At 41.1% G+C, this 144,179-nt stretch overlaps 2 protein-coding genes and 1 long non-coding RNA gene across 10 annotated transcripts in view; all 3 read right to left on the bottom strand.

The window, feature by feature from the left end:
• adgrg2 (adhesion G protein-coupled receptor G2) overlaps window positions 1-43,893 on the bottom strand; it is a gene marked incomplete at its 5' end in the record, with an annotated part of 52,487 nt that extends 8,594 nt beyond the window's left edge. Inside the window, 17 exons of the mRNA XM_033033503.1 lie at window positions 1-131; window positions 2,472-2,573; window positions 7,007-7,290; window positions 8,871-8,970; window positions 12,542-12,810; window positions 15,870-15,991; window positions 18,251-18,354; window positions 18,619-18,664; window positions 20,544-20,669; window positions 23,058-23,201; window positions 23,446-23,602; window positions 26,995-27,190; window positions 36,087-36,131; window positions 39,302-39,346; window positions 41,303-41,347; window positions 42,334-42,378; window positions 43,842-43,893. The exon at window positions 1-131 is cut by the window's left edge and continues 16 nt beyond it. Coding sequence (XP_032889394.1) covers window positions 1-131; window positions 2,472-2,573; window positions 7,007-7,290; window positions 8,871-8,970; window positions 12,542-12,810; window positions 15,870-15,991; window positions 18,251-18,354; window positions 18,619-18,664; window positions 20,544-20,669; window positions 23,058-23,201; window positions 23,446-23,602; window positions 26,995-27,190; window positions 36,087-36,131; window positions 39,302-39,346; window positions 41,303-41,347; window positions 42,334-42,378; window positions 43,842-43,893 — 2,013 coding nt within the window. The remainder of the gene's footprint in view (window positions 132-2,471; window positions 2,574-7,006; window positions 7,291-8,870; window positions 8,971-12,541; window positions 12,811-15,869; window positions 15,992-18,250; window positions 18,355-18,618; window positions 18,665-20,543; window positions 20,670-23,057; window positions 23,202-23,445; window positions 23,603-26,994; window positions 27,191-36,086; window positions 36,132-39,301; window positions 39,347-41,302; window positions 41,348-42,333; window positions 42,379-43,841) is intronic.
• A 4,650-nt stretch (window positions 43,894-48,543) lies between these two features.
• On the bottom strand, window positions 48,544-61,425 carry LOC116980468. Its single transcript, XR_004413974.1, has 5 exons — window positions 61,324-61,425; window positions 55,623-55,667; window positions 51,519-51,563; window positions 50,016-50,060; window positions 48,544-49,031 (listed from the first exon to the last, which is right to left on the bottom strand). It is a non-coding gene; the product is annotated as an uncharacterized LOC116980468 (long non-coding RNA).
• Window positions 61,426-67,374: 5,949 nt separating this feature from the next.
• Window positions 67,375-130,555, bottom strand: LOC116980466 (mucosal pentraxin-like). 8 transcript variants are annotated; one of them, XM_033032721.1, is made up of 10 exons: window positions 130,111-130,555; window positions 124,716-124,825; window positions 121,197-121,847; window positions 117,378-117,413; window positions 113,481-113,525; window positions 88,468-88,500; window positions 88,201-88,233; window positions 87,836-87,889; window positions 87,318-87,368; window positions 67,375-67,538 (listed from the first exon to the last, which is right to left on the bottom strand). In XM_033032721.1, exons 2-10 carry the CDS (start codon window positions 124,822-124,824, stop codon window positions 67,453-67,455), a joined length of 1,098 nt encoding a protein of 365 aa, XP_032888612.1. In that variant the 5' UTR covers window position 124,825; window positions 130,111-130,555; the 3' UTR covers window positions 67,375-67,452. The 8 variants fall into 8 exon arrangements, with proteins under 8 accessions (XP_032888612.1, XP_032888611.1, XP_032888613.1 ...); XM_033032720.1 differs by having other exon boundaries at window positions 130,187-130,555; XM_033032722.1 differs by having other exon boundaries at window positions 67,376-67,538; window positions 113,481-113,522; window positions 130,187-130,554.
• Window positions 130,556-144,179: the final 13,624 nt, after the last annotated feature.

Here is a 144,179-nt window from a genome sequence, read left to right as displayed (position 1 = left end):
TTTGCCGTACTCTTGAACTAGAAATAAGGAGGAGTTAGACTGTAAGGAGGTATTCGACGTCGAAGACAATGACATAGCTTGGACCAGGGGCTGCAGCTTCTTTGTATTATTCGTTGCCGTTCTGCTCCAATCTACAAAACAAACCATAGCATTTTAAAATAATTGACCAATGTATTGCTGCTTACCTTTATCCATCAAAATTCCCACCTTTTATGTTTTACCCACGTTCATTTGGATATTTTAAACTCAGGGGGTTAGTTAATGTTAGATCAGTGCCTGTCTGCATCTCTCCCCTTTGATCCTTCGGTTAGAGAGACATGTTACAAGTGGGAGAATCACTGTTGATTGTGTTATACTCAAAGATCAAAACTACTCAACTGACTCTAAGAAGTGAGCTTGAAAAAATTAGCTGAAGATCCAGGCCTCTGAAAATCGGACAGGAAATGTTTTGAAAGCCTAGGTGCCAATTTTGATTTATTCTAGCAGAGGTTCCTGTAATTTATTTTGGAAGACCTCAGTTTGACGTGGAACCTGAAGGATGCCAAAATGAAAGCAAATCTTGGTGGTTAACAGTTTCACAGTTGAGATTGAACAGAAACAGTCACCACCAAGGCGTATCCTAAAGCGGATATCTATTATTCTTACGCCAGAGAACCCGATCAAAAGGGCTTATCTCCTGAAACAGGCTGGTGCTTTGGACAGCCAGGGCTGTATCATTGCCACAGCAGCTCCAGACCTAATTTTAAGGCCAATGCGAAATCAAAAAGACAGGCAAATCAGCCCAAAAGACGTGGAAGCAGCTCTCAATGCTCAATAACCATTTGTGAATTTGCGGTCTTTCTTCCTTACCAGATTTTCAAAACAACTTTAGACAATAGACAATAGACAATAGGTGCAGGAGTAGTCCATTCGGCCCTTTGAGGTAGCACCGCCATTCAATGTGATCATGGCTGATCATCCCCAATCAGTACCCCGTTCCTGCCTTCTCCCCATATCTCCTGACTCCGCTATCTTTAAGACACTGTTTTTGGCTGATTGAATGAAAAATACAGTCTGAAAACAAGCCCTTTGGCCCACAGAGTATAATTTTTACCCAACTCTGAAACAGCTTCAGCCATTTAACTTTAGAGGTACAGAATGGAAGCAGGCACTTCAGCCCAATGAGTCCATGCTGAGCATTGATCACCCATTCACACCGGCTCTGTTATTCCACCTTTTTATCCACTCCCTACACATTAGTGGCCATTTACAGAGGTGAATTAACATACCAACTCACACGTCTTTGGAATATGGAGGAGACCGGACACCTGGAGGAAATCCAGGTGCTCACGGGAAGAACGTGCAAACTCCATACACACAGCACCTGAGGTCAGTATTGAACCAGGGTGTCTGTCGCTGTGTGACAGCATCTCTACCAACTGTGTTATTGTGCTGCTTAGTAAAATATAACCTCTTCAGTTAGAAGGCAGAGAACTGATATCAGTGAAGAATATTCCACAATCAGGGCTGCCGTACACAGGAAATAATCAATCCATTGCTCAACATGCTTTCTCGGATGAGCTTTCTATTTAGCTTTTTATTCTCTTTCTAGCCTTTATTATTGTATAAAGGCAGGAATTAGCTAAATCATTGATGGCATCCTTAAAAATTGCTTCACAGTATAAATTCAGGTGTTAATCCAGGTGTGAGGAATGCTTATCATGAACTAGTTCTTCTTATTTACATGTGGTTAATTAGTTAATAAGAATTATTTCACTGGTTAAATTTGATGCACAATATTTTCTTTACGGTGATTGCAAAGTTCAACTGATGAACTAATGGGCTTGGTTTGTCGCACTGCTACAAAATTACATAAAGGGCAAGCATTTTCTGGAAGTGATAAGTACTGTATGATTTTTGGCTACAGGAATGCAAATCTTGACATCACTGGTAATTATAAAAATGATGCCAAGCTTGAAGCTGAGCTTTGTCTGTGCTCCTGAAGGTATTAAGTTCAAGATTTTTCAGCAATTAATTTGAAATCTGTGACAATACAGCCTTCAAAAATATTAGAGAACAAACCATGAGTTAAAAGTGTATGGGATAGGGTTTGAATAATTTATATCCAGTGACACACATGCACACGCACACGCACACAAATACACGCACAAACACAGACATACACACTCACATACACAGACATACACAAAGATACACGCACACATACACATACATACACACACAAACACAGAAATACACAGTCATGCACACAGACACACACAAACACATACGCGCACGCACACACACATGCACACATACAAATACAAACACGGACATACACATACACACACACATAAACACATACATACACACACACAGACATGTACACACAGGTACACACACACACTCCCCTCGTGGGGGTTACAAGGTAGTTGTTGAACACTAATCGATGTGACCACTCTCTGAGTTTATGATCCGAGTTGCTTTTGTACCTGAATTTTCGGCCAACCTCAGCTTGCCGCAGCATAGATACCTCCTCCACTGTTTCTGAACATTTTCTTTGGATAGGCAGTGAAAAGCGAAGATAAAAGCTCCTGTGCAAAAATAAAACATAAGGTAGTTAGCCTCTTGTCTGGTGACCAGCCGTGAATGACTTGGTAGCATTCTTTCTGCTTACGTGTCCTTGGCACGCAAATTACACGATTACTGAGAAGCGCGGAGGGGTATGTAGTTGTGCGCGACATCGCGCGGGGCTCCGAAATGTTTGTAGCAAACAAAATCTTCGCGCGCCAACGGCCTGTCGCGTGACTGACGGCCAAAGTGGGACAGGCCCAAGACCCTGGCGCGACGCAACATCTCACCTCCAACAGCAGCAGAAGCAGGCAAAAGATCGTCGAACTCGGCCAGGGGCTCACGGCCATTGCTGTCCGGATCCGCCCCCACTTCTACTACCAGAGCGGGGCCAAGAAAATTGAAGATGGACACAAAATGCAGGAGTAACTCAGCGGGACCGGCAGCATCTCTGGAGAGAAGCAATGGGTGATGTTTCGGGTCAAGACCCTTCTTTTCAGACTGAAGAAGAGTCTCGAGCGAAACGCCACTCCAGAGATGCTGCCGGTCCCGCTGAGTTACTCCAACTTTGTGTCCATCTTCAAATGACGTCACACGCTCCAGACGGCTGTGCGTACGCATGAAATCGCGCCCGACCTTCGCAGGACCGTCGCGGCTCAACGCGACCACGAGGTCGCGTGATTTGCGTGCCAAGGACACGTAAGTGGGACAGGCACTTTCCTCTAGATCGGTCAGGCCAAAGGAGGCGATTGCTTCCCTGAACATCTAGGTCTGTTGTGGCCACTTGGGTCTCCGAGGGTAGCTAATGTTATTCCACTTTTCAACAAAGGAGCAAGAGAGAAAACGGGAAATTATAGACCAGTTAGCCTGACATTGGTGGTGGGGAAGATGCTGGAGTCAATTATTAAAGAAGTACTAACAGCACATTTGAATAGCAGTAAAAGGATTGGTCCAAGTCAGCATGGATTTATGAAGGGGAAATCTTGCTTGACTAATCTTCTGGAATTTTTTGAGGATCTGACAAGTATAATGGATGAAGGAGAGCCAGTAGATGTAGTGTATCTGGACTTTCAGAAAGCATTTGATAAGGTCCCACACAGGAGATTAGTGTGCAAAATTAGAGCACATGGTATTGGGGGTAGGGTATTGACATGGATAGAGAATTGGTTGGCAGACAGAAAACAAAAGTAGGGATAAACGGGTCCCTGTCAGAATGGCAGGCAATGGCGAGTGGAGTGTTGCACAGCTCGGTGCTGGGGCCGCAGCTATTTACAATATATATTAATGATTTAGATGATGGGATTAACAGTAACACTAGCAAATTTGCAGATGACAAAGCTGGGTGGCAGTGTGAACTGTGAAGAGGATGTGAGGAGGTTGCAAGGTGACTTGGACAGGTTGAGTGAGTGGGCAGATTCATGGCAGATGCAGTATAATATAGATAAATGTGAGGTTATGCACTTTGGCGGCAAGAACAAGGAGACAGATTATTATCTCAATGATGACATATTAGGAAAAAGGGAAGTGCAACGAGACCTAGGTGACCTTGTACACCAGTCACTGAAAGTAAACATGCAGGTACAGCAGGCAGTGAAGAAACCTAATGGCATGTTGGCCTTCATAACAAGAGGATTTGAGTATAGGAGTAAAGAGGTCCTTCTGCAGTTGTACAGGGCCCTGTTGAGACCACATCTGGAGTATTGTGTGCAGTTTTGGTCTCCTAATTTGAGGAAGGACATCCTTGCTATTGAGGGAGTACAGCATAGGTTCAAGAGGTTAATCCCCGGTATGACGGGACTGTCATATGAGGAAAGAATGGAAAGACGGGGCTTGGATTCATTGGAATTTAGAAAGATGAGAGGGAATCTTATAGAAACATATAAAATTATAAATGGAATGGACAATCTAGATGCAGGAAAAACATTCCCAATGTTGGGGGAGTACAGAACCAGGGGCCATTATAACATTAACTGTCTATTTTACCATCTCTAAACTGCTGGCAATAAAGGTTAATATTCCACTTCAATTTATTACTTGTTACAACTGCTTGCTAACATTGTGTTTCATTGCACAAGAACATTTCGGAACCCCCATCCTCCACTCCTGACATTACCACAATGGCTCTGCCATAAAGTGCTTTGAAGCATTGGCAAAGGGATGAGAAAAATGCAATATAAATGCAAGGCCTTGTTTATGCTGGTATCTAATTGGCACACATGCTCATAAATTCATATTCATAAGTCATTGAAGCAGAATTAGGCCATTCAGCCCATTGAGTCTACTCCTCCGTTCAATCAAGGCTGATCAATCTTTCCCTCTCAACACCCATTCTCCTGCCTTCTCCCCGTAACACTTGACACCCTTACTAATCCAGAATCTGTGAATCTCTGCCTTACAAATACCCAATGACTTGGCCTCCACAGCCGTCTGTGGCAATGAATTCCACAGACTCACCACCCTCTAAATAAAGAAAACCCTCTTCTTCTCCTTTCTAAAACTATGTCATTTGATTCTGAAATAATGTTATCTACTCTACATCAGCCCAACTATGAAAATCCCCAGCCTTGATACATTGAAACATAGATTACCAATTAATCTCTGGAGTTACAAATAGAACTGAAAACTTTGTAGGGTTCAATGCATCTGTTTTGAAAGGGCATCAATTATACCGGTGCCCAAGAAGAGCAAGGTGATGTGCCTCAACGACTATCGATCAGTGGCACTAACATCGGTGATGATGAAATGCTTTGAGAGGTTGATCATGGCGCAAATCAGCTCCTAACTCGACAAAAACCTAGACCCAATGCAGTTTGCCTACCGCCACAACAGATCAACGGTGGATGCGATCTCGCTGGCTCTCCACTCCGCTCCGCTCTGGACCACTTGGACAACAAAAACTCATATGTCAGGCTGTTATTCATTTACTACAACTCGGCATTTAATACAATCATCCCCTCCAAGCTGGTTACCAAGCTCTCAGATTTGGGTCTCTGTGCATCCCTCTGCAATTGGATCCTCGACTTCCTCATTCAAAGATCACAGACTGTTCGTATTGGAGGAAATGTGTCAGCCTCGATAACATTCAGCACAGGAGCACCTCAAGGCTGCGTGCTCAGCCCCCTGCTGTACTCACTCTATACTCATGACTGCGTAGCCAGTCATAGTGCGAACTCCATCATCAAGTTCGCTGACGACACCACTGTTGTGGGATGTAACACTGATCGGGACGAGTCAGAGTATAGAAGTGAGATCGACCGATTGACAAAATGGTGCCAGCACTATAACATGGCTCTCAACACCAGCAAAACCAAGGAACTGATTGTGGACTTTGGAAGGGGTAGGATGGGGACCCACAGTCCCATCTATATCAACGGGTCGATGGTGGAGAGGGTCAAGAGCTTCAAATTCCTGGGCGTGCATATTTCTGAAGATCTCTCCTGGTCCAAGAACACTGATGCAATTATTAAGAAAGCACATCAGTGACTCTACTTCCTGAGAAGATTACGGAGAGTCGGTATGTCAAGGAGAACTCTCTCGAACTTCTGCAGGTGTGCAGTAGAGAGCATGCTGACTGGTTGCATTGTGGCTTGGTTCGGCAACGTGAGCGCCCAGGAGCGGAAAAGACTACAAAAAGTAGTAAACACTGCCCAGTTCATCATTGGCTCGGACCTCCCTACCATTGAGGGGATCTATCGCAGTCGCTGCCTCAAAAAGGCTGGCGGCATCATCAAGGACCCACACCACCCTGGCCACACACTCATCTTCCCGCTACCTTCAGGTAGAAGGTACAGGAGATGGCAATGTCCAGGTTCAGAAATAGCTACTTCCCCACAGCCATCAGGCTGCTAAACTCAACTGAAACAAATCTCTGAACATTAATAGACCATTATCTGTTTATTTGCACTTTATCTGCTTATTTATTGATGTGTGTATGTATTTATATAATGGTATATGGACACACTGACATGTTCTGTATTCATGCCTACTATATTCTGTTGTGCTGAAGCAAAGCAAGAATTTCATTGTCCTATCTGGGACACATGGCAATAAACTCTCTTGATTAATTTCATCAATAATTTTTATTTTTACTGATGAAACAAGGTAGGGTTGAAGGAAAGGCTGTGGGCATAGAGGCAGTACAAGTAATGTTTGGAATAATAATATGTGGAGCAGCAAACATTATTGAGGTGCAGTGGATTGGCTTGAGGACGAAGAAACATGTCCTTCAAGGTTAACTCTTCCCAAAGGGAAATTGCACAAAGGACTAGATTTAGCGGACAAATCAAAATTATGAGGTACTTTGCTAACATGATCAGAATTATGGTGCTGTCCCTTAAAACCCAGACTTCCCCCGCCAGGAACCAATGAATCATTACATCTTGATAACAGAATTGGGTCCAATTCACAGTTACTCACATTTGTTGATGAATGAAGATTAATACATATTAATACATACCTTGCAACGTATTAAAGATGGCAAAGAGATACATAAATGTAATGTTAACTGGTTCCCATGCAAAGAAGGCAAATCCCCAGGTTATGCCCAGCAGGAAGGTGAGGCCCGTCACACTTTTCATGTCCTGTAACACGCTCCTCTCTGTATTTTTATGCTGCTTCTGGTTTTTGATCCGGCATAATTGAATCATCACGACAATAAATATACTGACGTTCAGGAGGAACATGACACAGAAATAAGCGACTACAGCAACATAGAACGTAGTGTCATCTTTGATCCAACAGCTGAAACACAGAAGAAAAGCACACCTTGAATATAAGAAAACAGGATTCAATACTGTCAAACATCTCCTTTATTTGATTGATCAATAAAAATATGTCTTCATACAGTAAAATGACCTAACCATCTTCATAGCAACTTTATTTCACACTGAGCTACATATATTAAGATAAGTAACCAAAGGTTTGGTAAGAAGGTTTTAAAGAATTTCTAAAGAATGTACTGTAGAAAGGAGTCTAGCATGGTCTAATATAGGTGATGGAAGAACTTACAATGTGGAGTGGAGTAAAGAAATGACAGAATAACTAAACAAAGAATTTCTATCTGAATTCATAAGATCATAAGTGATGGGTGCTGAATTAGACCAATTGGCCCATCAAGTCTACTCTGCCATTCAATCATGGCTGATCGATCTCTCCCTCCTAACCTCATTCTCCAGCCTCCTCGCCATAATCTCTGACACCTTCATAGAATTCACAGAAGACACAAAAAAACATTTGGAAATATTAGAAACCCAGTGGCCCAGTGAGAGTAAGGAACAGAAGGAAATAAATATTAGTAAAAAAAAGTGCAAGAGACTTTGGTGAGGTTCAACACCCAAGGATCTGATGAACTGTGCTCTTGAGAACCAAAAGCCTCTTTTGCTACCATATCTCTCTGCAATATCACTTTCAGGAGAGTCAAGAGTCAGGAGTGTTTTATTGTATTATGTCCTGAAACAGAACTTTGTGCTTGTACTCCTTGATTCCTCTGTTCTACGCACTCCCATGATTACTTAGTTTAGTTTATTGTCACGTGTACCAAGGAAAAGCTTTTTTATTGTGTGCTATTCAGTCAGCAGAAAGACTATACATGATTACAACCAAGCCACCCACAGTGGCAAACAAGATCAGATACTGTATATTACATGGTAAGAAACTACAGAACTAAATTTATTCATTCCCCCAAACAAATATTTAGTTTTAGTTTTAGTGATGCAGGGCCCACTGAGTCCACGCCAACCAGCAATCACCTCGTACGCTAGCACCATCCTACACACTAGCGACAATTTACAATTTTTACTAAAGTCAATAAACCTACAAACCAGTAGTGTTTGGAGTGTGGGAGGAAACCGGAGAAAAACACAAGGAGAACGTACAAACTCCGTACAGACGGCACCCATAGTCAGGGTTGAACCCGGGTCTCTGGCACAGAAAGACGGCACCTCTACGCCGCTCTTACAATATATATTGACAAGAAATCAGGTTCCTGTTCTTGGTTGCATTCTTTACTCTTTTTTTGCTCAGGTCACTGTAGCCAATAGGTTAACCAATATTAGGTTTGCCTCTCCACATTCCAGTCTATTTCCCAGGCAAGGTGCTTGTTGCCTTCCTGGACTACATGTTGTTAAATTGCAAATAGGTGTTTAATAAATGTGCTCCTGAGGACACTGCATGTGGTAGATAGAGGAAACGTTTCACAAGAAAAGGGGTAATGAATGATTAGAAATAATGTTTCCAATGTGAATTAATTGGTCTGTCCAGACTGTAATCATTGGAGTGGCAACGGAAGGTAACGTGTTCCTTCCTCAGGCAGAGTCACTTACAATGTGTCATAGGTGGAGTTGGTGTTCTTGTCATAATCTCCAAGCCCATAGTTGTTTGGGCTAATGATGAGGACGATGGCAATCACTATAATGGGAGTACCTATTTCAGACAGAAAAAAAATTACAGTCATAAAGGTGCTTATAAATACCAGTTGTACAGCTGTAATCTACACATAAACTTTGCTATATATTACACCATGAGCACTCCCTCAATTCAGTTTAGAAATAAACTAAGACAAAATTCTGGAACATTTACTATTAAATGTATTGAATCATGTTATAGGGCGATGCAATGGCACAAGAGTTGGTGTTACTGACTGCCAGTGTTGTCTATGTGTCTGCTGCTTCTCCCTGCGAATGGCTGGTTTGGTTTTCTCACACATTCCCAATGTTGCACTGGTGAGTAGGGTTATTCACTACTGTGAATAATCCCTAGTATAGGGGTGAAAAGGGAATCAGCTTGGACTTGATGGGCATGTGAGACAGAATAGGTTGCAGAGAAATAAATGTGGGTAATGGGATTGATGGGACTGCTCTGAGAACTGGCATAGACTCAATGGGTCAAATGGCCTCCTTCTAACACAAAGGGTCATAGAAACATACACCATAGAAACAGGACCTTTGGCTCACCAAGTATGCACTGACCAATTTATCATTTATACTAATCCTAAACTAATCCCATTATTTTATTCTTTCCACATTCTCGTCAACATTCTCCAGACTCCACCACTTCCCCAGACTCGAGGGGCAATTTACAATGGACAAGTAACTTGCCTACCAGAACAACTGTGGGAGTGGAAGGAAATTAGGGAATCTGGAGGAAGCCCATGCAGACTTCACAGAGGGAACATGTACATTCTTATGGACATCGTTTGAGGTCAGGAATGAGCCTGGGCCTCTAGCATTGTGAAGGAGCAGCACTACAAGCTGTGCCACTGTGCCGCCCATTCTATCTTTGGATACTATGTTGAAAGAAATGGCAGGGTTATCTGGCAACTGAATTGTTCCTTACTGTGCAAAGCTATTATAAAGTTTGGTAAATGTTACCTTTAAAAAATATAAACCCATTAGCTGTGAAAGTTGGCACCAGCAGTTATGTGCTCATCCTAATGGCTGCATCATCCTCTTCAGAGAACCGACGTTACAGGACATCAGGTTGAAAGGTTTTGTCGAGTGAAATGTGCGTGGAGGTGCAGTGAGAAATGAAGATTGAAGATTGATCAATCTCAATGAAACTTAATCCAAACTTGTCAGGTTTCACAGCAGCTCTACAATGGACAACGGATACTATAATACACAGAGGTCATGGTGATTTTAGCTGTGTCATGCCCAGAAAGGTGACAGCAGCTCTACAAAGGACAAAGGATACTAAAGGGCACAGTGGTCATGGTGATTTTAGCTGTGTCTTGACAGAAAGATGTCAGTAGCACAGTAGGGAAAAATACACTGAGCAAGTTTTCCAGCTCAATTGGTTATTCAATGTGCCCCACACAACATGTACAACCAGGCCATTGATGAGGAGAATATTCTTCAACTACATGATTGTGAGTCTTTGAAATTCTTTCCTTACAGATAATTCTGGTAACCAATTGGTGACTATCTTCAAAGCTGAGTGGTGGATTATCTGATATTCAGTTAATTCTATGGAATGGAAAAATGAACTGTTCTACAAGATTAGCCATACCTTTGCTGAATGGTGGAACTTATAAAGGGGACCAAAGGCCGACCTGTTTCTACTGCTTTTGTTCCATCTATCTTTTGCACATCATACAGAGTGTAGGAATTAACTTATTTGTAACACAAACTAACATTTTTTTGCAAGATAAATAGAATGACTTTGAAGTGACATGAGAAATCATTACTTGTCATAGACTCTAAGTGTTATATATGTTAAGCACTTATTCAAAGAGATGCATGACAGCAATGACGTCAGCCATGACTGATTAAGATCTGACTTTACAAGCCCAGTGAAGGATTTGCTGATTGCAGCATGCAAGAAAAAATAGTAATAGAGTCTGCTTTGGAGGCACGGCTGGCTGGTTAGGATACATAGGGAATGCAATGGGGAAGTAGCAGTGTTGAGGCCATTAGTGGATCAGCTGTGATCTTATTGAATGGTAAAGAAGGTTCGAGAGAGGCATTGACCTGCTTCTGCTTCTTGACACTTTAGTTCATATGAGAGTGTTACTGGGATATCAATCTAACATGACATGTATAGGTGTATGAAGGAACTGCAGATGCTGGTTTAAACCAAATATAGACACACAATGCTGGAGTAACTCAGCAGGACAGGCAGCATCTCGGGAGAGAAGGAATGGGTAACTGTTTGTGTCGAGACCCTTCTTCAGCCAGATATCAGGGGGGAGGGAGATAGATAGATAAGGAAGTGTGAGGGTATAAAAACAGGGCAAAGGGAATGGAGATCAAGGAAAATGTAGAATTGATCATTGTTAGCTGGGAGAAGGTAACAACAAAGCAAATAGAGACAAAATGTAGTCAGAGACAGTAAGAACACAGACAAAATGTATAGGTCTCCTTTGCTTCCTGAGACCCAGCGACGAACCAACAGATTGGGAATAAGTGAGGTTGAATGGGAGTCAGCATATGAACACCACTAAACACTGAGCACTCACAGGAAAGGACGTTGAGAGCACTTACGTGAGAAGTTACAGTACTATGCATCAAAATTGGTAGCAAGCAACTACCTGAGATCAGACCTCAGTCGGTGAAGTGCATTTGAAAGAAACATTTCCCTCACTAGTTACATCCATCTACTGGACGAGGCTTTTACCTGAGCATTCATGGAGTACATTGAAACTTAGGTGCCTGATGTGACAGGAGAGTACTCCAAGCCCTGCGACCTATCATTACCTAGGATGTATGCAGTTTGCCAGAGTATCAAAAAAAAATTCAAGTAAATATTGCACATTTATAAATAGTAAAATATATTTAAGTTTACAAAACATTTTTCACACAGAGAGTGGTGAATCTCTGGTATTCTCTGCCACAGAAGGTAGTTGAGGCCAGTTCATTGGCTATATTTAAGAGAGAGTTATATGTGGCCCTTGTGGCTAAAGGTATCAGGGGGTATGGAGAGAAGGCAGGTACAGGATACTGAGTTGGATGATCAGCCATGATCATATTGAATGGCGGTGCAGGCTCAAAGGGCCGAATGGCCTACTCCTGCACCTATTTTCTATGTTTCTAAGTTGGGTTATGACTTGGGATTCGGTGATCGATGGAAGTAGATTTTATACAGGTGGTGGAACATGAAGATGGAGGTCTTTGAAAAGGAAGAGGGCAAGTGGCTGGGTAAGGACTGGCACCTGGAATGGTCGACATGAGGGGAAATCTCCCTCTGGTCGACCAGAGGGAGAATCCAGAAGTCTGAAGTCCAACATACCAGGTTCAATAACAACGACTTTCTTACATCTACCATGTTCTTTACCCGAACAGCACAATCCTAATCCTATTTTGACAGTGGAACACTGTGGACCATCTCTTGCACTCCCATGGATGGACTTTGTTTTTTTTTCCAATAGCGCTTTCACTATTGTCTTGTTTTTTTTGCACAATAAGCTCTCTGGCAACCTGTCACCCACAACGTAAAAGGGGTCAATTTTGTGCTTGGCATTTTCTTTTTAACAATGAAAACTTTGGAACTTACTTACCCCAGCCAATGATGCTGAATTTCAACATGTATCTGTGCACATACGTGTTAAAAACTTTAACAAGAGCCAGGTACATGTGGAAGGCTTCAAGGCTCATCCATGTGAAGGAAACCAGCAGGAAATAATGGAGGAGTACAGCCACTGCAATACATAGACCATCTATATTGTAGACCGAAATCCACGTATCAATGAGGAACGTCATGTTGAGGAGCAACAGAGCGGCACAGAGATTTATAAGGATTTTTGAAGGATAGTCCCTGCGGAGTTTGCTGAAAGAAGAATGAACTTGGTAAATAATCATTCATTCATTTGCAATCACATTTCCATGATGCCACATTACATAAATTTAAACGAGAGGAAGGAAAAGGCAGAAATAGTTGAATTATGGCACTCTAACATGACATGTATAGGTGTATGAAGGAACTGCAGATGCTGGTTTAAACCAAATATAGACACACAATGCTGGAGTAACTCAGCAGGACAGGCAGCATCTCGGGAGAGAAGGAATGGGTAACTGTTTGTGTCGAGACCCTTCTTCAGCCAGATATCAGGGGGGAGGGAGATAGATAGATAAGGAAGTGTGAGGGTATAAAAACAGGGCAAAGGGAATGGAGATCAAGGAAAATGTAGAATTGATCATTGTTAGCTGGGAGAAGGTAACAACAAAGCAAATAGAGACAAAATGTAGTCAGAGACAGTAAGAACACAGACAAAATGTATAGGTCTCCTTTGCTTCCTGAGACCCAGCAACGAACCAACAGATTGGGAATAAGTGAGGTTGAATGGGAGTCAGCATATGAACACCACTAAACACTGAGCACTCACAGGAAAGGACTTGTTGAGAGCACTTACGTGAGAAGTTACAGTACTATGCATCAAAATTGGTAGCAAGCAACTACCTGAGATCAGACCTCAGTCGGTGAAGTGCATTTGAAAGAAACATTTCCCTCACTAGTTACATCCATCTACTGGACGAGGCTTTTACCTGAGCATTCATGGAGTACATTGAAACTTAGGTGCCTGATGTGACAGGAGAGTACTCCAAGCCCTGCGACCTATCATTACCTAGGATGTATGCAGTTTGCCAGAGTATCAAAAAAAAATTCAAGTAAAAATTGCACATTTATAAATAGTAAAATATATTTAAGTTTACAAAACATCGGGTAATAGCTGCCAATTTTTTAACAAAGGAGTAGCTTTTAAGCAGCATCTTAGATGAAGAGCGAGGCGTGGAAAGCAAAAGAGGTTAGGGGTTAGCATCCTAGGTGGAAAGCAAAACATAGATAGGGTTATGCACCAGACTGTTGCTCAAAACCATTTCTACTGGTTGTGTTTATGTTGAATCTAAATAAATGAAAGAACTACTCTTGCCATTCCAAAGCTAATTAAATAAAATAATTTAAACAGAAAATGGCTTTTATATATTGCTGCAAGTTTTTATTTTGTCAGAGTCATAGTATCATACAGCATGGAACCAGGGCCCTCAGCACTACGAGTCCATTCTGACCAAAATGCCCCATCTAAGCTAGTCCCATTTGCCCGCGTTTAGCCTAGATCCCTCCAAATGTTGCCTTTTCATCTGTCGGTCTAAGAAAAATCAATTAAAATTTGTCAAACTTCTCATTATAGCGAACACACTCGAATCACAGCAGTATTCTGATAGACTTCGTCTGGGCCCCTCCAAAGCCTCCACATCCTTCCTGTGATGGGGCACCCAGATATGCACAAAATAATCCAAATGCGGTCTTACCAAAGTTTTATAAACCTGCAACATGACTTCCTGACTCTTACATTCTATGCCTCGACCGATGAAGGTGAGAATATCATATGCCTTCTCGACCACTCTATCTACTTGTGTTGTCATTTTCAGGGAGCTGTGGACTTGGACTCCAAGATCCCTAACTGTATACGTTCCCCTTACATTTGACCTCCCCAAGTGCAACACCTCACACTTGCTCAGATTAAGCAAAAGATGTCATTTCTCTTTCCATATCTGTAACTGATTTATATCCCACTGTATCTTTGGACAGCCGTCCCCATTGTCCGCAACTCCATCAATTTTGATTCATCTGCAAAATTACTGCCCAACCCATCTACATTTATGCATGTCATTTATAGAAATATCACAAACAACAGAGGTCCCAGCACAGATTCCTATTGAACACCACTAGTCACAGACAGATTGACACACTTCCACCCCAATTCTTTGTCTTCAATGGATAATTCAGTTATGAATGAAAGTTACCAAGTTACAGTGGATTCCATGCATCTTAGTCTTCAGGATTAGCCTACCATGAAGGACTTTATCAAATACCCTACTAAGATCCATGGAGACACCATCCACTACCCTTCACCCATCAATCACCTTCGTCACCTCCTCAAAAAACTCAATCAAGTTACTGGCATGACCCTGCCTTGAACAAAGCCACGCTGACTGCCCCTAATGATCTAATTCTCTTACAAATGGTCTTATGTAAAGTTTTTACAACCTTATCGCACCACAAAGCACTTGGCTGTTCATGCATTACTTTTGGAGTGCTATTTCTTAAGAGGATGTGGCCAATATTGCAGCCAATTTGTACACCACAAACAGAAATGGGACATTTAATTAGATAGTAAAGATCGTGCAATTAATGTTGTCATAGCCATTGTGAGGTTCCTTTTCCAATAGAAGTGTTTGGGCTGTTTAGTCAGCTTGTTTTAACTTGTACGGAATCAAGAATCGATGTTTAAGAATGAAATTAAAGGATCACATACTGTAAATGGACAATATACGGACAAATAAATGACAACAAATTTGTCCTTTTAAGGCAGAGACGAGACGATTTTTTTTCTCTAGAGGCTTGTGAATCTTTGGAACGTTCTATCTCAAAGATTAGTGGAAGTAGAGTCTTTGAGTATTTTTATGGCAGAGGTAAATCAATAAACACTGAGATCAAAATTACTGAAGCTAGGTAGGAAGGAAGATTAAAGACAATAATCATATTAACTGTGATCTTATTAAACGGCAGGGCAGGTTGAGGGGCTGAGTGGCCTCAACCTGCTCATATGACCTTGTTTGAAAATGAAGCCCTTCTGACAATGCTGCATTCCCTCCAACAACAACCTACTCAAGACCAACAGGGGACAAAAGCAACCCCTTCTAACATTGAGATGCCAGAGGCATACTGCAGTACACTTACCTTTGGAGTGGTGTGCTGGACACGATACATACAATGACCAGACATGATTTCTTTAAAATATATAAAATATCGTCATATAATGGGTTGGGGAGGAAATAACAGTGTTGGAAGTGTTAGAAGTTCTATGAGGAAAACAAAAGACTTACTCAAAAGCTAGGTAGGTCACCAGTGTTACAGCCAGCAGAATTGAGGACAGGCCACAGCCTATATACGTAATGAAAGTAAGGATCTGGTTGTTCTTTTCATCGATAGGATCTCTGGAAAGGGCCTATGGAAACAACAGCAAAATTGGAGTTACTACAATGTTACATTCCATGGAGTTCATCTTGGTAGGTATCGGCAAAATAACTCCATGCTATACCTTTTGTTAAATCATTATTTGAGTTATTTGTGTTTAAACATTTAATTTCTCCATCCAACATTTCTCTATGTACTGTTTTAATGTGGGTATCTACCAGCTTCTTTTAAATAGGTATGCAGCTTGTCAGCTATTTATCCGCTGATGTCCTCAATGGCAATTAGATTTACAGTCTCTGGTAAAGGCATTTGAGAGGAGATGAGGAAAAGAATCATAATGGGAAGGAGCTGCCGATGCAGGTTTATACCAAAGATAGACACAAAGGGCTGGAGTAACTCAGTGAGTCAGGCAGCATTTCGGGGGGGAAATGATAGGTGATGTTTTGCATCGGGACCCTCCTTCAGACTGACCTGATCATCACAGATCCTTTTTCTCCAGAGATAGCTTGCCAGATCTGCTGAGTTACTCCAGCACTTTATTTCTATCTGAGGAAAATAATTGTCTACTTGAGGCTGTTCGTGATGTGGAATTCATTACCAAGAGGGATTAGAGGGGCAGAAAATCCTCACCATATTTCAACAGTACATGAAAAGCTGTGACCTGCAGACACTGTAGATCCACTGCTGGGAGGTGGGACTAGGTTCAGACCTCTTTAAACTGTAGGTCACAATGAATTTTCTATGATTCTATCCATGAATGGTTCTAAGGCTTCTAAACCGCAACCGTCAATCCTCTTTACAAGATCACAATTCTGTAGCCACTCTAAAAATCTGCCTGGGAAGTATTTCTTACCATGATGCAGATCCTTCTCAGGTTTCAACACCTGAGCAAATTGCAGCCCATACAGAAGAGCAAGCATTTGGGATACGAGCGGGATGGATTTGCTGGCAGCTGCTAGCATCTTCTGCCGGGTGGGAACTCAGTCTGCAGCACTAGGTTGAGTTAAATATCCTGATATAGCTATGCTTTGCCTTTGGCTGGCTTCTGGTTTTACTTCAATATCTTGCCAGGCAGCTGCATTTCTGATTTGCAAAAAGTCTCGGATACATAAAGTTCACAAGAAAGGGACTCTTGGGAGGACCCGTAATCTCAGTAAAATGCCCAATGTAAAATTGATGTTCCATGCTAGGATTCTCCCAAACTCTTCCTCTCCAGCCCTCCAAAAAATAATCAGTTTCAACGTTCAAGAATCAGAGGGTATGGGTTTAAGGGGAGACTGGCAGCATTTAATAGGAGCCTAAGGGGCAACATTTTAACTCAGAGGGTGGTGGGTATATGGAATGAGATGCCAGATGTTGAGGCAGGTTGTATAAAAGCATTTAAAATATACTTGGATATGTGCATGGATAGGAAAGGTTAAGAAGGATAACGGCCCAATCTGGGCAAATGAAACTAGCTTAGATGGGGCATCTTGTCGGCACAGACAAATTGTGCAATGGGACCGCTTTTGTGCTGTATGACTTTTTGACAATATGACTAACTTTGTGAGTTCAACAATTCGCTGTTTATGATATTAACCAGCCTCAAACCACAGGTTAAATATTGCAAAACATCCAAGCTATAATAAACACCCAAGTTACTATCTTTTTTTTGTCAGAGCTTGTTGTGCGGCATTCTGTGGCCAGTATCAAGTAGAATTAGCCTTATATGTTTAGACTTTCATTGGTTAGAAAGGTTCAAAATGCCGAGATCATAAAGGCCTTTTCCAAGTCAGGAAGAATAATAAGATATTTTTATTGGCTATTAAAATTTCAGGCATTAAGCTAGTTAGAATATAACCTATTTTATTTATTTTTAATAATTGTACTTTGAAAATTGTACAGGCATTTCAATCATATTTGACGGGTTGAATTCAGGGCAAGAATTTGTGATTGAGTTTAGTTTAGTTTAATTTAGTTTAGTTTAGTTTAGTTTAGTATAGTATAGAGATTCAGAGTGGAAACAGGCTCTTCGGCCCACCAAGTCCACGCCGACCAGTGGTCCCCACACATTAACACTAACCTACACACTAGGGACAATTTACAATTTTTACCAAAGCCAATTAACCTACAGATCTGTACGTCTTTGGAGTGTGGGAGGAAACTGGAGCACCCGGAGAAATATCTCGCAGGTCATGGGGAGAACATACAAACTCCATACAGACAGCACTAGTAGTCAGGATCAAACCTGCTTTAAGGCAGCAACTCTACCGCCGCCCAAATTGTGAAGTCTTTACTCTTGTTCACATACCAGTAAGATTCCAAAGTGTGTGAGATGGTTACATTCACATATTGTCTGATTGGAAGAAATCGATTCTGTTGTGCAACCATCTGAATTCCATCCACCGCTACCATCTGCAAACGTACAAAGGTACAGTACATAATAACTATAACCATCTGAAAATAATTCTGCCATTCAAGAAGCAAATTCCTTTGGCTCCTCTCCAGATATCATGCAGGCAGAATGGGTTGTGTTAAAGAATACAGAATGAGTTTGATAAATTATGGAATTGGATTGAACAATAACAATGGAAAGTTAATGCAAGAAAGTAAAAGTACTGCTAATTGGGAAGTTAAACAAAATGCTATGCAGATATGAATATGACATGAAGTACTTACTGTTTTTACTGAAGTCCCAGAACACACACTGTACATGAGTATTATTCTGCAATCATAGAACACAATGCAGACAATATTTATTCATTTCTCTGGTTCAGAATTAAAATGTAAAATAGGCATGACTTGTATAGAATTAATTATCTATTTTTCCCAACCACAGTTTTCAACTATGATCAACATATTGAATTTTATTACAACAAATACCTGGATGTGTATCTCATAAAATGGATTTGGATGAATCAATTATTTTCATCAACCTTTCAGATATCAGACCCTACACATACCTATTAAAGTGTGTTCAATGGTTCAGTCGGACGTTTGTGGGTTCAATTCCCACTGAAGGACAAAAATCAAGGTAAATCTCAGGATAATGCTGAGGGAACTGAGGATAACATTTTCTGGACTGACATACCTGGACTGAGGCCCTGTTCTTTTTTAATAAGAGTCCAGGAATTACCCAGGTCAATATTTATTCCTCCATTAACATAATTAAAAACTAACTGGTCTGGTCATTATTGCCTGTGGATGCATCTGTGCACAAATTGGCTTTTATATTTCCTTAAAAGCATTTGGGATATTTTGGTTTACTGCATAAACACACATCCTCTTTTCACTTATTCCCTGGTAAAGAAATGTTTCCTATTTAATTTTCTCAAACAGCATACCTGGTTTAGGTCATGTTCTTGTTTGTATTTATTTTCTCTATCTCCTTAAGTAACTCATCAATCACTATTAGGTCCTTTCAGGAATGCTTCTATTGAAGGCTGAAGAGCCTTTAAGTAACAAAGCACTCTATGTAGTACTTCAGTCCGACAGCATGTGTTATTATTCACAGTCCTTCTCGATAGATTGCACAATTCCAATCATCAGAGCAATTAGAATGACATAAAATGCTTCAGATTGGCAGCTCCACATTCAACCTTAATCAATTTGACATTTTACTCTTAATTATATTTGACCTGATTTTGTCTCAGTTTCATCGTAGTCACAGTGAAGGACAAGTCAGACTACTGCTGTAGATAACTGTCAACTATTCCCTTCTTCATTGTCAGTACACAGTACCTGCATCCATGTTCAGAACAGGACAGTACAGCACAGAAACAGACCCTTTCGCCCACGATATCTGTGCCAACCATTATATCAAATTAAACTAATCCTATGTATTCGCACCTGGTCTATAACCTTCATTTTGCTGCATACTCATGCACCTGCCAAAATGCATCTTAAAAATTGCGATTCTACTGCTTCCACCACCTCCCCCAAGCGCATTTTATACATCTGCTATTCTCAGTGTAAATCTCTTTTAAACTTTACTCATACTCATACTTTAAAGCTATGCCTTCCATGGTTTGACATTTCCTCCCTGGTGAAAAAAACTCTGACTATCTACCATGATTATGAGTCTCATCATTGTATGTCCTTCTATCTGGCCTTTCGTCACTTCTGATACCCCAGAGAAAAAATGCAAGTTTGTTCAACCTCTTCTTTTAGTTGAGATTCTCTAATCCAGGCAACATCCTGGTGAATCCTTCTGCAGCCTCTACAAAGCTTCCTCAATTAGAACAACATGCTTCAAATGTTCAAAAATGAACAAAAATACTTCAACATGAACCAAAGGTTTATATAGCTGCAAATTGACATCAACTTTTATATGCAATAAAGGCAAGCATGTTGAATGCAATATTTAGGAAATTATTTATTGAATTTAATTTCCAGAAACCAGTCCAAAATAAAAAATATTCCTTAATACCTTGTGACATTACATTAAATATATATATATTTTAAAATATGATTCTTATATTGTGCTCTATTATAGCTGCAGAAAATTCCCAGCGACCTCTGACTGGGAACCCAGTGCATATTATTTAAGTGTTTTAAAGAGCAATCATCGATCTTGTGGGCTCAATGCTCACAATGTTCAATACCTCAGTGGGCTCAATGTTCCTGAATAAGATTTGGACTGGGTCCGTCAAGTTAGCGATACTAAGGTTTGCAACGGTGGCTCCAATGATGTAACTGTTCAAGATAGTTGTATTCTCCATGCTGGGATCCTGATAACACATGGAACACATTTGTTAAAATGATAAGAACTGTAAAGTCAGATACAAAGAGTCACATTGTCCCCAACCAATAACTAGATCTCCCTATCGCTAACTCTTTTAATTCCCCTTCCCATTCCCATGTCAATCTTTTCATCCAGGCGACCTCTATTGCCAGACTTAGGCCACTCACAATCTGGAAGAACTGCAACATATTCTACTTGGGTAGCTTTCCATACAATGATACGAACATTGATATCTCCAAAGTAATACCTCTGCAACTTCCTCTCTTTCATTTGCATATCTCTCCTTCACCTGGTAAAAAAATAAACGTAACACCACATATGGTGGTGTTCAGTGGAGCAAGTCTCAGAGAAATTCTGGTCCAATTTGAATGAAGCAGGCCATTAACTATTGGTAATAAAGAAAGCAAACTCAATGCTAGCATTTATTTCAATGGGGCTTGTATACAGAAACAGGGATGTAATGCTGAGTCTCTATAAGGCCACACTTGGAATATTGTGAGCAATTTTGGGCACCATATCCGAGGAAGGATGTGCTGGCTCTGGAGAGGGTCCAGAGGAGGTTTACAAGAATGATCCCAGGAATGAGTAGGTTAACCTATGATGAGTGTTTGTCAGCACTGGGCCTGTACTCACTGGAGTTTAAAAGAATAGTGGAAGGCTTGGATTGAGTGGATGTGGAGAGGGTTTCCACTAGTGGGAGAGTCTAGGACTAGAGGCCATACCCTCAGAATTTTAGGACTTTATTTTAGGAAGGAGATGAGGAGAAATGTCTTTAGTCAGAGGCTGGTGAATCTGTGGAATTCTTCAGAAAGTCAGTGGATATTTTTAAGGCATAGACAGATAGATTCTTGATTAGAACAGGTGTCAGAGGTTATGGGAAGAAGGCAGGATAATGGGGTTAGGAGTGAGAGATAGATCAGCAATGATTGAATGGCGGAGTAGACGTGATGTTCCGAATCGCCTAATTCTACTCCTATCACATGACCTTATAATTATTATTAATGAGTCCATTGTATCATCTACCTGCTTATGGAAAGGCAAGGACTGATTAGGCATAATCAGCATGGCTTTGAGGATAGGATATTACATGATATTAATTACATGAATTTAATTAATTTTTTTGAAGGGTTGGCCAAGAAGATTGATGTGGGAAATACAGAAATCATTGTCTACATGGGCTTCTGCAAGGCATTTGACAAGGTAGGCTGGGTGCTCGAAGGATGAACAAGGGATCCAGGGCAAGCTGGCCATTTGGATACAAAAGATAGACACAAGATGCTGGAGTAACTCAGCAAGACAGGCAGCATCTCTGGAAAGAAGGAACGGGTGATGTTTTGGGTCAAAACCAAGCAAGTTGTTTTTCAGACTGGAGGCCTGTAACAAATAACGTGCCAGAGGAATTTTGCTGGGTCCATTGTTCTTCGTTATTTTTATGAATTATTTAGATATGGATATAGGTGGCATTGTTAGTTGGTGGGCTGATGGCACTAAAACTGATGGTATAGAGAACCGTAAAGAAGATTATCCATGATTCAACAAGATCGTGATCAACTTGGTCAATAAACTGAGGATTGGCACCTGGAGTTTAATTCCGAAAAATGCGAATTGTTGCATTTTAGTAAGGCAAACCAGTGCAGGACTTGCTCAGTAAATGTTAGGGCTCACAGGAGTGGTGTTGAACAGATAAAACCTAGGGTTGTCTTGTCTAAGGTTGAGGGAAAATTTCATTAAATTGAAAAGGGTGCAAAAAAAGATGTTACTGGATCTGAAAGGTTTGCGTTGTAAGGAGAGGTTGGATAGGCTAGGTCTTTTTTTCGGACCGTAGGAGGTTGAGAAGTCACCTTACAGAGATATATAAAATTACCAGGGGCATAGATAAGGTGAATAATCACAGTTTGTTCTCTAAAACTAGTCTAAAACTAGAGGGCATAGGCTTATGGTGAGAAGGGAAAGATTTAAAATACACGTTTTCACATACAGGATGGTGCATCAGATGCTAGTGGTATCTGATGGCATAAGTTTTAGGAACAGGACTAGGCCATTTGGCCCATCAAGTCTACTCCAGTATTCAATCATGGCTGCTCTATGGCTGATCATGGCATCTACCATCAAATACCTTTGCATCTGTATGTGGTGCCTCTGTACCACATAGAAAGACCGTAGCAAAGGGGGTTATAATTACCGTATTTTAGACATTTGGCAGGTATACGGATGAGAAAGGTTGAACATTTGGGCCAGGCACTGGCAAGTAGGACTAGCTCAGCTGGACATCTTGGTCGGCAGGGCTGAGTTAGGCCAAATAACTTGTTTCCATGCTGTATAGTTCTAAAACTCTAAAACCAAAGATAAACAAAAAGAGTAGCTGGAATTCTACCTGGAAGAGTGTTGCTCTTTCATAGAAGGTGAATTGAACTCTTGAAGCTATCTCCTGATCCTCTGATGTCAGGTTGTTCAGTAATGAAGATGGAAGTTTAATAGCTGCAAAGTTTTCTTCAGTGGTTCCTTCATCCAGGGAAACCTGCAAAATGAGACAAATACAGTATTTGCAAAGATCATTGGGACTCGGGGAGCAAGACTGTTTCTTAAGAAGTGTTTGTAGGTTCTGGACAGCAAGTTTCAAGTTTATAAATGTAACAGATATCGTTGTAGATTTACATTTCAAGAAATATATATTGCTAAGGACCATTAAGTTCCAAGCAAAACTTCTTTCTTTTTTGACTCAAACATTTATAAACAAGGTGGAAACTGTGACTGCACGGTACCTGCAGGTTGGTAATGTTACGGATGCGGAAGTCGGCCCCACCGAAGCCTGTGCCGTTGACTTTGGACACAGCCAGCGCCAAGGATGATGAGGTGATGTTTACTGATTCAGTTGTGAAATTCAACCTCAGCCCTATCGTGTCCACACTCCGTATCAGTCTAGTGAAGAACAATATCTGTTAGCAGCTGGAAGGATTTTAAGTGTGCAAATAAGCAGCAGAAATAAAGAGTTGGAAATTGTTTTGAGTGGATGTCTACTATTTGCAGGCTGATCAGCACAAATCAATTGTTTGAGTTTTTATCAATATTAATACCAACCCTTACTCCATCGAAAAATGCTGCTTTTTAAAACGTAGATAGAGGAATGCACAGCAAATTATTGAATGTACAAGGTGCTTCCATTGACATTAGACTTTTCCCTTTCATTTGGCCTTCCAAATTGCAACACCTGATGATACAAAAGTGAGTGGTTTTGAAGATAGTGAAGATGGTTGTGAAAGTTTGCAGCAGGATCTGGATCGATTGGCCAGGTGGGCTGAGGAATGGTAGATGTAATTTAATACAGAGAAGTGTGACGTGTTGCATTTTGGGATGTCTAACAAGGGCAGGAACTACACATAGAATGATAAGCCTCTGGGGAATTATTGTAGAGCAGTGGGATCTAGGAGTGCAGGTGCTTGGTTCCTTGAAGGTCAAGTCGCAGGTAGATAAGGTGGTCAACAAAGCTTTTGGCACATTGGCCTTCATCAGTCAGAGTATTGAGTATAGAAGTTGGGAGATCATGTTGCAGTTGTATAAGGTGTTGGTGAGACCACATTTAGAGTATTGTTCTGGGCACCATGTTATAGGAAAGATATTGTCAAGCTTGAAAGGGTTCTGAGAAGATTTACAAGGATGTTGCCAGGACTAGAGGGAGAGGTTGAGTAGACTGGGTCTCTATTCCTTGGAGTGCAGGAGGATGATGGGTGATTTATAGAGGTGTATAAGATCATGAGAGGAATAGATTGGGTAGATGCACAGAGTCTCTTGCCCAGAGTAGGGGAATTGAGGACCAGAGGATATAGGTTCAAGGTGAAGGGGAAAAGATTTAATAGGAATGTGAGGGATAACTTTTTCACACAAAGGGTGGTGGGTATATGGAACAAGCAACCAGAGGAGGTAGTTGAGGCTGGGACTATCTCAACATTTAAGAAACAGTTAGACAGGTACATGGATAGGACAAGTTTGGAGGGATATGGACCAAGCGCAGGCAGGTCGGACTAATGTCGCTGGGACATGTTGGCCGGTGTGAGAAAGTTGTGCTGAAGGGCCTGTTTCTGCACAGTATCACTCTATGACCTCACACTTGCCCAGAATAAACTCCATCTGCTATTTCTCAGTCTATATCTGTAACTGATCTATATTCTGCTGTATCCTGCAGCAACCTTCTTCATTATTCACAACTCCACTAACTTTTGCATAAATTAACAAATTCTGCATTAAAAAAAAATCAAATGCCTCATCTGGGAACACTTGGGAAGATAACTACATTTTTAGGGTTCTTTGTGGATAGAAACCCACCAACAATACAGATACTCAATATGATCTTATTTATTGTTCTGTAGATATCTAGGGCAAATGTATGATGAACAATGTATGAGAAAGTTTCAGGAGGAGGGTGACAGACCTTCCTTTATATCATTTTGGGTGATTTGGGTATCATTGACAAGGACCAGCTTCTATTGCTCGACCCTAATATTCATTGTGATGGTGGTGAACCGCCACTTTGAACTACTGCAACCGTTCTGGTGAAGGTACATAAAACATCTCTGTCATGTACAGAGTTTCAGTATGAAGGGTTGATGATATATTTCCAAGGCAGGATGGTGGTGTGTAACATGGAATTGAGCCTGCAGGTCGTAGTGTCCTGCCAGCATGCAGCCCGTGTGCTTCTTAGTGTAGGATGCATATCTGATAGTTATTGTCAGAGGACTCGGCTAGGGTAAAAACGACAGTGCATTTTGTAGATGGATTGCACCACAACAATGTGGACCTGTAGAGGAGGGATTTAATGCTCAGAGTGGTGCACAGAGCATTATTTTAGAGGGTTCCTCTGTCCTTGATGGAGTAGAATTTCTTGAGGGCTGCTTGAGCCACACTCACTCACGCGGGAACCCAGATCTGATCCTACCCTAAGTTTAAATGGAGTGAGGAATGAGAGCTAGATCACCAATGTTTGACTAATAATCAATCTATCACCCATGGATTGTTATACCTATTTGAATGTACCTGTGTTGTCACTGATCAACTGGACTCTGACAACTTACATTCATTTCGAAACAAACTATATTTACTAGTGCACAAGGAGAGCAGCACAGCCCCAATTGGTGTACTACTCTGAAATTCTACTCGGAACGATTACATTTTTATACAAATTTTGACCCTTGGAATTGTGAAAATTTTCTAATTTCTTATCATCAATTGCAATACGTTCTCAAAACACTAATACAAATGCAACAACACTAATGCAACTAAAACTACATGCTATTTAAGCCTTTATTTAATTTTCGATATTAATAACCTTGCAGTTTGTGTCAAGGAGTACTCATCCCAAACATTGGGGTACATCAATGAATACCTATCACGAACATTGATGTGCATCAATGAATGCCTAAAGGTTGTTGTGCTGTACAGCTATCTTCACCTTGTCATACTGCAGTTTCCATATTGTGCTCTACAGCTGCTGTATCGCTTTGTCAAACTGAAGCTTCCACACCTGTAGGTGTTTTTCCAACAGGAACTATGAGCCTGGATTGGTGGGAGATCTTCCCAATAGTCCCTCAAGCAAGCATTACATATTCTCTCCCTCAAACCTCAATCCCCCGCTCGCACCATGCTCATACCACTCCCACACCTCTCAGTTCCACTCAGCCTAGAGTTTCTCCACTGCTCAGGGTCAACTCCTTGTGTTGGAGGCTATCCCATCTCGTGGACAAGCAGCCTCTCAAGCTGGCTGCGAGCTGGTTGTGATGTGAATATAAGATCATAAGATCATGTGATAGTAGCATAATTAGGCCATTCTGACCATCAATCATGGCTGATCTATCTCTCCCTCCTAACCTCATTCTCCTGCCCTTCCCATAACCTCTGACAACTATACTAATCAATATAAAAGCTGGTAACTGCGCCCTGCTGTTAAGTTTGACAGAAGCTCCATTTTCTTGGTGTCTTCCGATTAGTAGTTTTCTTGGAGATCATCAGTTTCTTCCCACACTCCAAAGACATACAGGCATGTAGGTTAATTAGCTTGGCAAATGTAAAAATTGTCCCTAGTGGGTGCAGGATAGGATTAATATGAGGGGATTGCTGGTTGGCGCAGACCCAGTAGGCCCAAGAGCCTGTTTCAGCGCTGTATCTCTAAACTGAACTAATACCTTCTGCTATGAACAAGAATTTTGGGCACCTGTCCATAGTTCCGTGGCTTAATGCCAAAATGTTATAAAATGTGATGCAGATTTTTATCTGTTAAAAATGTTACACAACTGTGAGTTGTTATTGCCATTGTACTATACCTTGTGGAAAATGAAGCAACAACATCAGGGGAGGCACTGAGGAGGGCGCTTATCCTGCCAATAAGTTCCATTGCAAGGCCTGTACTAATAGCCTCCATTTGCAAAACCTCCTCCAACTGGGACACGATTGCAGCCACTGCAGCCTCATCCAGTGCTGTAATGTTTAGGGTTGTTGTTGGCTCCGATGATGTACTGTCTGAGGTTAAAACAATGATTAAAATGAAGAAAGGATGTTCCAAAGGATGATTCCAGCAAAGAATAATAACTGAACAAGGGTCTCAACCCGAAATGTCACCTATTCCTTCTCTCCAGAATTGCTGCCCGACCCGCTGAGTTACTCCAGCTTTTTGTGTCTATCTTCGAAGAATAATAAATCATTGATACAATAAACTATAGATGCAGATCTGAAGGGTTTCGGCCCGAAACGTCTCCTATTTCCTTCGCTCCATAGATGCTGCTGCACCCGCTGAGTTTCTCCAGCAATTTTTTGTGTACCTTCGATCTTCCAGCATCTGCAGTTCCTTCTTGAACAAACTATAGATGCATATAGGTTTGCAAAATAAAGATACAAAATGCTGTATTTCAGGAAACATCTCTGAAGGACATGGATAGGTGACCTTTCGGGTATGGACCCTCCCAACGATTGAGATGTTCTTTATTTTCAATTAAACAAGATAGAACTAAAAGCACTCTCTATGAGCTACTCAGAACATAAGAAAACAGGAGCACTCAGCCCCTCAAGCTTTGCCTGCTATTCCACTTTTTATTTTTTACAGGTGATTTGCTCCATGCATCAACTCTTCTTCTGAGCTATTCCACCATATCTCTCAAATACCTGGTCTCGCAAAGATTTATTTACTTCCACTTTAAATACCTTCATTGATCTATCCTGCATAACCCTCCAGTGTAGGATATTCCAAAGATTCGCTACCTTCTGTGTAAAATGTCAATGTCCACCCTGACATCCCTGGATCCTATGTATTTAAAAATGATCGCCTTCTAAGTTCCAAAGAATATAACTTTAATTTCCTTTGGCCGCTGTTGATATCTCTCATCTCAGCAATTAGCCGTATTAAGTAAATAGATGTTAGTACTCTAAAACTTGATGTAAATAAAAATCATCAAATTAGCAAATCTCTTCCTCCACAGCATATAGCATAGTCATATAGCACAGAAACAGGCCCTTTGGCCCAACTTGTCCAGGCCGACAAAGGGATAATTTGTCTACATTTGGCCCATATCCCTCTCAAACATTCCCATCTATGTACCTGTCCAAATGCCTTTTACTGTAAATGTTGTTATTGCACCTGCATTAACTCCTTCCTCCAGTAGCTCATTCTGTATAATCACCATTCTCTGTGTGAAAATGTTACCCCTTTGGTCCCGAGCAGATCTTTCCCTTCTTAACTTAAAAATCTACCCCCAGTTCCCAATTCCCCAACCCTGGGAAAACATAGAACATAGAAATGTACAGCACAGCAACAGACCCTTCAGTTTATTTTCATGGCCAATTACATCACGTGACTCCAGTTTATTAACTGCATGATTTAACAAGTTTCTTGCAAATATTAATATTTCCACAGACAACATTTTCTGTACCTGTTATATTATATGATGGTGTTGTCACATTGATAATGATGACATCTGTAAGTAAAACATAACATTGCAGAACAGGTAATACACAGCCAGCCATGAGTTATTGCATTCCTTTCTACAGTAGCAGAGATTATAATATAAAGGACCTGTGCTAGGATTGTATTGTAAAATGTTATGCTTTTCATTATCTTAGTCAGCTCTCACAGTTCATTCCAGCACTTTACATTACCAACTCATTACCACGTACGCTGGGCTAATTTCAATGATGTATTAATACTGATTTATCTACTAAAATCATGACAAAAGAAGAAATTTCAGGTTTAAATATGAATCTCAGATGATAATTTCACACAACCTCCCAGATTTGCTACCCTAACACTGTCCAATTTTGTTGTGCTTCTGATAGTGCTCATAAAAACTAAGGTATGGCTTAATTTCCAACAGTAGAATTGTAATTTCAAAACATTCTCAAAACCTGTACAATTAGTTTTTTCATTTCACATGGTGTATATGCGTACAATTCTAGGGAACAACTCAATAGGAAGGATGTCAGGCCCTTGGATTGGGTACAACCTGGTTGATTGTCTTTAATTAATTTGGCGCACCTGGAGTGACTACTCCCCCAGAGCAAGGAGCAATTGAGAGAACGTTTCTCTGAGGCATTCCAAATTTTGAAGGACCTCTGAGAGGAAGAAATCGGGTAAACTCACAGTCTCTTGCCCAGAATAGGAGAATCAAGGTTGAAGGTGAAGGGGGAAAGATTCAATAGGAACCTGAAGGGTAACTTGTTTACACAAATATATGGAATGAGCAACCAGAGGAGGTAGTTGAGGCAAGTAATATAGCAACGTTTAAGAAATATTTAGACAGGTACATGGCTAGGATAAGTTTAGAGGGATATGGACCAAACAAAGGCAAGTGGGGCTAGTGTAGATGGGACGTGTTGGTCGGCATGGGCAAGTTGGGCTGAAGGGCCTGGCTCCACGCTGTATGGCTCTATGACCGATTGGGAAATGAGGGATATAACTTCCTATGGTAGGTCCTGTTGGCAACCCTATCTCATGGCCACCAGTTAAGCCAGATTATCGAACAAGAGAGAAAAGAATAAATTATTTTCAAATCACTCAAACGTACAGGTTCATTCTCAGCTGGTGTACTTCATGGAAAATAAAGGAACCACCCATTAAGAAGGAAATTAAATTCTTAGTTCGGGCTGGGAGAAATTTACTTGATGGTGCAACGGTCAATTATGTTTAGGTTTGTTTGCTATTTCAAGCAATATGTAGATGGCCCTATCAGAGAGGGGGCAACACTGAACCTCCTATTGAGAAATAAGGCAGGGCAAGTGACTAAGGTAGCAATGTTACAAAATTTTGAGATTTTAAAAATCAAGTCTGCAATTTATCCCATCAGATAAAGCATAAAAATAAGTTTAATTTGACACCTAATTCACTTTCATATCTCAAGTATTTAAAAAGTTATGGCCATTTTCATACTGGGAAATGAGCATCTTGTTCCCTATTGATTTTCTATGGACATAACAAAAAAGCTGTGATCGTGAACAGTCAAAAGCCCATAACTTTCTTAAAAATTAAGAGAACTGAATGAAATTTTCAGTTATCATAGATTGAAGCATTCTGAAACAAATATAAAATAATCTTACTTGGATGACCTGAAATTAAAGCATATAATTAGTTAGTTACCTAATTGTAGCTAATTTCAGACTTCAATTACTAGATCTAAACATCTATCCATTTTTTAATAAATGATTAACATTTTTAAATAGCCTAAATGTCCAAATAATATTCACAAATAATTCACAATAAAACATGATTTTTAAATCTCATTTACATTAATTTATAGACCAAATGGAAGGAATTTAGTGTTCAATTGCTGTAAATAAATGTCCATTTAAATCAGCTTTCCAGTGGGTCCCTGTGGAACGCGCTGGTTTAGAACGTTCACATTGCGGTAGTTTGTGCCCCAAATGCCCAGAAAAATACTGTGGGATATAATGGGCCCAAAATGAGCTTCTCGCAATATTAAACTTTGTATAAAGGGATCTTTAGAAGCCCTTTTTTATGTAAAAATATACAGCATACCTTCATTTATTTGCTTTATGAGACCCTGCGGTTGCTGGTGGTCGCGGGTTTAGAGATTGATTTTTAAACTACTATAACTATTTTACGAGGCCTTTAAAACTAATAATAGCTTTTGCGACGGGGTCTTTCAGCGATTTTTCGTTAATAATTAACAAGGCTGAACATCTTCGATTTGAACAGCCTAGAGAAAATCGCGTTTTAAACCCGCCCCCTCTAAACGGCGCCAAAATCGCGCACACCCGCAGCGACAGATTTTCAGCAACGCTTCAGGTAGGCTTTGCAACATACCTAACTAAGGTGTTGATGGAGGAGCACTTTTTACTTTAGTTTAGTTTTGAGATACAGCGTGGGAACAGGCGCTTCGGCCCACCAAGTCCGCACCGACCAGCAATCCCCGCACATGAGTACTATCCTCCACACTATCCTCCACACACTAGGGATAATTAATTTCTACATTTATACATTCATACCAAGCCAATTATCGTACAAATCTGTACGTTTTTGGAGTGTGAGTTCAAATCAAAGATCTCGGAGAAAGCCCACACAGGTATTGTACAAACGCCATACAGACAGCACCCGTAGACAGGATCAAACCCGGGTCTCTTGTGCTGTAAGACAGTAGCTCTATCGCTACGCCACCATGCTGCCTGCCATTGGACCAGTGAACTTGATTCTATCAGTTTTTAATTATTATGGAAAAAGATATGACTGGTCCTCTACAATTAAAGGCTAGGTTTGATGGCAGTAGACAGGAACTTGCAAAACAAGATAATGAGAGACCATGAGCATGAACAGCAGGTCCATGTTCGAGTGAAGACTCAGGGTGGTCAGTTTGGGGAATCCTGGTTAACAAGGGATATTGAGCTCTGATAAGGATGAAAAAGGAAGCATGTGTAAGATATAGGCAGCTCAGATCAACCAAATCCTTTGAGAAATATAAGGGCTGTACGAGTAATGGGTAATCAGCAGGGCAAAAAGGGGAATTCTATTGTGTATTGTGTTCTTTTTATTCGTATGGCTGTATGGTAATTCAAATCTCACTGTACCAATTGGTGGATGTGATAATAAATGTCTCTTGAACTCTCTTGAACACTTGGAATGTAATAAAAAGAAACTGCAGATGCTGTTTTATACCAAAGATAGACACAAAATGCTGAAGCAACTCAATGGGTCAGGCAAAATCTCTGGAGAAAATGGATAGGTGACATTCCGATTGGGACTCCGAAACGTCAGCTATCCATTTTCACCAGAGATGCTGCCTGACCCATTGAGATGCTCCAGCATTTTGTATTGGGCAAAAAGAGGACATGAGATGGCTTTGGTAGGGAAGGTAAAGGTGAATCCTTAGATATTCTTATATTAAGTATATTAAGAACCAAAGGGCAACCAAGAGGATGGACGAGGACAAGCAAGTTGGTCGGCATAGTCAGGATGGGCTGAAGGGCCTGTTTCTATGCTGTGACTCTCTGACTTTATCTGGAGAAAGTAATGATCTAGGTTCAATTAGAAGAAAGGGATATTTTCACAGAGTTATTCGAAGATCTGAATAGTTTTGACCCATTGATTCCTCTGGCAGTTCAGTGGGTAATCAGATTCATAAATTCACTGTAAGAAGTTAAGGCGACAGATGAGAATGAGGAGAATATGTTTATGGAAGTGTTTTTAAGACCAAGACCTGACGAATGGAAGCTGTTTCAGAATTAATTTCATAATCGATTTGGGCATATTGCATAACAGGACTATTTGAAGGTAGAAAGTTACTGGACATATTCAGGGAACTATCTCAAGGAGACCTCATAGGAACAATGGAATAAATAGCCTTGTTTGGCCTTTTATTAAAGGGATGGGCATTAAACGTTGGCCTCATAACCGTTCCCTCCACCTCGACATAGACAAAAGTAAATCACATGAACAGTCCTCACACTTCTGAACAACATATTTTCTGAATTAGATTTGTAATATCACTAATATTGTCAAATAAAAACATTGGCAATACCTGTGGTAATCTGCGGATGTGATGGCAAAGTAGTGGTGATGTTCCCTGTAATGAAAGGATAAGGTTTCAAGAGATAAATAGCTTTGCCTGGAGTGTGATATTCTTTTGCAATGTGTCTGAAGTTTGTGACACTGATGCACTATGTGGGAATAACTATCTGAGAATAGGCATCTGCCAGCAACCTAACTTGGTCCCTTCACACTGAAGTGGTGATCAAAAATCACATTTACTTTCTTAGGCATCTGAGAAAATACAGCATATCCACGATGATTCTGTCACGCTTCTACAGATGCACCCTGACAGTATTCTGACAAGGTCATAAGACCATAAGGTCATGTGATAGGAGCAGAACTGGGCCATTCGGCCCATCATCTACTCCGCCATACAATTATGGCTAATCAATCTCTCCCTCCTTACCCCATTCTCTTGCTTCTCCCCATAACCTCTGATACCTGTACTAATTAAAAATCTATATGATTCTGCCTTAAATATATCCACTGACGGCCTCCACTGCCTTCTGTGGCAAGAATTCCACAGATTCACCACCCTCTGACTAAAGAAATTCCTCCTCATCTCCTTCCTAAAAGAACATCCTTTAATTCTGAGGCTATGACTAGCCCTAGACTCTCCAACTAGTGGAAACATCCTCTCCACGTCCACTCTATCCAAACCAAGGTGGTATGATAACTCCTCTGACTGAACCTGCTGAACCTCAAGTATGGTCAAGGATCCCTGACTCTTTCGCTACTCCTCTACCTCTTGGGAGAAGATACAGGAGCTTGAAAGCCTGGAACTCCAGGCTTACCAGTGAAAGAAGTCACTTGGGTCAAAAATAATTTCGGAATTTAAAATTCATCAAAGTTGTTGACTTCCCGCCACAAATCCATCCCATCTTACCCTCACCTGCACCTAGACATCTTGAACTCATTGAACTCCCAATTATGTCCAGAAACAGAACCGTTTTCATTCTGAATTTTCGATAACACTGGTGAAGTATTTTTCAATGAAAGAATGTGGTATTGCAATATAGTATTTTTTGTCAACCACCTAATTGCAAGGAAATTTATTATGACAATTATGAATTGTCCACTCAACATCTGGATACCCTGTCCCATTATATACTACCTCTGAGAGTATTTAGTAAAATGGTTTTATTTAAACGTTTCTAGCAGATTCGATAAGATGTATTTCAGAGAAGGACTGTGACACTGTATTACAATCAAATTAACATTCCTGCATGCTTTATAAATTACTCGCTGTATTTCCATATATATTTGCATACAATTAAGGAAAACACACATCGGGGAAAAACATAGCAATCTTGGATTTGGGAAAGGAGAAGCTTACCTGGAAAATACAAGGGCTACTGTCCTCATATATGTGATGATCAGAGACTCTAATCTCCTCAGAAGATTCAGAGAGATTTTAGAATATTGAAATTTTTAGGTCAGGTAAATCAATGAAATGAATTCTCATAGCGGGTCATAGATACATAGACAATAGGTGCAGGAGTAGGCCATTCAGCCCTTCGAGCCAGCACCGCCATTCAATGTGATCATGGCTGATCATCCACAATCAGTACCTCGTTCCTGCCTTCTCCCCATACCCCTTAATTCCACTAGCCCTAAGAGCGCTATCTAACACTCTTTCAGTCAGCAGTCTGGGTTCATGGATCCAATGAAATATATTATCAACCCAGAGAGGAAAAAAAAAAATGAAGTCTATTTATTGAATTGTGTTTAAGATTGGGACTGTACAAACTGAAAGAGCAGTGGAAGATGATTCAGAATTAACTTCCAAAAAAAATTGAATACATTTCCCAAGAGGAGACATAGATGGCGCTGGAGGAAGGATGAGATTAAATCTCTCTCGCCAACGATTTTTAATAAGTTTGCATAGGCACAAAGTGACAAATAATCTTGTGCAGGCTTTTATTCCACGATCATTAGGGATGGAAAAAAGATGCTGCAAAACACAGCAAGCGTCCTCATGTGCCCCAACAACACAGTTTTCAAATACTACTGCATTTTCAAAGAACAACTTTACGGTGCCTGTGGTATTTTGTAGTTGTGTTGTCACAGTGTATGTGCTGCTCTCTGTAATTAAAGTACAAGGTTTTTAGTGAGACCAAATGGAATGTCTGGTGGGTGACATTCCTTGATAACCTGTCCATAGTTTAAACTAATGATGTACTATTAGAGAATATAGTAGATTAAGACAAACATGTTAAGTGTTTATTAGATATTAACATTTGCCTGCATTATATAAGTCCAAGTCGAATAGCTCGATGTGAATAAACATGACATGGATCATCAGCGAAACATGTTATTTTGTTATTCAAAATTCACCCTTGTCATTCCAAGGTAAAGCAGATTGTCCACCCATCATCTAGACATCCTATCCAATTACAGATATGATGGGATGTATTTCGGAGGACTGCAATACTATAATATTCAAATTATCATTCCTGCATCCTTTGTAATTTACTAGTGAAATTTCCATACATACTTGTATTCCACACAATACTAGCATTTCCATTCTATACAATTAAGGAAAATGCACTTCAGGAAAAAAAAACCCGATAGAAATCTTGCAATGGGTACAGGAGAAATGTACCTGCAAAATACAAAGGGCAACCGTCTGCAAATACATGGATGACCGGAGACTCTAATCTCCTGAGAAGGTTTAGGAACAATATTCACAGAGATTTTAGTATAGAAATTTTTAAATCAGGTAAATAAATTGAATTAATTCTCATAACCTGTCAGTCTGCAATCAGGGATCACAGATTTAATGCAATTTATTATGAACCCAGAGGGGAAAATAATAAATTATATTTATTGAATTAATTTTAAGATCTAGATTGCACCACTGGAAGCGTGGTGGAAGATGATTCAGAATTAACTTCCTTAACAGAATTGGATACATTTCACGAGAGGAGACATAGAGAGGGCTGGAGGAAGTAGGGGATTAAATCTCTTCAGCCAACGATTTTTAATAAATCTGCACAAAGGGATAATTTGTCTACATTTGGCCCATATCCCTCTCAAACATTCCCATCTATGTACCTGTCCAAATGCCTTTTACTGTAAATGTTGTTATTGCACCTGCATTAACTCCTTCCTCCAGTAGCTCATTCTATATAATCACCATTCTCTGTGTGAAAATGTTACCCCTTTTGTTCCGAGCAGATCTTTCCCTTCTTAACTTAAAAATCTACCCCTAGTTCCCAATTCCCCAACCCTGGGGAAACATAGAACATAGAAATGTACAGCAAAGCAACAGACCCTTCAGCTTATTTTCATGGCCAATTACATCACGTGACTCCAGGTTATTAACTGCATGATTTAACAAGTTTTTGCAAATATTAATATTTCCACAGACAACATTTTTTGTACCTGTTATATTATGTGATGGTGTTGTCACATTGATAATGATGACATCTGTAAGTAAAACATAACATTGCAGAACAGGTAATACACAGCCAGCCGTGAGTTATTGCATTCCATTCTACAGTAGCAGAGATTATAATATAAAGGACCTGTGCTAGGATTGTATTGTAAAATGTTATGCTTTTCATTATCTTAGTCAGCTCTCACAGTTCATTCCAGCACTTTACATTACCAACTCATTACCACGTTCGCTGGGCTAATTTCAACTTTGTATTAATACTGATTTTTCAACTAAAATCATGACAAAAGAAGAAATTTCAGGTTTAAATATGAATCTCAGATGATCATTTCACACAACCTCCCAGATCTGCTACCCTAACACTGTCCAATTTTGTTGTGCTTCTGATAGTGCTCATAAAAACTAAGGTATGGCTTAATTTCCAACAGTAGAATTGTAATTACAAAACATTCTCAAAACCTTTACAATTAGTTTTTATATCTCACATGGTGTATATGCGTACAATTCTAGGGAACAACTCAATAGGAAGGATGTCAGGCCCTTGGATTGGGTACAACCTGGTTGATTGCCTTTAATTAATTTAGCGCACCTGGAGTGACTACTCCCCCAGAGCAAGGAGCAATTGAGAGAACGTTTCGTAGAGGCATTCCAAATTTTAAAGGACCTCTGAGAGGAAGAAATCGGGTAAACTCACAGTCTCTTGCCCAGAATAGGAGAAACAAGGTTGAAGGTGAGGGGGGAAAGATTCAATAGGAACCTGAAGGGTAACTTGTTTACGCAAATATATGGAATGAGCAACCAGAGGAGGTAGTTGAGGCAAGTAATATAGCAACGTTTAAGAAATATTTAGACAGGTACATGGCTAGGATAGGTTTAGAGGGATATGGACCAAACAAAGGCAAGTGGGGCTAGTGTAGATGGGACGTGTTGGTCGGCATGGGCAAGTTGGGCTGAAGGGCCTGGCTCCACGCTGTATGGCTCTATGACCGATTGGGAAATGAGGGATATAACTTCCTATGGTAGGTCCTGTTGGCAACCCTATCTCATGGCCACCAGTTAAGCCAGATTATCGAACAAGAGAGAAAAGAATAAATTATTTTCAAATCACTCAAACGTACAGGTTCATTCTCAGCTGGTGTACTTCATGGAAAATAAAGGAACCACCCATTAAGAAGGAAATTAAATTCTTAGTCCGGGCTGGGAGAAATTTACTTGATGGTGCAACGGTCAATTATGTTTAGGTTTATTTGCTATTTCAAGCAATATGTAGATGGCCCTATCAGAGAGGGGGCAACACTGAGAGGGGCAACACTGAACCTCCTATTGAGAAATAAGGCAGGGCAAGTGACCAAGGTGTTGATGGAGGAGCACTTTTTACTTTAGTTTAGTTTTGAGATACAGCGTGGGAGCAGGCGCTTCGGCCCACCAAGTCCGCACCGACCAGCAATCCCCGCACATGAGTACTATCCTCCACACACTAGGGATAATTAATTTCTACATTTATACATTCATACCAAGCCAATTATCGTACAAATCTGTACGTCTTTGGAGTGTGGGTTCAAATCGAAAGCCCACGCAGGTCACGGTGAGAATGTACAAACGCCATACAGACAGCACCCATAGACAGAATCAAATCTGGGTGTCTTGTGCTGTAAGATAGTAGTTCTACCGCTATGCCACCATGCTGCCTGCCATTGGACCAGTGAACTTGATTCTATTAGTTTTTAATTATTATGGAAAAAGATAGGACTGGTCCTCCACAATTAAAGGCTAAGTTTGATGGCAGTAGACAGGAACTTGCAAAAGTTGATTGGTAAAGGCTTTTTTGCAGGTAAATGGGACTGGCAAGGGGAAGGCCTTTGAAAACAAGATAATGAGAGACCATGAGCATGAACAGCAGGTCCATGTTCGAGTGAAGACTCAGGGTGGTCAGTTTGGGGAATCCTGGTTAACAAGGGATATTGAGCTCTGATAAGGATGAAAAAGGAAGCATGTGTGAGATATAGGCAGCTCAGATCAACCAAATCCTTTGAGAAATGTGGGTTGTACGAGTAATGGGTAATCAGCAGGGCAAAAAGGGGAATTCTATCATGCATTATGTTCCTTTTATTCGTATGGCTGTATGGTAATTCAAATCTAACTGTACCAATTGGTGGATGTGACAATAAATGTCTCTTGAACTCTCTTGAACACTTGGAATGTAATAAAAAGAAACTGCAGATGCTGTTTTATACCAAAGATAGACACAAAATGCTGAAGCAACTCAATGGGTCAGGCAAAATCTCTGGAGAAAATGGATAGGTGACATTCCGATCGGGACTCTGAAACGTCAGCTATCCATTTTCACCAGAGATGCTGCCTGACCCATTGAGATGCTCCAGCATTTTGTATTGGGCAAAAAGAGGACACGAGATGGCTTTGGTAGGGAAGGTAAAGGTGAATCCTTAGATATTCTTATATTAAGTATATTAAGAACCAAAGGGCAACCAAGAGGATGGACGAGGACAAGCAAGTTGGTCGGCATAGTCAGGATGGGCTGAAGGGCCTGTTTCTATGCTGTGACTCTCTGACTTTATCTGGAGAAAGTAATGATCTTGGTTCAATTAGAAGAAAGGGATATTTTCACAGAGTTATTCGAAGATCTGAATAGTTTTGATTTGGTATAAATTAGTGGAATAGATTCCCAAGACAGACATAAGAGACTACAATTACTGGAATATGGAACAGAAAACAAAAAACTAGAGGAACTCAGTAAGTCAGTGCAGCCTGACCCATTGATTCCTCTGGCAGTTCAGTGGGTAATCAGATTCATAAATTCACTGTAAGAAGTTAAGGCGACAGATGAGAATGAGGAGAATATGTTTATGGAAGTACTTTTAAGACCAAGACCTGACTAATGGAAGCTGTTTCAGAATTAATTTCATAATCGATTCGGGCATATTGCATAACAGGACTATTTGAGGGTAGAAAGTTACTGGACATATTCAGGGAACTATCTCAAGGAGACCTCATAGGAACAATAGCTTTGTTTGGCCTTTTATTAAAGGGATGGGCATTAAACGTTGGCCTCATAACTGTTCCCTCCACCTCGACATAGACAAAGGTAAATCACATGAACAGTCCTCACACTTCTGAACAACATATTTTCTGAATTAGGTTTGTAATATCACTAATATTGGCAAATTTAAAAAAATGGCAATACCTTTGGTAAACTGCGGTTGTGATGACAGAGTAGCGGTGATGTTCCCTGTGTGATATTCTTTTGCAATGTGTCTGAAGATTGTCACGCTGCTGCACTATGTGGGAATAACTATCTGAGAATAGGCATCTGCCAGCAAACTAACTTGGTCCCTTCACACTGAAGTGGTGATCAAAAATCACATTTACTTTCTTAGGCATCTGAGAAGATACAGCATATCCACGAGGATTCTGTCACGCTTCTACAGATGCACCCTGACAGTATTCTGACAAGGTCATAAGGTCATAAATGATAGGAGCAGAACTGGCCCATTCGGCCCATCATCTACTCCGCCATACAATTATGGCTAATCAATCTCTCCCTCCTTACCCCATTCTCTTGCCTTCTCCCCATAACCTCTGACACCTGTACTAATTAAGAATCTATCTGATTCTGCCTTAACTATATCCACTGATAACCTCCACTGCCTTCTGTGGCAAGAATTCCACAGATTCACCACCCTCTGACTAAAGAAATCCCTCCTCATCTCCTTCCTAAAAGAACATCCTTTAATTCTGAGGCTATGACTAGCCCTAGACTCTCCCACTAGTGGAAACAACCTCTCCACATCAAGTCTACCCAAACCAAGGTGCACCTCAAGCTGGTATGGTAACTCCTCCGCCTGAACCTGCTGAAGTATGGTCAAGGATCCCTGACTATTTCGCTACTCCTCTACCTCTTGGGAGAAGATACAGGAGCTTGAAAGCCTGGAACCCCAGGCTTACCAGTGAAAGAAGTCACTTGGGTCAAAAATAATTTCAGAATTTAAAATTCATCAAAGCTGTACACTTCCTGCCACAAATCCATCCCATCTTACCCTCACCTGCACCTAGACATCTTGAACTCATTGAACTCCCAATTATGTCCAGAAACAGAACTGTTTTCATTCTGAATTTTCGATAACACTGGTGAAGTATTTTTCAGTGAAAGAATGTGGTATTGCAATATAGTATTTTTTGTCAACCACCTAATTGCAAGGAAATTTATTATGACATTTATGAATTGTCCACTCAACATCTGGATACCCTGTCCCATTATATACTACCTCTGAGAGTATTTAGCAAAATGGTTTTATTTAAAAGTTTCTAGCAGATTCGATAAGATGTATTTCAGAGAAGGACTGCGACACTGTATTACAATCAAATTAACATTCCTGCATGCTTTATAAATTACTCGCTGTATTTCCATATATATTTGCATACAATTAAGGAAAACACACATCGGGGAAAAACATAGCAATCTTGGATTTGGGAAAGGAGAAGTTTACCTGGAAAATACAAGGGCTACTGTCCTCATATATGTGATGATCAGAGACTCTAATCTCAGAAGGGTCAGAGATTTTAGAATATTGAAATTTTTAGGTCAGGTAAATCAATGAAATGAATTCTCATAGCGGGTCATAGATACATAGACAATAGGTGCAGGAGTAGGCCATTCAGCCCTTCGAGTAGGCACCGCCATTCAATGTGATCATGGCTGATCATCCACCTTCAGTACTTCATTCCTACCTTCTCCCCATACCCCTTGATTCCACTAGCCCTAAGAGTGCTATCTAACACTCTTTCAGTCAGCAGTCTGGGTTCATGGATTCAATGAAATATATTATCAACCCAGAGAGGAAAAAAAAAATGAAGTCTATTTATTGAATCGTGTTTAAGATTGGGACTGTACAACTGAAAAAGTGGTGGAAGATGATTCAGAATTAACTTCCAAAAAAGAATTGGATACATTTCCCAAGAGGAGACATAGATGGAGCTGGAGGAAGGATGAGATTAAATCTCTCTCGCCAATGATTTTTAATAAGTTTGCACAGGCACAAAGTGACAAATAATCTTGTGCAGCCTTTTATTCCACGATCATTAGGGATGGAAAAAAGATGCTGCAAAACACAGCAAGTGTCCTCATGTGCCCCAACAACACAGTTTTCAAATATTACTGCATTTTCAAGGAACAACTTTACGGTACCTGTGGTATTTTGTAGTTGTGATGTCGCAGTGTATGTGCTGCTCTCTGTAATTAAAGTACAAGATTTTTAGTGAGACCAAATGGAATGTCTGGTGGGTGACATTCCGTGATAACCTGTCCATAGTTTAAACTACATAATGAAACAAAGTAAAATCCTTGCCCGATGTGAATAGACATGACATTGATCATCAGCGAAACATGTTAATTTGTTATTCAAAATTCACCCTTGTCATGGCAAGGTGAAGCAGATTGTCCACCCATCATCTAGACATCCTATCCCATTACAGATATGATGGGATGTATTTCAGAGAAGGACTGCAATACTATAATACAGTCAAATTAACTTTCCTGCATCCTTTGTAATTTACTGGTGAAGTTTCCATACATACTTGTATTCCATACAATACTAACTTTTCCATTCCATACAATTAAGGAAAATGCACTTCAGGGAAAAAACACAATAGCAATCTTGCATTGGGTACAGAAGAAATTTACCTGAAAATACATGGATGACCGGAGACTCTAATCTCCTGAGAAGGTTTAGGAACAATATTCACAAAGATTTTAGTATATAAATGTTTAAATCAGGTAAATAAATTGAATTAATTCTCATAGCCTGTCAGTCTGCAATCAGGGATCACAGATTTAATGCAATTTATTATGAACCCAGAGGGGAAAATAATAAATTATATTTATTGAATTAATTTTAAGATCTAGATTGCACCACTGGAAGCGTGGTGGAAGATATTTCAGAATTAACTTCCTTAACAGAATTGGATACATTTCATGAGAGGAGACATAGAGAGGGCTGGAGGAAGTAGGGGATTAAATCTCTTCAGCCAACGATTTTTAATAAATCTGCACAGGCACAATGGGACAAATAATGTTGTTCTGCCTTTTATTCCTCAATTATTAAGGATGGGGAAAAAGATGCTACAAAACATGTCAACAGTCCTCATGTTCCTCAACAACACAATTTCGGGATCTGTTTTCTAATATTGCTGCATTTTCAAAGAACAACTTTACGGTACCTGTGGTATTTTGTAGTGGTGTTGTCGCAGTGTATGTGCTGCTCTCTGTAATTAAAGTACAAGGTTTTTAGTGAGACCAAATGGAATATCTGTTGGGTGATATTCCTTTATAAACTGTCCACAGTTTAAAACTAATGATATACTATTAGAGAATATAGTAAATTAAGATTAACATGTTAAGAGTTTATTAGATATTAACATTTCCCTGCATTATATAATGAAACAAAGTCAAATCCTTGCCCGATGTGAATAGACATGACATCGATCACCAGCGAAACATGTTATTTTGTTATTCAAACTTCACCCTTGTCATTGCAAAGTGAAGCAGATTGTTCGCCCATCATCTGGATATTCTATCCCATTACAGATGTGATGAGGTATTTTAGAGGACTGCGTTACTATAATACATTCCTGCATCCTTTGTAATCTTTGGCAAAATTTCCATGCATACTTGTATTCTATACAATACTTGCATTTCCATCCCATACAATTAAGGAAAACGCACTTCAGAAAGAAAAAAACGATAGCAATCTTGCATTAGGTACAGGAGAAATTTACCCGAGAAATAAGAAGGGCAACTGTCTGTAAATACATGGATGACTGGAGACTAATCTCCTGAGAAGATTTAGGAACAATATTTAAGAGTATTTAAATCTTAAATCTACATATTATTTAACTCTCATCTTGTCCTATTCCAGTTTGTGTTGTTCCTAAATTTGCGCAAAAACGGTACCCGATAGTGCTACGATTTTTCACCACCTTACTCGACATTCTCCTGTGCTGCAAGTGCAACAAGTTTTATTCCGATCAGTGAAACATTTCAAAAGTTATTCATCTGTTATTTGCCGGGTCGGCGACACTCCTTCCAGCACCCGCTGTCATTCACTGGCGGCCCCCCCTCCATGACACCCCCCTCCCCCACACACACCCCCTCCCCCACACACACACACCCTCCCCCACACACACACCCTCCCCCACACACACACCCTCCCCCACACACCCACCCTCCCCCACACACACACCCTCCCACACACACACACCCTCCCCCACACCCCCCTCCCCCACACTTCCTTCCCCATGCCCCCCCTTTCCAACACACCCCCCCTCCCTCACACCCTCCCCACCGCCCTCCCTCCACCACACCCCCTACACACCACTCTCTCCCCCACACACAACCATTTCCCAACACCCCCCTCCCACACCCCTCTCCCCCCCCTACCACACACACCCCTCCCCCACCACACACACCCCTCCCCTCCCCCCTCCCCCCCCCCCACCCCTCCCCACCCCCCACCCCTCCCCCACCCCTACCCCCCCCTCCGCAACACAACCCACCCCCTCCCCCACACTCCCCCACCTTCCCCCACACACACACACCCCCTCCCCCACATTCACCCAACACCCCCCACCCACACCCCCTCACCACCCTACCACACACACCCCTCCCCCACACACACACACCCTCCCCAACGCACCCCCTCATCCCCCCCCCCCCCCCCCTACGGTACCTGTGGTATTTTGTAGTTGTGTTGTCGCAGTGTATGTGCTGCTCCCTGTAATTAAAGTACAAGATTTTTAGTGAGACCAAATGGAATGTCTGGTGGGTGATATTACTTTATATACTGTCCACGGTTTAAAATATTGATGTACTATCAGGGAATATAATAGATTGAAATTAACATGTTAAGAGTTTATTAGATATTAATATTTCCCGGCAATGCATAATGAAACAAAGTAAAATCCTTGCCCGATGTGAATAGACATGACATTGATCATCAGTGAAACATGTTATTTTGTTATTCAAAATTCACCCTTGCCATTGCAAGGTAAAGCAGATTGTCCACCCATCATCTAGACATCCTATCCCATTACAGATGTGATGAGATGTATTTCAGAGCAAGACTCCAATACTATAATATAACCATATAACCATATAACAATTACAGCACGGAAACAGGCCACCTCGACCCTTCTAGTCCGTGCCGAACACATAATCTCCCCTAGTCCCATATACCTGCGCTCAGACCATAACCCTCCATTCCTTTCCCATCCATATAACTATCCAATTTATTTTTAAATGATAAAAACGAACCTGCCTCCACCACCTTCACTGGAAGCTCATTCCACACAGCTACCACTCTCTAAGTAAAGAAGTTCCCCCTCATGTTACCCCTAAACTTCAGTCCCTTAATTCTCAAGTCATGTCAAGCAGGGTGCAAGGCCACCACAGACAGAGAGTTGTGACCTCTCCCTCCCCCATCTTGCAGAGACTGAGCCGCACCCACACTTCTGGGTGTTATAGTCTCTTCCCTCCCACCGGAAGGGGCATGGCCTTCATGGCATGATTGACATGAGAGAGAATCTCAACATTTTTTAAACACTAATAACTCTTTTATTTTTTATTGATGGGAAAAATTCTCAGCACCTGATGAGCGGAGGGGGGCTCTGGGTAAGATGGCCAAAAATCACAGCCATACGGGATGGCGATTTTTCTAAAATCAATATACAGCGCAAACAGAAAGTGGTCAAGATTAGACTTTTATTTATATAGATTTTCAAACCACATTTTCCAATGCAACCACATTTTCATTTTCAAACCAACCACATTTTCATTTTCAAACCAACCACATTTTCAAACTAACCACATTTTCAAACCAACCACTTTTCAAACCAACCACATTTTCAAACCAACCACATTTTCAAACCAACCACATTTTCAAACCAACCACATTTTCAAACCAACCACATTTTCAAACCAACCACATTTTCACTTTCAAACTTCATTTTCAAACCACATTAAGGGCACTCGCAGCTCAGTAAAACCACACTCACAGTTTAGTAGACATGTGTTCAGTGTTATTCACAGCTCAGACTGAGAGTCGTGACCTCTCCCTCCCCCATTTTGCAGAGACTGAGGCACATCCACACTTCCATTTTATAGCTTCTCCCCCTCCTACCGGAAGGGGCATGGCCTTCATGGCGTGATTGACAGGAGAGAGAATCTCAACATTTTTTAAACATTAATAAGACTTTTATATTTCATCAATGGGAAAAATCGTCTAGCCCTGACAGCTGAAGGGGGACTCTGAGTAAGGTGGCCAAAAATCACAGCCCTACGTGGTCGTGTTTTTTCTAAAACCAATATACCGCGAAAACTGGAAGTGATCACGATTAGAGTTTTAATTATATAGATAACCACACGAAGTGGCCCATGTTCACATGGGAGGACTGGTCCCCAACGCAATATTCCACCTCTCCACCAATTCCAAGATTGCAGGCCAGTGTGGGGGGGGGGTGGCTTTCTGGAGTGCTAGCATGGGTGTTGTGGGCTGAAAGGACTGCTTTCTAGAGGACATTGTGGGTCGAATGGATTCTTGGGCTGGCAGCTCAGTAACTCAGGCCTGGCAGGCTGGCAGCTCAGAAACTGCCAGAACTTCTGTCAAAAACAGGTGGGAGACTGTGAGAGAGAAGAGGGAGAGGGTGGACAATCAATTTTAGACATTTTCATCTTTTTTTACAGTTGCAAAAGGCACACAGTTGCAATAGGCACACATTTCAATAGCCACACAGTTGCAAAAGGCACCATTTAAAAACACATAAATGGCACTCACAGGTCAGTATTCTCGGTGTTCTGTAGATTTCTAGCTCGGACTGAGAGTCGTGAGCCTCTCCCTCCCCATCTTGCAGAGACTGAGCCACACCCACACATCTGGGTTTATAGCTCCTCCCCCTCCCACCAGAAGGGGCATGGCCTTCATGGTGTGAGCGCGAATCACAACATTTTTTAAACATTAATGTCATTTATTTTTCATCGTTGGGAAAAATCTCCTGGCCCTGACAGCTGGAGGGGGACTCTGAGTAAGGTGGCCAAAAATCACAGCCGTAAGTGGTCACGTGTTTTCTAAAATCAATATAGAGTGCAAACAGGAGGTGGTCAAGTTTAGACTTTTAATTATATAGATTAACATTTCCCTGCATTATATAATGAATCAAAGTCAAATCCTTGCCCGATGTGAATAGACATGACATCGATTATCAGTGAAATGTTATTTTGTTATTCAAAATTCACCCTTGTCATTGCAAAGTGCAGATTTTCCACCCATCATCTGGACATCCTATCCCATTACAGATGTGATGAGATGTATTTCAGAGAAGGACTGCAATATTATAATACCGTCAAATTAACATTCCTGCATCCTTTGTAATTTACGGGTGAAATTTCCATGCGTACTTGTATTCCATACAATACTTGCATTTCCATTCCATACAATTAAGGAAAACGCATTTCAGGGGGAAAAAATGATAGCAATCTTGCATTGGGTACAGGAGAAATTTACCTGCAAAATACAAATGGCAACTGTCTGCAAATACATGGATGATTGGGGATTCTAATCTCCTGAAAATGTTTAGGAACAATATTTACAGAGATTTTAGAGTATTGAAATCTTTAAATCAGGTAAATAAATGGAATTAATTCTCATAGCATGTCAGACTGCAATCTGGGATCATGGATTTAATGCAATTTATTATGAACCCAAAGACGAAAATAATAAATTATATTTATTGAATTAATTTGAAGATCTAGATTGCACCACTAGAAGTGGGGTGGAACATATTTCAGAATTAAAGGGGCTGTCCCACTCCAGCAACCTAATCTGCGAGTTTAGAAGAGTTTCCGTCGACTCAAACTCGCAGCATGGTCGACACGAGGTCCTATGAGGTCACTGGAACTCTCCTTCATGCTCGAGGGAAGTTCCCGAATATTTCAGCTAGGTCACGGAAAAGCTTTCAGTTAATTGAAAAATTTTCCACGAGTAAAAATTGGTCGGCATGTTTCTTTTGAACTCGTAGTGCTGTGGAGTTGGGTTGCTATGTAGTTACAGGCAGTCAAGGTCAGTCGTAGGCAATCTCCTTCGTTGACCGGGCATTTTAATTGGCCCATTGGAGTTTTCAGGACCCAGGAAAACCGACCGGAGGTTAAATGCCCGCTAAATTTTATTAAAAGTTGTCTGACTTCTTAAAAGTGTCTCCACCCCCTCTTCCCCCCCCCCCCCCCCCATCATCTACTCCGCCATACAATTATGGCTAATCAATCTCTCCCTCCTTACCCCATTCTCTTGCCTTCTCCCCATAACCTCTGACACCTGTACTAATTAAGAATCTATCCGATTCTGCCTTAACTATATCCACTGATGACCTCCACTGCCTTCTGTGGCAAGAATTCCACAGATTCACCACCCTCTGACTAAAGAAATCCCTCCTCATCTCCTTCCTAAAAGAACATGCTTTAATTCTGAGGCTATGACTAGCCCTAGACTCTCCCACTAGTGGAAACATCCTCTCCACATCAACTCTATCCAAACCAAGGTGCACCTCAAGCTGGTATGGTAACTCCTCCGCCTGAACCTGCTGAAGTATGGTCAAGGATCCCTGACTATTTCGCTACTCCTCTACCACTTGGGAGAAGATACAGGAGCTTGAAAGCCTGGAACCCCAGGCTTACCAGTGAAAGAAGTCACTTGGGTCTTGAACTCATTGAACTCCCAATTATGTCCAGAAACAGAACTGTTTTCATTCTGAATTTTCGATAACACTGGTGAAGTATTTTTCAGTGAAAGAATGTGGTATTGCAATATAGTATTTTTTGTCAACCACCTAATTGCAAGGACATTTATTATGACATTTATGAATTGTCCACTCAACATCTGGATACCCTGTCCCATTATATACTACCTCTGAGAGTATTTAGCAAAATGGTTTTATTTAAAAGTTTCTAGCAGATTCGATAAGATGTATTTCAGAGAAGGACTGCGACACTGTATTACAATCAAATTAACATTCCTGCATGCTTTATAAATTACTCGCTGTATTTCCATATATATTTGCATACAATTAAGGAAAACACACATCGGGGAAAAACATAGCAATCTTGGATTTGGGAAAGGAGAAGTTTACCTGGAAAATACAAGGGCTACTGTCCTCATATATGTGATGATCAGAGACTCTAATCTCAGAAGGGTCAGAGATTTTAGAATATTGAAATTTTTAGGTCAGGTAAATCAATGAAATGAATTCTCATAGCGGGTCATAGATACATAGACAATAGGTGCAGGAGTAGGCCATTCAGCCCTTCGAGTAGGCACCGCCATTCAATGTGATCATGGCTGATCATCCACCATCAGTACCTCATTCCTACCTTCTCCCCATACCCCTTGATTCCACTAGCCCTAAGAGTGCTATCTAACACTCTTTCAGTCAGCAGTCTGGGTTCATGGATTCAATGAAATATATTATCAACCCAGAGAGGAAAAAAAAAATGAAGTCTATTTATTGAATCGTGTTTAAGATTGGGACTGTACAACTGAAAAAGTGGTGGAAGATGATTCAGAATTAACTTCCAAAAAAGAATTGGATACATTTCCCAAGAGGAGACATAGATGGAGCTGGAGGAAGGATGAGATTAAATCTCTCTCGCCAATGATTTTTAATAAGTTTGCACAGGCACAAAGTGACAAATAATCTTGTGCAGCCTTTTATTCCACGATCATTAGGGATGGAAAAAAGATGCTGCAAAACACAGCAAGTGTCCTCATGTGCCCCAACAACACAGTTTTCAAATATTACTGCATTTTCAAGGAACAACTTTACGGTACCTGTGGTATTTTGTAGTTGTGATGTCGCAGTGTATGTGCTGCTCTCTGTAATTAAAGTACAAGGTTTTTAGTGAGACCAAATGGAATGTCTGGTGGGTGACATTCCGTGATAACCTGTCCATAGTTTAAACTACATAATGAAACAAAGTAAAATCCTTGCCCGATGTGAATAGACATGACATTGATCATCAGCGAAACATGTTAATTTGTTATTCAAAATTCACCCTTGTCATGGCAAGGTGAAGCAGATTGTCCACCCATCATCTAGACATCCTATCCCATTACAGATATGATGGGATGTATTTCAGAGAAGGACTGCAATACTATAATACAGTCAAATTAACTTTCCTGCATCCTTTGTAATTTACTGGTGAAATTTCCATACATACTTGTATTCCATACAATACTAACTTTTCCATTCCATACAATTAAGGAAAATGCACTTCAGGGAAAAAAAACAATAGCAATCTTGCATTGGGTACAGAAGAAATTTACCTGAAAATACATGGATGACCGGAGACTAATCTCCTGAGAAGGTTTAGGAACAATATTCACAAAGATTTTAGTATATAAATGTTTAAATCAGGTAAATAAATTGAATTAATTCTCATAGCCTGTCAGTCTGCAATCAGGGATCACAGATTTAATGCAATTTATTATGAACTCAGAGGGGAAAATAATAAATTATATTTATTGAATTAATTTTGAGATCTAGATTGCACCACTGGAAGCGTGGTGGAAGATATTTCAGAATTAACTTCCTTAACAGAATTGGATACATTTCATGAGAGGAGACATAGAGAGGGCTGGAGGAAGTAGGGGATTAAATCTCTTCAGTCAACGATTTTTAATAAATCTGCACAGGCACAATGGGACAAATAATGTTGTTCTGCCTTTTATTCCTCAATTATTAAGGATGGGGAAAAAGATGCTACAAAACATGTCAACAGTCCTCATGTTCCTCAACAACACAATTTCGGGATCTGTTTTCTAATATTGCTGCATTTTCAAAGAACAACTTTACGGTACCTGTGGTATTTTGTAGTGGTGTTGTCGCAGTGTATGTGCTGCTCTCTGTAATTAAAGTACAAGGTTTTTAGTGAGACCAAATGGAATATCTGTTGGGTGATATTCCTTTATAAACTGTCCACAGTTTAAAACTAATGATATACTATTAGAGAATATAGTAAATTAAGATTAACATGTTAAGAGTTTATTAGATATTAACATTTCCCTGCATTATATAATGAAACAAAGTCAAATCCTTGCCCGATGTGAATAGACATGACATCGATCACCAGCGAAACATGTTATTTTGTTATTCAAACTTCACCCTTGTCATTGCAAAGTGAAGCAGATTGTTCGCCCATCATCTGGATATTCTATCCCATTACAGATGTGATGAGGTATTTTAGAGGACTGCGTTACTATAATACATTCCTGCATCCTTTGTAATCTTTGGCAAAATTTCCATGCATACTTGTATTCTATACAATACTTGCATTTCCATCCCATACAATTAAGGAAAACGCACTTCAGAAAGAAAAAAACGATAGCAATCTTGCATTAGGTACAGGAGAAATTTACCCGAGAAATAAGAAGGGCAACTGTCTGCAAATACATGGATGACTGGAGACTAATCTCCTGAGAAGATTTAGGAACAATATTTAAGAGTATTTAAATCTTAAATCTACATATTATTTAACTCTCATCTTGTCCTATTCCAGTTTGTGTTGTTCCTAAATTTGCGCAAAAACGGTACCCGATAGTGCTACGATTTTTCACCACCTTACTCGACATTCTCCTGTGCTGCAAGTGCAACAAGTTTTATTCCGATCAGTGAAACATTTCAAAAGTTATTCATCTGTTATTTGCCGGGTCGGCGACACTCCTTCCAGCACCCGCTGTCATTCACTGGCGGCCCCCCCTCCATGACACCCCCCTCCCCCACACACACCCCCTCCCCCACACACACACCCTCCCCCACACACACACCCTCCCCCACACACACACCCTCCCCCACACACCTACCCTCCCCCACACACCTACCCTCCCACACACACCTACCCTCCCCCACACTGCCCCTCCCCCACACTTCCTTCCCCATGCCCCCCCTTTCCAACACACCCCACCTCCCTCACACCCTCCCCACCGCCCTCCCTCCACCACACCCCCTACACACCACTCTCTCCCCCACACACAACCATTTCCCAACACCCCCCTCCCACACCCCTCTCACCACCCTACCACACACACCCCTCCCCCACCACACACACCCCTCCCCTCCCCCCTCCCCACCCCCCCACCCATCCCACCCCCCCCACCCCTCCCCCACCCCTACCCCCCCCTCCGCAACACAACCCACCCCCCCCCCCACACTCCCCCACCTTCCCCCCCACACACACACCCCCTCCCCCACATTCCCCCCTCCCCCCCCACCCACACCCCCTCACCACCCTACCACACACACCCCTCCCCCACACACACACACCCTCCCCAACGCACCCCCTCATCCACCCCCCCCTACGGTACCTGTGGTATTTTGTAGTTGTGTTGTCGCAGTGTATGTGCTGCTCCCTGTAATTAAAGTACAAGATTTTTAGTGAGACCAAATGGAATGTCTGGTGGGTGATATTACTTTATATACTGTCCACGGTTTAAAATATTGATGTACTATCAGGGAATATAATAGATTGAAATTAACATGTTAAGAGTTTATTAGATATTAATATTTCCCGGCAATGCATAATGAAACAAAGTAAAATCCTTGCCCGATGTGAATAGACATGACATTGATCATCAGTGAAACATGTTATTTTGTTATTCAAAATTCACCCTTGCCATTGCAAGGTAAAGCAGATTGTCCACCCATCATCTAGACATCCTATCCCATTACAGGTGTGATGAGATGTATTTCAGAGCAAGACTCCAATACTATAATATAACCATATAACCATATAACAATTACAGCACGGAAACAGGCCACCTCGACCCTTCTAGTCCGTGCCGAACACATAATCTCCCCTAGTCCCATATACCTGCGCTCAGACCATAACCCTCCATTCCTTTCCCATCCATATAACTATCCAATTTATTTTTAAATGATAAAAACGAACCTGCCTCCACCACCTTCACTGGAAGCTCATTCCACACAGCTACCACTCTCTAAGTAAAGAAGTTCCCCCTCATGTTACCCCTAAACTTCAGTCCCTTAATTCTCAAGTCATGTCAAGCAGGGTGCAAGGCCACCACAGACAGAGAGTTGTGACCTCTCCCTCCCCCATCTTGCAGAGACTGAGCCGCACCCACACTTCTGGGTGTTATAGTCTCTTCCCTCCCACCGGAAGGGGCATGGCCTTCATGGCATGATTGACATGAGAGAGAATCTCAACATTTTTTAAACACTAATAACTCTTTTATTTTTTATTGATGGGAAAAATTCTCAGCACCTGATGAGCGGAGGGGGGCTCTGGGTAAGATGGCCAAAAATCACAGCCATACGGGATGGCGATTTTTCTAAAATCAATATACAGCGCAAACAGAAAGTGGTCAAGATTAGACTTTTATTTATATAGATTTTCAAACCACATTTTCAAACCAACCACATTTTCATTTTCAAACCAACCACATTTTCATTTTCAAACCAACCACATTTTCAAACTAACCACATTTTCAAACCAACCACTTTTCAAACCAACCACATTTTCAAACCAACCACATTTTCAAACCAACCACATTTTCAAACCAACCACATTTTCAAACCAACCACATTTTCACTTTCAAACTTCATTTTCAAACCACATTAAGGGCACTCGCAGCTCAGTAAAACCACACTCACAGTTTAGTAGACATGTGTTCAGTGTTATTCACAGCTCAGACTGAGAGTCGTGACCTCTCCCTCCCCCATTTTGCAGAGACTGAGGCACATCCACACTTCCATTTTATAGCTTCTCCCCCTCCTACCGGAAGGGGCATGGCCTTCATGGCGTGATTGACAGGAGAGAGAATCTCAACATTTTTTAAACATTAATAAGACTTTTATATTTCATCAATGGGAAAAATCGTCTAGCCCTGACAGCTGAAGGGGGACTCTGAGTAAGGTGGCCAAAAATCACAGCCCTACGTGGTCGTGTTTTTTCTAAAACCAATATACCGCGAAAACTGGAAGTGATCACGATTAGAGTTTTAATTATATAGATAACCACACGAAGTGGCCCATGTTCACATGGGAGGACTGGTCCCCAACGCAATATTCCACCTCTCCACCAATTCCAAGATTGCAGGCCAGTGTGGGGGGGGGTGGCTTTCTGGAGTGCTAGCATGGGTGTTGTGGGCTGAAAGGACTGCTTTCTAGAGGACATTGTGGGTCGAATGGATTCTTGGGCTGGCAGCTCAGTAACTCAGGCCTGGCAGGCTGGCAGCTCAGAAACTGCCAGAACCTCTGTCAAAAACAGGTGGGAGACTGTGAGAGAGAAGAGGGAGAGGGTGGACAATCAATTTTAGACATTTTCATCTTTTTTTACAGTTGCAAAAGGCACACAGTTGCAATAGGCACACATTTCAATAGCCACACAGTTGCAAAAGGCACCATTTAAAAACACATAAATGGCACTCACAGGTCAGTATTCTCGGTGTTCTGTAGATTTCTAGCTCGGACTGAGAGTCGTGAGCCTCTCCCTCCCCATCTTGCAGAGACTGAGCCACACCCACACATCTGGGTTTATAGCTCCTCCCCCTCCCACCAGAAGGGGCATGGCCTTCATGGTGTGAGCGCGAATCACAACATTTTTTAAACATTAATGTCATTTATTTTTCATCGTTGGGAAAAATCTCCTGGCCCTGACAGCTGGAGGGGGACTCTGAGTAAGGTGGCCAAAAATCACAGCCGTAAGTGGTCACGTGTTTTCTAAAATCAATATAGAGTGCAAACAGGAGGTGGTCAAGTTTAGACTTTTAATTATATAGATTAACATTTCCCTGCATTATATAATGAATCAAAGTCAAATCCTTGCCCGATGTGAATAGACATGACATCGATTATCAGTGAAATGTTATTTTGTTATTCAAAATTCACCCTTGTCATTGCAAAGTGCAGATTGTCCACCCATCATCTGGACATCCTATCCCATTACAGATGTGATGAGATGTATTTCAGAGAAGGACTGCAATATTATAATACCGTCAAATTAACATTCCTGCATCCTTTGTAATTTACGGGTGAAATTTCCATGCGTACTTGTATTCCATACAATACTTGCATTTCCATTCCATACAATTAAGGAAAACGCATTTCAGGGGGAAAAAATGATAGTAATCTTGCATTGGGTACAGGAGAAATTTACCTGCAAAATACAAATGGCAACTGTCTGCAAATACATGGATGATTGGGGATTCTAATCTCCTGAAAATGTTTAGGAACAATATTTACAGAGATTTTAGAGTATTGAAATCTTTAAATCAGGTAAATAAATGGAATTAATTCTCATAGCATGTCAGACTGCAATCTGGGATCATGGATTTAATGCAATTTATTATGAACCCAAAGACGAAAATAATAAATTATATTTATTGAATTAATTTGAAGATCTAGATTGCACCACTAGAAGTGGGGTGGAACATATTTCAGAATTAAAGGGGCTGTCCCACTCCAGCAACCTAATCTGCGAGTTTAGAAGAGTTTCCGTCGACTCAAACTCGCAGCATGGTCGACACGAGGTCCTATGAGGTCACTGGAACTCTCCTTCATGCTCGAGGGAAGTTCCCGAATATTTCAGCTAGGTCACGGAAAAGCTTTCAGTTAATTGAAAAATTTTCCACGAGTAAAAATTGGTCGGCATGTTTCTTTTGAACTCGTAGTGCTGTGGAGTTGGGTTGCTATGTAGTTACAGGCAGTCAAGGTCAGTCGTAGGCAATCTCCTTCGTTGACCGGGCATTTTAATTGGCCCATTGGAGTTTTCAGGACCCAGGAAAACCGACCGGAGGTTAAATGCCCGCTAAACTTTATTAAAAGTTGTCTGACTTTTTAAAAGTGTCTCCACCCCCTCTCCCCCCCCCCTCTCCCCCCCCCCCCCCCCCCCCCCCCCCCCCCGCGCTCTCGAAAGGACTTATGTTCACTGTGCAGCCGTCTTTTACCTCCCTCTTCACCGCGGGTGTGAATTTAAGACAGCGCTCCGGCACTTTCCCTGGCCCCCCGCCTTTGCAATGTGTTTGTGTTTATGTGTGTGTGTGTGTGTGGTCGGTCGATCCAGCTCGCGGTTTCATCGATGACGGTCGATCCAGCTCGCGTTTTCTCAGGCAAGTGTCCTCAAGCTTGAAGGTCGAAGACACTCTTCTGAACTTGTGGATTAGGTCACCGCAGTGGTTCAGCCCCTTAACTTCTTTAACAGAATTGGATACATTTCACGAGAGGAGGCATAGACAGGGCTGGAGATTAAATCTCTCCAGCCAACGATTTTTAAATAAGTCTGCACAGTCACAATGGGACAAATAATGTTGTTCTGCCTTTTATTCCACATTTATTAAGGATGGGAAAAAGATGCTACAAAACGTGTCAACAATCCTCATGTTCCTCAAAAACACAATTTCTGGATCCATTTTCTAATATTGCTGCATTTTGAAAGAACAACTTTACGGTACCTGTGGTATTTTGTAGTTGTGTTGTCACAGTGTATGTGCTCCTCTCTTTAATTAAAGTACAAGGTTTTTAGTGAGACCAAATGGAATGTCTGGTGGGTGATATTCCTATCTATACTGTCCATTGTTTAAACTAATGATGTACTATTAGAAAATATAATAGATTAAGATTAGCATGTTAAAATGTTATTAGATATTAACATTTCCCTGCATTACATAATGAAACAAAGTAAAATCCTTGCCCGATGTCAATAGACATGACATCAATCATCAGCTAAACATCACTACTGCAAGGTGAAGCAGATTGTTCACCCATCATCTGGACATCCTATCCTATTACAGATGCGATGAGATGTATTTCAGAGAAGGACTGCAATACTATAATAGTCAAATTAACATTCCATTGTAATTTACTGGCAACATGCATACTTGCATTCGATACAATACTTGCATTTCCATTCAATACACAATACAATTAAGAAAAACGCACTTCAGGGAAAAAAAACCCAATAGCAATCTTGGGTACAGGAGAAATTTACCTGAAAACTACAAAGGGCAACTGTCTGCAAATACATGGATGACTGGAGACTCTAATCACCTGAGAAAACCTAATGGGTGATGGAATGCCTAGTGGGTGATATTTCTTTATATACCATCCACAATTTAAAGTAATGATATACTATTAAAGAACATAGTAGATTAAGATTAACACTTAAGATAAGATTAAAATCTCCCCACATTACATAATGCACCCGGAGGAAACCCATGCGGTCACAGGAAGAATGTACAAAGACCGTACAGCCAGTAACCATCGTTGACGTTAGTCTAGTAATGTATAATTGAGGCAAACATACATGAGGAAATCCATAGAGACATTTAATTGGTCACAGGTGTGATTTATCTGAAGGGTGGGAAATTTGATTGCCTTCAAACTTGCGGATTCACTGGAGAATCCAATCTCATGAAACATGAATCTTTAGATGAACCATTGATAGATATTTGCGTTGCAAATACAGAATATTTTGAATCTGGTAAATAATGAGTCTGAAGTAGGGTTTCGGCCCGAAAAGTTGCCTATTTCCTTCGCTCCATAAATGCTGCTGCGCCCGCTGAGTTTTTCCAGCATTTTTGTGTGCAATGGGAATCAAATACTTCTGCTGGTTAGTATGCAATCGGTTCAAAAATTTATAGTTATTGAATCGGAGAAATGAGGTGTAATCATGTTGATGGAATCATTTTTAAGATGTGGAGTGCACCTCTGAAAAAATGGTGGAAGTTGTTTCAGAATAAACTTCCATAAGAGAAGTGGACATGTTTCACAAGAGGGGACAGGACTGATAAGAGGATGGGATTAAACCTCTCCAGGAAACTACTTTAAGAAGTCTGCAGAAACGCAATGGAATAAATACTTCTTTTGACTTTTATTCTGCGACCATTGGGGATGGGCTATTAGTGTTGGCCTCACCAGCAAAGCCCATAACCCATTTACTATATATACTAAAACCCATCAGTGGTCCTAATATTTCTTAACAGCACAATTTCTGGATCAGTCTTTTAATATAGTTTCAAAGAATACATGGGTTATTCTGTGGTTGGTTAGTCGCAATTAATGTGCTCTTCATTGTAATGAAAGTATAAGATTTCACATGAGACCAACTGGAATGCCTGTTTTGTTAAATTCCTTTGCAAACCGTTGGCCGATTAGGAAAAGGGGAGATGCAACGAGACCTGGGTGTCATGGTACACCAGTCATTGAAAGTAAGCATGCAAGTACAGTAGGCAGTGAAGAAAGCAAATGGTATGTCTGCATTCATAGCAAAAGGATTTGAGTATAGGAGCAGGGAGGTTCTACTGCAGTTGTACAGGGTCTTGGTGAGACCACACCTAGAGTATTGCGTACAGTTTTGGTCTCCTAATCTGAGGAAAGACATTCTTGTCATAGAGGGAGTACAGAAAAGGTTCACCAGACTGATTCCTGGGATGTCAGGACTTTCATATGAAGAAAGACTGGATAGACTCGGCTTGTACTCGCTAGAATTTAGAAGATTGAGGGGGGATCTTATAGAAACTTACAAAATTCTTAAGGGGTTGGACAGGCTAGATGCAAGAAGATTGTTCCCGATGTTGAGGAAGTCCAGAAAAAGGGGTCACAGTTTAAGGATAAGGGAAAAATCTTTTAGGACTGAGATGAGAAAAACGTTTTTCACACAGAGAGTGGTGAATCTCTGGAATTCTCCGCCACAGAAGGTAGTTGAGGCCAGTTCATTGGCTAAATTTAAGAGGGAGTTAGACGTGGCCCTTGTGGCTAAAGGTATCAGGGGGTATGTAGAGAAGGCAGGTACACGATTCTGAGTTGGATGATCAGCCATGATCATATTGAATGGCGGTGCAGTCTCGAAGGGCCGAATGGCCTACTCCTGCACCTATTTTCTATGTTTCTATCTGCAGTTTATAGTAATGGGGTGCTATTTGGGGACATTGTAGTTTAATAGTTTTTAACATCTCCCTCCAATATGTAATGAAGTAAAGTCATATCCTTGTCAGAAATGAACAGGAATAACACCTATCCCCAGTAAAGTGTTCATGTTCATAAATCATAGGAACAGAATTTGGCCATTAGGCCCCATGAATCAACTCCTCCATTCAATCATGGCTGATCTATCTTTCCCTCTCCCAATCCCATTCTAATGTCTTCTCCCCATAACCTTTGAAAGCTTGTCCTTGAGGCTAAAGTTGTGCAAACAGAAACCGTTTCAGATTTTAATACTAATTAAAGTTGTTCAGTTCCAATCAAACACACACACACACACACACACACACACACCTACACACACCCCCCCCCCCCCTTCTACCTGCCACTTAGGTTGTTGTTTGGCGTGAGAAGAGTATCAAACCTGTTGTGATAATTATTTCAAGGCACCCACTCAAGCACAAAGCTCTGCTATTTATTCCAATATTATTAGTTTAGTTTATTATCACGTGTACACCTGAGGACATATTATATAATAGAACCGCTTGGATAGTGACTTTTATATAAGCTAGGTAATTTTATATAAGCTAGGTAAAGAAAAGCTTAAGGTTTTCAGAAACACATGTCTCCTAAGGAAATAAAGTACAAAGAAACTCACACAGGGAACAGATGAATCAAAACATGGAAACGCTAATCTGACCCTGCATAGCTTAGTTTATTGCTTTGAGGCAATTATAACGCTGGAGGAAATTGTATTTGATATGATTTTGTGTTGAAGAATGGATTACTGAATAGGGCCTCTTCTTAGGCCAGAGGTCATCTGCTCTTTCTCTATGGTACATTCCTGAGCTCTGAATATGGCATAAAGATGAAGAGTTATGGCTGTTTATGTTGCGTTTGAGACAGAATTCAAGGCTGAGAGATAATAGACTCTGTGGTTAGCTTTGGCTATGTTAAATTATAATGAGGTTGAGATAAGGGATCTTGAAGCTGTACTTTTGAGGTAATGGTCTGAAGTTGTAAATTTACCCTGTGTTCTGTAATATTTGTAAAAGGCCTTGCAGAGAGATAGAAAATCCATCTCCCAGAGATAGCAGGGCACGAAACACTTATCAATTAAGTTAACAGATTTACGACCCATGTATGCTTGGAGTTGGGAGGTGTGTGTGGGTTTTGAATTTAACTTAGAAGCTGTGTAATTTGGTGAACACATATAATTAATGTTTTTAATACATAGGTAATAGTATTTTAAACTGTAAAATTGTAGTGAAACCATTTATGAAATGTATTGTGTCTAAGTAGGATTGTAAACATTAGACTTTGTTTATATTTATAGAAATCTTGGTATGGAAAATGTGTTTGTTTGTATGACTTGTGTGATCATTGTATTATATGTGTGTATCTTATATTTTGAGGAGTGGTCTTTGATAATTGAGCCTACCGGGGTTTTGCTGTGTTGAAATAAAAATAATTCTAAACAAGGTTAAACCACAGGCAACAAAGGTTGTAAAATAAGGTGGAGAAGGGGGGATCATGTGACTGCTGTTGTAAGTCACCAGAAGGACTCAAATGATTGGTTACTAGTTTGTCATACCCTCTGTATCAGAAATGTCTAATGCCTATATAAATGCCATGAGTTTGTATCAAAGTCACTAATTCTCTGGACCTGCCGCAGAAGGTGTTCTGTGTTGGAAGGTTCAGAGACTAGTCTCAGCTGAATAAAGAATCGATTTCAACAGCTGCAAGCGTTTGAGTCAAATTGACTTTAGATTGACAAAATAACTCAGTTTAACACACCGAGGTACTGTGAAAAGCTTTGATTGCGTGCTGACCAATCAGCAGAAAGACAATGCATAATTACAACTGAGCCATTTAAAGTGCATAGATATGCGATAAGGGGATTTCGTGCAAGGGATGGAAAATAGATGCTGGCCCCAAACTGCAATGTCGACTGTGTCTGCACAGATTCAATCATATTCACGCTTCCCATGATTCTCAATGACAAAATACCTGCTCAGTTTTCTAAGATTACTATTTTTTTTAAACAAATTTCACTATGCCACTGCTATTCTTTGGAAGTAATGTAACATTAGGCTTCCTGTTTCCTAACATGGATATAGAAAGCTTTTTATGAGACAAACTCTCATGCCTGATGTCTGATATCTCTCTGCAATATTGCTGCAGATTATGGCACTGAGGATATTGTAGTACGAGATAATCTTCTTGAAAATTAAATAGACATTGAAAGTCACCATAATACCTTAAAGAACTTTAATACATTGTACAGCATTGTCTGAACTAAATAGATGTGATGCCTAACATAAGAAAACTTCCTTTGAAGTATTCCTTTGAAATATTATTTCATTTTAAACTGATAATTTAAAAAATATATTAAACAATTCCCACCACCAATCCATTCCCTGTTCCCCACAATCCCAAACCCCGACCACAGACAGCTTGTCACATTATAATGTGCGGTGGATACTGGTCAGAAAGTCTACTTTCAGCTATCCATCAGCAGCAAAAAGGTGTTTCTCAGAAAAGGACTATGATATTCTCTAAAGAATAGCTCAAACCTTTACAACGTGCTGGATATTTCTCAGCTGGTTCATTGATGTATAATTCAGGGGAACAGTCAATGAAACAGGAATGATATGGAATCAAGGGAACAGAGACATTTACCAGATCAGTACTACGGATGGCGGGGAATTTAATTACCTGAGGAAAGGGATGATTGTAAGACATTTTCACAGTGAGGTTCAACAGTGACTGGTTTTAATAGAGAAAAATGTTAAATTTGTAGCAACTGGCTGGCTGCAACAGGTAATATGGATTCCAGGTAACCTATACAAAAACTGAAGGGAACATGAAAGGAAATATATGTTTTCAATGTTTTATAAAATCTGTTACGGACTAATTGAAAAGGTGCCAGAAGCCCTTCATTATCGCCAATCAAATTTTTGAAGAAAGCAGATAAAATTCTGGAAAAATACGCAATTGAAATGACAGTTTCAAAGCCCAGGCAGAGGCACGATAGACTGAGCAGTATTGGGGTCTTTATTCTATATTGCTTGGGATGGGTAATAAATGTTGGCTCACCAGCTAAACTTATGAACTGTAAACTAGCAAAGATAAAATCACATTAGAAGGTCCCTTCTTTTATAATAACAATATTTCTGCAACCGGTTTCTATCCTTACAAATCATTGGGAAAAAAAAAAGAGATTTACGGCACCTGCAGTTGTTTGCCACGGCGGGCGATTTCCGTTTCCTGTAATGAGAGTGGGAGGTTTCAAATTAGACAGACTGTCAGATTAGTTTAGTTTCGTTTAGTTTTGTGATACAGCACATAAACAGGCCCTTTGGCTCACCAAGACCAACGATCCCCACATACTAACACTATCCTATACACACTAGGGCCAATTTACAATTTTTACCAAGCCAATTAGCCTACAAACCTGTACGTCTTTGGAGTGTGGGAGGAAACCTGAGCACCCAGAGAAAGCCCACGTAGGTAGGGGGAGAACGTACAAACTCCGTACAGATACCACCCGTGGTCAGGATTGAACTCGGGACTCTGGGTGGAAACTCTTCCGCTGTGTCACTGTGATGCCCCTGAGATATTCCTTTGTAACATGCCTGCAGATTACAGCACCGCTATAGTATTGGATGCTAATTGTGCATAAGATTTTCTTCTTAAGAGTTGAATAAGTATTAACAAGTCCTGACAACACTTCATGGAACCAAAGTGCATCATTTTCCAAGCTCAATAAAATAATGTTTATCATGACATGGTTTGTAATTTTTGATGGTTAATGTTCTTCATTGGTTTGCAGTCAGTTCCACAGAAACAAATTCATATTTTATATTAATCAAGCTTGTTTATTTCCCAGCATCAACCATTCCATTCTCCCACAACTCCCTCTCCCTGCAAATGGACATCTTGTCCCATTTTACTGTGCCACGGATGTTGCTCAGAAAAACAACTGTCTTCTTCCAACTTTCCATCATCTGTGAAAAGGTGTTCCACAAGGAAGTATTGTGATAACGCCTTATAGACAATAGCTCAAACCTTTTAAGGTGCTAAAAGCAAACTGTTGGAGGGACTCTGCATGTCAGGCAGCATCTGCGGAGCGGTATGAGACAGGTGATGTCTCTGGTCAGGACTCTTCTTCAGAGTGCTGGCACTTTATAACGCGCAGGTTATTACTCAGCTGGTTCATTGATGTGCAATTCAGGGAAACAGTCGATGAAACAGAAATAAAATCGAGGCAAAGGATTAGGAACAGGAGAGATTTACCAAATTGCTCTCTTCAGATACATGGGATTACTAGCGAATCTAATCATCTGAGAACTTGGAGGTTTATGAAAAATATTCATAGTGGGGTTCAAAATTCTGAATGATTTTGATCAAGTAACAAGGAGAAATTGGTGGCAACTGTCAGGTTGCCAGGTAACCACATTTTATGGATTTCAGGTAACTTATACAAGGATTAGAGAAGGAAGGAATAACATTTTCTTTTTTAAATGATTTTAACCCTCTATTACTCACACCCTTAAAAGACGACACAAGCGCTTTCATTATGATTATACAAAGATAACTAGATTTATTTTTGAAGGGAACAGGCAAATTCTGTGTTCAAAACAATAATATTGATGCTAATGAGGTAACAGTTTCAATGCCCGTGCAGAGGCACGGTGAACTGAGCAGTATTTGGCCGTTTATTTTAGGTTGCTGGGGATGGAAATAAATGTTGGCACACCACAAACTGTGAGCTAGCAAAGACCGAATCACATGAGAAGTTCCCATCATTGATAACAACAAAATATTTGCAACAGGTTTCCAACATAATTAATCATTTTTACAGAATAAATGTATTGCACCTGTAGTCTTTGTATGATTAGTCTCCCATGTTTCTTTACCATTGTTCTTTCCTGTAATGGTAGTGGAATGTTTCTAATGAGACAAACTGTCATGTCAGATGTGAGATATTCCTTTGCAACCTGTCTGCAGAATATGGCACCCGTGTAGTATTGGACGAAAATAATTTTTTCGTAAGTGCTGAATAAATATTGACAAGTCCTTACAACATTTCATGATATTAAGTTGATCCATTGTCTAGCTGAATAGAAATAGTAGTTATCATAACAACATTTGCAGGGTTTTTTTATGTTTTAAATTCATCTTTGTTTTTCATTCACTTCCCAAGGAAACATCATTATATTTTAACACTAATCAAGCTTGCTTAGTTCCCAGCACCAATCCATTCCATTTTCCCACAACTCCCTCTCCTTGCAACCAGACACAAAATCTCGTTGTACTGTGCTCAGAAAATCAACTCGCTTCTTCCAACCTTCCACCAGCAGTGAAATGTTGTTTCTCATCTCCCGAACAACACCCTCCACCTGCCAACTGGACTAACGATCCTATTATTTTGTGCATCTGAATAAGTTCAAATTTTCATCGTCAGTGATAAGATGTTTCTGAGAGAAAGACTGCGGGAATGTGATACAATATTTGAAACATTCATGTTACATTTTATTTGATTGTATCTCAGCTGTCACATGTACATACAATCAAGGGAAACACTCTTTGAACGAAGATGAAGGCCTTGTAGTGGCATTTAACAATTTAACAGAATGCTACAAAGAATGATTTTCTGCAGACATGAGATGAGACATGAGAATATAATCCCCTGGGAAAAGGAAGGGTTAATACCAATCAAAGCTGCCCTCACCTGCAAAGCCAAAACTTCTACACAGATAAAAATAAGTTATTTCAGATGTCATTATATTTCTTCACAGCACAATTTCTGCAACAAATTCATAACATTACCTGTTACACTCTGTTTGCACCTGTTACCCGTTACACTCTGGGTAAAGAATGCCCTCCCCAGATTCTCTCTAAATCTATTTTCACTTACTTTAAATCTATGTCCCTTGTTTTATTCACCTCCGATTTGGGGAAACATTTCCTGCAATCTCCCCTATATATACCCTCTTAATTTCCCTCTTAACATTCTCCACTCCAGGAACAACAAACCTGGTCATTCCAGTCTCTCCTCACAAATGAAACTCCATCCCATCCTGGTGTATATATGCTGCACCTTCTTCAGACCAAGACATCCTTCCTATCGTGTAGATATCTGAACTTCATGCAATATTCCAACTGGGATTTGACAAGCATTTTTAAAAATGGAAGCATAACCTCCCTATTCCTATTCAAAGCCCTGACTAATAAAGGCCAACATATCAAGTTCCTTGACCACATTATCTTCAAGGATCTTTGGGCCTGCATTACAAGGTTCCTCTGTTCTTCAATACTCCTTTGGACATTACCATTCATGGTGTATGCTCTAGTCTCATCAGTACTCAAAAAGTATCACCTCATATTGATTGGGAATAGATTCCGTGCCATTTCTCAGTGTATTTCGCCAACAAAATGATATCACCCTGTAGCCCAAGACCAGTCCATCAGCACCTCCAGCTGTGGCATGTGTAAATTTACAGATTATGCCTCCGGCATCCACATCCAGAACGTTCATGTATCTTACAAACAGCAAGGGGTCCAGCACTGATCCTCGTCACAGCCATTCAATCACAAAAAATCCCTCTGCTATCACCCTCCATCTCCAATAGCAAATTCAATTTTATATCCTATTTGCCAACTGCCTTGGATCCCATGGGCACTAACCTGCTGGACCAACCTCCCACGTGGAACCTTGTCAATGACCTTATTGAACTCTATGCAATTCTATTCACCATAGAATTCAAACAGATTGGTCTATCCTCGACAAATCCATGTTGACTATGCCTGATCAGCCTCTGCCTTTCCATATAATCATTAATTATATTCCTCAGTTGTTTGTCAAGCAGTGCAAGAAATAGGTGAGGCCCACCCATAGCAGAAAACAGTGAGTTTAAAATTAGATTTAACAAAATGTCCACATTTTAAAATAGTTCTGATAGTATAGATGGGCAGAGGCTGTGACATATCTAATCAAAGGTAAGTCACAGAATTATCAAATTTAATACGAATAGTGATTAGCTGCACACAAGATACATTACTGGATAAGGCCGTCAATATTCATCCCAAGAGTGAATTGACCTCCTTGTAAAGGAGGTTCTTCAATAGCAGTTACAATTTGGAATTTATTATTTTATTCTTTGGACAGTATCTTTGGCTTAAGGATTGTAATGACTCAATTTCATCAATATTCCCAGCATTTTCAAAGTATTGGGAAATATCTTGAAGGAAGAATGTGTAGGATGGAACATCCTTGTGACCGTTACCTGGTTGAGTTACTTTCACATTTCTAGAGCTGGGCCCTGTAAGGGTAGGAAAGAGTTCAGTTCAAACTATGAGCTGCCATACCTTCTTTCACTCCTGGCTATTTTGGGGTAGCTGATAGAAGCATATGTGAAAAGAACCAGAGAGGATTTGGAAACATAAAGCATATCACAAACCTCTGCAGATATCCTGGTTCCCACTCTGGCTGGCAGACTTTTTATGTTTGATTCACTTCTTCTTCTTTCATGTGGCGTGCACAGCCTAACGTTGTTGGACAACTAGTTCTATTTGATCTTCCGTTTGTGCACATCGAGTTGATTGCATTAGTCGAAACATGGCGGACCATGTGAAGGTTGCAATCTCCCACCCCCTTTGATTCACTTGAATTAGTTTAAATATATTTAATTCCTTTAAAAGGTGTGTGAGTGGTTGGCTATGTTTTACTTTGAAAGCATATAATTTTGGAAGGGATCAGTTTACTTGTAAACATTCAATTTTAGTGGTGGCTTTGACAGTCCATGTGGTAGAATGGTTGAATGGTTCTCTATTGTCACGAGTGCACAGCACAGTGAAATTCTTTTTGCATAGATCACACATGCACGATTTGCCATATTTTGGCACCATTTACAAAAAGTTCAAAGTACCTGGGGAAGGAGTATCATTGAGAATCATAGCCACTCCTGCAGGCAGTAATTGGGATGGGGGATGGGGGGGGGGGGGGGAGGGGGGGCTGCATTGCATGAGGATGCACTGGGCCACATTAGTGAACCTGGAGCTGGACAAAGTGCCTTCAGGCCAACATCGTGGTCCAAGGGCAGGTGGCCACTGATTGTAAAGCCATATGGAGTTGAAAATCGCAGTCGGTCTTATCAATCAGGCATTGAGATTAGTAGCCATTTACTGATCTTTTTAATGCCCAGTACAGAACCTACACCCGCCCTCAGATGGTGCAGCACCTGGCTTAATGTGTGCACAATGTATGAAATCCCCAGAAACAACTGTGGGCGTACTTCTAGTAACATATGGACTAACTTTAAGTAATTTACCCATGTGGATTGGTTAAATTACAAAACAGACAATGCCTATAAAACAATCACAATATAATTATAGAATGGTATTCCCACTCTTAAGTGGATTAAAAGATTCCATGACTGCTTGGTAAAATGTTCATAATTGTATTAAAAGTCACTTGGTAGGCCGCAGCTGGTGTAATTTGTATACTTCTGGAACAACAGATTTTACAATTGGTTCGTGGAGGGTGCAATGATTTATTTCCACAGCATAAAGAAGGAGAATCTATCATTATGGTGAGAGAATAAGATCTTCTTAGAGCAGAGAAAGATAAGATTCAACAAAACACTTAAATCTCTGCATGGTTTAGAGTAAAGAAACACTGCATTGGCATGAGAGAGGGTAACAAAAAGTATAGGTTAAAGTATTCACAATATAACAAAATAAAGCTGGAAAAACCTGGAAATAGTTCTGATAGGTATTTGATGGCAAGCACAGGTATGTATGGTGGGCCAAAAGGTGTGTTTTTGTGCAGTACGACTCTATGACATTAAATTACTTTGAAATAGGACATTACTGTGGTGTAGAATAAAGGGCCTGTCCCACGGGCATCATTTCCACGTCACGCAGATGGAGCGCAAAGATTTTGTACATCCCAAAATCCTGGGGCACTGCGCGCGACCGCACATCACTGCCAACGTCACCACGCACCATGCGCGCGTAATGCGCACCATGCAAGCATCACGTGCGAGGCACGACGTACGCGTCGTGCATCGTGATGCGTAAATGATGTCGCACAAATGACGCCCAAGTGGGACAGGTCCTTAAGGCATATGGGTGTTGAAGTGGACTTAATATTGGCATTCAAAAGTAAGTTGACTATAAGTTTATAAAGAAGGCGACTGCAGCACTGAGGGAAAAGGATGGGGTGGAATTAAATATTTCCTTAGTACTATTAGCCAGAATAAGAATACATGCTTATTCTGCCCGATACCATTTTTCCAATAAACCATGTGAACAATTTCCAAAGGATCTGAAATACTTAATTTTGCTACCAGGTGTTCAATACTTCTCAAAGTTTTTAAAGATCACATTTTCAGTACCTTTTGAATTTGGTGGAACTGTCATCATGCTCAGAGTTTGGTTATCTGTAAAGATAGTGGAAGGTATGAGATCAATGTTGCTATGCTTGGTTTCAGAAATGTCTTTGTAAAGTCAGGTTGTGTCACAAGTCAACAAGGGTTGTATTGCAAATTGGGTTGAATGGAAACAGGCCACACTCCATCCAAAAACACACAACGATGCCTTAGTCAAGAAAGCACACCAATGCCTCTACTTCCTCAGAAGACTAAAGAAATGTGGCTTGTCCCCAACACCTCTTTGCAATTTCTGTAGATGCAACATAGGAAGCATCCTATCTGAATGCATCACAGTTTTGTTTGGCAAATACTCTTCCCAAGACCGTAAGAAACTGTAGAGTGGTGGATGTAGCCCCCACCCCATCACACAAATCAGCTGACAGAAGATGCCCCCAGCATATTGATTGCACCGTTGTACCAGCCATGGTACATATTACCCTCAGTGTAGATGGTAACAATATGAAAAGGAATGAAAGGGAAATTAGGACTCGGAAATTAGGAGATGAGTGTACTCCAGCACTTTATTTTTGTGTTCAAGATTCCAGCATTTACATTTTCTTGTATCTCCTAATTTGTACACAGTCTACGTATACCAAGAAACATTTTCTGCTCAAGAAATAACATGTAGTGTCACTCTTTTCTGACATTAATTTACTGTACTTTCATGTGAATGTTAAATAGCAATGATCCTCCCAAGGAATACAGCAATAATACCACACCGAGGCCTGTATGTGTGATGTTAGAACAGACTGTGCCCAGGTATGTTCATGTCAAGTACTAAATCACAGTTGTCACCTACCTGTATTGTTTCCTGTAATATTCTCGCTGGGAGTGGTGGTAGACTCCACATCTGCAAACAGATTGAAGATTTTAGTATTAGCTCCTAATGTGTGAACTCCATTGTTACCATTTTTAAATTATAGAGAAAAACTCTATTTATATCATATTATGCGAAGGCAGAAGGCATTTGTTTAATTTGAATCATGTTCGATACAGACATTGTGGGCCGAAGGGCCTGTTTCTGTGCTGTACTGTTTTATGCCCCATGTCAATCCTTTTCTGTTTGGGAGGAATAATTTAATTATACAAATTATATTCTTTTTTTTTTTTTTTTTTTAATTTATTTATTAGTAGACATATTATAAAATGTAGTTACATATTATAGTAAAAAAACTTTTCATATACATCAGTCATACATTATTAAAATTTTCCATTATCAATTACTTCTGCTTCTAGTGTTTTTATTTTTTATAGAAAGAGGGAAAAAGAAAGGGTAGAAAGTTACAAATAAAAAAGAAAGCAAAAAAAAACACAACAGAAAAACAAGGGAGGTGGAATGGGTTACCTGTAATACATCAATGGAGATAGGTTCGTAGGTTATAAAGTATAGTTTTTCATCTATTCCTGAGTTCAAGTTTCAGCTGGGTCCTCGTGCTTCTAAGTCCTCTAAGTAAAGGGTCTCCGACATTTCCGTAATCCACATTTTAATTGTGGGGGTTGTAGGGCCTTTCCAAAATTTTAATATTAATTTTTTTCCGGTTATTATACTGTAATTGAGGAAATTTCTTTGGTTTGTTGTGAGTGTTAAGCTTTGTTCTGATATTCCAAGTATTATTAATTTTGTGTCTGGGTCCAGTTTTGTATTAATAACTTCTGAAGTTATTTCAAAAATATCAGTCCAGAAATGTTTAAGTTTTATACAGTTTGCAAACGTATGTGTTAAATTAGCCTCTAAATGTAGACATTTATCACAAATAGGAGAGATTTGTGGGAAGATTCTATTTAGTTTTATTTTAGAGAAGTGTAGTCTATGTAAGACCTTGAATTGTATTAAAGTGTGTCTGGCATTTAATGAACATTGATGTATTTGTTGTAAACTTTCGTCCCACATATCTTTCGTGATAGGATGACCTATTTCATTTTCCCATTTGTATCTATATGGTTCGGTCGGTGGTACCTCGTTATTTAGTAGGGTGTTATAAATATAAGCTATTAGTTTTTCAGTATTAGGATGCTTGTTCAGACATTCATCAAGAATTTCTGATTCCCTATTCCTGTAGACTTGTGTATTAGATTTAACATAATCTCTAATTTGTAGATATCTGAAGAAATTATTTGAGTGCAGTCCATAATTCTGTTGTAACTCTTGAAATGAAAGAAAAGTACCTTTCCCATAAAGATGTCCTATATTTTTGATTCCATAATTTTTCCATTGTGTGAAACCTTTGTCCATAAAGTATGATTTGAATAAAGGATTATTTACAATGGGAAGGCAGAGTGGTATATTATTCAATTTTAAATCTTTTTTTATTTGTTTCCAAATTCGTATTCCACTATGTATTATGGGGTTTTCTTTATAGGTTTTTTTGTGCAGTTTATACTCTACTTTCATGTGAATGTTAAATAGCAATGATCCTCCCAAGGAATACAGCAATAATACCACACCGAGGCCTGTATGTGTGATGTTAGAACAGACTGTGCCCAGGTATGTTCATGTCAAGTACTAAATCACAGTTGTCACCTACCTGTATTGTTTCCTGTAATATTCTCGCTGGGAGTGGTTGTAGACTCCACATCTGCAAACAGATTGAAGATTTTAGTATTAGCTCCTAATGTGTGAACTCCATTGTTACCATTTTTTAAATTATAGAGAAAAACTCTATTTATATCATATTATGCGAAGGCAGAAGGCATTTGTTTAATTTGAATCATGTTCGATACAGACATTGTGGGCCGAAGGGCCTGTTTCTGTGCTGTACTGTTTTATGCCCCATGTCAATCCTTTTCTGTTTGGGAGGAATAATTTAATTATACAAATTATATTCTTTTTTTTTTTTTTTTTTTTATTTATTTATTAGTAGACATATTATAAAATGTAGTTACATATTATAGTAAAAAAACTTTTCATATACATCAGTCATACATTATTAAAATTTTCCATTATCAATTACTTCTGCTTCTAGTGTTTTTATTTTTTATAGAAAGAGGGAAAAAGAAAGGGTAGAAAGTTACAAATAAAAAAGAAAGCAAAAAAAAACACAACAGAAAAACAAGGGAGGTGGAATGGGTTACCTGTAATACATCAATGGAGATAGGTTCGTAGGTTATAAAGTATAGTTTTTCATCTATTCCTGAGTTCAAGTTTCAGCTGGGTCCTCGTGCTTCTAAGTCCTCTAAGTAAAGGGTCTCCGACATTTCCGTAATCCACATTTTAATTGTGGGGGTTGTAGGGCCTTTCCAAAATTTTAATATTAATTTTTTTCCGGTTATTATACTTTAATTGAGGAAATTTCTTTGGTTTGTTGTGAGTGTTAAGCTTTGTTCTGATATTCCAAGTATTATTAATTTTGTGTCTGGGTCCAGTTTTGTATTAATAACTTCTGAAGTTATTTCAAAAATATCAGTCCAGAAATGTTTAAGTTTTATACAGTTTGCAAACGTATGTGTTAAATTAGCCTCTAAATGTAGACATTTATCACAAATAGGAGAGATTTGTGGGAAGATTCTATTTAGTTTTATTTTAGAGAAGTGTAGTCTATGTAAGACCTTGAATTGTATTAAAGTGTGTCTGGCATTTAATGAACATTGATGTATTTGTTGTAAACTTTCGTCCCACATATCTTTCGTGATAGGATGACCTATTTCATTTTCCCATTTGTATCTATATGGTTCGGTCGGTGGTACCTCGTTATTTAGTAGGGTGTTATAAATATAAGCTATTAGTTTTTCAGTATTAGGATGCTTGTTCAGACATTCATCAAGAATTTCTGATTCCCTATTCCTGTAGACTTGTGTATTAGATTTAACATAATCTCTAATTTGTAGATATCTGAAGAAATTATTTGAGTGCAGTCCATAATTCTGTTGTAACTCTTGAAATGAAAGAAAAGTACCTTTCCCATAAAGATGTCCTATATTTTTGATTCCATAATTTTTCCATTGTGTGAAACCTTTGTCCATAAAGTATGATTTGAATAAAGGATTATTTACAATGGGAAGGCAGAGTGGTATATTATTCAATTTTAAATCTTTTTTTATTTGTTTCCAAATTCGTATTCCACTATGTATTATGGGGTTTTCTTTATAGGTTTTTTTGTGCAGTTTATACTCTACTTTCATGTGAATGTTAAATAGCAATGATCCTCCCAAGGAATACAGCAATAATACCACACCGAGGCCTGTATGTGTGATGTTAGAACAGACTGTGCCCAGGTATGTTCATGTCAAGTACTAAATCACAGTTGTCACCTACCTGTATTGTTTCCTGTAATATTCTCGCTGGGAGTGGTGGTAGACTCCACATCTGCAAACAGATTGAAGATTTTAGTATTAGCTCCTAATGTGTGAACTCCATTGTTACCATTTTTTAAATTATAGAGAAAAACTCTATTTATATCATATTATGCGAAGGCAGAAGGCATTTGTTTAATTTGAATCATGTTCGATACAGACATTGTGGGCCGAAGGGCCTGTTTCTGTGCTGTACTGTTTTATGCCCCATGTCAATCCTTTTCTGTTTGGGAGGAATAATTTAATTATACAAATTATATTCTTTTTTTTTTTTTTTTTTTATTTATTTATTAGTAGACATATTATAAAATGTAGTTACATATTATAGTAAAAAAACTTTTCATATACATCAGTCATACATTATTAAAATTTTCCATTATCAATTACTTCTGCTTCTAGTGTTTTTATTTTTTATAGAAAGAGGGAAAAAGAAAGGGTAGAAAGTTACAAATAAAAAAGAAAGCAAAAAAAAACACAACAGAAAAACAAGGGAGGTGGAATGGGTTACCTGTAATACATCAATGGAGATAGGTTCGTAGGTTATAAAGTATAGTTTTTCATCTATTCCTGAGTTCAGTTTCAGCTGGGTCCTCGTGCTTCTAAGTCCTCTAAGTAAAGGGTCTCCGACATTTCCGTAATCCACATTTTAATTGTGGGGGTTGTAGGGCCTTTCCAAAATTTTAATATTAATTTTTTTCCGGTTATTATACTGTAATTGAGGAAATTTCTTTGGTTTGTTGTGAGTGTTAAGCTTTGTTCTGATATTCCAAGTATTATTAATTTTGTGTCTGGGTCCAGTTTTGTATTAATAACTTCTGAAGTTATTTCAAAAATATCAGTCCAGAAATGTTTAAGTTTTATACAGTTTGCAAACGTATGTGTTAAATTAGCCTCTAAATGTAGACATTTATCACAAATAGGAGAGATTTGTGGGAAGATTCTATTTAGTTTTATTTTAGAGAAGTGTAGTCTATGTAAGACCTTGAATTGTATTAAAGTGTGTCTGGCATTTAATGAACATTGATGTATTTGTTGTAAACTTTCGTCCCACATATCTTTCGTGATAGGATGACCTATTTCATTTTCCCATTTGTATCTATATGGTTCGGTCGGTGGTACCTCGTTATTTAGTAGGGGGTTATAAATATAAGCTATTAGTTTTTCAGTATTAGGATGCTTGTTCAGACATTCATCAAGAATTTCTGATTCCCTATTCCTGTAGACTTGTGTATTAGATTTAACATAATCTCTAATTTGTAGATATCTGAAGAAATTATTTGAGTGCAGTCCATAATTCTGTTGTAACTCTTGAAATGAAAGAAAAGTACCTTTCCCATAAAGATGTCCTATATTTTGATTCCATAATTTTTCCATTGTGTGAAACCTTTGTCCATAAAGTATGATTTGAATAAAGGATTATTTACAATGGGAAGGCAGAGTGGTATATTATTCAATTTTAAATCTTTTTTATTTGTTTCCAAATTCGTATTCCACTATGTATTATGGGGTTTTCTTTATAGGTTTTTTTGTGCAGTTTATACTCTACTTTCATGTGAATGTTAAATAGCAATGATCCTCCCAAGGAATACAGCAATAATACCACACCGAGGCCTGTATGTGTGATGTTAGAACAGACTGTGCCCAGGTATGTTCATGTCAAGTACTAAATCACAGTTGTCACCTACCTGTATTGTTTCCTGTAATATTCTCGCTGGGAGTGGTGGTAGACTCCACATCTGCAAACAGATTGAAGATTTTAGTATTAGCTCCTAATGTGTGAACTCCATTGTTACCATTTTTTAAATTATAGAGAAAAACTCTATTTATATCATATTATGCGAAGGCAGAAGGCATTTGTTTAATTTGAATCATGTTCGATACAGACATTGTGGGCCGAAGGGCCTGTTTCTGTGCTGTACTGTTTTATGCCCCATGTCAATCCTTTTCTGTTTGGGAGGAATAATTTAATTATACAAATTATATTCTTTTTTTTTTTTTTTTTTTAATTTATTTATTAGTAGACATATTATAAAATGTAGTTACATATTATAGTAAAAAAACTTTTCATATACATCAGTCATACATTATTAAAATTTTCCATTATCAATTACTTCTGCTTCTAGTGTTTTTATTTTTTATAGAAAGAGGGAAAAAGAAAGGGTAGAAAGTTACAAATAAAAAAGAAAGCAAAAAAAAAACACAACAGAAAAACAAGGGAGGTGGAATGGGTTACCTGTAATACATCAATGGAGATAGGTTCGTAGGTTATAAAGTATAGTTTTTCATCTATTCCTGAGTTCAAGTTTCAGCTGGGTCCTCGTGCTTCTAAGTCCTCTAAGTAAAGGGTCTCCGACATTTCCGTAATCCACATTTTAATTGTGGGGGTTGTAGGGCCTTTCCAAAATTTTAATATTAATTTTTTTCCGGTTATTATACTGTAATTGAGGAAATTTCTTTGGTTTGTTGTGAGTGTTAAGCTTTGTTCTGATATTCCAAGTATTATTAATTTTGTGTCTGGGTCCAGTTTTGTATTAATAACTTCTGAAGTTATTTCAAAAATATCAGTCCAGAAATGTTTAAGTTTTATACAGTTTGCAAACGTATGTGTTAAATTAGCCTCTAAATGTAGACATTTATCACAAATAGGAGAGATTTGTGGGAAGATTCTATTTAGTTTTATTTTAGAGAAGTGTAGTCTATGTAAGACCTTGAATTGTATTAAAGTGTGTCTGGCATTTAATGAACATTGATGTATTTGTTGTAAACTTTCGTCCCACATATCTTTCGTGATAGGATGACCTATTTCATTTTCCCATTTGTATCTATATGGTTCGGTCGGTGGTACCTCGTTATTTAGTAGGGTGTTATAAATATAAGCTATTAGTTTTTCAGTATTAGGATGCTTGTTCAGACATTCATCAAGAATTTCTGATTCCCTATTCCTGTAGACTTGTGTATTAGATTTAACATAATCTCTAATTTGTAGATATCTGAAGAAATTATTTGAGTGCAGTCCATAATTCTGTTGTAACTCTTGAAATGAAAGAAAAGTACCTTTCCCATAAAGATGTCCTATATTTTTGATTCCATAATTTTTCCATTGTGTGAAACCTTTGTCCATAAAGTATGATTTGAATAAAGGATTATTTACAATGGGAAGGCAGAGTGGTATATTATTCAATTTTAAATCTTTTTTTATTTGTTTCCAAATTCGTATTCCACTATGTATTATGGGGTTTTCTTTATAGGTTTTTTTGTGCAGTTTATACTCTACTTTCATGTGAATGTTAAATAGCAATGATCCTCCCAAGGAATACAGCAATAATACCACACCGAGGCCTGTATGTGTGATGTTAGAACAGACTGTGCCCAGGTATGTTCATGTCAAGTACTAAATCACAGTTGTCACCTACCTGTATTGTTTCCTGTAATATTCTCGCTGGGAGTGGTGGTAGACTCCACATCTGCAAACAGATTGAAGATTTTAGTATTAGCTCCTAATGTGTGAACTCCATTGTTACCATTTTTTAAATTATAGAGAAAAACTCTATTTATATCATATTATGCGAAGGCAGAAGGCATTTGTTTAATTTGAATCATGTTCGATACAGACATTGTGGGCCGAAGGGCCTGTTTCTGTGCTGTACTGTTTTATGCCCCATGTCAATCCTTTTCTGTTTGGGAGGAATAATTTAATTATAAAAATTATATTCTTTTTTTTTTTTTTTTTTAATTTATTTATTAGTAGACATATTATAAAATGTAGTTACATATTATAGTAAAAAAACTTTTCATATACATCAGTCATACATTATTAAAATTTTCCATTATCAATTACTTCTGCTTCTAGTGTTTTTATTTTTTATAGAAAGAGGGAAAAAGAAAGGGTAGAAAGTTACAAATAAAAAAGAAAGCAAAAAAAAACACAACAGAAAAACAAGGGAGGTGGAATGGGTTACCTGTAATACATCAATGGAGATAGGTTCGTAGGTTATAAAGTATAGTTTTTCATCTATTCCTGAGTTCAAGTTTCAGCTGGGTCCTCGTGCTTCTAAGTCCTCTAAGTAAAGGGTCTCCGACATTTCCGTAATCCACATTTTAATTGTGGGGGTTGTAGGGCCTTTCCAAAATTTTAATATTAATTTTTTTCCGGTTATTATACTGTAATTGAGGAAATTTCTTTGGTTTGTTGTGAGTGTTAAGCTTTGTTCTGATATTCCAAGTATTATTAATTTTGTGTCTGGGTCCAGTTTTGTATTAATAACTTCTGAAGTTATTTCAAAAATATCAGTCCAGAAATGTTTAAGTTTTATACAGTTTGCAAACGTATGTGTTAAATTAGCCTCTAAATGTAGACATTTATCACAAATAGGAGAGATTTGTGGGAAGATTCTATTTAGTTTTATTTTAGAGAAGTGTAGTCTATGTAAGACCTTGAATTGTATTAAAGTGTGTCTGGCATTTAATGAACATTGATGTATTTGTTGTAAACTTTCGTCCCACATATCTTTCGTGATAGGATGACCTATTTCATTTTCCCATTTGTATCTATATGGTTCGGTCGGTGGTACCTCGTTATTTAGTAGGGTGTTATAAATATAAGCTATTAGTTTTTCAGTATTAGGATGCTTGTTCAGACATTCATCAAGAATTTCTGATTCCCTATTCCTGTAGACTTGTGTATTAGATTTAACATAATCTCTAATTTGTAGATATCTGAAGAAATTATTTGAGTGCAGTCCATAATTCTGTTGTAACTCTTGAAATGAAAGAAAAGTACCTTTCCCATAAAGATGTCCTATATTTTTGATTCCATAATTTTTCCATTGTGTGAAACCTTTGTCCATAAAGTATGATTCGAATAAAGGATTATTTACAATGGGAAGGCAGAGTGGTATATTATTCAATTTTAAATCTTTTTTTATTTGTTTCCAAATTCGTATTCCACTATGTATTATGGGGTTTTCTTTATAGGTTTTTTTGTGCAGTTTATACTCTACTTTCATGTGAATGTTAAATAGCAATGATCCTCCCAAGGAATACAGCAATAATACCACACCGAGGCCTGTATGTGTGATGTTAGAACAGACTGTGCCCAGGTATGTTCATGTCAAGTACTAAATCACAGTTGTCACCTACCTGTATTGTTTCCTGTAATATTCTCGCTGGGAGTGGTGGTAGACTCCACATCTGCAAACAGATTGAAGATTTTAGTATTAGCTCCTAATGTGTGAACTCCATTGTTACCATTTTTTAAATTATAGAGAAAAACTCTATTTATATCATATTATGCGAAGGCAGAAGGCATTTGTTTAATTTGAATCATGTTCGATACAGACATTGTGGGCCGAAGGGCCTGTTTCTGTGCTGTACTGTTTTATGCCCCATGTCAATCCTTTTCTGTTTGGGAGGAATAATTTAATTATACAAATTATATTCTTTTTTTTTTTTTTTTTTTAATTTATTTATTAGTAGACATATTATAAAATGTAGTTACATATTATAGTAAAAAAACTTTTCATATACATCAGTCATACATTATTAAAATTTTCCATTATCAATTACTTCTGCTTCTAGTGTTTTTATTTTTTATAGAAAGAGGGAAAAAGAAAGGGTAGAAAGTTACAAATAAAAAAGAAAGCAAAAAAAAACACAACAGAAAAACAAGGGAGGTGGAATGGGTTACCTGTAATACATCAATGGAGATAGGTTCGTAGGTTATAAAGTATAGTTTTTCATCTATTCCTGAGTTCAAGTTTCAGCTGGGTCCTCGTGCTTCTAAGTCCTCTAAGTAAAGGGTCTCCGACATTTCCGTAATCCACATTTTAATTGTGGGGGTTGTAGGGCCTTTCCAAAATTTTAATATTAATTTTTTTCCGGTTATTATACTGTAATTGAGGAAATTTCTTTGGTTTGTTGTGAGTGTTAAGCTTTGTTCTGATATTCCAAGTATTATTAATTTTGTGTCTGGGTCCAGTTTTGTATTAATAACTTCTGAAGTTATTTCAAAAATATCAGTCCAGAAATGTTTAAGTTTTATACAGTTTGCAAACGTATGTGTTAAATTAGCCTCTAAATGTAGACATTTATCACAAATAGGAGAGATTTGTGGGAAGATTCTATTTAGTTTTATTTTAGAGAAGTGTAGTCTATGTAAGACCTTGAATTGTATTAAAGTGTGTCTGGCATTTAATGAACATTGATGTATTTGTTGTAAACTTTCGTCCCACATATCTTTCGTGATAGGATGACCTATTTCATTTTCCCATTTGTATCTATATGGTTCGGTCGGTGGTACCTCGTTATTTAGTAGGGTGTTATAAATATAAGCTATTAGTTTTTCAGTATTAGGATGCTTGTTCAGACATTCATCAAGAATTTCTGATTCCCTATTCCTGTAGACTTGTGTATTAGATTTAACATAATCTCTAATTTGTAGATATCTGAAGAAATTATTTGAGTGCAGTCCATAATTCTGTTGTAACTCTTGAAATGAAAGAAAAGTACCTTTCCCATAAAGATGTCCTATATTTTTGATTCCATAATTTTTCCATTGTGTGAAACCTTTGTCCATAAAGTATGATTTGAATAAAGGATTATTTACAATGGGAAGGCAGAGTGGTATATTATTCAATTTTAAATCTTTTTTTATTTGTTTCCAAATTCGTATTCCACTATGTATTATGGGGTTTTCTTTATAGGTTTTTTTGTGCAGTTTATACTCTACTTTCATGTGAATGTTAAATAGCAATGATCCTCCCAAGGAATACAGCAATAATACCACACCGAGGCCTGTATGTGTGATGTTAGAACAGACTGTGCCCAGGTATGTTCATGTCAAGTACTAAATCACAGTTGTCACCTACCTGTATTGTTTCCTGTAATATTCTCGCTGGGAGTGGTGGTAGACTCCACATCTGCAAACAGATTGAAGATTTTAGTATTAGCTCCTAATGTGTGAACTCCATTGTTACCATTTTTTAAATTATAGAGAAAAACTCTATTTATATCATATTATGCGAAGGCAGAAGGCATTTGTTTAATTTGAATCATGTTCGATACAGACATTGTGGGCCGAAGGGCCTGTTTCTGTGCTGTACTGTTTTATGCCCCATGTCAATCCTTTTCTGTTTGGGAGGAATAATTTAATTATACAAATTATATTCTTTTTTTTTTTTTTTTTTTAATTTATTTATTAGTAGACATATTATAAAATGTAGTTACATATTATAGTAAAAAAACTTTTCATATACATCAGTCATACATTATTAAAATTTTCCATTATCAATTACTTCTGCTTCTAGTGTTTTTATTTTTTATAGAAAGAGGGAAAAAGAAAGGGTAGAAAGTTACAAATAAAAAAGAAAGCAAAAAAAAACACAACAGAAAAACAAGGGAGGTGGAATGGGTTACCTGTAATACATCAATGGAGATAGGTTCGTAGGTTATAAAGTATAGTTTTTCATCTATTCCTGAGTTCAAGTTTCAGCTGGGTCCTCGTGCTTCTAAGTCCTCTAAGTAAAGGGTCTCCGACATTTCCGTAATCCACATTTTAATTGTGGGGGTTGTAGGGCCTTTCCAAAATTTTAATATTAATTTTTTTCCGGTTATTATACTGTAATTGAGGAAATTTCTTTGGTTTGTTGTGAGTGTTAAGCTTTGTTCTGATATTCCAAGTATTATTAATTTTGTGTCTGGGTCCAGTTTTGTATTAATAACTTCTGAAGTTATTTCAAAAATATCAGTCCAGAAATGTTTAAGTTTTATACAGTTTGCAAACGTATGTGTTAAATTAGCCTCTAAATGTAGACATTTATCACAAATAGGAGAGATTTGTGGGAAGATTCTATTTAGTTTTATTTTAGAGAAGTGTAGTCTATGTAAGACCTTGAATTGTATTAAAGTGTGTCTGGCATTTAATGAACATTGATGTATTTGTTGTAAACTTTCGTCCCACATATCTTTCGTGATAGGATGACCTATTTCATTTTCCCATTTGTATCTATATGGTTCGGTCGGTGGTACCTCGTTATTTAGTAGGGTGTTATAAATATAAGCTATTAGTTTTTCAGTATTAGGATGCTTGTTCAGACATTCATCAAGAATTTCTGATTCCCTATTCCTGTAGACTTGTGTATTAGATTTAACATAATCTCTAATTTGTAGATATCTGAAGAAATTATTTGAGTGCAGTCCATAATTCTGTTGTAACTCTTGAAATGAAAGAAAAGTACCTTTCCCATAAAGATGTCCTATATTTTTGATTCCATAATTTTTCCATTGTGTGAAACCTTTGTCCATAAAGTATGATTTGAATAAAGGATTATTTACAATGGGAAGGCAGAGTGGTATATTATTCAATTTTAAATCTTTTTTTATTTGTTTCCAAATTCGTATTCCACTATGTATTATGGGGTTTTCTTTATAGGTTTTTTTGTGCAGTTTATACTCTACTTTCATGTGAATGTTAAATAGCAATGATCCTCCCAAGGAATACAGCAATAATACCACACCGAGGCCTGTATGTGTGATGTTAGAACAGACTGTGCCCAGGTATGTTCATGTCAAGTACTAAATCACAGTTGTCACCTACCTGTATTGTTTCCTGTAATATTCTCGCTGGGAGTGGTGGTAGACTCCACATCTGCAAACAGATTGAAGATTTTAGTATTAGCTCCTAATGTGTGAACTCCATTGTTACCATTTTTTAAATTATAGAGAAAAACTCTATTTATATCATATTATGCGAAGGCAGAAGGCATTTGTTTAATTTGAATCATGTTCGATACAGACATTGTGGGCCGAAGGGCCTGTTTCTGTGCTGTACTGTTTTATGCCCCATGTCAATCCTTTTCTGTTTGGGAGGAATAATTTAATTATACAAATTATATTCTTTTTTTTTTTTTTTTTTTAATTTATTTATTAGTAGACATATTATAAAATGTAGTTACATATTATAGTAAAAAAACTTTTCATATACATCAGTCATACATTATTAAAATTTTCCATTATCAATTACTTCTGCTTCTAGTGTTTTTATTTTTTATAGAAAGAGGGAAAAAGAAAGGGTAGAAAGTTACAAATAAAAAAGAAAGCAAAAAAAAACACAACAGAAAAACAAGGGAGGTGGAATGGGTTACCTGTAATACATCAATGGAGATAGGTTCGTAGGTTATAAAGTATAGTTTTTCATCTATTCCTGAGTTCAAGTTTCAGCTGGGTCCTCGTGCTTCTAAGTCCTCTAAGTAAAGGGTCTCCGACATTTCCGTAATCCACATTTTAATTGTGGGGGTTGTAGGGCCTTTCCAAAATTTTAATATTAATTTTTTTCCGGTTATTATACTGTAATTGAGGAAATTTCTTTGGTTTGTTGTGAGTGTTAAGCTTTGTTCTGATATTCCAAGTATTATTAATTTTGTGTCTGGGTCCAGTTTTGTATTAATAACTTCTGAAGTTATTTCAAAAATATCAGTCCAGAAATGTTTAAGTTTTATACAGTTTGCAAACGTATGTGTTAAATTAGCCTCTAAATGTAGACATTTATCACAAATAGGAGAGATTTGTGGGAAGATTCTATTTAGTTTTATTTTAGAGAAGTGTAGTCTATGTAAGACCTTGAATTGTATTAAAGTGTGTCTGGCATTTAATGAACATTGATGTATTTGTTGTAAACTTTCGTCCCACATATCTTTCGTGATAGGATGACCTATTTCATTTTCCCATTTGTATCTATATGGTTCGGTCGGTGGTACCTCGTTATTTAGTAGGGTGTTATAAATATAAGCTATTAGTTTTTCAGTATTAGGATGCTTGTTCAGACATTCATCAAGAATTTCTGATTCCCTATTCCTGTAGACTTGTGTATTAGATTTAACATAATCTCTAATTTGTAGATATCTGAAGAAATTATTTGAGTGCAGTCCATAATTCTGTTGTAACTCTTGAAATGAAAGAAAAGTACCTTTCCCATAAAGATGTCCTATATTTTTGATTCCATAATTTTTCCATTGTGTGAAACCTTTGTCCATAAAGTATGATTTGAATAAAGGATTATTTACAATGGGAAGGCAGAGTGGTATATTATTCAATTTTAAATCTTTTTTTATTTGTTTCCAAATTCGTATTCCACTATGTATTATGGGGTTTTCTTTATAGGTTTTTTGTGCAGTTTATACTCTACTTTCATGTGAATGTTAAATAGCAATGATCCTCCCAAGGAATACAGCAATAATACCACACCGAGGCCTGTATGTGTGATGTTAGAACAGACTGTGCCCAGGCATGTTCATGTCAAGTACTAAATCACAGTTGTCACCTACCTGTATTGTTTCCTGTAATATTCTCGCTGGGAGTGGTGGTAGACTCCACATCTGCAAACAGATTGAAGATTTTAGTATTAGCTCCTAATGTGTGAACTCCATTGTTACCATTTTTTAAATTATAGAGAAAAACTCTATTTATATCATATTATGTGAAGGCAGAAGGCATTTGTTTAATTTGAATCATGTTCGATACAGACATTGTGGGCCGAAGGGCCTGTTTCTGTGCTGTACTGTTTTATGCCCCGTGTCAATCCTTTTCTGTTTGGGAGGAATAATTTAATTATACAAATTATATTCTTTTTTTTTTTTTTTTTTAATTTATTTATTAGTAGACATATTATAAAATGTAGTTACATATTATAGTAAAAAAACTTTTCATATACATCAGTCATACATTATTAAAATTTTCCATTATCAATTACTTCTGCTTCTAGTGTTTTTATTTTTTATAGAAAGAGGGAAAAAGAAAGGGTAGAAAGTTACAAATAAAAAAGAAAGCAAAAAAAAACACAACAGAAAAACAAGGGAGGTGGAATGGGTTACCTGTAATACATCAATGGAGATAGGTTCGTAGGTTATAAAGTATAGTTTTTCATCTATTCCTGAGTTCAAGTTTCAGCTGGGTCCTCGTGCTTCTAAGTCCTCTAAGTAAAGGGTCTCTGACATTTCCGTAATCCACATTTTAATTGTGGGGGTTGTAGGGCCTTTCCAAAATTTTAATATTAATTTTTTTCCGGTTATTATACTGTAATTGAGGAAATTTCTTTGGTTTGTTGTGAGTGTTAAGCTTTGTTCTGATATTCCAAGTATTATTAATTTTGTGTCTGGGTCCAGTTTTGTATTAATAACTTCTGAAGTTATTTCAAAAATATCAGTCCAGAAATGTTTAAGTTTTATACAGTTTGCAAACGTATGTGTTAAATTAGCCTCTAAATGTAGACATTTATCACAAATAGGAGAGATTTGTGGGAAGATTCTATTTAGTTTTATTTTAGAGAAGTGTAGTCTATGTAAGACCTTGAATTGTATTAAAGTGTGTCTGGCATTTAATGAACATTGATGTATTTGTTGTAAACTTTCGTCCCACATATCTTTCGTGATAGGATGACCTATTTCATTTTCCCATTTGTATCTATATGGTTCGGTCGGTGGTACCTCGTTATTTAGTAGGGTGTTATAAATATAAGCTATTAGTTTTTCAGTATTAGGATGCTTGTTCAGACATTCATCAAGAATTTCTGATTCCCTATTCCTGTAGACTTGTGTATTAGATTTAACATAATCTCTAATTTGTAGATATCTGAAGAAATTATTTGAGTGCAGTCCATAATTCTGTTGTAACTCTTGAAATGAAAGAAAAGTACCTTTCCCATAAAGATGTCCTATATTTTTGATTCCATAATTTTTCCATTGTGTGAAACCTTTGTCCATAAAGTATGATTTGAATAAAGGATTATTTACAATGGGAAGGCAGAGTGGTATATTATTCAATTTTAAATCTTTTTTATTTGTTTCCAAATTCGTATTCCACTATGTATTATGGGGTTTTCTTTATAGGTTTTTTTGTGCAGTTTATACTCTACTTTCATGTGAATGTTAAATAGCAATGATCCTCCCAAGGAATACAGCAATAATACCACACCGAGGCCTGTATGTGTGATGTTAGAACAGACTGTGCCCAGGTATGTTCATGTCAAGTACTAAATCACAGTTGTCACCTACCTGTATTGTTTCCTGTAATATTCTCGCTGGGAGTGGTGGTAGACTCCACATCTGCAAACAGATTGAAGATTTTAGTATTAGCTCCTAATGTGTGAACTCCATTGTTACCATTTTTTAAATTATAGAGAAAAACTCTATTTATATCATATTATGCGAAGGCAGAAGGCATTTGTTTAATTTGAATCATGTTCGATACAGACATTGTGGGCCGAAGGGCCTGTTTCTGTGCTGTACTGTTTTATGCCCCAGTGTCAATCCTTTTCTGTTTGGGAGGAATAATTTAATTATACAAATTATATTCTTTTTTTTTTTCTTTTTTTTATTTATTTATTAGTAGACATATTATAAAATGTAGTTACATATTATAGTAAAAAAACTTTTCATATACATCAGTCATACATTATTAAAATTTTCCATTATCAATTACTTCTGCTTCTAGTGTTTTTATTTTTTATAGAAAGAGGGAAAAAGAAAGGGTAGAAAGTTACAAATAAAAAAGAAAGCAAAAAAAAACACAACAGAAAAACAAGGGAGGTGGAATGGGTTACCTGTAATACATCAATGGAGATAGGTTCGTAGGTTATAAAGTATAGTTTTTCATCTATTCCTGAGTTCAAGTTTCAGCTGGGTCCTCGTGCTTCTAAGTCCTCTAAGTAAAGGGTCTCCGACATTTCCGTAATCCACATTTTAATTGTGGGGGTTGTAGGGCCTTTCCAAAATTTTAATATTAATTTTTTTCCGGTTATTATACTGTAATTGAGGAAATTTCTTTGGTTTGTTGTGAGTGTTAAGCTTTGTTCTGATATTCCAAGTATTATTAATTTTGTGTCTGGGTCCAGTTTTGTATTAATAACTTCTGAAGTTATTTCAAAAATATCAGTCCAGAAATGTTTAAGTTTTATACAGTTTGCAAACGTATGTGTTAAATTAGCCTCTAAATGTAGACATTTATCACAAATAGGAGAGATTTGTGGGAAGATTCTATTTAGTTTTATTTTAGAGAAGTGTAGTCTATGTAAGACCTTGAATTGTATTAAAGTGTGTCTGGCATTTAATGAACATTGATGTATTTGTTGTAAACTTTCGTCCCACATATCTTTCGTGATAGGATGACCTATTTCATTTTCCCATTTGTATCTATATGGTTCGGTCGGTGGTACCTCGTTATTTAGTAGGGTGTTATAAATATAAGCTATTAGTTTTTCAGTATTAGGATGCTTGTTCAGACATTCATCAAGAATTTCTGATTCCCTATTCCTGTAGACTTGTGTATTAGATTTAACATAATCTCTAATTTGTAGATATCTGAAGAAATTATTTGAGTGCAGTCCATAATTCTGTTGTAACTCTTGAAATGAAAGAAAAGTACCTTTCCCATAAAGATGTCCTATATTTTTGATTCCATAATTTTTCCATTGTGTGAAACCTTTGTCCATAAAGTATGATTTGAATAAAGGATTATTTACAATGGGAAGGCAGAGTGGTATATTATTCAATTTTAAATCTTTTTTTATTTGTTTCCAAATTCGTATTCCACTATGTATTATGGGGTTTTCTTTATAGGTTTTTTTGTGCAGTTTATACTCTACTTTCATGTGAATGTTAAATAGCAATGATCCTCCCAAGGAATACAGCAATAATACCACACCGAGGCCTGTATGTGTGATGTTAGAACAGACTGTGCCCAGGTATGTTCATGTCAAGTACTAAATCACAGTTGTCACCTACCTGTATTGTTTCCTGTAATATTCTCGCTGGGAGTGGTTGTAGACTCCACATCTGCAAACAGATTGAAGATTTTAGTATTAGCTCCTAATGTGTGAACTCCATTGTTACCATTTTTTAAATTATAGAGAAAAACTCTATTTATATCATATTATGCGAAGGCAGAAGGCATTTGTTTAATTTGAATCATGTTCGATACAGACATTGTGGGCCGAAGGGCCTGTTTCTGTGCTGTACTGTTTTATGCCCCATGTCAATCCTTTTCTGTTTGGGAGGAATAATTTAATTATACAAATTATATTCTTTTTTTTTTTTTTTTTTAATTTATTTATTAGTAGACATATTATAAAATGTAGTTACATATTATAGTAAAAAAACTTTTCATATACATCAGTCATACATTATTAAAATTTTCCATTATCAATTACTTCTGCTTCTAGTGTTTTTATTTTTTATAGAAAGAGGGAAAAAGAAAGGGTAGAAAGTTACAAATAAAAAAGAAAGCAAAAAAAAACACAACAGAAAAACAAGGGAGGTGGAATGGGTTACCTGTAATACATCAATGGAGATAGGTTCGTAGGTTATAAAGTATAGTTTTTCATCTATTCCTGAGTTCAAGTTTCAGCTGGGTCCTCGTGCTTCTAAGTCCTCTAAGTAAAGGGTCTCCGACATTTCCGTAATCCACATTTTAATTGTGGGGGTTGTAGGGCCTTTCCAAAATTTTAATATTAATTTTTTTCCGGTTATTATACTGTAATTGAGGAAATTTCTTTGGTTTGTTGTGAGTGTTAAGCTTTGTTCTGATATTCCAAGTATTATTAATTTTGTGTCTGGGTCCAGTTTTGTATTAATAACTTCTGAAGTTATTTCAAAAATATCAGTCCAGAAATGTTTAAGTTTTATACAGTTTGCAAACGTATGTGTTAAATTAGCCTCTAAATGTAGACATTTATCACAAATAGGAGAGATTTGTGGGAAGATTCTATTTAGTTTTATTTTAGAGAAGTGTAGTCTATGTAAGACCTTGAATTGTATTAAAGTGTGTCTGGCATTTAATGAACATTGATGTATTTGTTGTAAACTTTCGTCCCACATATCTTTCGTGATAGGATGACCTATTTCATTTTCCCATTTGTATCTATATGGTTCGGTCGGTGGTACCTCGTTATTTAGTAGGGTGTTATAAATATAAGCTATTAGTTTTTCAGTATTAGGATGCTTGTTCAGACATTCATCAAGAATTTCTGATTCCCTATTCCTGTAGACTTGTGTATTAGATTTAACATAATCTCTAATTTGTAGATATCTGAAGAATTTATTTGAGTGCAGTCCATAATTCTGTTGTAACTCTTGAAATGAAAGAAAAGTACCTTTCCCATAAAGATGTCCTATATTTTTGATTCCATAATTTTTCCATTGTGTGAAACCTTTGTCCATAAAGTATGATTTGAATAAAGGATTATTTACAATGGGAAGGCAGAGTGGTATATTATTCAATTTTAAATCTTTTTTTATTTGTTTCCAAATTCGTATTCCACTATGTATTATGGGGTTTTCTTTATAGGTTTTTTTGTGCAGTTTATACTCTACTTTCATGTGAATGTTAAATAGCAATGATCCTCCCAAGGAATACAGCAATAATACCACACCGAGGCCTGTATGTGTGATGTTAGAACAGACTGTGCCCAGGTATGTTCATGTCAAGTACTAAATCACAGTTGTCACCTACCTGTATTGTTTCCTGTAATATTCTCGCTGGGAGTGGTGGTAGACTCCACATCTGCAAACAGATTGAAGATTTTAGTATTAGCTCCTAATGTGTGAACTCCATTGTTACCATTTTTTAAATTATAGAGAAAAACTCTATTTATATCATATTATGCGAAGGCAGAAGGCATTTGTTTAATTTGAATCATGTTCGATACAGACATTGTGGGCCGAAGGGCCTGTTTCTGTGCTGTACTGTTTTATGCCCCGTGTCAATCCTTTTCTGTTTGGGAGGAATAATTTAATTATACAAATTATATTCTCAAGAACCTGATTGAGATAAGGAATAAAAAGTGTGAAGAATTATATTTAAGTGTATATGTTTCACTTTCTCCAGAGAGCCATCCTTTTTACCTCCAAATTTTGTGCACAGTTTTGCTACTGTTGCTTAAAATTTTGAAGCAGTTTTCATTTCCATTTACTATTCCTTCTGTCTCTTTTCAAATAACTCTACGTTAAAATACCAAATAAATCTTGTACCTGAAATGGTGGTAGGAGCAAGTGAGCCAACAGTGGTGTGGGAAAGAACGCCAGCTAAAAATAGACAATAGATTAGTTCAGGTATACAGTAACACATATATGATGCATGCATGCATGCATGACATTAAGGTAACACAAATCATGCCGGCCTAACATCATCACTATTATTCTATATAACCAACTATGTTAATCCATAATTATGGCATTTAAATAATTATTTTCATAATATAAATAAAATTCACTTATTTTGCAGTTAAATTGCCATCTTTTATTTGAATTATCTATCAGTTATCTTCTGAAACTTAGCAGGACATATTTGGTGTGAAATCTCTCTGCGACCACTATAAGAAAGCCGTTTCTGGTACCTGTTGTGATCGATGTGGTGGTGTTGGTAGTAACTGAAAGAAAGTAACTGGGATTAGATCAGACATAGGAGAAAACCATTGTCGCAATGCCAATACAACTAGCCAACAACTCCCGAACAAATGGCAAACATTGCTTTTAATTTCACAGTAGTTTCAGCTCATCAAGTTGTTAAGACAAAAATTATGTTTCAACTGTAATTTTCAACTTTTAGCACTATAATGTTACATAATTGATACCACGCATTAAACAATAAGGAAACTTGATACCTGTGGCGTTCATAGAGTCTGTAGAATCAACCGCTGAAAACAGACAGGGAGAGATTGTTACTGTACGCAGTGTCGGTAAACAATAGGATTGGAGCGAGTGAGATATGCTCTCCAGCTCAAACAATTTGCCCTTTATTGGGGACCAAGCAAATACCAAATTGTGTTATTCGTTGCTGAATCCGCAATCTGTCCCATTTCTACTTTCATCAAGTTAACATTTCACAGTCTCGATTCCCAAATAGTCCTTGAGATCTGTAAAAAGTGCAAGTTAGCTGCGTTAAAAGCAGAAGGGAAGCAAGTTCAGGGACAAGAATTCTTGAATGCATGAAGCCAACAAGAACAGAACTCACTTACATTTCTGACAGATGCTGCTACAGACTGAGTGCATTCTAGTGGAGAGACAACATAGGGAACTGCTACCTTCGATAATGCAGAGTTGAGACTGTCGGTGCTTTAAAACCATTACACGGCAGCACAAAAACAACGATAAAGTGTTCCCATTCCATTACAATGTTTCACAAGAGCAGGAACTGTGAGCAGGTGTCCAGTATTATAAAGTGCTTCGGAAGGAACTGCAGATGCTGGTTTACACCAAAGATAGACACAAAATGCTGGAATATCTCAGCAGGACAGGCAGCATCTCTGGAGAGAAGGAATAGGTGACGTTTTGAATCGAGACCCTTCTTCATCTTATAGTTCTTTGCTGTGCACTGTGGTCGGTTCAAATAGAGAGATGATAGTATATTTGACATAACTGAAACTAGTGGACGGTAACATCGGGAGCTCGCAAGTCCCTGGTAGGAGACCGCTTTTCGGAGCTCCCGCAATGGCAACTTCTCCCGCCCGAATCGCGGGGTCAAAACAACCCGGGGCAGGGCCTTACATCGCCCGGCGCAGCTTTAACGGCCGCGAGACTTACCATCGTCCGCCGGGAGCTTTAATATCGGGAGCCTCAGTCGCCTCGGGAGAAGAATAAAGAACAGGGAAGAGACTAGAGAGACAAGACTTGTGCCTTCCATCACAGTGAGGAGGTGTTTGGAGTCTCACTGTGATGGATGTTTATGTAAATTGTGTTAATTGTGTCTTGGTTTCTTTTTTGATGTTATGACTGCAGGAACGAAATTTCGTACGTACATTTATTTGTAAGACAATAAATGGTAGTATTATTATTATTATTATTATTATTATTTTTATTATTTTTATTTTTATTACATCCAAAAAGCTCCATAGAGGTGGGTACCAGAAGAACTGGAGGGGGTGGGGGACAGGGAAATTGATGGCCATGTTATACAGAAACAGTCACAGAAAAATAAGTGGGAGAATGGGATTGATGGGAGCACTCCCACTGACATTAAAGAAGGCATTGACTTGAAGAGCTGAATGAACTTCTTCAGCATTAGGAGGAAATTTGAGAAAACATTGTGAACAAGGACTCGCTGAACCTCTACAACCACAGTGAGGCAGAAGAGAATTGGACAGGTATCTTTTAAATCATGTAGCACCAGAAGCAAGGTACATGATATCACGAGATGTACAACATGGACCAGCAACTGCACACATGAAACTATTCTTGATAGATCAGAGAATTAATTTACAATTAAGTAATCAAGAAACAGTGTCATGTAGGGTCCCGACCCAAAATGTCACCAACGTATACCTGCAGTTCAGTTGCCCTTGAAATTGACAGAACAATACTGTATCAGGAATCCTCAAGTTTTTGTAAACCCACGCCAAGAACTCTGGCAAATATAATCGCATTTTAAGGTTTCAACTGATCTGCATCAAATCTTCCTTTCATTTGTCTACAATAACGAGACTACGATTCCCTCACAGAAACAGCTTAACTATAAACGTCAGGCAAATATTGCACAAGGGCCAGAATGTGTTAATATCAAATGTCTTTCATAGTTTAATCCTTAATCTGCAAGCCGTTTGAAGAATAGTTTCAGAACCTTTTTTTTTTTTAAAAAGAACAGCTGCTTTCAGCATTAATCTGTTAGTCTTTCCAGATCACCAAAAGGTGATATCATGCAGAATGTTTGTGCACAAAGAGTAAAAGATTAAATGGATTAGGATTCAATAATAAGTTTTACCTGCACAAAATCCAACTTATCTTTTAAATAATTTAGTAAGTTATTGTCTTGCTGCAGATTGCAAATGATAATAAATGCCATGAACATACATGTAAATCCTAAAGGGCCTGTCCCACTTACGCAACTTTTTTTGGAGACTGCCGGCACCCGTCAGAGGTCGTTACAGTTCGCCAAAAATGTTCAACATGTTGAAAATCCAGCGGCGACCAGAACAAGGTACGACTTTTTGGGCGACTACTCACGACCATACAAGCTTCACCCCGCGACATGTCGCCAAGGTGTCGCCTGTATGGTCATAAGTAGTCTCCTAGTCACCCAAAGAGTCATAGCGTCTTTCTGGTCGCCGCTGAATTTTCAACATGTTGAAAATTTTCGGCGACCTATGACAGGTGCCGGCAGTCGCCGAAAATGTCGCGTAAGTGGGACAGGCCCTTAACAGATACTTGAGTTTTTTTTACAGCATCTGAAGTTTCTGGTCTCCATCCCTCTAATATTATTTGTCCTTATTCACAGTACCCATGCATTTTATGACCAGCAGAGGGAGACAACAGCACAGTGCATGGCACATCGTTTCCAGTGATATCAGACAGAACAAACTATGAAACAAGACATAAAGTGCTGTAGTAACTGTGAGTCTTGCAGCATCTCTGGAGAACATAGAAAGGCGATGTTTTGGGTCAGAACCCTTCTTCAGACAGATAGCAGGGGGAGCGGGAAGAAGGGTTTTTACAATATGAAATGCAATCATTAGTCTGAATTTCCTGGTCAAACAGACATTTTTATATTATTATAGATTTATCACCCACTTTTTTTTTTTAAAAGGGCAAGCACCAAATTTCAGATTAATTTTTCTGATGAAATGACCACACCTGTTTTTCCCTTAAATCAGATACTGACATTCGTGCAATTTGTGGCCTTGATATATTTTTTAGTGTATTTCTAACATTTGCAGCGTCTGTTTGTTTTCTTCATAGCACTGGTAATATTTATTTAGTGACAGAAACGCATCATCGCTGAGATTCGTTGCCACACCCTCCCTCACGGAAAGTTCAGATACACCAGCTCTGGAGTGTGACAATAACATATGGCAGCGTGTGCCCTGCCAGAAGTACTCAGTAAAACAGTCTGCGTCATGCTTGCATTGATTTGTGCAAGAATATGTTCCTCCATTATCTTACTGATCTAATGTAGTGATCCAGACCATTTTATTGTGCATCTACAATACACTTACAACACACTATGCTGCATTCATGAGGGAAAACTGGTAATTTGGTCTACGGAAGAAAACAAGTCCCCCCACCCACCTGGGCGGCATGGCGGTAGAATTGCTGCTTTACTGCGGCAGGTTCAATCCTGACCTCGGATACTATCTGTATGGAGTTTGTACATTCTCCCTGTGCCCGCGTGGGTTTTCTCCGGGTACTCCTGTTTCATCCCACGTTCCAATGTCGTGCAGGTTTGTAGGTTAATTGTCCTTAGTGTGTCGGATAGAACTAGTTGATGGGCGATTGTTGGTCAGGGCAGATTCGGTGGCCTGAAGGCCCGATCTCCACACTATTTTGAAAATAAACTAAACTAAACCTCTCAACTTATCTCAGGGGCAATATTGTGGTCTTGCTCAAAAACATCTAAGGTTTTCATGCACAGTGAAAACACACTGCATAGCTTCATTGGTAGATCTAGAAAATAACTAGACTAAGTGGGACCCATTGGGTCCCAGCATCACACGGGAGGGCAGGTTCCCCAACGCAATTACAAGCACGAAATTTCGTTCAGACCGTAAGGTCTGAATGACAATAAAGGCATTCAATTCAATTCAATTCAATTCAATATTCCACCTCTCCACCAATTCCAATATTGGTGGGCAGTGGGGGAGGGGGGGGGGGGACTTTCTGGAGTGCTAGTATGGGTGTTGTGGGCTGAAGGACTGGTTTCCAGAGGGCTAGAATGGACATTGAGGGCCAAATGGATTTTGGGCTGGCGGCTCAGTCACTCAAGCCTGTTGTGCTGGCAGCTCACTCACTCACGGCTGGTGGACTGGCAGTTGACACGGCTATTCCTTGAAATTCCATTTCAAGCAGGGTGCAAGGTCACCAAATTCAAGTGCAGCTTCTTACCACTTCAAGCAGGGTGCAAGACCACCAAATTCAAGTGCAGTTTCATACCATTTCAAGCAGGGTGCAAGGCCACTAAAGACAGCGAGTCGTGACGTCTCCCTCCTCCATCTTGCAGAGACTGAGTTTCGCCCACACTTCTGGGTTTTATAGTCCCTCCCACCAGAAGGGGTGTGGCCTTCATGGCATGATTGACAGGAGAGAGAATCTCAACCAATTTTAAACACTAATAACTTTTATTTCACATCAATGGGAAAAATCCTCGGCATCTGATGAGCGGAGGGGGACTCTGAGTAAGATGGCCAAAAAACTCAACCATATGTGGTAGCGTTTTTTCTAAAATCAATATAAAGCGCAAACAGGAAGTGGTCAAGATTAGACTTTTAATTATATAGAAGGCAAGGCAACTTTAATTAGGCAAGGCACCTTTAATTAGGCAAGGCAAATTTAATTAGGTAAGGTAACTTTAATTAGGCTTTAGCATTTCCAAACCAAAGGCAACACAGCTTTAGCATTTCCAAACCAAAGGAAACACAGCTTTAGCATTTCCAAACTATATTTTCAAACCACATTAAGGGCACTGACAGTCAGTAAAACCACTCACAGTCTAGTAGACAGGTGTTCAGTGTTATTCACAGCTCAGACTGAGAGACGTGACCCTCTCGCTTCCCCCATCTTGCAGAGACTGACAGAGGTATTCAACGCTTTCGGGTTTTATAGTCCCTCTGGAAGTGGCTTTGCCTTCAGGAGAGAGAATCTCAACATTTTTATAACACTAATAACTCTTTTATTTTTCATCGATGGGAAAAATCCTCTTGTCCTGCGCAGTGGAGGGGGATTCTGAGTAAGATGGCCAAAAATCACAGCCGTAAGTGGCAGCGTTTTTTCTAAAATCAATATGCAGGACAACAGGAAGTGGTCGAGATCAGGCTTTTAGAAATATAGATATTATTAATTCTGGAAAGTGCCAGTCACACTTTAATCTTTACACACTCTACAAAGCAGCTCACAATCAGCAATGTTTTTCCAGGACAGGTATTTCAGGTTTCACCAGGAAGAAGCTGGTAATATTATTAATGGCTTTGCAGTGATGTGTTCAGCAGCCTTCTCTTTGATCGTCTACGTGATGTCAGGTTGGAATCTGCTGCCTAGCCTTGGCATGCACATTGGAATGCAGATTGCATCACACTTTGGGCTGAAGTTATTTAGCAGGGGAGTTGAGGAGAGCACAGTAATAGCTGTTGTTTGCTGAAGAACTATTGATAGTTTCACCATTATAATAGTGGGGTCCTTCATTTGGTTGCAGAAACAAGGAACCGTTGATGCTGGTTTACCAAGTAAAGACACAAAATGCTGGAGTAACTTAGCCGGTCAGGCAGTATCCCTGGAGAACATGGATAGGTGATGTTTTCGATCAGGATTGATCAGTCTGTAGTTGTCCCAATCCGAATCGTCGCCTACTCGCTGACATACTCCAGCACTTTGTTTCTTTCCCTCATTCTGCTGTTGGGTGGTTTTGTCTTTACATAACATGAAAATTATCCCATTCATTGAAAAAAGCTGATCGCACTAAATTATTTCCCTCTTGTACCAGTTCCAGCAGAAGGCACTCAAGTGATTCTTGAGGGTAGCAAAACACGAATTGCTGGAGAACTCACTAGGTCAGGCAGCATCTGGGGAGGGAATGGACAGATGACGTTTTGGGTTGGGGCCCGTTTTCAATGATTGTCTGTTTATTCCCTCCACAAATGCTGCCTAACTTGTTTGTGTTTAGCTCAAGATTCCTGCAACTGCAGTCGCTTGTGGCTCCAGCTGACCCCCTTCTATAGAGATCAAATGTTAGCACCAACGCCCATGGATGAATAAAAAAAAATTACATTGCTCAACCAGTTCAACCAAGCCTGTCCTCAACAACATCACTGCAAAACCATGCATGTGTAAAAAATGACATGGAGTGGGGAATAACAAAACAAAATAGGCATAGTGTGGATGGATATTTGCCAGTCAACATATCCTCAGTGGACTCTAGAGGTACATTTTAACTCTCTGGCTGAGGGGAAACCAGATAAAGTTTATGTTCAGAGGGAACTTGGTGTACTGGATCAGAAAAGGCAGAGTGTAAAGCGCAAGTAGCTTGGAAGATAAGTGGCATGTTGACCTTTACTGTAAAACAGGAAGAGTACCAAACTAAGGGAGTCAAGCCGAAGTGGTGCAGTGTTTTGATAGTTCTGAGCACAGCTTGGATCTCCACACAATCAAAGATTTACTAACCTCGGAAGTTGGTGTAGAAACAATTCCAAGATGGATTCTTGGCTTGGGGGATCTGTACTGTACAGAGTGATAGTGACAGGGGTATCTCTGAACTAAACTACACTATACTTATTGCAGCTCAGAAGTATGTGAAGCAATCTAACACTGAGACATATTGAATACCAGAAGGCTGCTTCCTATCAGTCTAAAGGCCAATGCTAGAAGGTATTCTCAGGTCAAAGTATCATCTGTTTGAGACTGAAATAAAGTTTTTTTCAAGAGAGAGATAAAAATCTTGGGACGTCTATTAAAGTCTGAGACTGAGAGGTTTCTAGACACAGAGTGGATAAGAGAACGTCGCGAACAGGACAGGCCATGGCATTGAGTAAAGGGGCAGACCCAAGGGTCGTCTGAGACTGAAGCTGTGCCTATTTCTTAAATTATATCTTATTCTTACTCTTTTGAGAGTTGTGTGATACTGGCATTATGAGGCTTGTGCCTCATAACCCCAGTGACCCACATTTCGCCCTGATCTTGGGCGCTGTGTCGGTGTGGAGTTGAGACATAAAAACATAGAAAGAAAATAGGTGCAGGAGTAGGCCTTCGGCCCTTAGAGCCAGCATCACAATTCAATATGATCATGGCTGATCATCCAAAATCAGTACCCTATTGCTGCTTTCTCCCCATATTCCTTGATTCCGTTAGCCCTAAGAACTATATCTAACAGTTCTCCTTGTAACCGTGTCGTATATGCCCCAGTTGCTCCGGTTTCCTCACACATCCAAAACGCACCAAGGTGGTGGGTACCAGAAGAGCTGGAGGGGGTGGGGGACAGGGAAATTGATGGCCATGTTATACAGAACGAGTCACAGAAAAATAAGTGGGAGAATGGTATTGATAGGAGCACTCCCACTGACATTAAAGAGGGCATTGAAGAGATGAATGAACTTCTTCAGCATGAGGAGGAAATTTGGGAAAACATTGTGAGCAAGGAGATTTGGAGAGAAGTTTACTCGCTGGACCTCTATAACCACTGTGAGGCAGAAGAGAATTGGCCAGGCATCTTTTATATCATGCAGCACCAGAAGCAAGGTACATGTTATCACAAGATAGGTACATGATATCACGAGATAGCAACCACACACATGAAGCTATTCTTGATAGATCGGAGAATTAATTTACAATTAAGTAATCAAGAAACAGTGTAAATTCTTACAATGGTCAAGCAGCATCTCTGGAGAAAATCGATTGGGATTTTTCAGGTCGGGATGCTTCTTCAGTCAGGCTGTAGGGTCCCGACAAAAAATGTTACCAACGTATACCTGCAGTTCAGTTGCCCTTGAAATTGACAGAGCAAAGCTGAATCAGGAATCCTCAAGTTACTGTAAACCCACGCTAAGACTCAGATTAATCCTTAATCTGCAAGCCGTTTGAAGAATAGTTTCAGTCCCTTTTTTTTACAAAAAAAGAACAGCTGCTTTCATCATTAATCTGTTAGTCTTTCCAGATCACCAAAAGGTGATATCATGCAGAATGTTTGAGCACAAAGAGTAAAAGATTAAATGGATTAGGATTCAATAATAGGTTTTACCTGCACAAAAGCCAACTTATCTTTTAAACAATTTAGTAAGTTATTGACGTTGCAGAATGCAAATGATAATAAATGCCATGAACATACATGTAAATCCAGCGCCCCCACAGATACTTGAGTTTAGGTGTTAGTGGGCAATGGCCCAACATTGCATCTTGGATAAGTTGGGAGGTGGGTGAGGGAGTGGGAGGGTGCTTGTTGGTTTCTGCAGTAGAACAAGTTACCTGTTTCAATAACGTGGTGTGAGTGAATTGTAGATACATTTCAAAATGGCCAGGGTCATGACATTAGATCAGTAAGATAATAAGGGGGCAGTTTTTTGCGTGATTCAATGCGACTATGAGGAAGACAGTGTTATTGAGTAGCTTTGACAGGGCACACTCAGCCATGAGCTATTGTCACACTGGTGTGCCACATTTTTCTGGACTGTCTGTGAAGGAGGGAGTGGCAAAGAATACCAGCGATGAAGCGTTTACGTCACAAAATAAAGATTACCAGAGCTACAAAAAAACCAAACAGACATTGCAAATGTTAGAAATACATCAAGAAAAATATCAGTATGAATGTCAGCATCTGATACAAGGGAGAAACAGATTTGTTTCAATTCATCAGAGTTGTTAATCTGAAAGTTGAATCTTGCTCTAGCTCCATAGAGTGATCGGTTCTCAGGAATTCTAAGCAATCAATCCAATTTGATAACCAATGGACCATAGTAGCCATCTAATATTGGGATGTTTAATTTTTCGCAGCATTCCATGATCACTCTCCCTAATATTTTGTTCAATGCAACTAGAATATTTTCAGACCCTTGCAGAGATAGATGATCATTCTGTCAGACCAGGTTCATATTTCTGACATTAAAATGAAGACCCTTCTTGTGTATCACCCTCACATGGCTTTGTGTGTAAGGGGCAGAAGTTTATCTCATGAATGAGCTCCGTCATTCGATATTTTGCACTTCTGAGAGGACCAAGGGAGTAATATGAAGGATCAATATGATTGAAACTTAATTGATGAAAATTGACTTGTTTCACTAGTATGAATGTATTGTGTACTTTTGAAATTATTGGCCAGGAATGAAAGGGGAACTCTGACCTCCAACCAAGCCCACCAGTCTAGACTTTTGTATTATTGTCCCAGGAACCCAAGATCGAAACCAACAGTGCCATAGATCATGAAACCAAAAACAACAGCAAGGAAAAGAGGGTAACTCCAGTGGTAATGGCTAGGCAATGCCACGCGTAGGTTTAGAAAGCCTATAAATAGTTGGAAAGAAGCTTGCTTGAGATATAAACAGTTCCACTAATCATTAGGCAATAAACAAACAGATATGAGATGGAATGGTGAATCCTGATTTTAACAAGGATGGCACTGTTGACACTGTATCAAAGTCAAAAGTCAAAGTCAAATTTATTCGTCACATGCACCAACCAAGGTACAGTGAAATGAATTTGTCATGTGGCGATACAGTTGAAAAAAAAGTCAAAGTCAAAGTATCCTTTATTGTCATTCAGACTTAAGTCTGAACGAAATTACGAACCTTGCAGTCATAACATAGAATAAAATAACAAAACACACAATTAACACAGATTTAACATCCACCACAGTGAGTCTACCAGGCACCTCCTCACTAGTGATGGAAGGCAAAGTCTTAAAGTCCTTGTCTCTTCCCTCCTTGTTCTTCCTCTGCGTTGAGGCGATCCAGGCATTTCGATGTTGGGACCCCGCCGGGTGATGGTAAGTCCCGCGGCCGAATCCGAGCTCTGCAAACGGGCCGGTTCAAACTCCACGGCCCGGGGCGGACGAAGCTGCCACCCTCCAGTCCAGCGGACTAAGCTGTTGTTGCGGGAGCTCCGGAGAACTGTCACCAGCCTGGACCTGCGAGCTCCCGATGATGTTGTCCACTGGGCCAGCAGCCGAGCCTCCGAGGCTCTGAAGTCGGGTCGACGCCACCGCAACGCCACTACAGCCCCAAAGTCGGCCAGCCCCGATCACACAATACACAATAAAATCAAACACAAACATCCACCACAGCATTATTCACTGTGGTGGAAGGCAACAAAGTTCAGTCAGTCCTCCTCATTTGTTCATCCATGGTCAGAGCCAGGAACCCTCCGTAGTCGCCATTACGGACGGCCGGATGTACTGGCCCTCTCGTCGGGATGATTGAAACTCCAACGTCGGGACGGTCGAACACACTCCGAGGTTTGAGTGCCCGAATCGGCCATTTTCCTACCGGAGATCATGGTTTCAGGATGTTATAGGCCGCAGGCTGGCGATCAGAGCTCTTCTCCGGAGATCCCCAGCAAGGGATCCCAGACTACAGATGGTAAGTCCATGCCACGCCCGCGGCTAAAAGCTCCGCAGACCACAGCCCCATGATGTCAAGGTCACCAGGCCAGCGATTGGAGCACTCCTCTCTGGCGACCCCCGGCAAGGGTTCGCCCTGCTCCGTGATGGAAAAGTCCACAGTGCACCCGCTGCTGAAGCTCTGTGCCCGACTCCTGGAAAGGCCGCTCCAATCCAAGCTGTTAGGCGGCGAGAAGAGAGGCGGAAAAGCCTCTCCGTCAAGGAAGTGATTGAAAAACGGTTTCCCCCTTTTCCCCCCCAACATAAGACACCTCGAGAGACACTAAAACAAACTCTCTGACATACCAAAAAAAACTAAAAATGTCAAAATAACGAACATGCTGCTGGCAGGGCATCCAACGCACAGCGCTCCCAACCAACCAAGCTCTTTTGAAGATGTATCATGTTACTTCTTCAAAAGAGAACAATGGCTTCTGGGAGAAATAAATTATTGCTGCATGTTAATGCTCTGTGCCCCGTAAGTACTGCAATATACATGTCCTATTGCAATGGGCTTCTTGAGTTGAGCTTGTTGCTAATCATTTCAGTTTCAGTTTGAAGGTCAAACAAGATAGCTCAGAGTGGGGTAACGTATTAAGTATCAAAATCAATGAGAGCCTTTTATTTTTGGCCAACCCTTTCACAAGCTGACAATAGATACGATCAAATGGGTTTTCATTCCATACCACTGAATTCATTACAATAATAGTGGCAATGAAATAAATAATTAAAGGATTGAGGCAAAGCTTGTTAATCGCCTTGCATCAGCTGTGCGCACAAGGGAGCTATTGATCTGAGCTTGATGGTGCTCACATCTCCATGGAAGTTTAAGTGAAAGCTGCAGAATTTGCTATTAACGCGGCACTAAACTGTTGCTACAACTAAACCTAATGTCATTATTACAAATACAGTTAAAATTACATGATTATAGTGGGCCATAGAAAGTCTTTGCTCTGACTGTAAAGGGTTCTGACCCGTCAGCACCTGAGGGGCTGTGTTTAGCTGGCTATTTAGGTTAATGAACAGATTCAAGTATTGGAGCAATGCAAACTAAACTCAATGATGTTAACTAAGATTAAGGAATCAGAGGGATACAGCATGGGAACAGGTCCTACATCCACTGAGTCCATGCCAACCATCTAGTGCCTATTTCTATACTCTTCTTATGCAAATCCATTTTATTTTCCCTACATTTCCATCAATTCCCTCCCAGATCCTACCAATTATCTACACATTCAGGCCTATTAACCTATGAACCTGCACAGGGTGAGTGGGGAACATTTTCTCGAAAATAACTCATGTTTCCTTTGGCTTAGGTGGTGAAGACTATCAGGGAAAACTGAGAACAAATCATCCTACTGCCAGTTCTTCTAAAGGTACATGTGAAGGGGTATGGAGAGAGAGGGGGATATGGTATTGATATATAGGCTCAGCATTGATTCTACTAGATAGTAGGGCATACATAAAGGGCTGAATTACCTTTACCTAATCTATTTTCTATATTTCTAACCCCTTTATTAATATGTTTGTGGTATTAACTGCTTTAGGCAAACACGCAAAGGTTCAAAGAGAATAGGCCTGACAAATTGAGCGATGAACATGGGCTAAATTCATCATAACTGTCCCCATTTCATACCAGATGAACAGGTACAACCCAGGCAACCTTCCATGGATGAAAAATAAATACTAGTCTTGCCAGCATTAGCCTGACCCAGTAAATGAATAAAATAAGCCATCTAGCTCTCAAGCCCAGAACAGGTCCCCCCCCAGTTTACGAACACTCGACTTATGTACAGCCCATCTATATAAAGGAGTGTTTAGGAGACTGGTGGGATGGACTTGCTGGTTGTTGTGGGGCTGGTGACTTCTTCTACCACGTGGGAACTCAAGTTCCCCGCTGCATTTCCGACTTGTAAACTGTTCAGGTTGCAAACAGTTCTCAGGAAGGGAACCCTGCCGTAACCTGGGACACTTCTGTAATTTTCCGCTGAATTAAAATATTTCAGAAAAGTAACAGGAAAAAAAACAAGCAATCAAAAGAGGTTAGTACAAGATTTTGCTGCCACTATAATTTCCCTTTTGATTGTAAACCACAGCTCCAGAGCCAAGTGTGGTGGAGGTCACACCTCTGGGCGTTTAGTTCATTCTCCAATAGCCTGTCAACATTGGGAAAAGGGGTTGGTTGGCACAGAAGAACGAGCAGCAAGGCCCTCCAATCTTCAATTTCATCAGAAACATCTATTAATTTCTTTAAAATATTCAGACTTGGCCTTCAATGCTTTCTTTAACTGGCAGAGATTTCCATGGGTTTTCCACCCTCAAGAGTGAATAACTTTCTCCTCACCTCACCAAGATGCCTTAACCCTAACCCTGAGAGCTAAACCCCTTATTCTACACCTCTAGGCTGATAGAAACATCCTCCTTGCAGCCAACCAGTAGAACCCCGTCAGAGTTTGGTTCATTTCCTCCCTCTTCTAAACCAGAGTGAATACAGGATAAGTTGACCCAAACTCTTCCCAAATTACAGCCCCATCATCCCAGGATTCATTCTGGTGAAACTTTACTAGACTCCCTCTATGGTAAATCTGATGCTCCAGCGAAAACAATCCAAGTTTGTCCAACCTCTCCTGATAGTTAAACCACAGCAGTCCAGGCAACATCTTGGTGAACCTCTTCTGCATCCTCTCCAAAACCTCCACATCCTTCCAGTAATGTGGTGACCAGAACTGCATGCAATACTCCAAATGTGGCCTAGCCAAATGTGTATACATCCACAACATGACCTCCCAATGTTTATACTCAGTGCTCTGACTGATGAACACTAGCAAGCCCAATGCCTTCTTTACCATCCTATCCACTTGTATTGCCACTTTCAATGGGTACTTAATGGTACTTAGTGGACAAAGGGACTGTTTCATGTTGCATTATTTTAGAAGTCATCCTATTGCACTCTTTGCATGGGGATGGTGTTATAGACAATAGACAATAGGTGCAGGAGTAGGCCATTTGGCCCTTTGAGCCAGCACTGCCATTCAATGTGATCATAGCTGATCATCCCCAATCAGTACCCCGTTCCTGCCTTCTCCCCATATCCCCTGACTCCGCTATTTTTAAGAGCCCTATCTAGCTCTCTCTTGAAAGCATCCAGAGAACCTGCCTCCGCCGCCCTCTGAGGCAGAGAATTCCACACTCACAACTCTCTATGAGAAAAGGTGTCTCCGTTCTAAATGTCTTAAATGTTCCTTTAACTGATAAAAATTGAACAGAATAGAAAATGAATGATGTTGCTGATGATACGACTGAAATGTAAAGCTATTCATCAGTCGGTATATACACACCAAGCCTCATCATTTCAAATCCCCATGTAATTACATACTAATCTGCTGCCTGGAAACAAAACTTGTTAATGTGTCCCAGCAACCAGAAAATAAACATCTTCCACTGCTTGAGGTCTTTGTACCTTGTCATGGTAGACTCAACAAATTGATTTACTCTTTTAAAGCCAATTACTCATTTTCTTAATGGTAATAGGAGATGGTATGGCTTCCCATTAGGTATCAAGCCCCATTTACCTTTCCACTAGAATCAACAAAAAGGTAAATTTAGTCAGGGCAGATTAAACACACAATTCAATCTTGTCTATTTACAACAGGTCCTTGAGCGATGTAGCATTTGAATAATGCTGTTGACCTAAAAGGATAAGACAAGAAGCAAGGGCACAGGTGTTTCCATGTCTGCTCATGACATTGCACTGATTAAGTATTATGAGACCTGGACTCCATCAGACAGTTACCACCAACTCTGCTGATAAAGGCAATTGGTTAGAAATTAAGTTCAATGAGTGGATAATCTTTCTTTCTTTCACATGCAGTATTATGTAGATCTACCATCCCCACATGTGGTAGCTTGGTCAGTTTATGGAGTTATTTCAGCGGTTCTGGTGCTTATGTGGAACTTTTTAAAACATGTACATGTATTTAATATGTGAAGATCTATGTTATAATTCAATCGGCTTAATGTTTAAGCAATGAATGTAGGAGAATCTGGGTTTGGTCGAACAAATGGGCGGCATGATGGTGCAGCAGTAGAGTTGCTGCCTTACAGCACCAAACTCCAGGGGCTGGCCATATGGAGTTTGTACATTCACCCCGTGATCCGTGTGGGTTTTCTCTGGGTGCTCCGGTTCCCTTCGACACTCCAAAGAAATATGTAGTTTAATCGGCTTGGTAAAATTATCCCTATTGTGTGTAGTATCAGTATACAGGATTGCTGGTCGGTGCAGACTCAGCAGACTGAAGGGCTTGTTTCTGCGCTGTATCTCTAAACTAAACTAAATTAAAGTGATCAACATCAAAGTTGCTCCTTGGTGATGGAGCGAATAGGAATGGGCTATAAATGCTAGCCTTGCAGCAAATTTGCATCTATGTTAAACAAATAAAGAATTCAACTCCCTGACGGTCAAGCTTAGTCAATTTCAGCATAATGAAACTACTTTAGAAGTAAAGTGCTAATTTCAAAGGTAATCCCATGGATTGGTGCTATTTTAATCCTCTTTAGAATGCACAGTGAAATTCTAGCTGGGATTGTCCTCAGCCATTGTACCGGTTCCCTCCCTGTTAACAGGGTTCCTGCTGTCCATCAGCTGAAATGACGTTGGCTGAATGGGGGTAGATCCAGTAATATTCCCAGACACACTATAATCTCCTTCATTTATGTGACTGATCTGAGCACTACATGTAAAACAATGCAAGCAGAAGAGCAAATAAACGCTTTCCACCAGAGAACTGGTATCACAAGAATTTACAGCAATGAATTTGCCCCAAGAGGAATATCATGGTTTCTTAACGTTTTCTCCTAACTTATCACAGTTGGCCCCAGCAATATAAATTCCTCTCATCAGTGTTTCTAACTTTAGAAACATAGAAACATAGAAAATAGGTGCAGGAGGAGGCCATTTGGCCCTTTGAGCCAGCACCGCCATTCATTGTGATCATGGCTGATCGTCCCTTATCAATAACCCGTGCCTGCCTTCTCCCATATATCTTGACTCCACTAGCCTCAAGAGCTCCATCGTATGCCCTGTCCCACTTAGGAAACCTGAACGGAAATCTCTGGAGATTTTGCGCCTCACCCAAGGTTTCCGTGCGGTTCCGGAGGTTCTTGGAGGTTTTTGTCAGTCTCCCTACCTGCTTCCACTACCTGCAACCTCCGGCAACCACCTGCAACCTCCGGGAACCGCACGGAAACCTTGGGTGGGGCGCAAAGTCTCCAGAGGTTTCCGTTCAGGTTTACTAAGTGGGACAGGGGCATAACTCTCTCTTAAATCCATCCAGTGACTTGGCCTCCACTGCCCTCAGTGGCAGGGAATTCCATAAATTCACAACTCTCTGGGTGAAAACGTTTTTTCTCACCTCAGTCTTAAATGACCTCCCCTTTATTCTAAGACTGTGGCCCCCTGGTTCTGCACTCTTGTGAACCTACGCTGCACTACTTCAATCACAAGGATGTCCTTCCTCAAATTAGGAGACGAAAACTGTACACAATACTCCAGATGTGGTCTCACCAGAGCCCTATACAACTGCAGAAGAACCTCTTTACTCCTATACTGAAATCCTCTTGTTATGAAAGCCAACATTCCATTAGCTTTCTTCACTGCCTGCTGTACCTGGAAGCCAACTTTCAGTGACCGGTGTACAAGGACGCCCAGGTCTCGCTGCACCTCCTCCTTACTAAAACTTACCCCATTAAGAAAATAATATGCCCCCTTGTTTTTGCTACCAAAGTGGATACCTCACATTTATCTATATTATACTGCATCTGCCACGCATCTGCCCACTCACTCAACCTGTCTAGGTCACCCTGCAACCTCCTAACATCCTCTTCACAGATCACACTGCGACCCAGCTTTGTGTCATCCGCAAACTTGCTAGTGCTGCTCCTAATTCCCTCTTCCAAATCATTAATATATATGGTAAACAGTTGCGGCCCCAACACCAAGCCTTGCGGCACTCCACTCGCCACTGCCTGCCATTCTGAAAAGGACCCATTCACTCCTCCTCTTTGCTTCCGGTCTGCCAATCAATTTTCTATCCATGTCAACACCCTACTCCCAATACCATGTGCTCTAATTTTAGTCACCAGTCTCCTGTGTGGGACCTTATCAAAGGCTTTCTGAAAGTCTAGATACACTACATCCACTGGCACCCCTTCATCCATTTTACTTGTCACATCCTCAAAAAATTCCAGAAGATTAGTCAAGCATGATTTCCCTTTCATAAATCCATGTTGACTTGGACAAATCCTTTTACTGCTATCCAAATGCCCCAATATTACCTCTTTAATAATTGACTCCAGCATCTTTCCCACCACCGGTCAGACTAACTGGTCTGTAATTCCCCGTTTTCTCTCTCGCTCCTTTCTTGAAAAGTGGGATAACATTAGCTATCCTCCAATCCACAGGAACTGAACCTGAATCTCAATTACTCTACATGGTAAACATTTCACATTCTCACTACTACGAGAGTATTGCACAGTTGTACAGTGGTGACCCCTTGTTTTGGACTCACACATGTTAGGTTGGGTTGTTGCCATTCAACCCATTTTTGTCCAGCACTTCCTACTGGCATTCAAATATGTCCCACTAACATTACTTGGGATAGGCATGAAATGCTGGAGTATTTCAGTGGGTCAGGCAGCATCTCTGGAGAAAAGGAATAGGTAACATTTCAGGTCAAGACCCTTCATCAGACTGAGAGTCAGGGTGAGGGAAACTAGATGTATGAGAAGGTACAGAGGAAAGCAGAGCCTACATCGATGACTCAGGAAAGGTGGAGCCCACAATGGTCTATTGTTGGCTGGGGATAGAAACATAGAAATTAGGTGCAGGAGTAGGCCATTCGGCCCTTCGAGCCTGCACCACCATTCAATATGATCATGGCTGATCATCCAACTCAGTATCCCTGTGGTGATAACGAAGGAATACAAATGATGAAATTAGCAAGAGGAGTAGGGTGGGGGAGGGATGGAGAGAGAGGGAATGCAAGGGTTACTTGAAGTTAGAGAAATCAATATTCAATGCGATCAATTGTAAACTGCCAAAGTGAAATATGAGGAGCTGTTCCTCCAATTTGCATGTGGCCTCACTCTGACAGTGGAGGAGACCCAGGACAGAAATCTCAGTATGGGAGTGGAAAGGGGAGTTAAAATGTTTGGCAACTGGGAAATCGCGTAGGCCAAGGTGGACTGAGCAAAGGTAAACATTATTTGGGGTTTGATTTCCCAGGTGAAAAAGAATGTGCTGCTTTGCCAATCAATTCTCAACTGACTAACCTACCTTGTCCTTCCCACAGTGATGCCTTTTTTGACCTTTGCGGTAAAAGGAATGAAAGAAACATAGTTATAAAAATGCATTGTGTGGGAGTTATTGACAAGCAGAATTCTGAATTCAGCTCACGGTATTTAATTTGGTGTGGGAGGGTTTTGTATGATGCAAATTACAATCAAATCCAGGCTGAGGGTTTCATAGATTTAAGATAAGCTGCAAAAATGTTGCCTAATTGACAAAAGAATTGAGATTAGTTCCAAATAACTACTTTGTTTTCTAGGGTTAGAGATACATTAGGAAGTTCTGTCCTGGCATATGGATTTTCAACATGGATATTTCATGTCAAATTTGAAATAGTTCTATTCCAAAATTGTATCAATTAAAAGGACATTCCGAGACTGAGGTGAAAGACCTCACAATTTCTGCATGCCAATTTTAGGTAATAAAACAGTGGTGCAGTTATCTCAGAAAGCTGTTAGTTAAACTCACTAAAAGGCTAAAAATTTTAATCGCAGCTTGGTGAACAAGATTGTGGGGTTTCACCGTGCACTGAACTGACACTGCTGATGTGGTGCAACTTAATGAGCAAGATGGTTTTTGCAGGCAGTTTTTAAAAGGACCGAACACTTACAAGTGCCAATGAATGGATAGATGCTGCAATGATTGGGGTGGGGGTGTGTTTGGTGGACTGAAGACCAGGGAAGATGATCAAGAATAGTGCAAATAGGAAGCATGTTTGTGGTGCAGGGAGCCAAGGAAAACGTTGCAAGTTACACACACACACACACAAACACCCCTGGCCGCGGCAAAGATTACTGAAGAGGTCTCCACAAGGACATAGAAACATAGAAAATAGGTGCAGGAGTAGGCCATTCGGCCCTTCGAGCCTGCACCGCCATTCAATATGATCATGGCTGATCATCCAACTCAGAATCCTGTACCTGCCTTCTCTCCATACCCCCTGATCCCTTTAGCCACAAGGGCCACATCTAACTCCCTCTTAAATATAGCCAATGAACTGGCCTCAACTACCTTCTGTGGCAGAGAATTCCAGAGATTCACCACTCTCTGTGTGGAAAATGTTTTCCTCATCTCGGTCCTAAAATATTTCCCCCTTATCCTTAAACTGTGACCCCTTGTTCTGGAAATGAATGCAGTTTGGGAATGTCTGCAAACTTAAATGCAAGAATATCTCTGTGTTGCTCCTGTGTGATAAATGAAAGGTGGATAAAGTCTCCTCCAGTTGAGTTTGGAGTTTAGGTGAACTCCCTCACGTAGCAATGAGCACAAACTGCATGGAGCAGAAGCAACAACCCAGAACTATCCTGTATCTGGGGAGCTGAGGCAACCATGACCCTGATCTCCATGGACAAAACAGGCCAGGTGCATAGATGAGATTACATCTGATGTTCTGAAAAGTCACAGATCTCCATCAGGACAAATACATCAGTTTTAGTATTAGTTCCTTAAATCACATGGTTTCAGCAGAAACTGGATTTGTAAATGCTGACTGTCAAGTGAACAGATACAAAATGTTGTTTTTGAGATCAATGACATCGAAATTTTCACTACAGATCAATTTTGCTTGTTGCTGCTTATATTATTTGTACGAGCTTGATACTGGCAAAAGATGACAAGGAAAATGAAAATGATAATGATGCTAGAAAGGTGGATGACTTTCTCAAATAATGCTAACTGAGAAATGTGTGCAAAATTGCTGCACTCTGGATTCATCTGATTTTCAATGACACACCATTAAATTTTTGAAGAGTTGCATGAATATATTTCTAGCCCACAGTATTCAATCTGCAACCCCACATATCTTCCTTTTAAATGTACAGTTGAATTTAGACTTCTCAAAAACAGTGCCTCAAATATGCTCTCTTGATTGACAATAGCATTCCACTGGGTACAGGCAATATTATTTGTAGCATTGCAGTCAGCGTAACACAATGCAGTATATTGTTAACTCGAGAAATTAACTTACCGGGTATACTTCAATTCACCTCATACCTCACTTGAGCTAGTGGCCTCGTACAATATTTGTGCAATGGAGTGATTAATATAAGCTATCACGAAAAATACACTTGCCACACAATCCAATTGTTGTCTTGAAACTCAATCCATTAATACATTAACTGAAAATAAAATGAATCAGCACTGCACAAGCAAAGAGAACAAGTGGAATCAACGTGGAATCAGATGCACATCCTAATAGCACACAAGCAAAGAATTTGCAAAGGCCATTCCCAAATCAACTGGGAATATACCTACACAGAGAGTTGAAGCCTAGACATTAAATGAAGTCTTTTTTAAAATGGAGAGCTGATTTCTAGAAGGTAAAAGTGAAGGCTACACTGAAAGAGCTCATGAGGGGACAAACGTAATGCATGGTATATCTGATACAATTGTTCGTGTGAATAATCCATAGAAGATGGACATGCAAAGAACCATTTCTCTGAGAGAGGTAGACATATATGTTTCACATGTTCCCACATTACTTCAAAAGAACATTATTTTTTGGTCAGATAGGCTAAAAAATATTTGATGTTTGTAGCCTTTATAGTTTATTAAAGAACAGCTCTGGCAGCTAAAGATACATTTTAATGTCAAAGTTTGCAACCTTAAGAGTCTAGAACAATGGATTGGACTGAATCTTTGCTTGATGGTGTATCATTTAATTAAGTCGCCATACTTACAGTCTGTTGAAATATGATTTGGACAGGTGCCAGTTATTATTTATTATCAGAGAATTTTTGGACTGTTTTAAGAAGATATACTGAACATGAATAATTATACTTAGAGTAGAATAAGCAATAAGCTTTCCAATATATTGAATTGTGAGGAATGCATTTCTTGACTTTTAATTTGCAAAGTGCTCAAATAAAGAAATAAATTGTAATAAAATTGCTGTAAATTGCCACAAGTAATTACCATTTAATGTGGGACTAGAGTAACAGAGCTAGAAATCTCTATTAGTTATAGATGAGAAAGATGATCCCTAGAGCACTTGAGACAGGAAGCATTACTAATGGATGCAAGCTTGGAATGAGCAACTGCACGGATTTCTGCGGATATACTAACAGGATTCGACAATTGTTGTATGATCAAGTTTTAACTGAAGTTTTAACTTTGACATATATCTTTGATGTAGGCACACCACAATGGCTTTTCATTGTGGAATACTTTTCACGTGGTATAACCTTCCAAGATCCATCACAAAAATGTTATCATACAAACATTTAGAGTGAACTGTCAAGTTGATCTTTAAAGAATGATTTGAAAGGGAAAAGAGATAACAAGGTGCAGGGAAAGAATTCCAGAGCACATTCTTTGATAGCTAAAGACAAAGCCACTGGTGGTGTAGAGAATAATTCATGAACTTTGGAGAAGTCAGAATCAGAATGAAAATATCTTGAGAGGTGCAGTGCCTGGGGAGAGAAGGTGGGGGGGGGGGGGGGGGTGAAGCAATGGAGGGTTTTGGAAACGAGGATGACAGTTTTTAAATTGTTTAACCATTAGCAAGCATGGGTCAGTAAGCGTGGAGCTGTTGGCTGGCAGGAATTGGAGCAAGTTAAAAATAAGGAAGCTCAGACATGGATGATTTCAAGTTCACAGAACACAACAAATGTTGGAACAATTGGAATTGTCAAATTGGAAGGGAACAATTTGGTGTATAAAGAAATATAGTTCTCCGTGTGGAAACTGATAGATTTCTCTCTGATCTGCCTTAGTTATCTGTACTATGCAGCAATAAAATATGTCCCAGTAATCTCAAGTGTGTAATGACTCAGTTGAACAAAGGGGACTATTAAGGCATGAGGGAGGAGCTGGCCAAGCTAGACTGGAAAGGGATCCTAGCAGGAATGACGGTGGAACAGCAATGGCAGGAATTTCTGGGCATAATCCGGAAGAGGCAGGATCATTTCATTCCAAAAAGGAAGAAAGATTCTAAGGGGAGTAGGAGGCAACTGTGGCTGACAAGAGAAGTGATAGAATAAAACTAAAAGAAAAGATGTATAACACAGCAAAGAGTAGCCGGAAGTCAGAGGATTGGGAAACTTTCATAGGACAACAGAAGGAAACAAAACGGGCAATACGGGCTGAAAAGATGAAGTACGAGCTTCTTTAGATATGTTAATGGAAAAAGAATAGCAAAGTCAAATGCTTGTCCCTTGAAGGCAGACACGGGTGAAATTATTATGGGGAACAAGGAAATGGAAGAATAGTTGAACAGGTACTTCAGATCTGTCTTCACTAAGGAAGATACAAACAATCTCCCAGGTGTACTGGAGGACAGATAATCTAAGGGGGTAGAGGAACTGAAAGAAATTGTCATTAGACGAGAAATAGTATTGGGTAGTCTAATGGGACTGAAAGATGATAAATCCCCTGGGCCTGATGGTCTGCATCCCAGGGTCCTCAGGGAGGTGGCTCTAGAAATAGTGGACGCATTGGTGATCATTTTCCAATGTTCAATAGATTCAAGATCAGTTCCTGTGGATTGGAGGATAGCTAATGTTATCCCACTTTTCAAGAAAGGAGCGAGAGAGAAAACGGGGAATTACAGACCAGTTAGCCTGACTTCGGTGGTGAGTAATATGCTGGAGTCAATTATTAAAGAGGTAATAATGGGGCATTTGGATAGCAGTAAAAGGATTAGTCCGTCAGCATGGATTTATGAAAGGAAAATCATGCTTGACTAATCTTCTGGAATTTTTTGAGGATGTGACAAGTAAAATGGATGAAGGGGAGCCAGTCGATGTAGTGTATCTAGACTTTCAGAAAGCATTTGATAAGGTCCCGCACGGGAGACTGGTGACTAAAATTAGAGCACATGGTATTGGGAGTAGGGTGTTGACGTGGATAGAAAATTGGTTGGCCAACAGGAAGCAAAGAGTAGGAGCGAACGTGTCCTTTTCAGAATGGCAGGCAGTGGCGACTGGAGTGCCGCAAGGCTCGGTGTTGGGGCCGCAACTGTTTACCATATATATTAATGATTTGGAAGAGGGAATTAGGAGCAACACGAGTAAGTTTGCGGATGACACAAAGCTGGGTGGCAGTGTGAACTGTGAAGAGGATGTTAGGAGGTTGTAGGGTGACCTGGACAGGTTGAGTGAATGGGCAGATGCGTGGCAGATGCAGTATAATATAGGTAAATGTGAGGTTATCCACTTTGGCGGCAAAAACAAGGGGGCATATTATTTTCTTAATGGGGTTAGGTTAGGTAAGGAGGAGGTGCAGTGAGACCTGGGCGTCCTTGTACACCGGTCACTGAAAGTTGGCTTCCAGGTACAGCAGGCAGTGAAGAAAGCTAATGGAATGTTGGCTTTCATAACAAGAGGATTTCAGTATAGGAGTAAAGAGGTTCTTCTGCAGTTGTATAGGGCTCTGGTGAGACCACATCTGGAGTATTGTGTACAGTTTTGGTCTCCTAATTTGAGGAAGGACATCCTTCTTTCTCTATCATTATTTCTAAAAAAATAGTAGATAAGTATTACTAGTGTTTTACTTAATGCAAATTGAATTAATTTGATATAAAGTTGTTTGAAGCATTGTAATTGATTACCTTTAATAAAAAAATATATTAAAATAAAAAATAAAATAAAATAAAAATAAAATAAAAATAAAAAAAAAACAAGGGGGCAGATTATTATCTTAATGGGGTTAGGTCAGGTAAGGGGGAGGTACAGCGAGACCTGGGTGTCCTTGTACACCAGTCACTGAAAGTTGGCGTGCAGGTACAGCAGGCAGTGAAGAAAGCTATTGGAATGTTGCCCTTCATAACAAGATAATTTCTGTATAGGAGTAAAGAGGTTCTTCTGCAGTTGTATACGGCTCTGGTGAGATCACATCTGCAGCATTGTGTACAGTTTTGGTCTCCTAATTTGAAGAAAGACATCCTTGTGATTAAAGTAGGTTCACGAGATTGATCCCTGGGATGGCAGGACTGTCATACGAGGAAAGATTGAAAAGACTAGACTTGTATTCACTGGAGTTTAGAAGGATAAGGGGGGGATCTTATAGAAACATATAAAATTATAAAAGGACTGGTCAAGCTAGATGCAGGAAATATGTTCCCAATGTTTAGCGAGTCCAGAACCAGGGGCCACAGTCTTAGAATAAAGGGAAGGCCATTTAAGACTGAGGTGAGAAAAAACTTTTTCACCCAGAGAGTAGTGAATTTGTGGAATTCCCTGCCACAGAGGGCAGTGGAGGCCAAATCACTAGGTGGATTGAAAAGAGAGTTAGATAGAGCTCTATGGGCTAGTGGAATCAAGGGGGAGAAGGCAGGCACGGGTTATTGATTGGGGACGATCAGCCATGATCACAATGAATGGCGGTGCTGGCTTGAAGAGCCGAATGGCCTCCTCCTGCACCTATTCTCTATGTTTCTATGTTTCTTTGCTTACCCAATTCCATTGAACGATAGAAGGATGGCGAATAAATACTAACAAGATTCTTCTGTGAATAGTGTTCAAAAGGGAACTGCAGATGCTGGAATATCGAAGGTACACAAAATTGCTGGGGAAACTCAGCGGGTGCAGCAGCATCTATGGAGCGAAGGAAATAGGCGACGTTTCGGGCCGAAACCCTTCTTCAGACTGGCGTGCGAAGTTTGAAGTCTGAATTGACTTGACTTGAGTCTGAAGAAGGGTTTCGGCCCGAAACGTCGCCTATTTCCTTCGCTCCATAGATGCTGCTGCACCCGCTGAGTTTCCCCAGCAATTTTGTGTACCTTCTTCTGTGAATAGTTTGGGGTCGCATCATTTTATTTACTTGTAACTAAATTAGATCTGTGTGCTGCATAATTAAAGAATGAATTGTTTCACCAAGTACATGATAGTTATATTTTCAGTGCAAGAAAAAGCCAATTGAATTATTGGGTAATCAATTCATTAAATATCCAGGTTTCCGGTTCATTTTATTCATTGGCACAAAGCCACGAGTAAACAATTGCAATCTCATTACGAGTTATTAATTAAGCGTATAATTCGACGCATAACCTTGCGTTTCTTTTAAGAATCAAAGAGGATAAGGTAAAGTTTCTGATCTTTCAATCAACATTCTAGTCAGGACCATAGATTATTTATAGGCCAGTTTATAGTCTGACACACAAATATTCCAGGTTCATCAGGTGAATAGGACCTTTATTTTTGGTTAATTTATTCGATCATTAAAGAATGGAGCATGTAAATTAAGTGGATTAATCACAAGGCAATGAAACTTTTGAAATATATGATATCAAACAATTAATTTTTAGGATTGTTTGATAACTTTTAATTACTTACCAAGCAATCTCCGTGAGATTCTTGCACCGTGGTGTTCATATTCTGCTATGCAACATTAACGAACATTAGATGGACTTGTGGTATACGATAATAAATATCATTCATGCTTCATATATAATTTGCCACTTAAGCTATTGTCCAAACCTGGATTGGAAGAACAGTCTCATTCTAACCCTATCCCATTGAAGATGGTGTTTTGAGATACTCCAATGCTTACGTATGGATAAACTCACTAACTGGGAGCTCACTAACTGGGTGGGGGAAATCACCTCTAGCAGGTTTGATGGGAATGAGATGTACAAACCAGGGGAGGTCAGCAATGATCTCTAATGTGGTAAATGGGAGGAGTCAATAAACCTGAATCACACTCTGAGGTACGAGTAGACCCAGGCCCCTCGTCATTAAGCTGAAAGTGAGTTTTGCAGGAGTAGACATTTCGGCCCTTCGAGCCAGCACCGCCATTCAATGTGATCATGGCTGATCATCCCCAATCAGTACCCCGTTTCTGCCTTCTCCCCATATCTGCTGACTCCGCTATCTTTAAGAGCCCTATCTAGCTCTCTCTTGAAAGTATCCAGAGAACTGGCCTCCACTGCCCTCTGTGGCAGAGAATTCCACAGACTCACAACTCTCTGGGTGAAAAAGTGTTTCCTCATCTCCGTTCTAAATGGCTTTTCCCTTATTCTTAAACTGTGGCCCCTGGTTCTGGACTCCCCCAACATCGGGAACATGTTTCCAGTCTCTAGCCTGTCCAAACCCTTAATAATCTTATATGTTTCAATGAGATTCCCTCTCATCCTTCTAAACTCCAGAGTGTGCATGCTGCGCTGCTCCATTCTCTCAGCATATGACAGTCCCGCCATCCCGGGAATTTACCTGGTGAACCTACGCTGCACTCCCACAATAGCAAGAATGTCCTTCCTCAAATTAGTGGACCAAAACTGCACACAATACGCCAGGTGTGGTCTCACTAGGGCTCTATACAACTGCAGAAGGACCTCTTTGCTCCTACGAGTCAACGACATTCACCAGGAAGGCTTACATATTGGCACTGTCAGAGGGTGGAACCACTTGTGAATAAACTGCTGTCTTTGACCATGGTGGGTGGATGGAGAGAATTCAATTTGGTGCTCCAGATATATGGGCTTTCCCCCTGAGCTCTGTTCCTTTATCCAGAGGTGGGGCAGCATTGTATTTTTGTTCCTTCTTTGTACTAGTTTTGCAGTTAACAACAACAATTTTCCTTTACAGCCATTTTTTCGGAACAAATGCACCTGTGGATGCTTGGATTTTTCTAAAACTAAAACTGTTTGTTACTCAGTTTCACTTTGAGCTGCAAGTTATTCTTGTTTGAAGTAGTAATAATGTTTTCCAAACATAACTCAATTTCAGTTGAAAAAAAAACTAAATGATAAACTTTATTTGCAGTACCACAGTACAGTGAATTAGTGTATGAGCAAGATGGATTATTCACTTTGAAGTGCCCAGAATGATTAGAATGAAAAAGGGTTTATGAAAAAGGGTGAATGAAAAAGACTACGTATTAGATTCACAATCTCTTGTCCACCTAATGCCCAATTATCTTCCTCAGTAAGATCTATTGGCACAATTTAAACCTCAATCTATAATTTTTATTCCAATCTTACTATCACGAAAATCTAACATAATCTATTCCCAAAAGTAGCCACTAACAAAATAAGTTATTCAGGACTACTGTTATTAAGATAGTATATATAATGTGCAATAATTTCAATCGGAGAAGTATTCTGCTAATAAATCTACTTTTATCGACCACACATACAAAACAAATTAGAAAATTTAATATATTTTATCAGAACAATAATTAAATGAATAGGATTTATCAGCACACAAATTCAAAAGCCAACACCACAATTTAAGAATTTGAATTCATTTTTTGAAATAATGACTGATATCAAAAAGTGTGAAATTAAAGCTGTTAAATTATTCGACTGTTTCTTTAACCCCCTCCCCCGAGAGGAAGGAAACAACCCTCTCCATTCAGTTTGTACTAGGTGTCATTCTAATCCCACAACAATTTGTTTGAAGTAAGCTATTCTGTTGCATGAAACCGGTACAAAGAATATCACACCAACAATAGACCCACCACCAACCCTTCAGGAACAATTGGGATGGGTGATGAATGCCAGTATTGCCAGCAATGCCCACATCTTGAGAATTAATTACAAAAACGTTTCTGTTTTTAAAGCCAATGGTAAAGGATTCATCAACAACATCAAAATGAAATGTCATTGTGGCCCCAAGAGTTGGCAGGCAGCAGTAACTGGGGTGCTTCTTCCTAATATGTTGCTCCAAACCCAGGTACAAGCACTCCACACATGACGTCAATTCCAAGTGGGATTTTGACAGCATTCCTAGATGTTTCTGAAATGAAGACACAAATCAATGATGCACCTGGACTTGGAGCCACTATTATTCTCCCCCAGTACACTGGTGGAAATCAAGACCCTTTAAAGATTTTCTGCAAAGCTTGACTTGTTTATGAATCTTATCATGCGCTGTGCTGCACTAGAAGATGAGAGGCTAAAATCCGTGTTCTTGATCTTTGGTTGAGTCTCAGTCGAAAGGGATGACTGAATTTTTGGATTGAAATACATGGGAATGATGGGGCAAGTTGGAGATGGTGGGAGGGAAAGGCATTGATGGGTAACTCCAGTACGGGCCAGGTAAACAAGCCACCAATGGCACAGTCTCTCACTACAGATGAAACTGGTGAAAATTACTTTAATAAAATGAACTTCCTTTTTGTGTACTGCTATTATATCTTTCTGATTGTTTTTACAGTTTTCTTCTATCTCTCTTTGACAGTCTTCTTCTTCTTGCGTATGGCGTGCACAGCCTAAAGTTGTAGATCAAGGGTAGACATCAAGGCCAAGTAACCATCAATTACTGGGTGGATGGCTTTGATGCCCCCAGGGAAAAGCCTCAGTGGGAAATCATTCACGATGGGTGGGATAGTCCGATCTGGATGTCTGCAGTCGCAAGCAGGGCTTAGACAGTGAAGAAGCTAGACTTGAAATTTTAGATGGTGACAATGGCAGAAGAAGACATTATGTTATAGTTGGAATATACTCGTGACTGGCAATCAGTTACAATAAGGGAGAGGAGTCGAGAAGGAACATTTGATTTATTCCGGCTAATAATCATTGCCTTTGAAGGTTATTACAGGTACTAGTATGAGGACATTGTATCATCGCATTGTTTCAAAATGAGATGTTTGAACAAAGGAACTAAATATGCAGAGGTGCAAGATTTTGAACATTTATAGATGTGTGTTCAACTTTCAGTCCTCCAGAATGTTTTGTTGAGGACAAGGGAATGGTGTGGAAAGAGAAGGGTAATTAATAAAAAAAGAAAGACTGAGCTTTAATTTGAATTCTTTATTTTTGAACTGAGATCTTGTTGAGGCAAGAGATGACAAGCAAATGCATTAAATGGCCATTTGCTGTCTATTTCAAGATTGTTGGGAATATTAAAAGCAGGTTCCAGGAGAAAGAAGTGGGGACAATATGACGTGTTCTCAGACAAGGAACACAGTTTGAGCTGTGTAGATATTTGAACAAAATCTTACCTAATGCGCAGATACTGACTTTATACATGAAACATTAAAAACTATGGTATAATATTTTTGCATAATTTGATTCTCACAGTTGGTCTTAGTTGAGGGCTGGGCTGGGAATTCTTCACTTTCTTCTGATCTAGTTAACAATGTAAAGGAAACTTTCAAAGTTATTAATTGTTTCATTGCTGTTCTTACTGGACTGGCCACTAACATATCTTTGCACAAGACCTTTATGGGTGATTGAGAAAAGTTAAACTTAGAAAGCTCCCACAATAGATGTAATCGTTCCTCCTTACCTGAATGTTTGAAACGCAATTTGAAACAATTTTCACCTAAAAGATCAGAATTTCATCAATATTTGGTTTCACCTAAATAAGCACACACTGGGAAACGTTCAAAAGAAGAACTGCACTACGTATATTAACCACTTGGACATAGGTTGCACTTCTGAACCAGCAAAATCACAGTGAAAGTTTATTTTACAAAACATTTTTAAAAGTTGATGCATTCCTAATGAGAACCAGGCATACAGGCAGGTCCTCTGGGCACTCACATTTCAGAGGACCTTACATGGTCCACCAACACTGCTGCGCTGGTCAAGAAGGCACAGCAACGACTGTTCTTCCTGAGGACATTAAAAAAGACTGGTCTGCCCCAACAGCTGCTGACAACGTTCTACCGCTGCACCACAGAGAGCATATTAACGTATGGCATCTCTGTGTGGTATCTCAGCTGCACGGAGGCGGAGAGGAGAGCTCTTCAGCACGTCGTCCACAGAGCGCAGAGGATTATTGGGACACAGCTACCAGCCTTGGAGGGCGTCTACCACACACGGTGCCTCAGGAAGGCCGTCAGCATCCATAAAGACTCCTCACACTCTTGTAACGGACTGTTCGAACTACTTCCCTCCGGCAGACGTTACAAGGCCTTCTACGCCCGAACCTCCAGACTCAGAAACAGCTTTATTCCCAGAGCTATAGCGGCTCTGAACTGGCCCTGCTGAGTGCCCCCCACCCCCCCCCTGGACTGTCTCCCTCGGATGGTCACGTCACACAGCTTATTTATTTATTTTACTTTTCTTTTACATCGGTTGGAAGCTGCATACTAAATCTCGTTGCACTGATGTGCAATAACAATAAAATATATTATTATTATTATTATATTATTATGTATATCGCACAGTAAAAATTCAAATCTAGAAAGGTATACTGATAAAGCAAAGCAGCTTTTTTGAAGCAAAGGGCCAACATTTGAGAATAATGCATTTTTAAACATTACTAGACCAAATGCAGACCCGTTGGGTCTGTACCCCCAACGTGCGGTTGTGGGGGGGGGGAGGCGGCATGCAGCGTCACACACACTAACTACCCCCCCCCTCCTGCACTCGCGCTAATGGAGGGGAGGAGGAGGAGAGAGAGAGAGAGAGAGAGAGGGAGAGAGAGAGAGAGAGAGGGGGAGAGAGAGAGAGAGGGGGGGGAGAGAGAGAGGGACACAGAGAGAGAGAGAGAGAGAGAGTGAGGGGGGGGGGAGAGAGAGAGAGAGGGGGGAGAGAGAGAGGGGGGAGGAGAGAGAGGGGGGGAGAGACAGAGAGGGGGAGAGAGAGAGGGGGGGAGAGAGAGAGAGGGGGGAGAGGAGAGAGGGGGGGAGAGAGAGAGCGAGGGGGGGGAGAGAGAGAGGGGGGGGAGAGAGAGAGAGAGGGGGAGAGAGAGAGGGGGCGAGGGGTGAGAGAGAGGGGGAGAGGGGAGAGGGGGAGTGGGAGAGAGGGGTTGAGGGGAGAGGGGAGAGGGGAGAGGGGGGGGGGAGGAGAGGGGGGAGGGAGAGGGGGGGAGGGAGAGGGGGGAGGGAGAGGGGGAGGAGAGGGGGGGAGGAGAGGGGGGGAGGAGAGGGGGGGAGGAGAGGGGGGGAGGAGAGGGGGGGAGGAGAGGGGGGAGGAGAGGGGGGGAGGAGAGGGGGGAGGAGAGGGGGGGAGGAGAGGGGGGGAGGAGAGGGGGGGAGGAGAGGGGGGGAGGAGAGGGGGGGAGGAGAGGGGGGGAGGAGAGGGGGGGGAGGAGAGGGGGGGGAGGAGAGGGGGGGAGGAGAGGGGGGGAGGAGAGGGGGGGGGAGGAGAGGGGGGGGAGGAGAGGGGGGGGAGGAGAGGGGGGGGAGGAGAGGGGGGGGAGGAGAGGGGGGGGAGGAGAGGGGGGGAGGGGAGGGGGGGGGGGAGAGGGGGGGGGGGAGGAGAGGGGGGGAGGAGAGGGGGGTGGAGGAGAGGGGGTGGAGGAGAGGGGGGGTGAGGAGAGGGGGGAGGAGGAGAAAGGGGGGAGGAGGAGAAAGGGGGGGAGGAGGAGAAAGGGGGGGAGGAGGAGAGGAGGAGAGGGGAGGGAGAGGTGGGGAGCAGGGAGTGGGTAGGGGTGTGTGGAGGGGAGGGACGTGGGGGAGGGGATGGAGGGGAGGATGGGGAGAAAAAGAGGGGAGAGAGAGAGAGGGGGAGGAGAGGTGGGGGGAGGAGAGGTGGGGGGAGGAGAGGTGGGGGGAGGAGAGAGGGTGAGGAGAGAGGGTGAGGAGAGAGGGTGAGGAGGAGAGGGGGGAAGGAGAGGGGGGGAAGGAGAGGGGGGAAGGAGAGGTGGGGGGGAGGAGAAAGGGGGGAGGAGAAAGGGGGGGAGGAGAAAGGGGGGGAGGAGAAAGGGGGGGAGGAGAAAGGGGGGGAGGAGAAAGGGGGGGCGGAGAAATGGGGGGAGGAGAAAAGGGGGGGAGGAGAAAGGGGGGGGGGAGGAGAAAGGGGGGGGGAGGAGGAGGAGAGGGGAGGAGGAGGAGAGGGGAGGAGGAGGAGAGGGGAGGAGGGAGGAGGGAGGGGGGAGGTGGGGGAGAAGGGAGGGGGGGAGAGGAGGGAGGGGGGGAGAGGAGAGGGACGGCGAGAGTAGAGGGAGGGGGGGAGGAGAGGGAGGGGGGGAGAGGAGAGCGAGGGGGGGAGGAGAGAGTGCCTTTTTACTTCAACCCAAACCCAAACAACCATTTGCAGGCAGTGCTTTTTTACCTCTAACCATATTTTTATTTACAAACCAAATTAAGGGTACTCACAGTGCTGTAGACATTAGTTCAGTGTCATTCAAAGCTCTGATTGAGGCACACCACTTGCAGAGACTGATTGAGGCACACCACTTGCAGAGACTGATTGAGGTACAACACTTCCTGGTTTTATAGTCCATCCCCCTCCCTCCAGCAGGGGCAGCAGAGAGAATGGGGAATGTTGTAAAAACATTAATATCTCTGTCACTTTTCATCGACGGGAAAAATCCTCGGCACACACACGGCGGAGGGGGTCTCTGAGCGAGGTGGCCAAAAATGACGGCCGTAGGTGGCGGCGTACTCTCGGAAACCGCAGCACAGAAAGCCAAAACCGGTCAAGAACAGAGTTTTAGTAATATAGATTACCTTAAGTATATATGAATGGCACCTGGACATATGTAAAAAGAAAACTGAAAGCGAAATAAAGTGGAAACAGATATGAGAAAGATCCATCCATAGGCCATGGAGAGCTTTATGAAGAGCTTAGTAATCAACTACATGTTCTTACCCTTGCTTCTTCTCCATTGAATATCTTCCCAATAAAAATCTTTCATTCTCATAATAATCAGCAGACAGTCACCACACAGGAGATTTCCAAACACCTTTTACTGGCTACTTCAAGAGGCAATTATGCACCATACATAATGTCTGAACTACAGAAAGATATCCTTGATGCAAATTATAAATATACAGCCAGACCATAAAAATATGCTTAAATAACCACTGAGCACCTACCTGCCAGGCAAGGCATGCTATCTGTCTACCTCTGGACCATTTGAACAAGCTGTGATTGCCTGGTTTACAGGCCCAGTCATGAGTGAAAGGTATCATTTCATATTTTAAAAGGTTTCAGTTGTTTATTGTCAAAGATTACTGTAAGGAATAAATATGGCATCTAAATGAGGGTTAAGACGTAGACTCAACAGAGATAAGTGTAATAACATTTCTCTCACCTCCTCTTAGTTACTATTTTTGCGCTGAAAGCTACAGGTTGTCTTTTGTTCAGCCTATTGAAAGGTTACAAGGATTACCCCTTAATCTGCCCATTTAATGGATGCAGCGATACTTACAGCAGGCCAATGTGGTGTCATCTTCCAAGATTGTTCCGTTGAAGGCCCACTGCTGTCTGTCCCAGGTGATGATGTTCCCGTCTTCACAGTTCAGATTAGCTATAGACTGACTAGATTTTTCATGGTCCCATAATCTGAACAAGTACAATTCTCCAACAAATGCCATCTCGAGGTCCACCTGCAGCCGATCTGCCAAACGTCTGTGCCTCCTCCCAAGCACCAGGCTCCCGTTTTGGCCAAGTATTTTCTTACCCGTTTTTTTATCACCCTCCAATGTTCCGTTCACGTAGATCCGAGCGGTATGTCTTTGAGAATTCCACGTTAAACATAAAGAATGCCATGTGTGTAAGGGAAGGATTTTCTCCACGCTGATACTCTTACGGAACAACCAGATGACTATGTGTTTACTTTCCACCATGATGCTAAGTTCATGCTTGAGTGAGGAAGGTTTAGTCTGTTTGTCTGTGTTGTAGGTGAATACTGCCACTCCATTGGCACTCATCTCTTTTAGCCTGATGTCAACGCATAGTGTAAAGGCCTGAAGAGAAGGGATCTTCGTTCCTGGTGACAAGGTCCCATATTCATTGGTTATGTTGGAATGTCGGAAAACTGCCTTTTGACCTTTAAGGCTAGTGGGTGTAGCTGAAGGAACTGGAAGATAAAAATGCAATTTAAAATGGAGATCAAAGAAGTATGTCAGAATGTTCAGCAGTAAAAATCCTACCAACATTTCATTCTCTTTGATCTAGCTTACAAGTGTTAATTGTTGATGCTGTTACCTCTGACAATAAGAAGCCTTGCCTTCGTTTGGGAATAACTATAGATATCAATGAATAATACCACTGATAGGAACAAAATGCTGGAGTAGCTCAGCGGGTCAAGCAGCGTCTCTGGAGAGAAGGAATGGCTGATGTTTCGGGTCGAGACCCTTCTTCACACTGATGTCAGGGGAGTGGGCGGTACAGAGATAAAATGTAGTTAGAGACAGTAAGGCTGGTAGGAGAACTGGGAAAGGGGAGGGGGTGGTGAGAGAGGGAAAGCAAGGGCTACTTGAAATTAGAGAAGTCAATGTTCATACCACTGGGGTTCAAGTTACCCAAGCGAAATACGAGGTGCTGTTCCTCCAATTTGCACTGGGCCTCACTCTGACAATGGAGGAGGCCCAGGACAGAAAGGTCAGTGTGGGAATGGGATGGGGAATTAAAGTGTTGAGCAACCAGGAGATCAGGTAGGTATGTGTGATACCTACTGTCCAGTATAATACCTCTGTCCAGAAGTATGTTCAGAACCATGCTGGGTTGGGAAGTTATTAATCCCAGTTGAGCTACAGTAGGTGTTACAACTGCAACAGGAATTAGGGGAGGGATAGCAAAGATTTCCCAAACCTGCTCTACCTCTCACAAACATGTTCAACGTTACAGGAAGGGTGTGAAATGTTTAAGGAAATTTGTGTGCTCTCCTGCTGGAATGTTAGTTGCAAATCCCATACAAAATACTACTTCCTGGTTGGGAGTTCTCCGTCAATTGCTTTAGCCCAAATTGGCCTCCACTGAATGTAGCTCACATGGATGAAATTATCGGTCTACACCCCCCACTCTCCACCGTACTCTCCCCGTCCACCCTGTTCCCTCAGCAGGTCCACTGAAACTGGTTAAAAAGGTTACAAGGTCAAGTCCGGGAAAAGCAGTAACTCATTAAGTAAAGGGAGTACAACCCAGAGATTGGCCCTTCGTTGTTATTCATCTAATGGGTAACTCTTCTCTCTCTCTCTCCATTGATGCTACCTGACTCACTGGCTGGTTCTGGAAATTTCCATTTTTTTAAATTTCAGATTTACCTCATCAGTCTTTTTTTTTCACATTCCAATTACAGCATCTTCCTATTCTATTCTGTTTGTTACACTTGCTCTGTGACTATGACAACTAGCTTCAGGCAATTTGACTCAAACAATAGCAATGATAGATCGTTTACTGTCAGCCCAAAGGGTGTGGATGAAAACGCTGAAATACTCCCTAATTGTACCATTCGAATGCTTGGTATGACATTGCTCATATTGCAAAATTAACCGGGAGGAAGTGAAACATCACACATTCTGTTCGGTGCTATGCTCTAAATATTTTGAAGTCTTTTAAATCAAAAACATATGATGTCACAAATTACAACGGAGCACTCCCAACTGTGTGAAACAAGTGGGGTCCTGGGACACTTAGATCAGGAAAACCCAATGGTTGCTTTTCCCTCCAACAACCCACAAAGGGCTATCGGCAGTGACACTGTGCTTTTGCTCCATTTCTCTGAGAAAGGGAGGACCCATACTCTGCCTCACTGACGTATGTCCTCCAACCCTTTGATCAAAATGTTTGTGGTGGGCGCAGTGTGAGGCGAAGACCATTGAAATAACCTGGTGTAACATAGAGCCTGGCCTTGTGTGTGAGTAACATTCACTTGTTCTGGAGGAAATGCAATGCACGAGGATTAGTTGTTTCAAAATAGGGGAGCAAATTCTCAGGGTAAAAATATTAAGTTTCCTAATAACGATAATTTTAATGTGGTTCGACGACGACCATGGTATAGTGTATGGTGCAATGTTGTTCCCGATTGTGTAAGCATTCTAGATACCCCTGTGGCGGATACTCCTTCCTATCACCAATGCATGTCTTGCCCACCTACAAGAAACTGCAAAGTCACTGCCACACCCTCAACCAAAGGCATCTGAACTCTACCCCCATTATCACCACGCAGCAGTCAGGTTCTCAGTTAATGAACAGAACCAGCGAAACTACTTCCACCCCCACTGAAAGGAAGGGAGATTCCTGCTCCAGCTACATCAGAAAGCTGCAGGTTATGGCTGTCACACCCCCCACACCACAAGGAAATATGCTCCCTGCTTCACTCCCACAATGGATCTTGCAGCAAAATAATTCCGCGCAAGAGGTTATTTTCATTCCTGCTCCACCTCCCACCGCAGACAGTAGAATTCCTATTCTAAACCCACTGCCAGATTGTAGGATTCCTGCTGCATTTCCCAACAGCAGAGAGGGGAATTCCTGTGCCATTCCTGTGCCATTCCTGCTCCACTACCAGCAGAAGACAATGGGATTTCTGCTCCATTCCCTCCACCTGACAGTGGGATTCCTACTACACTTTCCACAGCAGACAGTAAAATTCCTGTTCCACTCCCACCGCCAGACCGTGGGATTCCCACTCCACTTCCCACCTGCATACAGTGGGATTCTTGCTCATTTATCCGGCTATACTAATCAAAATTGATCGATTTAATTTGATTTAATTTGAGGTAACTTTTCCAAGGTTGACGTTAATCCCAGCTTCAAACTTTTAACATTTACACTCAAATTTTGAGAATTTGGAAAGAAGGCTATAATATGTGACATTTGGAAGTGGTTGTATCTCATTGTTGAATGTAACAAAACAGTTCTGAAGCTGGCATTTGAGCTGCTTTGACAGAAACTGGATGACTAAGGTGGACAATTGTTATGGTTCACCAATTTTGATTCTTACCTTGGAGTAGAGAGAAAAGGATAAATAAGATTGCAGGGAAGAATGAAATACGAGCTTTAGGAAGCATCCAAATGATTGAAATGCAACACTGCCATCTTTGGAGAGCCATTCTGAAAGAAAGCAAAATGAATATAAATAATCAAAAACCTATAGCAAGCTGATATTTATATCAATGCACATAGCCACTGACATTTTATTATACCTTATATCTGGGAAAATGAATGAAAAGATTTCACAGGTAGAAATTCTGCACCACTGTCCTATGAATTTCTAAGGAAGACATATATGGAATAGGAAGTGATGATGGGGAAGGAGAGCAGGGTAGTAGTGCCAGGGAGAAGAGTGGAGGGTGATATTAAGACAGGTTTAGTTTAGTTTAGTTTAGTTTAGAGATACAGCGTGCAAACAGGCTCTTTCGCCCACCGAGTCCGCACTGACCATCGATCCCCGCACACGAACACTAATCTACACACACTAGGGACAATTTATAGTTTTATACCAAGCCAATTAACCTACAAACCTGAACGTCTTTGGAGTGTGGGAGGAAACCAAAGTTCTCGGAGAAAACCCACGCGGTCACGGGGAAAACGTACAAACTACAGACAGGCAAGCACCCGTAGCCAGGATCGAACTCCGGTCTCTGGCACTGTAAGCGCTGTAAGGCAGCAACTCCACTGCTGTGCCACCGTACCATTTATAATAATAATAATAATAATAATAATAATAATAAATACTTTAGTAATCCCCTTTTCAGGGGAAATTCAGATGTCCTTGCAGCACACTAATAAAAAAACAACATAACATTAAAGAAGAAGTTTAACATTAAAACATAAAAACATTTGTGGAGGGTATTCCATACCAAAGGTCCCTTTGAAACTGCAGCACAAATGATTGAGCAAAGGGAATTGGATGCAAAGAGATTCGTTTTGGAAACACGCAGGAATGGAGAAATATTCTAATTTTTTTTATTTCAAATATATTTGTAAAATTTGCAAATGTTTCATGTGTATGTCTCACAGTGCACGTCTATTGCATTTATATTGAGGGAACCATGCCCTGGAGAACAGTATATTTCAAACACTGCCATACAGTGTACAATACAAATATTATTCTCGTTAAATTTAAAGTAAAATTATAGACGTATGGGGGCAGAGGGCTGTGGCATTGAGAGTATCTATTCAGTCACAATATGGTGTTAGTATATTTGTTGAATGAGAAACCATGGGGAAAAAATAACCTGAAATTAATATAAAGTGGAGGTGTCAGATTACCGGGCAATAAGTAAATCAATTGTTCATATGGCATTGTAACCCGAGAGAATAAAGTGACTGAGACAGAATGACTGCTTGTAATACTCAGCTACCCTTCTATTTTTTCCCGTATTGTGGTTGGAACTTCTCTGCAGATATTTTTTTGATTAGTAATGTAAGATGACAGCAGCAAAATTATGAAATGTGGTCGAGAAATGTATTTTAACTTCTGGTGCAAATTATTATTGGTCAGTTATGCAAAAATACAAGAGTTACATGAAGCGATGACTTTGTCATGCAGAACAGCATGGAGAACAAATTTTTGCTATTTTCCTCATTTGATAAGATAGGAATATACTCCTTCCTTTATTGCTACAGTGACTACACTTTAAAGGTACTTTCCTGCCCTGATGGAACTTTGAGATGCAAAAATTCGGTAAAAATTGTAAGTTGTCCCTAGTGTATGGGGATCGCTGGTTGGCGCGATGGGCCGAAATGCCTGTTTCCACGCTGTATCTCTAAACTAAACTAAACAATAAGCTGCAAGTCATCACTGGCAACATAATAGAAGCCCATGAAAGGATGGACCACAAACCAGATATTCAGAAGGCAAAGGTTTTTACCGACATAACAATCCCTCTCCCATCCACTCTCCACACTGACTATAAAAGTTCAAAGCAAAACCCTGAGAAATGTACATCATACTTCATATCTCAGCAGAGGAGACATTGTGGATGAAATTCACCATCTCTCCCGTGGATTAGTACTGCTTTTAGCTGATGAAAGAAAAGAGTGGTCAAAGACCCAGGCTTTAAACCTAGCACCAAGCTCTTGATCAACTGAGCAGCATCACCCCTGCTCTCCTGTATGCTTTGGGATCAATGACATTTCACAGGAAAAACCTAAAGCCGTCTCCACAAGCACAACTGGTGTAGCCATTGCCTCACAGTGTCAGAGACCCAGGTTCAATCCTGACCTTGGAAGCTGCCTGGGTGAAGTTTGCACATTCTTCCTGTGATTGCGTGGGTTTCTTCCCAGTGCTTTGGTTTCCTTCCACACCCCAAAGACTTGCTGGACTGTATGTTAAATAGCCTCTGCAAAATTGCCCCTAATGTGTAAGGAATAGATGAGAAAGAGGGGTAACAGAACTAATGTGAATGGGTGATCGATGGTTGGTGCAAACTTGGTGGGTAGAAGAGGCTGTTTCCAAGCTGTATGTCCAAAAAACAAACAAATCGAAAGATCTTACAAATCGAAATGCGTTCTTTGCCAGACCAACATGCCCAGTCTGGAGTCTCTGTTCACACTCAGCCAGCTCTGGTGGTGGGTCAGATCTTCCACATGCCTGACACTAAGCACTTAACTTCCAGCTCTATCACCACAAACATGTTTCCAGGAGGATGGATGAACCACACAATCTCCTTGCAAAAAAATGTCATAAGCTAAATGATTTCTAGAAATTCGTTGACTACGACTGCTCCACTTGGAAAGGAGCAAATCTCCTCCAGACTTGATAACAGGAGCAGAGGCTATGAACAAACAGCAGAAGAAGCTCACAATGCATTCTGTCACCTGCCCCACATGAAGCATAGTCTGTGAATCCCATGCACACCCCATCAGCTATCTAATGGACTACAGAATTATAAAACAAAGTGCAAACCACTGAGAAAGAAAATTAATACCATTTCTAACCCAGGGCATCTTCTATATGATTTCAGTGATGAGCCAATGGAACTATTAGAAGTTTGTCTGCTCTCCAGGGCACTATTCCAACTCCACTAGGAATGGTATAAACAGCTAATTCTTCACCATTTTTTGTGACATCTTACTATTAGGTTGCTGTGTTTATTTAGTCATAGAATTATACAGTGTAGAAGCAAGCCCTTCGGCCCAACTTGACCACACCGACCAACATGTCACAGCTACACTAGTCCCACCTGCCTGCATTTGGCCCATACCCAGCTAAACCTGTCCTATCCATGTACCTGTCTAACTGTTTATTAAACATTGTGATAGCCTCTGCCTCAACTCCCTCCAATTTATTTAATTGTTGCTACAATAATTGTTTCAGTTGAAATGTTTCTCCCTCTACAATTATTCTACAGAAAAGGAAGTCAAGCCTTTTTCAGATTTATCACAGTACACTGAATTATCAACCAGCAGCAGTGTATTTGTGAGGTGGTCCTGGTATACGAGGGTGGGTGCCAAGAGGAAATCATCTTCCCATTGAGAAATAACAAAAATGTTGTCTTTGTTGTCGGATTAGAGAATTGACTGAGACACAACAGTAATAAGTCACTGAATGACAGTAAGACTATGCATAACACTGACATCGCTCGGCTTTAAAATCAGTAAGAGATATTATAAAACAATCTAGTCTCCACCTCTGCATCAATATTCCAGGAAGCCTTAACGATTTTTTGATTGAATTACCTTTTTTTTTTCAACACAAGAGCCCAGTCTCCACATTTCTCAAGGACTTTTGAATAATTAATATGAGCTAAACATAAAGTGATGGAGGAATTCAGCCGATTAGGTAGCATCTGTGCAGGCAATGGACACAGGTCGGGACCCTTCTTCAGTCTGAAGAAGCGACCCGATTCAAAACATCGGCTGTCCATTTCCTCATCAGATGTTGCCTGACCCACTGAGTTCCTCCAACACTTTGTGTTTAGCTCAAGGCCCCAGCATCTATAGATTCTGCTGTCTCCAATTAATATGTGCTACAGAGTGGAAAATCTTCCTCAGAGCTATCCATCTTGAGATCGCCCTGGAAACACAACTCCAACAAAGTGACCATTGAAAATGCTACAGGAAGTACTCAGCGATCCAGACAGCATCTATGGAGGTAAAGGGATGGTGGCCAATTCAGGTCGAGTTGCTACATCATATAGCAGCATCCACAGTCTCTTTTGCCGTCAGCAAAGTGAGACTGTTGAAGGCGATGTTCAACGTGAGAGATGATGAGATAAAGGGGGAGGATGTGCTTGTGGAAAATATAAATTCCCTTTAACAGAACCATTTATTTTCCACCCAGAAATTGGCGAGAAAGCATTCTGTTATCAAATCAGTCATGGTATTGATGGCAGACCAAAACACGTGATACTTTCTCGATCAGCACTGGCCATCCCATTCCATCATACAGTCATAGAGTGATACAGCTGGGAAACATGTCCATCAGCCCAACTTGCCCACACTAGCCAACATATGTCCGCTATACTAGTCCCACCAGCTAGCGTTTAGCCCATAGTCCTCCAAACCTGATCTATCCATGTACCTATCTAACTTTTTCTTAAATTTTGGGATAGTCCCTGCCTCAACTACCTCCTCTGGCAGCTTGTTCTACACACCCCACCACCCTTTGTGTGAAAAGGTTACCTCTCAGATTCCTATTATTTCCCTTCACCTAAAACGTATGTGCTCTGTTCCTTGATTGACCTACTCTGGGCAAGAGACTGAGTATCTACCCAATCTATTCCTCTCATGATTTTATCACTCCTAACTCTAGCATCCAACTCCCCATCTACATCTCCTTGCCCTGACCAACATTCACAGTTCCAACCGCCAACCCCAGACCTCCACCATCAACCCAACCATGACCGTCACCAACCCCCAGCCTCAGTCCCAACCTCCATCCAACCCCAACCTGCAGCTCAACACCCACTCCTTAACCCTCGGGTAGACCTCAGTAAAACCATCAGCCCCAATCCAATTATTAACCCCTGCTCCCAACTCTACTCCAACTGTAACCCAAAGTGCTTGATAACTCTTCCTTATCCTCAACCAACCATCGTAATTCTAATTGCCAGCCCACCATCACCATTTGAGGATCTTCCTCAAATCTAACCTCCAGACCATTCCCTTAACGCGATCTCCACCACAAACTCCAGCCAACCCTAATCAGCCTCCCTGGCACAACCTCTATCACAGACACCACCACCATTCCAGACACAACCACCACCCCTAAAAGTAACCACAATTCACCTCACACGTCCACCATCCCAGACACAACCATTATCCTAGACGCAGCCGCCCGCCACAAACCCAACCAGCATCTCAAATACAACCATCATCCCCAAAACCAAACTAGCATCCCTACCAACTCTACCATCTATCCAGTCCCAGTCATCAGCTCCCAACCCTACCTGTCGGAGGTGGCTGCACTAGGATCTGAGCAGTGTAATGTTCATTCTAGGGGAGGTGGCCGGTCAGCGATCATACCGTTGGGGTCTGCTTCAACCTGTCAAACCGCGAACTTTGTTGATACTCGGCGCTGGCGCGGTGACTGTGTCTATCCGGTGCTGAAAGCAGCCAGGCTTGCTTGTCCGAGCCGATCTGTTCACAGTCAACGCTTTATTGTCGGATGTTTTCCGGGGAGTGCCCCGTCAGCTTCAAAAGGTGACAGCTTCTACTCGCTGGACGCTCCCAATCAGCAGCCTGGGAAACTCTAAATTGAGGGGGCGGACTGAGATTCACCTAGTTCTCTCTCGCTCCCACACCCTCTGACTGTGCCAGGATCGGCAGTTTGACAACGCTTCAGTATATCGTGCTACTGCTGGCCCCAGCGAATCCAGCCTTGGCAAGGATTGAAGCCGACCATGGCCGGGAGCAGGTTGAAGTTCCAGGTTCTGCAAAGGGGTTTGTCGCGTCAAATAGCATTAACGCAGTCTTTATACAGTACACACTGATTGCAATAGTTTCCCAAACAACAAAGTAATGCATCAGGTGGAGGTGGAGCAATCGGGACCCGCTGATCAGGTTACATTCCTTGCCAATGTGTATGACTGAGGCTGTTATCAGACTTGCTCTAGGATTTGCATGGTGCGTCAGTTAACATCTCTGGAGAACATGGATAGGTGACAGGTAGACAAAAATGCTGGAGAAACTCAGCGGGTGAGGCAGCATCTATGGAGCGAAGGAATAGGCGATGTTTCGGGTCGAGACCCTTCTTCAAACTGATGTGGGGATGGGAAGAAGAAAGAAAGAGACGGAGACAGTGGGCTGTGGGAGAGCTGGGAAGGGGAGGGGAAAGAAGGAGAAAGCAGGGACTACCTGAAATTGGAGAAGTCAATGTTCATACCGTTGGGGTGTAAATTACCCAAGCAAAATATGAGGTGCTGCTCCTCCAATTTATGGTGGGCCTCACTCTGGCCATGGAGGAGGCCCAGGACAGAAAGTTCGGATTCGGAATGGGAAGGGGAGTTGAAGTGCTGAGCCACCGAGAGATCAGGTTGGTTATTGCGAACCGAGCGAGTGTTAGGCGAAGCGATCGCCAAGCCTACGCTTGGTCTGACCGATGTAGAGCAGCTGACACCTAGAGCAGCGGATGCAATAGATGAGGTTGGAGGAGGTGCAGGTGAACCTCTGCTGCACCTGGAAAGACTGCTTGGGTCCTTGAATGGAATCAAGGGGGGAGGTAAAGCGACAAGTATAGCATTTCCTGCGGTTTCAAGGGAAAGTGCCAGGAGAAGGGGTGGTTTAGGTGGGATAGGACGAATTGACCAGGTAGTTACAGAGGGAGTGGTCTCTGCAGAAAGCAGACAGGGGAGGAGATGGGAAGATGTGGCCAGTGGTGGGATCCCGTTGGAGGTGGTGAAAATGTCGGAGGATTATTTGTTGTATGTGATGGCTGGTAGGGTGGAAGGTGAGGACAAGGGGGACTCTGCACTTGTTACGAGTGGGGGGGATGGGGAGTGAGAGCAGAGTTATGGGGTATGGAAGAGACCCTGGTGAGAGCCTCATCTAGAGGGGAACCCATGTTCCCAAAAGAATGAGGACATCTCTGATGACCTGGTTTGGAACACCTCATCCTGGGCGTAGACAGAGGAATTGGTAGTAGTGGATGGCCTGTTTGTGCCCCACCAAACTTATTTCCACACACCTCGACTTCATCCTATACCCCCTGGTTAAAGCCCTCCCTACCTTTGTTCAAGACACCTCACACGCTCTGCGTCTCCACCATGACTTCCGTTCTCTAGGCCCCCATTCCCTCATCTTCACCATGGATGTCCAGGCACTCTACACCTCCATCCCCCACCAGGAGGGTCTTAAAGCCCTCCGTTTCTTCTTCAACCAATCCCCGTCTACTGATACTCTCCTCCACCTAGCAGAGCTGGTCCTAACCCTTGACAACTATTTTTGGCTCCTCCCATTTCCTCAAAATCCAAGGCATAGGTTGTTGCGATGGCACCAGAACCCCAGCTGTGACACTTCCTGTCTGTAGGCAGATTCTTCCCCATCCTGGATCAATCCAATCAGGATTGGGTTGTTCGCAAACTTGAGAAGCTTGACAGAGGAGTCAGTGGAGGTGCAGTCATTGGTGGAGAGGAGAGGAGAGAGTACGCAACCTTGCGGTGCTCCTATGCTGAGGGTTTGCGGGTCCGAGATGTGCTTTCCCAGCCTCACATGCGGTTTCCTGTCAGTCAGGAAGCTGGTGATCCACCGACAGAGGGGTTCAGGCACAGTCAACTTGGAAAGTTTGGAGTGTAGTAGCTCTGGCACAATGGTGTTGAATGCAGAGCTAAAATCAATAAACAAAATCCTCGCATAGGTCCCTTGGTGGTCTAGGTGCTGGAGGATGAAGTGCGGGCCCAGGTTAGAAACATAGAAAATAGGTGTAGGAGAAAGCCAATCGGCCCTTCGAGCCAGCATCTCCATTCAGCGTGATCATGGCTGATCATCCCCAATCAATAACCCGTGCCTGCCCTCTCCCCATATCACTTGATTCCACTAGCCACTAGAGCTCTATCTAACTCTCTCTTAAATCCATCCAGTAATTTGTCCTCCACTGCCCTCTGTGGCAGGGAATTCCACAAATTCACAACTTTCTGGGTGAAAAAGTTTTTTCTCACCTCAGTCTTAAATGGCCCTACACTCCTACACTTTGCTTCCTGTCTGACAACCAATTTTCTATCCATGTCAACAACCTACCCCCATTACCATGTGCTCTAATATTAGTCACCAGTCTCCCGTGCGGGACCTTATCAAAGGCTTTCTGAAAGTCTAGATGCACTACATCCACTGGCTCCCCTTCATCCATTTTACTTGTCAAAAAATTCCAGAAGATTAGTCAAGCATGATTTTCCTTTCATAAATCCATGATGACTTGGACTAATCCTTTTACTGCTAATCAAATGCCCCATTATTACCTCTTTAATAATTGACTCCAGAATCTTTCCCACCACCGAAGACAGGCTAACTGGTCTGTAATTCCCCGTTTTCTCTCTTGCTCCTTTCTTGAAAAGTGGGATAACATTAGCTATCCTCCAATCCACAGGAACTGATCCTGAATCTATTCAACATTGGAAAATGATCACCAATGCGCCCACTATTTCTAGAGCCACCGCCCTGAGGACCCTGGGATGCAGACATCAGGCCCAGGGAGATTTATCATCCTTCAGTCCCATTAGCCTACCCAATACTATTTCTCGCCTAATGAAAATTTATTTCTGTCACAGTCTGCCCTCTCCTCATTCTCATCCACTTCACCTCCCAGTACTTTTCCACCGGTCCCTCCTTCTCCTCACCTGCCTGCCTGCCACTCCCCTCTCATTAGCCCAACTCTCCTCACCTGTTGCACTCAGTTGCCTCTGATCACCAATTAACCCGGTATATAGACTCTCCTCACCGTTCACACGGTGCCAGATTGTTCTCAGCATTCATGCAAGACTCTCCAGCGATTTCACGACTGCCTACACGGATTCGATCCTGCCTGCCCCTCTTTGGAACCCTCGCTCAATCCTGAGCCTCTGTGTGAGTACGGTGTACCCATTCCTGTGTTACTACTCTGTGTTACAGTATCGTAATAAAGTTCATTACCAACTATATCTGCCTGATTCTGTGCTGCTATTGGGTCCAAGCTATACCCGTTACAGTACAATCTGGCCAACAATGGACTCAGCGCACACAACGTCTCCGTCAAACCGCTTCGAGAGGATTGAGCACACGCTCCTGCAGCATGAAGCTATGCTCACTGCCTCCAACTCCGAGGTTCGACAGGCTGTGTCAAACCAAGAGCAAGCATTGGTTGCACTAGCCACCCAGGTCCTACAGCTGACGACCACCCTCGCCCAGGCTACACCCCATGCTTCGGCTCCGACAGCACCAGCTTCCAGTCCGCCAGGACCATCACCTGAGCCCCGGGTGAGGCTACGCTGGAGACCCGGAGGGCTGCAATCCATTCATCACAAACTGTTCCATTCTCTTCGCCCTACAGCCCTACACCTTCGCCCAGGAAGCGGCGAGAGTGGCGTTTACCATTAAACACCTGACTGGCAGAGCTCGGCTGTGGGGAACGGCTGAATGGGAGCGACGCACGCCGGCTTGCTCCTCTTTCCAGGCCTTCGCCGCGGAGCTTCGCTAGGTGTTCGGTGAGGTTTCGATGGGTCCGGACGCTGCGGGAAGTCTGCTGGGGTTGAGCCAGGGGAACCAGAGCGTCGCTGACTTCGCCATCGACTTTCGCACCAGGGCCCGTCAGAGTGATTGGAACGCCCCGGCCCAGTGTGACGCTTTCTTGCTGGGCTTGAATGACTATATCAAGGATGAGTTGGTGTCCCACGACCTTCCTTCTTCTCTGGATGGGCTTATCGAGCTAACGACCCGTCTGGACCGACGCATCCTGGCGAGACATCGGGAGTGGCGACAGGGACAGGGCCAGCTATCCACCCAAGCTCGTTTTCCTCCGGAGACTGGACTACCCTCGTCGGGGCAACCGTCGAGGCAACCCGAACCCATGCAGGTGGGTCGCACCAGTCTCACCCCCGAGGAACGGGAACGTCGGCGTCGGGGGAACCTCTGTCTCTACTGTGGCCTGGCGGGTCATTACATCTCCAAGTGTCCAGTAAAAGGCCAGACTCACCAGTAGCGGAGGAATTACTGGCGAGTCAAACCTCTGAACTTTCCTCTGCCCGGCGCCCTCTTTGTCATGCCCGTCTGCTGTTGTCTGATGGTTCTCACACCCTCGCCACCTTCATAGACTCTGGTTGTGACATTAATCTTATGGACAAGGAACTAGCCCGCCAGCTAGGCATCAGTTGTGTTCCCCTGCCTGAACCTGTTCCCGCCAACGCCCTCGACGGCCATCTCCTGGGGACTGTTTCTCACCAGACGGTCCCAGTGCGCATGCTCCTGTCTGGTAATCACCATGAGACCATCCAGTTCCACATCCTGCAGTCTCCCCATCTTCCCCTCATCCTGGGTTACCTCTGGCTTCGGCGACACAACCCCAACATCGACTGGAGGACGGGGGTCATCTTGGGTTGGAGCCCTTCCTGCCACCAAGTGTGCCTGAAGCAAGCCTCAGCTCCTCAACCGGCCACCTGCTCCAGATCTGACGGGGGTCCCAGCCGAGTACCATGACTTTGGGGAGGTTTTTTAGCAAGTCTAGGGCCACCTCCCTTCCTCCTCATCGGCCCTATGACTGCGCCATAGACCTCCTGCCTGGTTCCGCTCCTCCTAGGGGTCGCCTTTACTCTCTGTCCGCCCCTGAGAGAGGTGCCATGGAGAAATACATAAACGACTCCTTGGCTGCTGGTCTCATCCGTCCCTCCTCGTCTCCTGCTGGGGCTGGGTTCTTCTTCGTGGAGAAGAAGGACAAATCTCTGCGTCCCTGCATAGATTTACCGGGGGCTCAACGGCATCATGGTGAAGAATCGCTACCCTCTCCCACTCAACTCCTCTGCTTTCGAGCTCCTGGAGGGGGCCACCATCTTTTCGAAGTTGGATCTACGCAACGCCTACCACTTGGTCCGCATCAAAGAGGGAGATGAGTGGAAGACCGCCTTCAACACTCCCACGGGACATTATGAATACCTGGTGATGCACTTTGGCCTCACCAACGCCCCGGCCGTCTTCCAGGCTTTGGTCAATGACGTTCTCAGAGGCATGTTGAACAAGTACGTGTTCGTCTATCTTGATGACATCCTCATCTTTTCACGGACCAAGGAGGAACACGTACACCACGTCCAGGCAGTTCTACATCGGCTCCTGGGGAACTTGCTCTTCGTTAAAGCTGAGAAGTGTGAGTTTCACTCCCTGTCAGTCTCCTTCCTAGGATACATCGTTGGCCAAGGGAACATCAAGATGGACCCCGCCAAGGTCTCTGCTGTCACCACCTGGCCTGTTCCTGACTCCCGCAAGCAGCTCCAAAGGTTCCTGGGGTTCGCCAATTTTTACCGATGGTTCATCCGTGGCTACAGTACTGTGGCCGCACCCCTCACGGCACTCACCTCCTCCAAGGTTCCGTTCCGGTGGTCTGCCGCGGCCGACGAAGCTTTTCTGACACTCAAGACATGGTTTATATCGGCCTCCATCCTCCAAGTTCCGGACTCAGAGAGACAGTTCGTGGTGGAGGTGGACGCCTCCGACGTGGGGGTGGGAGCTGTTCTGTCCCAGCGGGCTGCCGGGGACCAGAAGCTCCATCCATGCGCCTTCTGCTGCTGTTGCTCCCAAATCTACAGCAGTTCCAAGTTAATGGAGTTTGTACATTCCCCTTGCTGTCAACTCTTGAAAGTTTTTTCCCCCCCCGGGTCCCCGGTTTCCATCCACATTCCAAAGATGTAGATTAAATTGGCTTCTGTAAATTGCCCCTAGTGTGTAGGATAGTACAGGTGATCATTGGTCAGCACGGTCTTGGCAGGCTGAAGCTGTATCTCTCAACTAAACTAAACGTTATTAATCAATCTAATTCTATTTGAACATGAAGCTTAATGTTGTGTATCGAAAGGTCTATTTCTCAGCAAACACACTTTGCAAAGAATACCAGCCCCTGAATTTATCAGCTGCAACTAGTGTCAAAGCAATTCAATTATTGCATGCAGATGAGCTAAAAGCCAAAGCTGCAATTTCACAGATCAAATGTGCTTTTACGTTTTGACAGCATTGCTAATTAATGTAAATCCTCACAATCAAGGACCTCGATAAAACAGATTTCAGTTTTTGCGGACAGAGGCGCCCGTTACCAGTGGCGGCAGGGAGAGCGCGAGCAGTAATACACTCTTGAAGAGCATTGCGTTGGGCATGGGTTTGCAGCGGCTGTCATATAGTGAGTGATTGATTAGCACGGGTGTCAGGGGTTATGGGGAGAAGGCAGGAAAATGGGGTTAGGAGGGAGAGATAGTTCAACCATAATTGAATGGAGGAGCAGACTTGATGGGCCGAATGGTCTAATACTGCTCCTATCACTGACACTGACATTGGCATTGACACTGAAGACCACTGCAGGAGGCAAGTGTAATAAAACATGATTTGATGCAAGTCAAGAATTATGACATTGGCAACCGAGAACTGTTGGCGGTTAAGTTGGCGTTGGAGGAATGGCGTCACTGGCTGGAGGGAACCGAGCAGCCTTTCTTGGTTTGGACTGACCACAAGAACCTTGAATACCTCCAGTCAGCCAAGAGGCTCAACTCTCGTCAGGCCCGCTGGTCATCATCCTCACCCGCTTCAACTTCTCCCTCTCCTACCGACCTGGGTCCCGCAACGTGAAGCCCGATGCCCTCTCTCGACAGTTCTTGGCGAAGGAGGAGCCTGCCTCTGGCCCTAAGACCGTCCTCGCACAGGGTTGCCTCCCTCACCTGGGTAGTGGAGGAGAAGGTCAAGGCGGCCTTGGAGAACCAGCCGGGACCCAGCGCATACCCTCCTGATCGCCTGTTTGTGGTTTCTGCCCTGCGGTCCGACGTCCTTCAGTGGGCCCACAGCTCTCGACTCACCTGTCATCCCGGCATTCAGCGGACCAAGGAGATGGTGCTACGGAGGTTCTGGTGGGCATCGCTGGAGGAGGACACTCGGGAGTTTGTCAACGCCTGTCCCGTTTGCAACCAGCACAAGGTCTCGCACCAAGCTCCTGCGGGTCATCTGCTTCCACTGCCTGTACCCCATCGACCATGGTCCCACATCTCCCTGGACTTCGTTACCGGCCTGCCCCCATCCAGTGGTCACACCACCATCCTGACCGTGGTCGATAGATTTAGCAAGATGGCTCACTTCGTGCCCCTGCCCACGCTTCCGTCAGCCAAGGAAACTGCCGAGCTCATGTTACTCCACGTCTTCAGGCTCCATGGTCTCCCCGTCGATGTGGTCTCCGACCGGGGACCCCAGTTTGCCTCTGTGTTCTGGAGGGAGTTCTGCACACTTGTCCGGATTTCATCCCCAGTCCAACGGCCAAACTGAAAAGAAGAATCAGGAGATGGAGACGGCGCTGCGGTGTATGGTGTCCAAGCATCCCTCCTCCTGGTCCCAGCAGTTGTTGTGGGTGGAGTATGCCCACAACACCCTGACAAGCTCGGCCACTGGGCTCTCCCCTTTCCAGTGTGCCTGCGGGTTCCAGCCTCCACTGTTCCCGGCGCTGGAGAAAGAGGTTTCCTGCCCGTCCGTCCAGGCCTTCATTCGTCGCTGCCGCAGGACGTGGACCCAAGCCAGGGCGGCTCTTCTCCGCTCCGTGGACCGTTACGCCACGGCTGCCAACCGTCACCGCACCCAGGCCCCCACCTACCTCGCGGGCCAGAAGGTGTGGCTGTCGACCTGGGACCTTCCCTTGAGGGTGGAGTCCAAGAAGTTGGCACCCAAGTTCATCGGTCCCTTTGAGATCCAGAAGGTCATCAACCCTGCGGCTGTGAGGCTCAAGTTGCCTCGTTCCATGCGGGTCCATCCTACGTTCCACGTGTCCAGAGTAAAGCCAGTCCGGGAGAGCTCCCTGGTCCCCGCAGTCCCTCCTCCTCCTCCTCCTCGTCTCATCGACGGAGGCCCCGCCTTTACGGTGCACCGCCGCCTGCGCTCTCGCCGTCGCGGGAGGGGTCTCCAATACCTGGTCGATTGGGAGGGTTACGGTCCAGAGGAGAGGTCCTGGGTTCCTGCTCGACACATCCTGGACGCCTCCCTCATCAGGGCGTTTCACCGGCGTCATCCCGACCAGCCGTCCAAGTCCGCCACTCCTAGAGGGGTCGCCGCCCCTGAGACTCTGTCCCCTCTTCCGTCTGAGGCGCCTAGTGACGACGAGACGGAGCTTTCCTCTGATGCTATGGAGGAGGATGCGGACATGGATGTCTCGGACGAATATTAGCCCTCCTCCGGTCCCCCTCCTCCCACCCAACTCTGCGTGGGATTGGGTTTATTTTCTTTATTGTTTTTTTTTTTTTTTTTGGGACGTCAGGAGCCGTCCCTTGAGGGGGGGATCTGTCACAGTCTGCCCTCTCCTCATTCTCATCCACTTCACCTCCCAGCACTTTTCCACCAGTCCCTCCTTCTCCTCACCTGCCTGCCTGCCACTCCCCTCTCATCAGCCCAACTCTCCTCACCTGTTGCACTCAGTTGCCTCTGATCACCAATTAACCCGGTATATAGACTCTCCTCACCATTCACACAGTGCCAGATTGTTCTCAGCATTCATGCAAGACTCTCCAGCGATTTCCCGACTTCCTGCCTGGCTTCGACTCTCCTTTCGTCTGTCCCTCGCTGGTTTGTTTGCATCATGTGTTGGATCTCCTGGTTACCGGACCTTCCGCTACCCCGACTACGACTCCTGCCTGCCCCTCTTCGGAACCCTCGCTCAATCCTGAGCCTCTGTGTGAGTACGGTGTACCCATTCCTGTGTTACTACTCTGTGTTACAGTATCGTAATAAAGTTCATTACCAACTATACCTGCCTGATTCTGTGCTGCTATTGGGTCCAAGCTATACCCGTTACACTTTCATTTCATCGACCCCATTATATCTTCTGTCCTTCCGTACTTCTGGGAGATTGTTTGTCTTCCTTAGTGAAGACAGATCCCAAGTACCTGTTCAACTCTTCTGCCATTTCCTTGTTCCCCATAATAATTTCACCCATATCTACCTTCAAGGGACCCACATTTAACTTTGCTATTCTAAATAAGCTTTTACTGTTCATCTTTACATTCCAGGCCAGCTTCCCCTTGTACTTCATCTTTTCAGCCCGTATTGCCCGTTTTGTTTTCTTCTGTTGTCCTATGAAAGTTTCCCAATCCTCTGGCTTCTGGCTACTCTTTGCTGTGTCATACATCTTTTCTTTTAGTTTTATTCTATCCCTAACTTCTCTTGTCAGCCACTCCCCTGAGAATCTTTCTTCCTTTTTGGAATGAAATGATCCTGCGTCTTCGGATTTTGCCCAGAAATTCCAGCCAGAAGTTCCAGCGTCATTCCTGCTAGGATCCCTTTCCAGTCTTCCTTGGCCAGCTCCCATCTCATGCCTTCATAGTCCCCTTTGTTCAACTGCATCACTGACACTTCCGATTTAACCTTCTCCTTCTCAAATTGCAGATTAAAACTAATCGTGTTATGATCACTACCTCCAAGCGGTTCCCTTAACTCAAGTTCTCTTATCAAATCTGGTTCATTGGACAATACTAAATCCAGAATTGCCTTTTCTCTGGTCGGCTCCATTACAAGCTGCTCTAAGAATCCATCTCGGAGGCATTCTACAAACTCTCTTTCTTGGGGTACTGAACCAAACTGATTTTCCCAGTCTACCTGCATATTGAAATCCCCCATCACCGCAGAGGCATTACCTTTGTTGCATGCCAGTTTTCACTCCTGCTGCAACTTACACCCTATAAGACCAGTCATTAAGACCAGTAATCCTTGCCTTTTTGGCTACAGGGACAATAGTGGGGACTTTGAAGCAGGCAGGGATAGTACAGGTTTGTAAGGACTGGTTGAACATGTCTGTGTAGACCAGTGCCAGTTGTTCGGCACAGAGCTTGAGAGTAGAGGGGGAAACAATGTTCGGTCCTGGAGATTTCCTGGCTGTTCTGTCTTCTGAAAAGTCTTTCCACCTCTCTATTTTTATTGTTGATGATGAAGAAGTGATGTTGTGCAGCACGGAGGGTGTGGGTAATTGGGTGTGAAGTGGTGATTGGAGAGGGGTGGGTGGGAAAGGGACCAGTCTTTTCAGACTGGAGTCTTGCTTTAAGTAGGTGTGAAGTGGTGAATGGGGAGGAGTGAGTGCAGAAGGGTCCGTTCTTTGCAGACTGGGGTCTGGCTATATTTGTTGAGGAGGGGGTACCAGGGTTACGTTTCTGCTTGTCAAACCTGTAGTAGAACTCATTCAGGTCGTTGGTCAGCTGATAATTCTCCAAAGAACATGGGGCTTTCCTCTTGTAGCTGGTGATTTCTTGCAAGCCCTTCCAAACTGAAGAAGAGTCACTCGCTGAGAACTTGCTCTTCAACTTCTCAGAATACCTTTCCTTGGCAGCCCTGATTCCTCTTGTACTTGGCCTTCCTCTGATTCCAGCTTGTACTTGGCCTGCCTGTAGAGGTCTGCATCCCCTCTCCTGTCAGCCTCCTCTTTGGACTGTCGGAGCTATCTGAGTTCTGCAGTAAACCAGGGCTTGTTGTTGATACACAAAAATGCTGGAGAAACTCAGCGGGTGCAGCAGCATCTATGGAGCGAAGGAAATAGGTGACGTTTTGGGCCAAAACTCTTCTTCAGACCCTTCTGAAGAAGGGTTTCGGCCCGAAACGTCACCTATTTCCTTCGCTCCATAGATGCTGCTGCACCCGCTGAGTTTCTCCAGCATTTTTGTGTACCTTCGATTTTCCAGCATCTGCAGTTCCTTCTTGAACACTTGTTGTTGTTGAACCAGGTCTGGGTACTTGTTGGAATGCAACTGTCCTCACAAAAGCTGACATATGATGTCTGTATACTTATTGAGGCTTGTGGTTGCTTCCCTGAACACATTACAATCCGTGCAGTCAAAGCAGGATTGTAGGTTCTCAATGCCCTCGCTTGTCCGCCCTCTCCGTGCTGCCTTAATACTCTCTATATTCCAGTTCATAGTCGTTCTCCCACCCCAGCCCGGTGTTTTGTGTTGTCATGTGTACTGTCTCATGGTAATCTACTATTCTTACATTCTTGCCTTAAGTATGATTGTGCCGATGTGTAGTAAGAATTTTTTTTAACTGAACTGTATGTAAAAATGAATTTTACCGAGGTGCATGTAACAATAAAGTACCATTAAACCCACTTATTCTTTCTACAAATGCAACACTTCTCACACACACACACCTATAGCATTGAAAATTGTTTGGCAATTGTATATCTGATCTGAAAGTATAGACCTCCCCACCACATCCCTAGTAACCCCAAGCTTCCCGTAATGTCGAAGAAAGGCCTCAGCAGCACTTTGCTGGGAATTCCTGATTTCATAAAGTTATTGTTACAATTCCAGCCTGGGCCACTCTCTAGGGCAGTGGTGGTCAGAAATGTACAGGGGGTGGAATTATGTTACCTTATTTTACAAGTTAACTGCCTGACTTTTCCTGAACCAGTCATTTATCTGCAGCATCAGATAGAATATAGGCAGCACAAATATGGTGGAGTTTAGCTGTATTTACGGAGAAAATGGGGGAAAGTTTAGAAAATTGAAACAGATTGGATGGAACCTGTTGCAAAGCACTTGCAGTCAGACTGTCGCTTTTCCCATCTCTTGACGTGGTCTCGTGCAATATATGGGAATTTGCTTTAGAAATGGTTTCAAATACATTTCACATGCCAGGAATACCGTTAATATCTAATCAAACATTAGTTTAGCCTCAACATTTTCCGTGATACTTTCGTTGGTGAAAAATGAGTGGCACAGCTGGTACATCCACTGCCTCACCGCTCCAGATACAAATATTCAATTATGAACTCGGGTGCTGTCTTGGTAGAGCTTGCACATTCTCCCTGTGACCACATGGGTTTCGTCTGTGTTTTCAGGTTTCCTCCCACATCTGAAAAACGTGCGGTGAATTGGCCTCTGTAAATTGTAGGGAGTGGATGAGAAAGTGGGATAACATGGAACTGGCATGAACAGATGATTGATGATATACATGGACACAGTGGGGCAGAGGGCCTGTTTCCATGCCATATCTGTAAATTACATTAAAACTAAACTTGCTCCACTGAACACAAACACTTAACGAGTCCACCAGACATCCTGGTTCAGGCTCAGAAGCTGAAGCTGTGGTGGACAATCAGAAATTTAAAGACAAGATTGTTAATGCTTCAGTCGCCCAAATAATCTTGCCCAAAGATTTCAGACTATGAAAGCATTTTTTATGGTTGATAAACATTGCAAATAATTTGCAAAAGCACAGATTAATTGATGCCATAGTGAATTCCTGTTTATACTTGGGGCATTTAAAAATAGTTTTATACTACTCTTCATCTGTGAAAATCCAACAACAGGCTTAACGCTCTGTTCACAGAAAACAACAGGAAGATGTAGGAGCTTCACAGAGGGGCTTTGTAGCTCAGGACTATCTTTGGATTGAAAAGTTTCATTTATGTTGCAGCTGTTACCAGACTTTATCCTAGGGCTGTAGAGAATCCGTTGGTTACCTGGGGGAACAGCAAAAACCCCAGTACCATCTCATTGCCAGAAATAACTCTCCTTTGAACTAAAACCTGCTGCTTGGAAACAGAAAGCTAACTGAGACAATCATCTGAGCTTAATACCAGGATGTAGGATTGACTCTGGATTTTCTACTGTTGGTCAAACAGCTTATAAAGAGATGTTTCTCTGAGTCCTCTCCCTCTCCCATTGCAATTCGATGATAATTGGCAAATCAGCAAATTATTGATCTTATCGACTTGTCTCCAAGGTGAATGAATTGGCCATATGCACCTTGACACACTTGCCATGTTTTGCAATCATTGTGTTTTTCATTAACTAAAACTGGTCATCACAAATTCTTTACTATATTCATCTTTATTTTGTTATCAATTCTAGTGTTGAAATATTTCATCCTAGGTTTTACAGGCTTCTTCACATGCTGCAGCTGTAGTGTAGACAAGCCACAATAAAGACTGGACACTTCTGCTTATAACTATGATTAACTATTTATATCAGTACTGAAGAGCAGAAGAAAGTAAGGAAAATCTGAAATAAAGACAGAAAAGCTGGAAATTTTGAGCGTCAAACATCGTCCATAGAGAGGGAAACAATGACCCATTGTCAATAATTTATATAGGTGTCTCTAATGGTGGTCATGAAAAGGTCCTGAACATTAATCTTTTGTTCCTCTATTACTATATAATATTAAAAAATAAAATGTTATTTCTCAAAACAAATTTACTAATTCCTTGTGAGTCTCTTATGTGGTGTTTTGAAATGAATAATACTGTGCAGACAAAGGGAACAATCTTGGGTGTGATGTTGACTATCTCCACCGCTTTACTTTTTTTAATTAATATTAAATGACCTGAAGAAATATCTTT

The sequence above is a fragment of the Amblyraja radiata genome, chromosome 14 (assembly GCF_010909765.2).
Source record: "Amblyraja radiata isolate CabotCenter1 chromosome 14, sAmbRad1.1.pri, whole genome shotgun sequence".
NCBI classification, from domain to species: Eukaryota; Metazoa; Chordata; class Chondrichthyes; order Rajiformes; family Rajidae; genus Amblyraja; species Amblyraja radiata.
This window is presented reverse-complemented; position numbering and strand designations above follow the sequence as displayed.

Excerpts from the sequence above, each read along its gene's own strand:
- LOC116980466 (XM_033032721.1), bottom strand. The coding sequence starts at position 124,824 with ATGGCTCTCCAAAGATGGCAGTGTTGCATTTCAATCATTTGGATGCTT. Across the intron at positions 113,526-117,377 it reads ATTGCGTTTCAAACATTCAG|CAGAATATGAACACCACGGT; the intron begins GTAAGGAGGAAC and ends AATGTTGCATAG. Across the intron at positions 88,234-88,467 it reads AGACTCTATGAACGCCACAG|TTACTACCAACACCACCACA; the intron begins GTATCAAGTTTC and ends ACTTTCTTTCAG.